At 41.2% G+C, this 131,980-nt stretch overlaps 1 protein-coding gene across 1 annotated transcript; it reads left to right on the forward strand.

Annotated features, from left to right (window-relative positions):
- The first annotated feature begins 42,731 nt into the window (after positions 1-42,731).
- PDK3 (pyruvate dehydrogenase kinase 3) lies at positions 42,732-117,261 on the forward strand. The gene is made up of 12 exons (XM_005593191.5): positions 42,732-43,029; positions 72,136-72,277; positions 77,262-77,333; positions 81,742-81,926; positions 83,621-83,710; positions 97,624-97,701; positions 102,642-102,718; positions 104,013-104,114; positions 104,514-104,624; positions 108,064-108,177; positions 110,410-110,549; positions 116,560-117,261. The coding sequence occupies exons 1-12, from the start codon at positions 42,924-42,926 to the stop codon at positions 116,588-116,590; spliced, it is 1,248 nt and encodes a 415-aa protein (XP_005593248.1). The 5' UTR covers positions 42,732-42,923; the 3' UTR covers positions 116,591-117,261.
- Positions 117,262-131,980: the final 14,719 nt, after the last annotated feature.

Genomic DNA, 131,980 nt, shown 5'->3' on the forward strand with positions numbered 1-131,980 from the left:
TAACAGTCAGCAACAACTACTCTTTGCCCTGAGACTCTCTCTGAACACCAGAGCAACTCTCAAACAGTGCTCTTGCTTTTCAGGTGGGGTTCTACCTTGTCACCCAGAGTATCAGCAGGATTAAGTTCCAGTTGCCCACAATGGTAATTCACTTGATGACACACCATTAATGGCTTCTTCCTTTCCTTCTTTGTTTCACTTCCCCACTGCCCTACTGGTATTTCCTGAAATCTCCTTCCAAGTAAACTACGGATGCTCCTTGACTTATGGAGGGGTTACATCCTGATAAACCTATTGCAAGTTGAAAATACTGTAAGTCAAAAGCACATTGAATACACCTAACCTCCCAAACATCATGGCTTTGCATAGTATACCTTAAACATGCTCAGAACACTTACATTAGCCCACAGTTGGGCAGAATCATCATGAAGCCTATTTTATAACAGTGTTGAATAATTCATGTAATTTATTGAATACTGTACCAAAAGTGAAAAACAGAATGGTTTTGCAGCATTGTAAAGCTGAGAAATCCAAAGTTGAACCATCTTAAGTCAAGGACTTATATAGATGATTTTGCACTGGAATCCTTATGTCAGCACCTATCTTTGGGAGAACGTGATAGAGTTTGGATGTGTGTCCCCGCCCAAATCTCGTGTTGAAATGTAATCCCCAATGTTGGAGGTGGGGCCTGGTGGGAGGTGTTTGGGTCATGGTTGTAGATCCCTCATGGGTTGGTGCTGTCTTCACCAGAGTGAATGAGTTCTCACCAGATCTGGTCATTTAAAAGTGGGTGACACTTCCCTCCACCTTCCCCCCCACCTTGCCCCCTTTTTCACCATGTGACATGCCTGCTACCCCTTTGCCTTCTGCCATGATTGTGAACTTCCTGAGGCTTCTGCCATGATTGTGAACTTCCTGAGGCTGCGCCAGAAGCCAAGCATACACCAGCACCATGCTTCCTATATGGCCTGCAGAACTGTGAGCCAATTAAACCTCTTTTCTTTATAGCAGGTATTTCTTTATAGCAATGCAAGAACAGCTTAACCCAGAACTCAAACTGAAACATCCTCCACCGTTCATCCATTTTATTAAAATTTGCCTTTTCCCTTATATGACAGGTATCATTTTCCTCTAAATTGTTCACTCTAAAAGTTGACACAAAGTTGGCATAGCTCCTCCATCCAAACAATGAGTTTGATATAAGGCATATCTAAGTTTTAAAAAATCCTAGTGATTCTAAGGAACTTTTCCAATTCTTTGGTAGATTGGAATTTATTGTATTAGATATTTGTCCTGTTATCTGAATGATAACTGGGTCTCAGCATTGTATTATCTGTTACATGAGTAGGGCCATATTTTAAATATTTTAGGGGAATTTAGAACTCAAACTATTTCTCTTGTGACCCCTTTTATAAAGCAAGCCCACATTTATGAATTCTTTTTTTTTCCTTCAAATGAACTATATCCACCTTGATATTTCATTGTTAAGTCTTAAATTTGAGTTGAGCACTGTGGCTTGTGTCTGTAACCCCAGCTTTTCAGGAGGCTGGGGCCGGAGGATTGCTTGAGGCCAGGAGTTCAAGACCAGCCTGAGGAACATAGTGAGACCACATCTCTAAAAATAAAGTAATAATAATAAAATCTAAGTGTAATTTTGTATCTGTGAACCAACCTCTTCATAGCCCTACTGCCCTCTCTTCCTAGCCTCTAATAACCATAGTTCTGCTCTCTATTTCTATGAGCTCAACTTAAACATTTTAAAATTGTTTTTCATGTTAGAGATGCGGTCTCACTATGTTGCCTGGGAGGGAGTGCAGTGTCTATTCACAAGTGTGATCATAGTGTACTGCAGCCTTAAACTCCTGGGCTCAGATGGTCTTCCTGCCTCAGTCTCCTGAGTAGCTGGGATTACAGGCAGGTACCACCACAGTAGGCTCAACTTTTTAAGCTTCAATATATGAGTGAGAACATGCGGTATTTGTCTTTCTGTTTCTGACATTTCGTTTAACCTAATTTCTTCCAGGCTCATCCATTGCTGCAATGACAGGATTTCATTCTTTTTTACGGCTGAGTAATATACTGTTATGTGTATATGCCACATTTTCTTTATGCATTCATTCACTGCTGAGCATTTAGGTTGTTTCCACATCTTGACTATTGTGAATAGTGCTGCAGTGAACCCGTGAGTGCAGATAGCTCTTTGATATACTGATTTCAGTTCCTTTGAATACCCTTAAAATGCTATTTCTCATTTGCCATTTAGCCTATTGCCAAGGACCTAATACAAAACCATCTGAAACACAGTATTGATGGCATACAGCCTACAGGAAATCATTTTTGTTTCCAAACATCAGGACTACCACAATATTTCTTTTTCTGTCATTAATTTGTTGAGGAATGCTGGATAGATCACTCTGACTCTGCAGTCTTCAGTTTTTCCAGGGTATTGAACAATGAATTAATATTTGAAGTTGTATAAAGCAAAGAAGGAATAGGACTATATCCATTTCTTAGAAGCAAAATGTTGGAACTTATTTCAGTATAAAAGCAATGCATACATAGAGAAAAGTAGAAGAATTAAGAAAAGCAAAAGAAAGAGCAGAAAAGCACCTATATTTCTACTGCATGAAAAACTTAGCATTACATTTTAGTTAATTTTCTTCCAATCTTCATGATGTGTACAGGTTTTGCGTTTTCATTATCATCATGACATAAAAACGTTCTATGTTATTATCTCTTGTTGGATGTCATCATCTTAATAGAAGTATGAAATGCCAATAAATAGATGTGCCATAGTTTACATATTGAGTTTCCTATGTTCAGACACTTTCCCCTATTGGTTGCTATTATAAGTCATACCCAACAGAATTTAGTTTGCGTTATAGAATGTTTCCCCATTGTTATTTCCCAACAATTGTTAATCCTCATTCATGATGGGTAGATCCCACACTCCATAGATAATGGGTTTCTATTACTGTCTTCCACACATATGGGAGTATTGTGTGCTTGCTCTGTGCCAGACACCTTGCGAGGGTTAAAGATGAATAAGACGCAGCACCTATCTGTAAGGAGCTTGCAATCTGGAAAGGGAACACAGATCTGTAATCCACAAACAACAGCAACCCAGTAAGAGAGCTCTGCACAGGGTATTATGAAAGCACAGAGGAACAAGTCTCTGACTCTAGCTAAGGAAGGGTCTTAGAAGCATAGGAGTAAGAATTTTCCAGACAGATGGCACAGATAAAAGAAATAAGAAAATAAATCAGGATAATGTGACAGCAATGGGAAGAAGGTGACCACAGTAGACAGGGTGGCTAGGGAAGGCCTCTCTGGAGAGGTGACATTTGAACTAAGACCTGAATGACAAGAAGTTTCCAGCCATTTAAGGACCTAGTGCAAGAATGTTTATGGCAGAGAAACAGCAAGCACCAAGGAGACTTGAGTAATCTTGGCTCGTTCAAGAAAGACCATGGTGAGAATGATATGAGTGAAAGGGCCAGTAGTAGAGCTGACCTCAGGGAATGGGAGAAGAAGGTAAAGTGGGTGGAAGGAAACGATTGCAGGGCAGGTTTGAGAGCTCAGCTGACGTTAAAGCACATCAATCAGGAGTGGCACCAGTTTATAATGTATAAGCTTCCCTGACTTTTTCAACTGCTTATTAGACATAGGAATAGAGAAGCCAAATAGTTGGATTGATATATGGCTGGATATATCAAGTGTACCAAAGCAGAACAAGTGTAACAAAAAGACAATGGGGCAAATAAGTGGAATATATTGGGGTGGAGAGTGTAGTGTTGTACTCTAAGTTCTAGGCTGAATAAGAAAAGAGTAGAAGATATTGCAGCACTATACACAATAGCAAAGACTTGGACCAAACCCAAATGCCCATCAGTGATGGACTGGACAAAGAAAATGTGGCACATATACACCATGGAATACTATGCAGTCATAAAAAAGAATGAGTTCATGTTCTTTGCAGGGACATGGATGAAGCTGGAAGCCATCATTCTCAGCAAACTAACACAGGAGCAGAAGACCAAACACTGCATGTTCTCACTCGTAAGTGGGAGTTAAACAATGAGAACACGTTGTTGCGGGATTGTTAAGGAATCAGAGAGACTGATGGGGTTCAGGAGGATATTTATTATTTAGGTGCACTGGCCCAGTCAGATTAACATCCAAAGGACTGAGCCCTGAACAAAGAGTTAAGTTACCTTTTAAGCATTTTGTGGGGCAGGGGGAGATCTGTGCAGGGAGAAGCATATTACAGAAGTGAGAAACAAAGACAGTTATTCAATTAATTGAGACATGCATTACATCATTTCTTACTTTTCAAGGAAAAACATGTTTTGCGACTTGAGTTTATCTGTCTAGTGACCTTGCAGCTGCACAGCTAGAGAAACAGCGTCTTCACAATGCCTGGGAAAGGAGGAGAGATAAGGCTCAATAGGCACAGAAAAACAGGCAGTTAATTTTTAAAGGACTCCAGCTCTTTCTCTTTCTCAGGGGGAATTGGGTTTTCTTACATACAACTGAGTTTCTGCTCACACATTCTTTAATTTATTTTAATTCCTGTTCCAACATGGACACAGGGAGGGGAACTTCACACACCAGGGCCTGTCAGGGGGTTGGGGGCAAAGGGAGGGAGAGCATTAGGAGAAAGACCTAATGCATGTGGGGCTTAAAACCTAGATGACGGGTTGATGGGTGCAGCAAACCACCATGCCACATGTATACCTATGTAACAAACCTGCACGTTCTGCACATGTATCCCAGAACTTATAGTAAAAGAAGAAAGAAAGAAAAAAAAAAGAGTAGAAGGTGAGAAGATTGGGAAGAGTTGGGTGTGACAAACAGGCAGAAAACTGAGGACTGTGGGATTGGAGGCCTTAGAGCAGATGTCATAGAAACAAGGTAGAGGGAAAGCTATAAGGACAAAGGGTCGGACCCTGAAAGTAGAATACTGGGGTTTAAAAAAGCAGAGTGCCAACAGCTTTGGGTGATGTCAAGGTCCATGGCTAAGGTGAAATCGAGGTGATGGTTAAAGAGGAAATCAGAGGCCGGGCACGGTGGCTCACGCCTGTAATCCCAACATTTTGGGAGGCCGAGGAGGGTAGATCACCTGAGGTCAGGAGTTTAGGACCAGCCTGGCCAACATGGTGAAACCCTGTCTCTACTAAAAATACAAAAATTAGCCAGGCATGGTGGGCGCCTGTAATCCCAGGTACTCGGGAGGCTGAGGCAGTAGAATTGCTTGAACCTGGGAGACGGAGGTTGCAGTGAGCCCATATAGCACCACTGCACTCCAGCCTGGGCGATAGAGTGAGATTCTGTCTAAAAAAAAAAAAAAAAAAAAAAAAAAAGAGGAAATCAGGGATGGGTAGTGGAAGATAGATAGGGTGTTAGGACTTCATCAAATTAAAACCTTTTGTGCTTCAAAGGACAACATCAACAAAGCAGAAAGACAACTCACAGAATGAGAGAAAATATTTGCAAGTTATTTATCTGATAAGGGATGTGTATCCAGAATATATAAACAACTCTTACAACTCAATAATAAAAAGATAAACAACCCAATTAAAAATGGGCAAGGAATCTGCATTGACATTTCTTAACAGGAGATGAACAGAGGGCCAATACACACATGAAAAGATGCTCAGCATGCTAGCCATCAAGAAAACGTAAATAAAAGCCACAGTGAGATACCACTTCACACCCACTAGAATGGTTATAATCAAAAGACAGATAAACAATTGTTGGTGAGGATGTCGGGGAATTGGAACCCTCCTTCCCTGGTGAGGGGAATGTAAAATGGCACAGCTGCTTTGGAAAATAGTTTGGCAGTTCCTCAAGATGTTAAACAGAGGTACTATATGACCCAGGAATTTACTCCTAGCAATATACTCAAGAAAAATGAGAGCATATGTTAACACAAAAAGTTGGACACAGATGTTCATAGAAACATTGCTTAATTGTCAGAAGAAAAACAACCTAAATGTCCATCAACTGATGAATGAATAAACAAAATACGGTATATCCATACACTGCTAGAACATGAATGTCTCTTGAAAACATCATGCTAAGTGAATTGAGAGTCACGAAAGACTACATATTATATATGATTCTATTTCTATGAAATGTCCAGAATATGCAAATCTATAGAGTCAGAAGTTAGATTAGTGGTTGTTGAAAGTAGATGAGGGATTAGGGGAAATGGGGAGTGGCCAGCATTTTCTTAATGAAATAGAATACAATAGAATAGAATGGAGTAGGAAAAAAATATCTTGACATCTCAACTTAGGTGCCATTTCCTCAGGAAGTCTTCCCTGACTAGGTCAAATTCCCCTGTTGGCACCTCTCCTTTGTAGCACTAAGCATGGTTGAAATTTTGAATTTATTTGCATGATGGTTGAATGAATGTTAGGATCCCAGAATGTGAATATAAATCCGTTGCACCTCCAGCACCTAGCATACTGCTGGACACATAGCAAGTGATTTGTAAATATCTGTTGAAGGAAGCTGGTAAGTCAGGTGCCAAAGTTCTAGATGAAAAGAACAAAGTAACCTAGAGGGAAAGGAATAAAATGTAAGCATGTAGGTGAGGTCTCTAAAAATAAAGGTCTCTAAGACAGTGTTTTTCAGACTGGGGGCCACAAAACATTAGTGAGTTGTGAAAGTGATTTACTAAATTGTGTGTGTTCTGCTTCTTCTTTTTATTTACTTATTTATTTTTTATTTTTTTGACAGAGTCTTACTCTGTTGCCCAGGCTGAAGTGCAGTGGCAATCTCTGCCTCCTGGGTTCAAACCATTCTCCTACCTTAGCCTCCTGAGTAGCTGGGATTACAGGCGCATGGCCTGGCTAATTTTTATATTTTTGGTAGAGATGGGGTTTTACTATGTTGGCCAGGCTAGTCTCGAACTCCTGACCTCAAGTGATCCGCCCAGCTCAGCCTCCCAAAGTGCTGGGATTACAGGCATGAGCCATGGCGCCCCCCTACCCCCTGCAAAAAAAAGCAAGGGTCTCTCTGTTGCCTAGGCTGGAATGCAGTGGTGTGATCATAGCTCACTGCAGCCTTGAACTCCTCCTGGGCTCAAGGAATCCTCCTACCTCATCCTTATCCTACCTTATCCTTCTGAGTAGCCAAGACCATAGGCATGTGCCGCCACACCTGGCTAATTTTTTTTTTTTTTTTTTTTGTAGAGACGGAGTCTCCCTATGTTGCCCAGCCTAGTTCTGAACTCTTGGCCTCAAGCAATCCTCCCACCTCTGCTTCCCAAAGCCCTGGGATTCCAGGCGTGAGCCACCATGCCCAGCATTGGCTTGCATTTTTAAAATAAATAGAATGGAATCGAGTAGAAAATATCAGTGTATTGCACATAGCAAGAGAAAAATTTTCATGATTTTTGTTTAAATTATATACATATATGTATATGTGTATTATGTCTTGATTTTACTGTGGGTTTCAGTAAAAAAATTGAGACACTCCTGTACCATATCGAACATTTATGACTGTACTGTAATTCTTTTCTGAAGCATTGATCATTCTATTGGATTGAGAATGACAGACTGTGAATATAAGACTTTTGATAGTTTGTACTAGCATAGCATTTCTTTTTCTTTTTTTCTTTTCTTTTTTCGGAAAAAAAAAAAAAAAGGCTGTCACCCGGGCTGGAGTGCAGTGGTGTGATCTTGGCTCGCTGCAACCTCCACCTCCCAGGTGCAAGCGATTCTCCTGCCTCAGCCTCCAGAGTAGCTGGGATTACAGGCATGTGCCACCACGCCTAGCTAATTTTTGTATTTTTAGTGGAGACAGGGTTTTGCCATGTTGTCCAGGCTGGTCTCGAACATTTGAGCTCAGGTGATCCGCCCACCTTGGCCTCCCAAAATGCTGAGATTACAGGCATGAGCCACCACACCTGGCCAGCATAGCATTTCTAAGAAGTCATTTAAGTACAAATGAAACATTAATTTAACTTCTTGGGCGTAAATTAAACATTAATTGAACTTCTTAAGTACAAATAAAGGTTAATTTCATTTCTTAAGAACAAATTAAAAAATGCTTACAGTCTCTATTAAAATACTTTTCAGCTTTTAAAATGTATCAACAATTATGATTACTTCTAATCATTTATGATTAAGAAACCCGGGAAGCCAATGTTTGTGTGGCAAAATACATGCCTTTAATTTATTTTACTGTGAGTTACTTCAAAACAGTTTAATTCTGAGATTTCTTCCAGTGTGTGCAGCACAGCATATGTTTTTAACAATTCTTTTATTTGGCAAGTATGTGTGGTGGGAAACACAGGGGCTCTGGAGCCAGTAAGCTCTATAAGGAATCCTGACTCTATAGCCTAGCCTGTCTGACAGTTGGTAAATCTGTGTATTGGGGTCTCGGCTTACTTGTCTAGAAAGTGGAGAAAATAATATCAGGTGGAACCTTATGAAATTGCCATGTGTAGAGTCAAAAGTGGTCAAATATCAGCGATTTCATATGGTTGAACCTAATAATTACTTTACAGGATGGTTGTGAGGATCAAACAAGATAGTATTTGTTTAACATCTGGCATAATGCTTATTAAATCTTAGTGTCCCCTTTGATAAAGTTGAAAAATATTCGTGTCAATGTTTAATTTTCTCTTTTAAACTGGCAGCATATACATTGGTCCATTGCACATTACTTCCTTTATATCTTGTCTTGTTCCAGAAAGGATCTAAGGGGACTCTTTTGTGCACAATTGGTGCTAAATAAATATCTGAATACTGGTGAGTTAATGCTTCTATTTAGTTTTGGCTCCTTGTTTATTTATGAGCCATAATTTGCTAATCTTACTAGAATGTGATCAAACACTGGAGAGTCCAATTTGGACTCATCTTTTCCAAAAGAGTTTGTAACAATGTCTTCTTTTATGCTTCTAAAACAAATTATTCTTTCCTACAAGCCAGCCTATGCAGTGGTACCTGGTAAATATTTAACACTAGGCTGTCTGGAAGGGGGCTGAGTAGGGGGTGGAGTTGATTTGTACCATTTGCCAGTTTTTGTGGTATGAATACCTCTCATTACTGCTGATTTCAGATTACCAACTTGTCTTTGCCAAATGCAAAGTCGGGAAGGTATGTGTGCAATCAGCTCTTTTGGGCCAGTACCAGCCAGCTCCAGGACACCTCTGGCCCCAAGATATATGAAACCCCCATCTGAGAACAGTGCACTATAAAATGGAACTGAGAGCGTAGGTAGGGTAGTTGATTTGTATTTATGTTGCTAATCAAGAATTTTTAAGAACAATTATGGAATAGTTTTGAAAAACACAGCTAAACAATACCTGGAAAATTGAACAAAAACAGTAATTACAATGTTTATCGCTATCTGAGTTCTGTACGACATCTTCTTCTCATTAAATTGCTTTTCTTGATGAGACAACCTGCAGGGCTTTGCTCTTCTTTTTTTTCCTTTGGCGGCCTATTATTTTAATAACTTAAATACTAAGTAAGTATTTCCAAGAAAAAAAAGTACTATGTAATTTTAGTTATTGACCCCATGTGCTTACTGACTCAGATATTGAGAAACTTCTTTTTGGTGGGACTGTAGAATCAAAGATGGATTTTTTTTTAATCCAAAGGAATATGAATCACAAATAGGAGAATTTCTGAGGATATGGATCATTTTATCACTTATGTGTTTTGAGATTTTAAAAAATGATTCAAGGCCGGGTGCGGTGGTTCACGCCTATAATCCCAGCACTTTGGGAGGCTGAGGTGGGAGTTATCTCTTGAGCCCAGGAGTTTGAGACCAGCCTGGGCAACATGGTGAAAGCCCGTCTCTACAAAACATACAAAAAATCAACCGGGCGTGGCATGCTTGCAGTCCCAGTTACCTGGGAGGCTGATGTGGGAGGATCACCTGAACCCTGGAGGTTGAGGCTGCAGTGAGCCGTGATCTCACCACTGTACTCCAACCTGGGTGACACAGTGAGATCCTGTCTCAGAAAAAAAAAAAAAAAAAAAAAATCTGCAAATGCTTTTTTTTTTTTTTAACTCTAAATCAGATATTCTAAATGGGATGCAGTATTGTCTAGGGTGGAGGACATTTTAGAAATTGATGGTGGCATTTTTTTTTTTTGGTTGTCACAATGATTGGGGCAGCCGATTGACATTTAAAGGGTGGGGGAGAGTGATTCTAGAATTGGAAATAGTCCCATGTTCCAAATGACCTTCACATTTCCTGCTGAACCTTCATGTAAGTGAACATAAGCACCTAATTTTCCAACAACTCGAGTACTATACCAACTGAAGGATGCTTGCATTTAGTTTTGACTAGAACTTTTCAATGTTCCATGGTTTCACCATGTTGGGAAGTCACAGCAACGTGGGCAGAAGCGCTTTTGTGATTTGAGTTGCCACTAAAGCACACTTGTGTCAGTCCGCATCACGAGCTGTCACTCACAGATTAGTATGAGCATCTGACTACTTTTTAATGTCTTCTAGTGTTGCTATGCCTGAGGGTTTACATTTTAAGGTGCATGTTATTTTATTATACATTACTTTGCTTTTACTTCTCCTTTCTACTAGTACGTTATATTGGTCTTTTATAACTACGTGTAAGAGTACGTGGTATCACCTATGAATTTCATCTCAGGTTAGTACAGGGGGGCTTTAAAATGGATCATTAGGGCCGGGCGCGGTGGTTCACGCCTGTAATCCCAACACCTTTGGGAGGCCCAGGCAGGTGGATCATCTGAGGTCAGGAGTTTGAGGCCAGCCTGGCCAAGGTGACGAAACCCTGTCTCTACTAAAAGTACAAAAAAATTAGCCGGGCATGGTGGTGTGTGCCTGTAATCCCAGCTACTCAGGAGGCTGAGGCAGAATTGCTTGAACTCGGGAGGTGGAAGTTGCAGTGAGCCGAGATCACGCTACTAGACTGCAGCCTGGGCGACAGAGCGGGACTCAGTCTAAAAAAAAAAAAAAAAAAAAAAAAAAGAATCATTAGGTGTGAGACCACTGTTTCAAATAACTAATTCTTAGTATAGTATGACATTACCTTTTCTGTTTCCAAGGCACCCAACATCTCTGCCTACCATCTGACATCAGAGCGGTGTATCATATTCCCTTGGCTTCAAGACTGTAGAAAGATTGTTCAGCTCTGCCCTAGTCCCTACCATTTGTGGTCTAAAGTAACAATTTTGTTTATTTTCATGGTTATGATGTGTACAGCTTCATCATTTGTTGTTCAGAACATTTGGTGCCCTCTTGGAAAAGCACATAATCAAAAAGTCCAGTGCATTGAATCTTCAAGGCAGTTTTTACATTAAGTGAACCTAAATTTGCTTGAGTTTAGAATTTTTCCCTGAGGAATTTGGAAGTAAGCATTAACAAACACATCGATTTAGTCTTATGCCATACACATTGGCAATAAACACCCTGGTAAGAAAATAAGCAGTTAGTGTTATGTGCACAATAGCAAAAAATAAATACATACTTTGAGCTGGATTAAAATATGAACCTAGAGATCATGTTGTCAACGCAGTGAAAGAGAAAAAAATGCATTGCCAGTGAATAAACCTGTAATAAATATGCAGGGCTGACCTTTGGCTGGATTGCAAAGGAGCTGGTATTTGTGTTCAGCACTTCCATCTTCCTTCTTGGATGCCCTGTTCTACCCCCAGGACTCGCCATAATCACAAGCCTAGGGCCTTCACTCAACACAGAATTAGCAAACATTTTAAAGCTACTTCTGTACACCAGGCATCGTGATAGGCATTATCAAATTCTTTTCTGATCTAAACGCATCTTCCTGTCAGAAGGAAAGGGGTCTGATAAACTTTTTTCTCCCTTTGTAACTCTCGAATCTTTTGAAAGTATTTGGTTGGCGCAATTACTTTTGTAATTGCGCCAACCAAATTACTTTCAAATACTTTTGCACCAACCTAATATATGGGGTATTTTAGAGACCAGGATAGCGGTTATCTTAGACAAGAGGGAGTTGCTGGAAAGGGGCATGAGGGCTTCTGGGGTGCTGGTAACGTTGTGTTTCTTTTTTTTTTCTGTGGCATAAAAACACATGATATAAAATTTACCATCCTAACCATTTTTAAGTGGACAATTCAGTAGTGTTAAGCATATTCACAATGTTGTGAAGCAGATCTCCAGAATTTTTTATCTTCAAAAATTGAAACTTTATACCCATTAGACAACAACTCCCCTTTGCCCCCTCCTCCAACTCCTGGCAATCACCCTTCTAATTTCTGTCTCTATGAATTTGACTACTCTAGGTACCTCACATAAGTGGAATCACATACTATTCATCCGTTTGTGTCTGGCCTCTTTCACTTAGCCTAAACAAAGTTCCGCCATGTATTAGCATGTGACAAGATTTCCTTTCTAATGTTGTCTTTCTTTCCCCCTTTCCTTCCTTCCTTCCTTCCTTCCTTCCTTCCTTCCTTCCTTCCTTCCTTCCTTCCTTCCTTCCTTCCTTCCTTCCTTCCTTCCTTCCTTTCTTCTTGAGATGGAGTCTCGCTCTGTTGCCCAGGCTGGAGTGCAGTGGCGTGATCTTGGCTTACTGCAACCTCCACCTTCCGAGGTTCAAGCGATTCTCCTGCCTCAGCCTCCTGAGTAGCTGAGATTATAGGTGTGCACCACCACGCCAGGCTAATTTTTGTATTTTTAGTAGAGACGGAGTTTCGCCATGTTTCGCAGGCTGATCTTGAACTCCTGACCTCAAATGATCTGTCCACCTCGGTCTCCCAAAGTGGTGGGATTACAGGCGTGAGCTACCACACCTGGCCTCTAATGTTGTATTTCTCGATCTGGGTGCTGGCTACCCAGGATGTCTACTTTGGGAAAATTCATCCAGCTGTGCATATTTTATTTGGACACATTTCTGTATGCATGTTATACTTTTAAAAGCATTTACTTAAAGTAGATGGAGATAAATTTTTTAAATCACTTCTAGTAAGGTATTTGATACAGTTTGGATGTTGTCCCCTCCAAATCTCATGTTGAAATATAATCCCTAGTGTTGGAGGTGGGACCTGGTGGGAGGTGATTGGATCATGGGGGCAGTTTCCTCGTGGCTTGGTGTGGTAATCACATTAGTAAGTTCTTGAGAGATCTGGTCATTTAATAGTGTATGACACCTCCTCCAACTCTCCCTCTTGCTCTGGCTCTCACTGTGGGACTTGTCTGCTCCCCTTTGCCTTCCTCCATGAGTAAAAGCTCCCTGAGGCCTCCCCAGAAGCCAAGCAGATGCTGGCACCATGCTTGTATAGCCTGCAGAACCGTAAGCCCTCTTTTCTTTATAAAATACCCAGTCTCAGGTATTTCTTTATAGCAACACCAGAACGGCCTAACACAGTATTAGTAACTTACCGTGTTAATGTTTTCCAGTGGCATTTTGGAAGTACCAGCTAGAGAAGGCAGTGCTTAACATGCAGCATTTGCTGAGGGAAGAACTTCAAAAGACTCGGTCTCAGACAGGCCCTCCTCAAATCTCACCCGAGCTGTGGCTCTGAGCCCCTCTATACAGAAGTCGTGCTGCTCATCACAATCCCAAATCACACACACAAAAAATGCCCTCAAATAAAAGCAGAAGGTGAAGAAAAAACTGTCCTTAAAGAGGAGAACGAAATTGAGAAGAGAGCCTACTAAAATAAAATTTTAGGAGAAAGAACTGTATTAGTACGTTTTCACACTGCTAATAAAGACATGCCAGAGACTGGGAAATTTATAAAGAAAAAGATGTTTAATGGACTCACAGTTCCACATGGCTGGGGAGGCCTCACAATCATGGCACTAAATGAAAGGCATGTCTTATATGGTGGCAGGCAAGAGAGATAACTTGTGCAGTGAAAATCCCCCTTATAAAACCATCAAACTCCCCCTTATAAAACCATCACAACACGTGGGAATTATGGGAGCTACAATTGAAGATGAGATTTGGGTGGGGACACAGTCAAACCATATCAAGAACAAAACAAAGTTAAAAGAAGGGAATCATGTGGGGTTGCCAGATCTAGCAAAAAACAAAAAGCAAAACCATCAATCAATCCAGGATACCTAGTGAAATTTGAATTTTACACAATCAGCAAATACTTTTTTTAGTATAAGTATGTTCCATATAGTACCTGAGGCATACTTGTACTAAAAAATTCTGTTGTTTGTCTGAAATTCAAATTTCACTGGATGTCCTGCATTTCATCTGTTAATCCTAGATACAAGGGAAGGAAGAGGAGGATGAAATCATAGGCAATATCAAAAGTGTCTTTTCAATACAGAGAACCACCCCAAAGCAAGATTCTTTGAAAAGTACATAGCCTTGAATAACAGTCCCTGCCTTAAAGGAGGGAAAGAGCTTCCCATGAGGAATCAGTTGTATTTTGCAATTGACAAAAAAGTTAGGAGACTTTTCCTTGAATGTCTTGGTAGGGGCCCAGAGTTTAAACCAAATCCTGTCAGATTAACTGTTCCCTAGAGAGCTGGTGGCAGAAGCTGCCTAGGATAATGCTGTGTGTAGTGTAGGAAGGAAGGACAAAGGACTTCCGAAAGGCCTTGGAATGACGTACCTTGTTGTCAGTTTTCATCTGAAGAAATCCTTGATGTGTATAAATAGGGGTTGCCATGAAAAGAACCACATCAGTACTGGTGGGGAAAGCAAATTACTAAATACTCCACCCTTCCCATTCATCAAAGCAAAAGTGTCCAAGATTCACTCAAGGTGAATGAGGGCAATTGCCCTGGCAGAATCAGGCTTGCCACATAATTTCTTATTCCCTTTTGATGCCCTGCAGTTAATTCTGAGTCAGTAGAAGGCATACGTAGACCAGATCAATGAAAAGTCTGATGCTCGTTGCCTAAAACAATTTTAATTGCAAGTATATAATGAGGAGTAAATAATAAGATGATTCCAAATTGATGTTTTGCAAAGCCTATTTTAATGGTTTATTTTAAAATCAGAAGCATAGTTGCATATAGTTAAAGGCAAATGTCCTTTGAACAGTTTGCTCCTAGAAACAGGTAAACTAGATATCCTATGATCTTTTTACACCTTTAATTGCTTAGCAAGCTTTTCTTTCAAAGAGGGTTTCAAGTAAACTTTGGCCTAGCTCAGGTTGAACTATCACGAAATCTTGAAACAGTGGAAGACTAAATTTATTATATAGAAGCTGTATCTGTAACTGTTGTCAGCCAGATATGTAGACTCGTGGTTGATATTTTTTTATGGCCTTATGAAACTGTCAACAACCCTGACCTGTATGTCCCTGGGCGATTCACTCAACTGTCTAGGCTGCTGCTTTCTCATCTACAAAACAAAAAGGTAGACCAGCTGATTACTGAGTTCCCTCCATGCTCTGAAACATCATGACTAGATTACACTATAGGAATGTCCATCTCTTAGGGTCAGAGGACTCAGAGCAACCTATCCAAAGCTTTCCTTAGAAGTGATGTTTTTCTTTTAATAAATAAAAGTACGAAGAATGTAGAAAAATGGGCCGGGCATGGTGGCTCACGCCTGTAATCCCAACACTTTGGGAGACTGAGGTGGTGGATCGTCTGAGGTTAGGAGTTCAAGACCAGCCTGGCCAACATGGTGAAACCCTGTCTCTATTAAAAATACAAAAATTAGCCAGGCCTGGTAGTGCACACCTGTAGTCCCAGATACTCAGGAGGCTAAGGAAGGAGAATCACTTGAACCCAGGAGGCGGAGGTTGCAGCGAGCTGAGATTGTATCACTGCACTCCAACCTGGGCTACAGGGTGAGACTCCGTCTCCAAAAAAAAAAGAAAAAGAAAAATGTTTTCAATTCCTTCTTGCCTCCTTGGAAATCTTTTATGGGTCAAATAATCAGGACTTAGGAAAAAATAAAATGCTCACAAAGCAATAATCCCTAGACGAGAGCAAGGGTTAAATAATTGAGAGTTGGTTACTGCAGTGAAAGTACATACCATGAGAGAAAAACACGTTTGTCTTTGCTTCCACAAATATCTAGATCATGCCTGTTAGGAACAAGATTCGTTCCTAGTTAGTACATTCAGTGCTGCCAGAAGTAGCATTTTCTGTTTGATTTCTGTAACTATTAGAAAAACATGAGATCACAGCTGTAATGCAAGATGAGGGCATTCCTAGGGCTTGGTGTTTCTACCGACCCCAACTCTGAGGTGGATGCACAGTGGTCCATAGGTAGCATTTTGAGGATCAGGGTACCACAGTCTTAAGAGTATTCATGCCAACGAAATCAGGTATTTAAAATGCAAATTATTTGTATTATGAAACCCTTTTTGCCAAAGAAGTTGTTGTGCGTGTTCTGAACATTGTCCTATAAATTATAAACGCATCTAAAAATGTTCAACCACAGCTTCTTGCTAAAATTCTTCCACCTGAGACAACTTGTGACTATCCTCTCAGTCAGTTTCTTGAGAAAGTGACAGTTTGGATAGCAGACTTGGAGTTGGGAGAGTAGACCAGGAGGTCACTTCAGCTGCTTGGCTGAACCTCACTCCCTTCCTGTGGCTCTGCCTTCCTCATCAATGGGACAGAAATCTGGAAGAATATTCCAAGCATATTGAGGACTATGTATATGTGAACACTGTGGAGTATATGTACACACTTGAGGGAAGACTAATGAAAATAAATTTACAAGAGAATCTAGGAGCGAGTTATAATAGTGGTCAGTACTGTTATGTATATGAGTGTGTCTGGTGTGTGATATTTTGTAGGTAAGTTCAGAACTTGTTCCCACAAACTTTGCAAAATATCCTCTGGGGCATGGGAGGCTGGAGCCCAGGAGGCTGAATAATGTCTCCTTCTCCTCTGTCTTTGTCTGTTTTCTGCTGCTATGGCAAAATATCTGAGACTGGGTAATTTACAAAGGACAGAAATTGATTTTTCACAGTTCTGGAGCTAAGAAGTTGAAGATCAAGGTGCCAGAATCTGGTGTCTTGTGAGGACCTTCTTGCTGTGTCCATACATAGTGAAAGGTACAAGGCCCCCCCGCCAAAAAAAAAAAAAAAAAGGACTAAGGCTATGTCCTCACATGGCAGAAGAGCAGAAGAGAGCAAACCCACTCTGGAAAGCCCTTTATATAATGACATTAATCCATTAATGAGGACGGAGCCCTCATAATCTAAATACCTCCCAAAAGGCCATACTTCCCAATGCTGTAGCATTGTGGATTAAGTTTCCAACATATGAGTTTTGGGGGACACATTCAGACCATAGCACCCTACCCCCCAAAGATGTCTACCTCCTATCCCTGGAAGCTGTGAATGTGTTACCTTAACATGACAAAAGGGACATTGCAAATATGATTAAATTAAAGATCTTGAGATACAGAGATTACCCTGGATTATCTGGATGGGTCCAATGTAATCACAAAGGTTCTTATAAGAGTGAGATAAGGAGACTCAGAGAAGGAGATGAGACAATGGAAGCAGAGGTTGGAGTGATACAGGGCCAGGAGCCAAGGAACACAGGCAACCTCAAAAAGCCAGAAAGGCAAATAAGTCAGTTCTCACCTAGAGCTTCCGGAAGGAATTCAGCCTTGCCTACTCCTTGATTTTAGGACTTCTGACCTTTAGAACTGTAAGATAATAAATTTGTGTTGCTTTAAGCCACTAAGTTTGTGGTAATTTGACACAGCAGCAATTGAAAACTAATATAGGAAGACTCCACAGGATGTTTGCAATTCAAGAAGCCTAGCTTGGTGACAGCATTGGGAGTAATGACTGGGGGTATTGTTCAGAGAGTCAGCGATCAGCTGGACACTATGCTAGGAACTGAGACCTCAGTGGTGGACAAACTGGCATGGGCCCTGCCAATATGGAACTTACAGCTGTAAGAGGAACACTGGCAGTAAACCAAAACTTGCTATTAATCAACTTCAAGTGTGCAGTGTGTTATGGAGGAGTGCCGCCTGCCTAGTGTCATGGGAGTGATTGAAAGGAGACTGAGTCCATTGGGAGGGTCAGGAAAGGTTTTCCTGAGGATATGGTGTTTAAGGCAGACTCTAAGGATGAGTAGGGGTTAGCTATTTCAGGTCAATGGGAGTGGAAAGAGCATTTTAGACAGAAGAAAGAGCATAGCCAAAAGCTGTAGGCAGGCAAAACACTGAATTTTAAGGAATTAAATATATCCAGTATTGCCGAAGCAGACAAAATAAGAACTAGAGTTGTACAAGAGGAGATGGAGAGATGCTAGGGTCTGTACCAGGCAGGGCCTTATAGGCCATTGAAGGAGAGTGGCATGACTATATGTACATTTTTAAAGAGCACATAGGCTGCAGCGGATGAAAGAATAGGGTGGGAGGCAAGAGAAAATGTAGGGAGGCCAGTTATAAGAACATTGCCATAACCTGATGAAAAGTAACGGTAGCCCTGTCCAGGATAGTGGTAGTTGGGATGGAAGAAAGCAGAGGATTCAAGAGATACTGAGGACACAGAATTCCAAGACTTGTTGCCTGAGGGGATGTAAGAGGTGATAGAGAGGGAGGTGTTAAGAGTGATTCCCAGGTTCTTATCTTAAGCAACCTGTTCAATGAAGCCACCATTTTCTAAGGAAGGGAGCAATGCTGGAAGATAAGGATTTTGACAAGAACAGAAGAGTACAATTTTGGACGTGTATAGCTTGAGGAGATCACTAAGACACTCAAGAGGAAATGCTAGTAGGCATTTGAATATGTAGGAGCAGGAGATTTAAATTTGGGAGTCAGGATTGACATGGTAAGTGAAGCCACAGGGATGATGGAAATTGCCTAGAAGAGAGAGGCAAGTAAGAAAAGGGTGAGGACAGAGCTCTAAGAAACTCTAAGATGAAACAGAGAAGCAGAAGTCACAAAGAGAGACCCAGCAGTGTCCAGAGAGCAGGAGGAAAACAAGGAGGGCACGGAGTCACTGAATTCAAAGAAAGAGAGTTTTCCAGCAAGGAGGAAGTGACCACAAGATCAAGAAAAACAGGACTAAAAAGTATCCCTTGGTCATGAAGATCATTAGTGACCTTAGCATGAATTTGGTATGGTGGGGAAGTAGGGAGCAGAACCAGGAATTGTCACCTCCTTGGAGTGTTTCTGGCAGGAAAAGCTGTATGGTGGTGAGAAATCCAGTGCTGTTAGGGGTGGGGCTGAAATATGATTGCACTTCAGGTCACAGCTAGAAAAGTTCCCCTTCCCCCACCAATAGCACTCACATATACTTTGCCCTCCCAAAGACAAATGTTGGTGGTAGAAAGGACTCCAGGCCCCCTGGGTTTTAACCACATGCATTAGTCTGTTCAGGCTGCCACTCACCTACTGGGTAACTTATAAACAACAGAAGTTCATGTCTTGTCGTTCTAGAGGCTGGGAATTCCAAGGTCAAGGCATTGACAGATTCAGTATCTGGTGAGGGCCTGCTTTCTCAGAAATGGCGCCTTCTCACTGAATCCTCACATGGTGGAAGGGGCAAGCTAGCTCTCTGGGGCCTCTTTTATAAGGGCACCGACCCCATTTATGATGACCTAATCACCTCCCAAAGGCCCCTCCTCCTAACACCTTCACCTTTGGGTTTAGGGTTTTTGCATATGAATTTTGAGGGGCATAAACATTCAGATCATAGCACCACACCTCCGTGGAGGCTTGGCCAGAATCATCCTATCAGTTGTTCTTCTTAGCTCTTGAGTCCTTGCTTGCTGCCACCTCTGTCTCAGGTCTTGGTTATTCTGCAACTTGAACCGTGAACTCACTCTCTCCTTCACTTTCTTCCTTTCACTCTCCTAATGTTGGAGAGCTTTTATGTCTCCAGGGAGTCTAAGCTAATCAAAATCTCATTGCAACTGCTTCTCATCCAATGAGTATGCAGCGGTTCTTCACTGGCAACATGGCCAGTCCTGTGAGCAGACAAAGGACAATAGGATCTTAGTTAGGCAGGTGAGCCATGAATAAGTATAAGGGAAGGTTACAGGTGAGTCTTCTATCTAGGAGAAGCTGGAAAGCCTATTGGAAAAGGCAACAGTTGCCCCAGATTGAAGGTTTAAGTAAGGGGAAGATAAAATGTATCTTTACTTTTTTATTGACTATTGAAATTCAGCTTATACCCAAACCCAATTCAGATGGAGTTCCTTGACCATAACTATGAGGTATATATAAGAATCCGACAGGGGCGGAGCAAGATGGCCGAATAGGAACAGCTCCAGTCTCCAACTCCCAGCGCGAGCGACACAGAAGACCGGTGATTTCTGCATTTTCAACTGAGGTACTGGGTTCATCTCACTGGGGAGTGCCGGACGATCGGTGCTGGTCAGCTGCTGCAGCCCGACCAGCGAGAGCTGAAGCAGGGCGAGGCATTGCCTCACCTGGGAAGCGCAAGGGGGAAGGGAATCCCTTTTCCTAGCCAGGGGAACTGAGACACACAACACCTGGAAAATCGGGTAACTCCCACCCCAATACTGCGCTTTAAGCAAACAGGCACACCAGGAGATCATATCCCACACCTGGCCGGGAGGGTCCCACACCCACGGAGCCTCCCTCATTGCTAGCACAGCAGTCTGTGATCTACCGGCAAGGCAGCAGCGAGGCTGGGGGAGGGGCGCCCGCCATTGCTGAGGCTTAAGTAGGTAAACAAAGCTGCTGGGAAGCTCGAACTGGGTGGAGCTCACAGCAGCTCAAGGAAACCTGCCTGTCTCTGTAGACTCCACCTCTGGGGACAGGGCAATAACAAACACAGCCGAAACCTCTGCAGACGCAAACGACTCTGTCTGACAGCTTTGAAGAGAGCAGTGGATCTCCCAACACGGAGGTTGAGATCTGAGAAGGGACAGACTCCCTGCTCAAGTGGGTCCCTGACCCCTGAGTAGCCTAACTGGGAGACATCCCCCACTAGGGGCAGTCTGACACCCCACACCTCACAGGGTGGAGTACACCCCTGAGAGGAAGCTTCCAAAGCAAGAATCAGACAGGTACACTCGCTGTTCAGAAATATTCTATCTTCTGCAGCCTCTGCTGCTGATACCCAGGCAAACAGGGTCTGGAGTGGACCTCAAGCAATCTCCAACAGACCTACAGCTGAGGGTCCTGACTGTTAGAAGGAAAACTATCAAACAGGAAGGACACCTACACCAAAACCCCATCAGTACATCACCATCATCAAAGACCAGAGGCAGATAAGACCACAAAGATGGGGAAAAAGCAGGGCAGAAAAGCTGGAAATTCAAAAAATAAGAGCGCATCTCCCCCGGCACAGGAGTGCAGCTCATCGCCAGCAACGGATCAAAGCTGGACGGAGAATGACTTTCACGAGATGAGAGAAGAAGCCTTCAGTCCATCAAATTTCTCAGAGCTAAAGGAGGAATGACGTACCCAGCGCAAAGAAACTAAAAATCTTGAAAAAAAAGTGGAAGAATTGATGGCTAGAGTAATTAATGCAGAGAAGGTCCTAAACGAAATGAAAGAGATGAAAACCATGACACGAGAAATACGTGACAAATGCACAAGCTTCAGTAACCGACTCGATCAACTGGAAGAAAGAGTATCTGCGATTGAGGATCAAATGAATGAAATGAAGCGAGAAGAGAAACCAAAAGAAAAAAGAAGAAAAAGAAATGTACAAAGCCTGCAAGAAGTATGGGATTATGTAAAAAGACCAAATCTACGTCTGATTGGGGTGCCTGAAAGTGAGGGGGAAAATGGAACCAAGTTGGAAAACACTCTTCAGGATATCATCCAGGAGAACTTCCCCAACCTAGTAGGGCAGGCCAACATTCAAATCCAGGAAATACAGAGAACGCCACAAAGATACTCCTCGAGAAGAGCAACTCCAAGACACATAATTGCCAGATTCACCAAAGTTGAAATGAAGGAAAAAATCTTAAGGGCAGCCAGAGAGAAAGGTCGGGTTACCCACAAAGGGAAGCCCATCAGACTCACAGCAGATCTCTCGGCAGAAACTCTCCAAGCCAGAAGAGAGTGGGGGCCAATATTCAACATTCTTAAAGAAAAGAATTTTAAACCAGAATTTCATATCCAGCCAAACTAAGTTTCATAAGTGAAGGAGAAATAAAATCCTTTACAGATAAGCAAATGCTTAGAGATTTTGTCACCACTAGGCCTGCCTTACAAGAGACCCTGAAGGAAGCACTAAACATGGAAAGGAACAACCGGTACCAGCCATTGCAAAAACATGCCAAAATGTAAAGACCATCGAGGCTAGGAAGAAACTGCATCAACTAACGAGCAAAATAACCAGTTAATATCATAATGGCAGGATCAAGTTCACACATAACAATCTTAACCTTAAATGTAAATGGACTAAATGCTCCAATTAAAAGACACAGACTGGCAAACTGGATAAAGAGTCAAGACCCATCAGTCTGCTGTATTCAGGAGACCCATCTCACACGCAGAGACATACATAGGCTCAAAATAAAGTGATGGAGGAAGATTTACCAAGCAAATGGAGAACAAAAAAAAGCGGGGGTTGCAATACTAGTCTCTGATAAAACAGACTTTAAACCATCAAAGATCAAAAGAGACAAAGAAGGCCATTACATAATGGTAAAGGGATCAATTCAACAGGAAGAGCTAACTATCCTAAATATATATGCACCCAATACAGGAGCACCCAGATTCATCAAGCAAGTCCTTAGAGACTTACAAAGAGACTTAGACTCCCATACAATAATAATGGGAGACTTCAACACTCCACTGTCAACATTAGACAGATCAACGAGACAGAAAGTTAACAAGGATATCCAGGAATTGAACTTATCTCTGCAGCAAGCAGACCTAATAGACATCTATAGAACTCTCCACCCCAAATCAACAGAATATACATTCTTCTCAGCACCACATCGTACTTACTCCAAAATCGACCACGTAATTGGAAGTAAAGCACTCCTCAGCAAATGTACAAGAACAGAAATTATAACAAACTGTCTCTCAGACCACAGTGCAATCAAACTAGAACTCAGGACTAAGAAACTCAATCAAAACCGCTCAACTACATGGAAACTGAACAACCTGCTCCTGAATGACTACTGGGTACATAACGAAATGAAGGCAGAAATAAAGATGTTCTTTGAAACCAATGAGAACAAAGATACAACATACCAGAATCTCTGGGACACATTTAAAGCAGTGTGTAGAGGGAAATTTATAGCACTAAATGCCCACAAGAGAAAGCAGGAAAGATCTAAAATTGACACTCTAACATCACAATTAAAAGAACTAGAGAAGCAAGAGCAAACACATTCGAAAGCTAGCAGAAGGCTAGAAATAACTAAGATCAGAGCAGAACTGAAGGAGATAGAGACACAAAAAACTCTCCAAAAAATCAATGAATCCAGGAGTTGGTTTTTTGAAAAGATCAACAAAATTGACAGACCACTAGCAAGACTAATAAAGAAGAAAAGAGAGAAGAATCAAATCGACGCAATTAAAAATGATAAAGGGGATATCACCACCGACCCCACAGAAATACAAACTACCATCAGAGAATACTATAAACACCTCTACGCAAATAAACTGGAAAATCTAGAAGAAATGGATAATTTCCTGGACACTTTCACTCTTCCAAGACTAAACCAGGAAGAAGTTGAATCCCTGAATAGACCAATAGCAGGCTCTGAAATTGAGGCAATAATTAATAGCCTACCAACCAAAAAAAGTCCAGGACCAGATGGATTCACAGCTGAATTCTACCAGAGGTACAAGGAGGAGTTGGTACCATTCCTTCTGAAACTATTCCAATCAATAGAAAAAGAGGGAATCCTCCCTAACTCATTTTATGAGGCCAACATCATCCTGATACCAAAGCCTGGCAGAGACACAACAAAAAAAGAGAATTTTAGACCAATATCCCTGATGAACATCGATGCAAAAATCCTCAATAAAATACTGGCAAACCGGATTCAGCAACACATCAAAAAGCTTATCCACCATGATCAAGTGGGCTTCATCCCTGGGATGCAAGGCTGGTTCAACATTCGCAAATCAATAAACATAATCCAGCATATAAACAGAACCAAAGACAAGAACCACATGATTATCTCAATAGATGCAGAAAAGGCTTTTGACAAAATTCAACAGCCCTTCATGCTAAAAACGCTCAATAAATTCGGTATTGATGGAACGTACCTCAAAATAATAAGAGCTATTTATGACAAACCCACAGCCAATATCATACTGAATGGGCAAAAACTGGAAAAATTCCCTTTGAAAACTGGCACAAGACAGGGATGCCCTCTCTCACCACTCCTATTCAACATAGTGTTGGAAGTTCTGGCTAGGGCAATTAGGCAAGAGAAAGAAATCAAGGGTATTCAGTTAGGAAAAGAAGAAGTCAAATTGTCCCTGTTTGCAGATGACATGATTGTATATTTAGAAAACCCCATTGTCTCAGCCCAAAATCTCCTTAAGCTGATAAGCAACTTCAGCAAAGTCTCAGGATACAAAATTAATGTGCAAAAATCACAAGCATTCTTATACACCAGTAACAGACAAACAGAGAGCCAAATCAGGAATGAACTTCCATTCACAATTGCTTCAAAGAGAATAAAATACCTAGGAATCCAACTTACAAGGGATGTAAAGGACCTCTTCAAGGAGAACTACAAACCACTGCTCAGTGAAATAAAAGAGGACACAAACAAATGGAAGAACATACCATGCTCATGGATAGGAAGAATCAATATCGTGAAAATGGCCATACTGCCCAAGGTAATTTATAGATTCAATGCCATCCCCATCAAGCTACCAATGAGTTTCTTCACAGAATTGGAAAAAACTGCTTTAAAGTTCATATGGAACCAAAAAAGAGCCCGCATCTCCAAGACAATCCTAAGTCAAAAGAACAAAGCTGGAGGCATCACGCTACCTGACTTCAAACTATACTACAAGGCTACAGTAACCAAAACAGCATGGTACTGGTACCAAAACAGAGATATAGACCAATGGAACAGAACAGAGTCCTCAGAAATAATACCACACATCTACAGCCATCTGATCTTTGACAAACCTGAGAGAAACAAGAAATGGGGAAAGGATTCCCTATTTAATAAATGGTGCTGGGAAAATTGGCTAGCCATAAGTAGAAAGCTGAAACTGGATCCTTTCCTTACTCCTTATACGAAAATTAATTCAAGATGGATTAGAGACTTAAATGTTAGACCTAATACCATAAAAATCCTAGAGGAAAACCTAGGTAGTACCATTCAGGACATAGGCATGGGCAAAGACTTCATGTCTAAAACACCAAAAGCAACGGCAGCAAAAGCCAAAATTGACAAATGGGATCTCATTAAACTAAAGAGCTTCTGCACAGCAAAAGAAACTACCATCAGAGTGAACAGGCAACCTACAGAATGGGAGAACATTTTTGCAATCTACTCATCTGACAAAGGGCTAATATCCAGAACCTACAAAGAACTCAAACAAATGTACAAGAAAAAAACAAACAACCCCATCAAAAAGTGGGCAAAGGATATGAACAGACATTTCTCAAAAGAAGACATTCATACAGCCAACAGACACATGAAAAAATGCTCATCATCACTGGCCATCAGAGAAATGCAAATCAAAACCACAATGAGATACCATCTCACACCAGTTAGAATGGCGATCATTAAAAAGTCAGGAAACAACAGGTGCTGGAGAGGATGTGGAGAAATAGGAACACTTTTACACTGTTGGTGGGATTGTAAACTAGTTCAACCATTATGGAAAACAGTATGGCGATTCCTCAAGGATCTAGAACTAGCTGTACCATATGACCCAGCCATCCCATTACTGGGTATATACCCAAAGGATTATAAATTATGCTGCTATAAAGACACATGCACTCGTATGTTTATTGCAGCACTATTCACAATAGCAAAGACTTGGAATCAACCCAAATGTCCATCAGTGACAGATTGGATTAAGAAAATGTGGCACATATACACCATGGAATACTATGCAGCCATCAAAAAGGATGAGTTTGTGTCCTTTGTAGGGACATGGATGCAGCTGGAAACCATCATTCTTAGCAATCTATCACAAGAACAGAAAACCAAACACCGCATGTTCTCACTCATAGGTGGGAACTGAACAATGAGATCACTTGGACTCAGGAAGGGGAACATCACACACAGGGGCCTGTCATGGGGAGGGGGGAGGGGGGAGGGATTGCATTGGGAGTTATACCTGATGTAAATGACAAGTTGATGGGTGCAGCACACCAACATGGCACAAGTATACATATGTAACAAACCTGCACGTTATGCACATGTACCCTACAACTTAAAGTATAATAATAATAAATAAATTAAAAAAAAAAGAAAAAGAAAAAAAAGAAAAGAATCCAAACTTCTCCACCCTATGAGACAACATCGCATAAGAATGAGATATTTCTTGGGTTATGATGCCAAATAAAACGTATCCAAGACCAAAGTGACTTTCTCACTGAAACCAGGGCAACAACAGGAATGCCGAGAAGAAAAAAAAAAAAAAATGCAGTGAAAGAACGAAGCCATTTTGAGGGAAAGGAATACAAGAAGAAAAGGGTTATACAAGGATTTTTACAAGGAAAAATAGAATACAGCTGTGACTCATGCAGTAAACTTGCTTTGTAAGCTGGTGAAAAAATCATTGAGGTAGAGAGGAATATCAGAGTTCGGAACTTGGTTTTGAATAATGCTTTGAACACAAACATAGCTTTTATGTATAAATTTGGAAGTAGTTCTTTTCCCCCTCTCTTCATTACTTCCTTTGTCCTCCAGCTTTGGAAATTACTCACTACAGTAAAATAAATGATTTCCTCTTATTTTCCTGTGAAAGTACTTGTCCTAACCCTTCCCTCAGGATCTATTGAATAAATTAGTACTTGAGGAACAATAGCTGCGGGTTGGCATCAATAAATAATTTAGTCTTTTAGTCAGAACTCTTCTCATAGACTCATGATCTCCTTTTTAGAGATCAGCTGAAGTCAAGTCCTCTCACTTTACATCTGAGGAACAGGGTGTTGAAAGATAAAGCAATATTCCCAAACCCATAGAGCTAGATAGTGGCAGATCTAGGACTGGAACTTCAGGTGTCTGCCTACACTATGCTGTCATGCTCAGATGTATGGAAACAGCAGCAGCCCCCATAATTGAAAACTGGTGGATGCCAGGAGGGTAACGTTTTCAGTCCTTACAACAGACCTATAAAGGAGGCTTCATTATTCTAATATCCCATTTTTCGGATGAGAAAACCAAAGCTCAGAGAGGTTAGATAACTCTCCTAAGATCACACAGTCAGTAAATAGCAGAACTGCCTAATCTTGCGAGATGACCAAGTAGGGCTTACCAGTATCTAGAACTGACAGAAGACAGGTGATGCCCTGCCTAGTAGCAGGAGGAATGCCCAAAGGCCCACCCAACCAAAATGATCGGCCCAACTTCTTTGCTATGGTGGTGAAAGATTGCTCTTCAAGTCACTGGTAGAAAAGACCAGAGTATTGAGGGAATGGGACATTGAAGAGTTATGGGAAGGGAAACAGAAGAAAAGAGAACTCTTCAGGTGCAGTGGGATGGTACTGGTCAGGTGGAGGCAGCGTGAAGGGAAGTGGTCTCTGGAGAAAGAAGTGCTAAAACAGAAGCAGACATTGCCCAGCTCAGAATTGTCTCTAGAATGAGCCTGGATCTTTGAGCCCCTAATTGGGCTTTGGTGTTTATGGAAGTTGATAGCATGCATTTATAGAACATGATCAGTATGCTCTAACTGTACTATTTGGGAAAGGGGTCCACAGTTCCATAAAATTGAATTAATAATAATCCTGGGCTCAGGATACATAGGTACATGCTTGGCCCTGTTTTTAAATGAATACATACATACATAAATATGTGCAGCCATGATCCCAACACCCAGTCCAAGAGTTAGCACATTTGATGAAGCTGTCTGACAATAACAAGTTTGGAAGAAGAGGATATGGATTAACAAAAGCTCTTATTTACCCACGGAAGTAGGAGTAGGTTTAATCAGTTTGCATTATCTTAATAGAGTTAGACACTCTCATACCTTTTGATCTGACCATTCCACTTCTAGGTCTACAAACTTGTCCCAAAATAATGTTCACAGCAGCACTGTTTACTGTTTATAGTAGCAAAAAATAGATAGATAGATAGATAGATAGATAGATAGATAGATAGATAGATAGACAGACAAGAAAGGAAGGAAGGAGGAAAGGAAAGAAGAAGGAAGGAAGAAAGGAAGGAAGGGAGGGAGGGAGGAAGGAAGGGAGGGAAGGAGGCAGGAAGGGAAAGGGGGAGGAGAGGGGAGGGGAGGAAGCAACCAAACGGAAAAAGAAACTAGAAACAACCTAAATGCCTCGATGGCTACACATGTAACAGAAAATGAATCTTTGCAATCTAATACTTAGTGCAAAAGCTGGTTCCAGAAGTCTTCTTATAGCACAGTACTCTTCTTAGGAAATTTTAAACCACTGAAATGAAATCATATAAGCATACATATGTGTATGATAAAATTATTTTTCATAAAAGCCAGAGAATGACCAAATTCAGGGCAGTATACTCAGCAGCCCAGAGGTGCTAGGGAATTGCTTTCCCTCCCCAGGAGCAACCCTTAGCCACTGACCGATGGGAATTGGTGTATGACTATCCCAGGTCCCTTGCCTCTCGGGTGCGATAAGTCTGAGATATGTGTCTATGTTGTCTCTATGACATCCCCAGTGGAATGAAGCTCCAGCTACCAATCATAACTTGCATGATTACATGCAAGCCTTGATTGGCTGGCTCCTCTACTCCCCTGGAGGTACTTTCTGGCATCATCTCTCAAATAAACAATTTGCACATGATCTGCTTTGGGGGGGAAAAAAAACTAGTCTTAAATCTCAGATCATAATGGGGACACTGTCAGCTTGACACATGGAACTTTATAAATATTAATGGAAGAGCCAGTTTAAAGCCTTTAACATAGATGCTCACCTAGGTGCTTTCACCAATAATTCAGTATTATATGTCATCCAAATGTCAGCTGGGGTCCCTCATGCTCTGAGGGACCAAGGTGAAAGTGTCCCATCCTGCCCTCATTCACTCATCTGCCTTCCCCCACCCAACCCTCAAATCAACAGTGTGTTCTCTTAGACACCTCTGCTACCTGGCTCTTTGTTTCACATAGCTGCTGGGCTCTTCTTAGAGCACCCTCCCCACTCTTTTTCCTCCAGTCTTTACTTCTCCCCTCTCCCTTCCAGGATCACGCTAGGCTCCAAATTCTTCTCTCCACAACTCCAATCCCAAACTTATATATCCAAATCCATCAAGATACTCTTTGAGAAAAAGAAATTATAGGACTAGGCTGGGCATGTTAGCTCATGCCTGTAATCCCAGCATTTTGGGAGGCCGAGGCAGGTGGGTTGCTTGAGTTCAGGAGTTTGAGACCAGCCTGGGCAACATGGTGAAACCCTATCTCTACAAAAAATACCAAAATTAACTGGGCATGGTGGCACACATCTGTAGTCTCAGCTACTTGGGAGGCTGAGGTGGGTAGATGGCTTGAGCTCGGGAGTTTGAGGCTGCAGTGAGCCATGGTTGCACCACTGCACTCCAGCCTGGGCGACACAGTGAGACCCTGTCTCAAAAAAAGAAAAAAATTACAGGACTAGCTAGCAAAATTTTCTTGCTGCTACATCTAAAACTATAGACAAATACAGGAATCTTTCTTTCTTGAACGGGAAAAGTCTAGATCTTCAACAGCACCCACTGAAAAACTCTAAGTTATGGTTATATAAAAAGGAGAGCAAGGCTACATCACTCATCACCAGTCATGTGTTTGTTAACTTGGCCTCAAGGACTAAGGAGGTGTAGTTTTATTTTTTCAGTGAAGCTTATCTGTGTGAAGCAATTTCATTGTTCGAGAACACATCTCCTCCCATTCTTTTTTGTCATCACTTTCTCTGCTTGTATAGATCTTCAAATCCTGGCTGAGAAAAAAGCCTTGGTGTTTTAGTCTGTTTAGTGTTGCTATTAAGGAATACCTGAGGTTGGGTGATTTATGAAGAAAACAGGTTTATTTGGCTCTGCAGGCTGTACAAGAAGCATGGTGCCAGCATCTGCTCCTGGTGAGAGCCTCAGGCTGCTTCCACTTATGGCAGAAGGGGAAGGGGAGCCAGGGTATGCAGAAATCACATGGTGAGAGAGGAAGCAATAGAGAGGGGAGGGAGGTGCCAGAGTCTTTTTCACAACCAGCTCTGGCGGGAATTAATAAAGTGAGAACTCACTCACCCTCCCACACCCCCGACCCAGAGAGGACATTAATCTATTCATGAAGGATCCACCCTGATATGCTTTGGCTCTATGTCCCCACCCAAATCTTATCTTGTAGCTCCCATAATTCCCATGTGTTGTGGGAGGGACCCGGTGGGAGATAACTGAATCATGAAGTTGGGGCTTTCCTGTGCTGTTCTCGTGATAGTGAATAAGTCTCAAGAGATCTGATGGTTTTAAAAACGGGAGTTTCCCTGCATAGCTCTCTCTCTTTGCCTGCCACCAACCACGTAAGACATGACTTGCTCCTCCTTACCTTCTGCCATGATTGCGAGGCCTCCCCAGCCATGTGGAACTGTAAGTCCTTTAAACCCCTTTCTTTTGTAAATTTCCCAGTCTCAGGTATGTCTTTATTAGCAGCATGAAAATGGACTAATACACACCCCTACAACCCAAACATGTCCCACCAGATCCCATCTCCAACATGGTGGATCAAATTTCAACATGAGATTTGGAGGGGACAAGCATTCAAACTATAGCACTTGGCAACTGAATAATGCCCTGAACAAGAATCCAGTATTGAATTTATTGACTCTACCATACTTCAATGGCTGACCTTAGGCAGGTTACTTAACTTTTTAGAGCCTCAGTTTTCTTCATCTGTAAATGATATGAGGATTAAAAGAGGTAACTGCACCTAACATGGCCCTGGCACAAAGAAATCCAGAAGCTTTATGCTAGTTACCGTCCCAAATAAATAGAAGTATAAAGGACACTCTGCAATATACCTAGCACAGCACTGTCCAGTAGAAATCTAATATGAGCCACAAATGTGAGCCACTGATGTAATTTTACATTTTCTAAAAGGCACACTTTTAAAGGGGTAAAAAGAAATAGATAAAATCAATTTTAACAATATATTATATTTAATCAATATATCCAAAAGGTTATTGTATTAGTTCATTCTCACACTGCTGATAAAGACCTGAGACTGGGTAATTTATAAAGAAAAGCAGTTTAATGGACTCACAGTCCCACAAGGCTGGGGCAGTCTCACAATCATGGCAGAAGGTGAAAGGCACATCTTACATGGCAGCAAAGAGAAAAATGAGAGTCAAGTGAAAGGGGAAACCACTTATAAAATCATCAGGTCTCATGAGACTTATTTATTACCACAAGAATAGTATGGGAGAAACTGACTCCATGATTCAATTGTCTGCCATGGGGTGCCTCCCACAACATGTGGGAATTAAGGGAGCTACATTTTTTTTGTTTGTTTTGAGACGAAGTCTCACTCTGTCACCCAGGCTGGAGTATAGTGTCGTGATCTCGGCTCACTGCAATCTCCACCTCTTAGGTTCAAGTGATTCTCCTGCCTCAGCCTCCTGAGTAGCTGGGATTACAGGCACGCACCACTATGCCTGGCCTTTTTTTTTTTTTTTTTTTTTTTTTTGTATTTTTAGTAGAGACAGGGTTTCATGTTGGTCAGGCTGGTCTCAAACTCCTGACCTTGTGATCCACCCGCTTTGGCCTCCCAAAGTGCTGGGATTACAGGCGTGAGCCACCGCATCCGGCCGGGAGCTACAATTTAAGATAAGATTTGGGTAGGGACACAGTCAAACCATATCAGTTATCATTTCAACATGTAATCGTTATACAAATTAGTAATGTAGCCAGACACAATGGCTCATGCTTGTAATCCCAGCTACTAGGGAGGCTGACGCTGGAGAATAGCTTGAGTCCAGGAGTCTGAGGCAGGCCTGGGTAACATAGCAAGACCCTCATCTCTAAAAAATTATTGATGAGATAGTTTACATCCTTTTTCATACCAAGTCTTTGAAATCTGGTGTGAATTTTATACATATGACATGTCTCAATTTGGACTAGCCACATTTCAACCCCATGTAGCTAGTGGTACTCCACTGGGCAGTGCAGTCCTAGCACTTCTCATGAGGATGAATCTCTATAGATTTAGAAATCTGCCCTATTCTATTCTATGGCACACTTCAAATTGTGGGAAGCATTCGACCCCAGTTCTGTTTCTTTAATATCACTAGTACTATAGTCATTTTATGCATCAGATGATACAAGGTACAAATAATTCTGAATAGGGATCCCTAAATTCCTTGGGAGGAATGGCTGTTTTTCTTTTTCTTTCTTTCTTTCTTTCTTTTTTTTTTTTTGAGACGGAGTCTTGCTCTGCTGCTTAGGCAGGAGTGCAGTGGTGCGATCTCGGCTCACTACAACCTCCGCCTCCTGGGTTCAAGCGATTCTCCTGCCTCAGTCTCCTGAGTAGCTGGGATTACAGGCAGGTGACACTGCGCCTGGCTAGTTTTTGTATTTTTAGTAGAAACGGGTTTTCACCATGTTGGCCAGGCTGGCCTGGCCTCAAGTGATCCTCTCGCCTTGACCTCCCAAAGTGCTGGGATTATAGACGTGAGCCACCGCGCCTGGCCTGTTTTTCTTTTTCTCAAAACTTTAAAACCTCCAGAAAAATGAGATCGAGTGGAGGGGTGGCCAAGGCGAAAACAGCTGGGGCTGACAATAAGACCCTGGTGGCCTAGGGAAGAGGCCCTCCTGGTAGCTACACAACTCTCCCTGATGGAAATCATAGCAACTTGGAAGCTGGTGGTAGTTGTGATGGTTGGGGGTGGAGGTAAGGGCTGTACCTGGGCAAATGACTTGGATGAAAGAAGGCTTTACTAAATGCTGATGTAAGAAATGCCAAGTTTTCTAGACAACAGGTGGCACCTTAGATGTCAGAGTCCGCTGCAAATAATGGTTCATGCTCTGTTAATTATGGGACTAAGTAAATATTAATAGAAACAGATAAGATCATGTTTTGGATTAAAAACAGAAGAGCAGTGGATTCTGACAAGTATCTGTATAACGAACCTTCATCTTTGTGGGGTGAAGGAGAACTGAATAAAGTCATTCATGCCTATCCTTGGTTCATATTTTTAGAACACATTCCCACCCAGGGATTCTAAGGATTTTCTCAATGTCAAATCAAACCATGATATCACTCAAGGCATTCATTAGTGGTGGTTGTGTTGTTGGCATTTTGCTGTATTTCCTTCTATACCTTTCAATAAAAAAGGTTTAGGTGATCTCTTCATAGCTAAGCTCAGTTTATTTATTTATTTATTTATTTATTTAGAGACAGGGTCTCACTCTGTCACCCAGACTGGGGTGCAGTGGTGTGATCTTGTCTCACTGCAGCCTGGATCTCCTGAGCTCAATCCATCCTCCTACCTCAGCTTCCCAAGTAGCTGGGACTACAGGCGTAAGTCACCAGGGCTGGCTGATTTTTTTGTTTTTGTTTTTTGTAGGGATGGGGTTTTGTCATGTTGCCTAGGCTGGTCACGAACTCCTGGGCTAAAGTCATCTGCCTGCCTCCGCCTTCCGAAGTGCTGGGATTACAGGCATGAGCCACTAAGCCCTGCCTGAAGCTTAGATTTAATACATAATTTGGTATCTTGCTTTTTCCCTCTTATTATAATGTTTGTATTTTCCATGTTCTCATATAGACTTCATGCAAAGAACCTTTAAAGACACTATAATGGTTCATTGTGTGTGTGCCATGATTTGTTTAACCATCCTCTGTTATTGTTTCCCTTCTGGGTATTATAGGATTTGATTTTGTTCATAACCCTTGGGCACAATAAACATTATCTTTCTCTATTTTAAAAAGTCAAATTAAATCTGAATTTGCATTCCCACATTCAGAGCTGGCAAGATGCCCAACAGCAGCCTTTATTGGGGGGCTTGTCCCCATGTGTATGTACAGCATACCTGAAGAATGCTTGGCATGAAAGTTAGGATACTTTTTTACTTTTTATTTTGAGATGGGGTCTTGCTCTGTCTCCTAGGCTGGAGTACAGTGGCGAGATCACAGCTCACTGCAGCCTCAACCTCTCAGGCTCAGATGATCCTCCCCACTTGGCATCCTCAGTAGTAGGCAGGCGCCACCATGCTCAGCTAATTTTTGTATTTTTCGTAGAGATGGAGTTTTGCCATGTTGCCTAGGCTGGTCTCGAGCTCCTGGGCTTAAGTGATCCACTTGCCTTGGCCTCCCAAAGTGCTAGGATTATAGACGTGAGCCACTGCTCCCAGCTGTATGATAGTTTTGACTCTAGTAATATCAATCTGCTTAAGGTGGCCTAAACCATAAAAATGTACTGGCCCATGTAACTGGAAATTCAGAGAAGGCTTCAGGTTGGGTTGATTTAGTGCCCTGACAACGTCATTGAGGACCCAGTTTCTTCCCATTTCTGCTCTGCTTTCTGCAAAGTCAGCTTCACTCTGGCCACAAAGTGGTTGTCTACTGCACTCCAGGTACTACATGCTTCCTTGAGTGCACCCAGAGATGGGAATGAGGTAGGAAGAGAGAAGGAGAAAAGTGAGAGGTTGAGAGAGGTGCTTCTAGAAGCTTCCTCAGAATAGCAGCAAGTTTCTTTCACAGAAGTTCCCAGGAAATGTCTCCTTCTATATCATTGGCCTAAATTGGGTCAAGTATCTATCCTTGAACCAGGAGCCAAGGACAGCAATCACAATTAAGCTCATTAGTTTGTAGATTGACCCACATATATCATGACTACAACCGAGGTGGGCTATTTTCTTCCCAAGGCACAAATGAACTGCGTGGGGAAGTGAACAGAAGTGGGAGTAGTTACCAATAGAAGAAGGAATGGGTTTATAGAGGTAACCAAAATGTCTCCTATATCTTCGAACTTCTGTTTTCAGTTCTAGAAACCAAAGCACCCATTGCACATAAGCAGCTAATGATATCATCAAGGCATAGCAGCCCAAAGCCCAAAGCCAAAGACTCCACTCTCTTTTAGGCTGGGGAAGATAAGCGACTCCTTTCTTCTGCACCTCCAAGAAGAGCAAAATTAAAACATAAATTTAATTTCTCAATAAATTATCCTGTCACATCATCCCTGTACTTAAAATCTTATCTGGCCAGGTGCAGTGGCTCATGCCTGTAATCCCAGTACTTTAGGAGGCCGAGGCAGATGGATCACCTGAGATCAGGAGTTCAAGACCAGCCTGACCAACATGGTGAAACCCCATCTCTACTAAAAATACACACACACACACACACACACACACATACACACACACACACACACACACAAAATTAGCCAGGCACAGTGGCATGCGCCTTTAATCCCAGCTATTTGGGAGGCTGAGGCAGGAGCATCGCTTGAACCTGGGAGGTGGAGGTTGCGGTGAACTGAGATCACACCACTGCACTCCAGCCTGGGCGACAGAGCGATACTCCGTCTCAAACAAACAAAGAAACAAGCAAACAATTCTTTTCTGACCTCTTTTGGAGGAATATAAAGGCTGAAACCCCTTAATTAGAAACAAAAGGACCAGGATAAACAGGCTTCAAGAAGGTTTGGGCCATCCAAAAGAATTTGCTGAAAAAAGCCTACCCCATAAGTACATACAGCTATTATGTATCCATAAGAATTAAAAATAAGAATTAAAAAATTAAAAACTCTAGAAGCTAGACACGGGAGAAAAGAGCTACTCCCTCAAATCATACACACATTTGATTAAAGATGTACATTTAGGAAAGCTTTATTAAGTAACCCTTGATCCACTAGTTCACTTATTTTCACCATCTCACTTCCCACTCTTAAAATCGAAAGGTGCCTGGCAAATCTCGGAATCAACCAAGACGTCCTTCAGTAGGTGAATGAATAATAAACTGTGATAAATCCAACATGGTGAAATATTATTTAACCCTAAATCAAATGAACTATCAAGCCATGAAAAGACACTGAGAAACTTTAAATGCATATGGCCACGTGAAAGAAGCCAGTCTGAAAAAGCCACATCCTGTAGGATTCCAACTATATGACATCTGGAAAAGTCAAAATTAGAGACAGTGAAAAGATGTGGTTTCCAGGGGTCAGAAGAAAGGGAGGGTTGAATAGGCAGAGCACAGAGGAGTTTTAGGACAGCGAAACTATTCTGTGTGATACTATAGTGGTGGATACTTGTCATTATACATTTGTCTAAACCCACAAAAGGTACAACAGTAAGAGTGAATCCTAATGTAAACTATGGACTTTGGATGATAATGATGTGTTAATATGGGTCCCTTGATTGTAATAAATGTACCAGTCTGGTAGGGGATGTTGACGGTGGAAGAGGATGTGTGTCTCAGGGGGATATGTGGGAATTCCCTGTGTTTTCCATTGAATTTGGTGTGAACCTAAAAATTCTTTAAAAATAAAGTCTATTTTGTTTTAAAAAGGCAGGCTGGTATTATGAAAGAACATCGAATTGAGAGTCAGGAGACCTGGATTCGAATCCAGACTGCCATTTACAAGTTGTATAAACTTAAATTATTTTAACCTTTCTCTGTCTTAGGTCACTCACCTGTAAAATGAGGATAATATTCATCCATCATGTTCACTGTGAAGAGACAACATAAGTGCTTTCACAGAGCACACAATAGGTGCTCAAAAAAAAAGGTTAACTGAGAATCAAGAGAGAAGGAGGAAGAAAATACAAGGAGAGCGGGATACTATACCCCTGTCAAATGGTGACAGAGGTATTTTGTAACAAGATCCACTAGTTAGGGAGACATATCTTTTTTTCTCATCTATTCCACTCTACTTTGGATTTTGGCTGTATCATATTATGATTTAATAAAGTGTCCATTATTAAATTACTCAGAAAACTACCCTTGCCTAGTTCTAGTGTTCTATAGCAGCTGTTGAGAAGGAATGAGATTTGGGATAGGTTTGGTTGTTATTTTTGTTGATTTTTATGTATTTAATACATGTTTGTTGTGAACCTGAACAGTGACTGTTGGTTATGCTGGGCACTGGGGATGAAGCAGTGAGTACACAAGACTTGGTCCCAGCCCTGCCAAGGTTTAAGTCTAGTGTAGAAGACAGGCATTGATCAAACTATAACAAAGTGGAGAGTTACAGTGGGAAGTAGAGAGAATCGAGAAAACATATGGCAAGGAGAAGGAATTGACTTTATGGTCAGGGAAGGCCTCCCTTTATGTTTAAGTGATGATTACACTGAGATCTGAGGCATTAGCTGGAGAGAATAGGGAGTTAGGTTAGAGAGGGTTAGGGGAGGACAGTGATTTTCACACCTGAGGTGCATCAGAATTACCCGCAGGTGGCCGGGCGCGGTGCCTCATGCCTGTAATCCTAGCATTTTGGGAGGCGGAGGTGGGCAGATTGCCTGAGTTCAGGAGTTCGAGACCAGCCTGGGCAACATGGCGAAACCCCGTCTCTACTAAAAATACAAAAAATTAGCTAGGCATCGTGGTGCGCACCTGTAATCCCAGCTACTCAGGAGGCTGAGGCACGAGAATTGCTTGAACCCAGGAGACAGAGGTTTCAATGAGCCAAGATCATGCCACTGCACTCCAGCCTGGGTGACAGAGTGAGAGTCTGTCTCAAAGAGAAAAAAAATTACCTGGAGGGCTTGCATATTAGTTAACTGTTGCTGCATAACGAATTATCCAGAAACTTAGCAGTTGGAAACCACAAACACTTATTACAACAAACTGAGGATTTCTGGGGGTCAGGAGCCCAGGAGCTGCTTAGTTGAGTGGTTCTGACTCAGGGTCTCTCTCAAGATTACAATGAGGTGTCAATCAAGGTGTTGGCTAGAGCTTTGTCATCTCAAGGCTCCACAGGGGGAGGATCATAGGAAAGAGAGAGAGACAGAGACAGAGAGAGAGATGGGGGGAGGGAGAGAGGTAGGGAGGCAGGGAGCATTAGTACAGTACATTTGCTATAATTCATGAACCAATAGTCTATACTTTATTCAGAATGCCTTAGTTTTACCTAATATCCCTTTGTCCATTTATTTTAGAATATTTTATTCATTTTAGCTAGAATGATTGCCTATATTTACCTTATTTTTTAAATTTCTTTCTTTTTTTTTTTTTTTGAGATGGAGCGTCACTCTGTTGCCCAGGCTAGAGTGCAATAGCGCGATCTCGGCTTACTGCAACCTCTGCCTCCAGGGTTCAAGCGATTCTACTGCCTCAGCCTCCCAAGTACCTGGGATTACAGGCACCCACCATCATGACCGGCTAATTTTTTTTATCTTTAGTAGAGACGGGGTTTCACCATGTTGGCCAGGCTGGTCTCAAACTCCTGACCTCAGGTGATCCACCTGCCTCAGCATCCCAAAGTGTTGGGATTACAGGCATGAGCCACCGCGTCTGACCTATTTTTAAAATTTCTAGTTATATTTTTAAATGACAATAATTGTACATATTCATGAGGTTACACAGTGATCAGATCAGGGTAATTAGCATATTCATCATCTCAGACATTTACCATTTCCTTGTGTTGGGAACTTCAATATTCTCCTTCTAACTATTTGAAACTATATAATACATTGTTTTAACTATAGTCACCCTACAGTGCTATAGAACACTAGAACTTATTCCTCCTGTATAGCTATAATTTTGTATCCTTTAACAAATCTCTCCCTATTCTAATATCCTTTAAAAATGTTTTAAATGACACATAATAATTGTACATATTTATGGGGTATATAGTGACATTTTGATACATACAATGTAGAGTGGTCAAATCAGGATGATTATCATATCCATCACCGCAAACATTCATCATTACTAATATCCTTTTTTTCTGTTCCAGAATCCCAACCAGGATAGTACATTATATTTAGTTGTCATATCTCCTTAGGCTCTTCTTGGCTGTGACAGTTTCTCAGGCTTTCCTTGTTTTGAATGCCCTTGATAGTTTTGAGGAGTACTGATCAGGTATTTTGTAGGACCCCAGTCTCTGAAATGAGATCTCATCACTTCTGGCCACACTCTTCTTTGTTAGAAGCATGAGCTAAGTCTAACCCACATTCAAGTGGAGAGGAATTAAGCTCCATCTCTTGAGGAGTATCAAATAATTTGTGGCCATATCTTTAAGACCCTCATTGCTTGCTAAAACGCAGATCTGCTTCAGTAGGGCTGCAGTGCCGTCCAAGAGTTTGCATTTCTTTTTTTTTTTTCTTGTTTTTTTTTTTTTTTTCTTTTTTTTGAGACGGAGTTTCGCTCTTGCTGCTCAGTCTGGAGTGCAATGGTGCAATCTTGGCTCACTGCAACCTCTACCTCCTGGGTTCAAGCGATTCTCCTGCCTCAGCCTCCCTAGTAGCTGGCATTACAGGCATGTGTCACCACACCCTGCTAATTTTGTATTTTTAGTAGAGATGGGGTTTCTCCATCTTGGTCAGGCTGGTCTTGAACTCCCGACCTCAGGCGATCCACCTGCCTCGGTCTCCCAAAGTGCTGGGATTACAGGCAAGAGCTACTGCGCCTGGCCTGATCTGATCTTTTCTTTATTTTTTATTTTTTATTTTTTATTTTTGAGACGGAGTCTTGCTTTGTGGCCCAGGATGGAGTGCAATGGTGCAATCTCGGCTCACTGCAACCACTGCCTCCAGGGTTTAAGCAATTCTCCTGCCTCAGCCTCCCAAGTAGCTGGGATTACAGGTGTGCGCCACCACGCCCGGCTAACTTTTGTATTTTTGGTAGAGACGTGTTTTCACCGTGTTAGCCAGGCTGGTCTCGATCTTCTGACCTCGTGATCCGCCCGCCTTGGACTCCCAAAGTGCTGGGATTACAGGTGGGAGCCACCATGCCCAGCCTCTTTTTTTTTTTTTTTTGGAGACTGGATCTCACTTTGTCACCCAGGCTGGTTTGCAGTGGTGCAATCTTGGCTCACTGCAGCCTCCACTTCCTGAGCTCAAGCTATCCTCCCATCTCAGCCCTCCAAGCAGCTAGGACTATAGGAGCACACCACCATGCCCTGCTAATATTTTTGTATTTTTAGTAGAGACGGCGTTTTGCCATGTTGCCCAGGCTGGTCTCCAACTCCTGAGCTCAAGCCACCTGCCCACCTCTGCCTCCCAAAGTGCTAGGATTAGATGGGGGTGAACCACTGCGCCCGCCCCAAGAGTTTGCATTTCTAACAAGTTCTCAGGTGATGCTGCTGCCGCAGGTCCAGGGATTTCACTTTTGAGAGCCACTGGGAGTGGGGTCTGCACAAGACCTTGGTGTGTACAAGGAGTTGAAAAAAGTTCATCAAGATCTATTTATCAACACACTGGTGTCACTTCTGGCCTCTGCAAGTTATCATGAAAGTATTAGGTAAAAATACATGCATTGCTGTACACAAGAGGTACAGTACCTTGTATTTATATTACATATGGTTTATTTCATTTGACTGTCACAAATGCCAGGGAGATTAATCAGGTATCTTAATCTGACATAAAAATATCCACAACGCAGACAGGCTAGGTGACCTTAGCCTCGTCTGAGCACATTTTACATTATATCGGGCTCTTTCATATTGTTCCCAACTTCTAGGACTTTGTCACCTTTTGGAGAAGCAGAAATAAAATTAGGCACATGAAAGTTTAAATAATCAAATCAACAGAATGGATTTTAAGTAGCATTTTGTGCAGTGGAAAAGGAAGAAGTGAAACAAGCCATTTGCAAGCTCAGAAAGATCAGCGCTGTGTTGCTTAGGCTGAGAAAATCTCCCTCTCAACAAGTATCCAGCTTCTTCCTGCTCACTGACGACTGCCACCAATTACCGCTCCGCTTCCAGGTAGCCCCTGAGAAGCACTTTAGGAACCACAGGCCACTGGTCTTCTCTTTGTCTGCCCATGCACACCAACTGGATTACTTAGCTCTTCTGGTAAAGCTCCTGGTTAAAGAAGTTGTTAGTATGTCTTTTTTAATGCTTTGATTTAATTTGAATGGAAAAGACATGGTAGTCTACATACGACTACCAAGATGACCAAGATGTTCTTGAAAATCCAGAAGTCTAGAAGACCACTGGATGTCTTTTTTTTTTTTTTTTTTTTTTTTTTTTTGAGACAGAATCTTGCTCTGTCACCCAGGCTGGAGTGCAGTGGCACAATCTCGGCTCACTGCAAGCTCCGCCTCCCTGGTTCACGCCATTCTCCTGCCTCAGCCTCCCGAGTAGCTGGGGCTACAGGGGCCCGCCACCACGCCCGGCTAATTTTTCATACTTTTAGTAGAGCTGGGGTTTCACCATGTTAGCCAGGATGGTCTCAATTTCCTGACCTCATGATCCGCCCTCCTTCGCCTCCCAAAGTGTTGGGATTACAGGGCGTGAGCCTCTGCGCCCGGCTGATGTCTTTTACTGTGTATGTTACTTTTCTTTGCATTCAGAGTAGAGATGCAACTATTTTATTAAGCAAAGAATTGGTTGCATAAACATCCACTGAGGGCACAAAAGCTAAATAGCTACCCAGCAATAATCTCATACAGTGAGAAAACTAATCCAATCAGAGACCCGAGGAGTGGTTTCCAGTCACATTTGTACCTTTCCTTAAAGAACATTCTTCCTGTCCTTTTAGTTACATATGTTTATATTTACACATTGAAAAAAAAAAAAAAAAAACAAGGTTTGGTGGAAATGGCTAAAGTAAGCGGTAGTTTATTCACTCATAATAGGAAATAACAATTTCATATACTGAGCCCTGAGTTCAAGTTCACTTTTTTTTTTTTTTGAGAGGGGGGTTTGGGTATGTTGCCTAGGCAGATCTTGAACTTCTGGGCTCACGTGATCCTCCCACCTCTACCTGCAGGGTCGTTGGGACTATAGGTGCATGCCACCATGCCAGGCTCTCAAGTTCACTTGAGATAAACAATACCCAACACTGTGTAAGCATAGACTCCTGTCCAAAAGTGGTGGTGAAGCGTGAAGGGAGCTGTCCTATGGTGGAGGTGTAGAGAAGGCGTATGAAAGAAAGTGTCAGTGACCTTACATTTGATCCTTTCCAATGGTAGTAGTGGGGGGAGGTATGAAACAGAGTCAGTGACCTTGCAATTATCCTGTCCACTGGCACTGGGGAGGTAGGGGATGTTAGTGACCCTTGACCTCACAATGGATCCCGTCCAACGGTGGTGGGGGGGGGACATGAAATGCAATTAGTGACTTAATCTTGTGAGGGAAGGAGGGGCAAGGAGCCACGAAAAAGAGAATCAGCGACCTAACAATCCAGTCCAAAGGTGTTCCAAAGGTGTTCTCTCCGGAGTGAGGCAGGGAGGTGGGGGTGGGGCTGGGCCATGAAACAGAGTCTAGTTAGGCCGTAAAATCTAAGTGTCAAGACGCAGTGAACTGCAAGTCCTCCTCCCTGAAAAGGCGCCTGCGGTTGAGAAGGGTCTTGAGCAGCTCGGAGGATCGGATTCCGGTCTCCCGGCCTCTTCCCAGTCCGCGGGCACCTCGGCTACCTTTCGGCAGTGGAGAACTCAGCCAGGGGCGGAGCCGAGAGCGGCTGCACTTGCCGGGCTGGGCTGAGTTCCACGAGCCAGAGAGCTGGGGCTCTGGCGCCGCGCCGGGACAAAAAAAGAAACGTCACAGAGGCGGCGGCGGCCAATCAGTGGAGGGCGCGCGCGGCCGCGTGCCCCTCGCGCTCTTCGCCGCCCCTCGCGCGCCGCGTACGTGCAGCAACCGACTCCGCCCAGCGAGGCGGAGCCTAGGGAAGCCGCGGGCGGCCGGCCGCGGTCCGGGAGCTGTTGCTGCTGCTGCGGCGGCTGCACCGGCGGCACCGAGGCCGAGATCGAGGTCGGGGTGCGCGCTTAGCAAACGTGCCTTATCCCTGCGGCTTGGCTGCGCCAGCCCTTGCGGCTACCCGGGCGTCTAGGCTGGTCTGTGCGCCGCCTCGGCGAGGATGCGGCTGTTCCGGTGGCTGCTGAAGCAGCCGGTGCCCAAGCAGATCGAGCGCTACTCGCGCTTCTCGCCGTCGCCGCTCTCCATCAAACAGTTCCTGGACTTCGGTGAGTACGGGGCCAAGGGTTCCCATGGGCCCGGGGCCGCCGCCATTCAGGCTGCCACCCCAGATCTCCGCAGCTTCGGGGTAAAGTCCGTGGGAACCGCAGGCGGGGCTAGGGGATATCCGGGGGGCTCTCCTGAGGCTCGGATTTCGGGGCGTGGAGGGGCAGGGCCTGGCCCCCTCGCACCCAGCCTGGGACTTACCCAGAGACACAGAAACGGCGTCTCATTGCAGGACCCTCATCGCAGGCGAGACTCCCCAAACCTGCCATCGTTAGCTTCACATCTACTTGACACAAACCTCACAGCCCTTAAAACTTCAGAACGAGACGTGGGTGGCTTTTTAATGTTTTTATTTTTAGATTTATTTTTTTTTTGGTTGGGTAAGAACCGTTTAGAAATACCTTGAGGTTGAATAAATTATGCAACGGCATTTTTTCCCTTTTCTGCTCTAAGGTGTTGCTGTGTGGCTGGAGTGGCAGGACTCGAACTGTTGTCTTCATCAGGTTATGTTAAAGCAGTTAGAGGCCTGCACTGCAGACGCCTTAGATGCTTGGGAAGAGCGGACGCCTGGGCTCGTAGCATCAGAGCAGGGTCTAATACAACTCTGGCTTTAGTGCCAGCACCTTTCGTTTCTCTTCTCCATTGGTGTCCCACCCACATTTCCCCGTCCGGTGGGCTGGTGGGCGGCTTTCACGGATTGAGGTGGGACCAAAGAAGATCCGGGTTCCCAGCCTGCCTCAGGCCTAGCTGAGATGGGAATAGATTCCACCACCTTCTGTTAACTGGATCATGTTTCCCCAGAAAACGAAGGAGCTGGTTGTGAAACACCTAAAAGTAAAACGCGTGCATTGAGGTATCAGAATGGAACTCAGCATCCCTGAAGGAAAATAAATCCAGCAGCAAAGATGTTCTAAGCTCTCGAGGGGAAATTGTGGGGTGTCTGTTAATTTAATGAATTTTGTGTAAATGTCAAGGGTGTCAGTGATAGTGTCAGGTGGGCATAAAAACTAAAGTGCCAAGGAGGTAGAACATTTGAGGAAGACCTGATATGCAAAAAGTGATGTCCATACTTTTTTTTTTTTTTTTTGAAAAGCTAGGATAGGAAGAGAGGAATAGGTTAAAGTTGAGACCAAATTAAAATTTTAGAAACCAATTTGCCAGAGAATGATGATGAAAGTCAAAGTTCAATGAGACATTGATCTTTGTGTCTTAAAACTTCACTCCCAAAAGCTGTTGGTAGTTTTACTGACCGTCTTGAGAACTGTAGAGGTTTGAGGCAGTTTCTGACTTTGGAGTTTAGAAAGTGTTGCTGTTGCTATAAATATAGGCACGTTTTCCATCTTTTAGGTTTAGGGAAGATTCTGAAGGTATCAGCCTTTCATTAGTGTAAACTGAGACAGGATAATTCACAATAAAAGGAACAAAAGGAATCCAGAAACGCCCAGTTCTTCCCCCCTCAAAGTTTAAGTGATAGCTCCAATAGCCAGCCAAAATTTTGGTTAGTTGATTTCCATAGCAGCTAGTGTCTACCCGTGTTAATAGGTATTTTGGCAAGGATGTTATGTGAGTAGGAAAACCACAGTGGAGGATATTGTTATCATGGAAAACCTGTGGGGCCAGTATCTGGAAACAAATGTTCTAATTCTGGCTCTGCCACTAGCTCAGAATGTGCCCTTGACTAAGTGACCAAACCTCACTTGGGGTTCATTTTCCTCATTGATAAAATGAGTAGATTGTATCAGGCGATCTTTAAAAACACAGCTCACCACTCTACGATTGTGATTTCAAAGGAGAAGGCATGAACTTTCTAAAAGAAAACTACCAAATCTTTTGATAGATATTTCCTATAAAAGTCTTCTGATCTATTTTGGGAGGGGTGGAGGGATTCACTAAGGTCATGAGAGAAGCATAATAACTTAAGGGTTTCCTTCAAGTGCTAGATATAGTTGTAGTGGAATTTGCTAGAAGTGACAAGACTAGTTTGTAACACCCAGAGATGAATCAGGTTCTAATCAGCCTATCTTTAATGACAGGACAACTAAAAGAAGGGAGTTGTTGCAAAAAGTCCATCTCTACTTCTACTTTTCTCTTAGTTCTGTCTCTTCATAGCAGTTCTATTTTGGCAAGTAATGTGGGAGTTGGAGAATTCAGAATGGGTGTGGGATATTTTTAAGGTGAGGAGAGAGGAGGAGTGAAGAGGCTACATGCCCCTGTATGATTAGAGAAAACTGCAGGAGAGGGCCAACTCAGACGCTGAAAGCGCCAGGTAGCGGGCAGTGGATAAGTGAATGAAGCCAACGAGTGGAGGACTGTGACAAATCCCTGGTATATGGCTAGCTCCAAAGGGGCAGCTGATTGGCACCAATTCAGTATATTTCAAGATAACTTTGGCATAAACAAAATAGATGGATGGATCAAGTTGGCCCACAGGCTACTAGTTTATGAACTTTATGCCTTTCTCCATGAGTACTTTACAAATGGGACATACATTTTGACTAGAGTAACTAGACAGGGACCAGAGAAAGGAGATACATAGGATATACACAATTTGTTACAACCTTGGTAAATAGGCTTTCTTATGGGAATGTACCACACATCAGTAAGTGAGATTATTTCCCGTGTTCAAAAGTGGAGGCTAAAACTGGTTGTTACTTCAGAAGCAGTGATTTTATTTTAAAGCAGGGGTTCCTGAGCCTCAGCACTCTTGCCATTTCAGGCCAGGTAATTTTGGTAGGAACTGTCTTGTGCACTGTGGGAAGTTGAGCTACATCCCAGGCCTCTACCCACTAGATGCCATGAGCACCTCCCACTCCAAGTCGTGACAACCAAACATGTCTCCAGTCATTGCCAAATGTCCCCTGGGGGAGCAAAATGTCCCCTGGACTTCTGTTGAATCACTGTTTGGAAGCGTTTACTTGAGTGGTTTTCAGGCCAGGGCCTCATACTCTGAATTTTTGTTGTAAATGATCTGGGGGTGCTAGGGGTGGAGAGCAGAACATTGGTATTTTTAGGAGATCCCCCTGTCATTCTAAAGCATATCCAGGGTTAAGCATCATTAATCAGATGATCTGTCTGATCTACTGGCCCCCTTTCATCTATGTGCAGTATTTTTCTCTATGCTTTTTAAAATAATGAAAGTTTCTTGAACTCCATCTTGACTTGAAATATAGCCTGCCACACAGTTAGCAAATATAGCAAGAATAACAAGTGTTCTAAATGGATTTTTAATTTATAATGGCAATAGTACATTCCAAATGGTGGCATTTTTAAAAATGAGATTTTTATTTTGGGCCTAAGATTACAGCCACATGGTTCCAAATTCAGAAGGTGCAAAAGGACACAGAAAAGCCTACTTCCCACTTGTGCCCACTGGCCTCCCCTTTTTTTGCATAAATGACAGTTTATACCTTTGTCTGTACCTTGTTTTTTGATCTTAATACCTTAGAAACAGACCTTTGTATATCTGTACCTGCAGAACTTTGTTTTTCCTTTTTATGTCTTCTGAGAATTTGGTTATATGAATGTACTAGAATTTATTAGCCAACTTTCCCTATTGATGGCTACAATTAATAGGTTGTTTCTAGTCTTTGCTATGGCAACCTGCCCTCCAGTGAATTATTATACGCATTGTCATTTCATGCATGTCCGGGTGTATATATAGGACAGATTCCTAAACGTGAGATTGCTACATCAGCAGGTATGTGCATTTGTAATTTTGACGAACATTGTCAATTGCTTTCCATAAAGGTTGTCTGTTTTCCCCCTCGCTAGAAGTTTCTGAGAGTACCTATCTTCCTATGCCTTCACCACATTATTGTCAAACTTTTGATTGGTAAAAAAAATGGTATATCTAGATAGAATTTTTTTCTCCTTGATTAAAGATGTCTTTATTTTAGTTTTTTATTATGGAATTAAAAAAAAAAAAAAAACTTAGGCAGGTGCCTGTAATTCCAGTGCTTTGAGAGGCCAAGACAGACGATGGCTTGAGATCGGGAGTTTGAGGTCAGCCCTGGGCAACATAGCGAGATCCTGTCTCTTAAAAAAAAAAAAATTAGCCAGGAGTGGTGGTGTCACACACCTGGGGTCTTAGCTACTCAGGAGGCTGAGACAGGAGGATGGCTTGAGCCCAGATTGAAGCTGCAGTGAACTGTGTTTGTGCCACTGCACTCCAGCCTGGGGGGATGCACATTTATAGGTAAATACATACATAAATTTTATTGTGTATAATTAAGGTATACAACATGATGTTATGAGATACATATAGTTAAAAGGTTACTACAGTGAAACAAATGAACATATCTATCATCTCACTTAGTCACCCTTTTTTATTTTTGTGGCAAGGTCAGCTAAAATCTACTCATTTAGCATGAATCCCATATACAGTACAATTTTATTATCTATTATATATTCTTCATGTTGTGCAATAGATCTCTAGACCTTAAACATTTACAGAAGTAGAGAGAATAGAATGATGAACTCCTGGGTTTGTTTTATTGATATCCATGTGCTGTTTGTCTGTAGATGTTGTATGTGTGGTCTGTTAGATTTTCTTATCAATGTCATGGTTGTTTCAAAAAGATAAATTTTTGTTTTCAAGAAGATAAATTTTTTTCTTTTTCTATGCTAAGACTAATTTATCTTTTGAATTATCTGTTTTTTAAAGATTTGGTAGAACTTCATATGAAAGTGTTTAAACCTGTATGTTTTGGGGAATTTTGCTCTCTGACAGCTTTCTCTATTCTGTGTTATTGATCTCTGTAGATTTTCTGTCTCTTCTAGAGTCTATTTTGATATATTTTTCTTGAAAATTATCCTACTTGGTCAGGCTCGGTGGCTCACGCCTGTAATCCCAGCACTTTGGGAGGCCAAGGCAGGTGGATCACATGAGGTTGGGAGTTTGAGACCAGCCTGGCCAACATGGTGAAACCCCATCGCTACTAAAAATACAAAAATTAGCCGGGCATAGTGGTGGACACCTGTAATCCCAGCTACTGGGGAGGCTGAGGCAGGAGAATTGCTTGAACCCAGGAGGCGGGGGTTGTAGTGAGCCAAGATCATGCCCTTGCCCTCCAGCCTGGGTGACAAGAGTGAAACTGCATCTCAAAAAAAAATAAAAATAAAAATAAAATAAAATAAAATAAAATAATCCTACTCATTGAGGTTTTTAAGTCAGTTTGGATAGCTGAGATAGTTGTCATTGAACAGTCTTAATTTTCCCTGTGACATTTGTCCCCCCTTCTTCTTAAGTTAGTTGTTTTTTATTTGGTTGGATTTATTAGTTTTATGACTTTTGTTATCTAGTTTATTGTCTGATTTAACTTTAATAATTCCCTCTGATCTCAGGTTTATTTTGCTCTTTTAAAAATTAGGTGCTTTCTGTTCTCACTCACAAGTGGGAGTTGAACAATGAGAACACATTGACACAGGGAGGGGAACATCACACACCAGGGCCTGTCAGGAGGTTGGCGGGTAGAGGAGGGATAGCATTAGGAGAAATACCTAATGTAGATGACAAGTTGATGGGTGCAGCAAACCACCATGGCATGTGTATACCTATGTAACAAACCTGTATGTTCTGCACATGTACCCCAGAACTTAAAGTATAAGAAAATAAAATTAAATGCTTTCTTCTTTGTTTTGTTTATTTCAGTGTTTAAGGTTAGTTATTCCTCTGAGCACTGCTTTAGCAGCTGATGTGTGTGTATTTGGTCCTTTTTCTCTTAGCTCTTCTGCATCTTCAGGTTTTTATTTTCCTATGAATGAAGAGTTGTTTGAGGGAGTTTAAAAATTTCCAGTGAAGATGCATTCTGTATTTTAATTTTATTTATGTCTAGTTTTGTTGCATTGTGATTACAGACTGTTGTCTGAATTATTCTCTAATTTATTGATGTTAACTTTTGTTTTCTGTGAGTGTTCTTTGGGCAGCAAAAAAAAGGTTATACTCTCTTCTCAGGTTGCAGAGTGTGATATATCAGCTCTGTAATATGATGTAATTTAGGTTTTGTGTAACTTTACTTTTTTTATCCACCTGATTTGTCATGGATCAAACACAAGAGAAGTTAAAGCCTCCTAATAATGATTCTCTTTCTCCATATAGCTCCTATAGATTTTGCTTTATGACTATCAATGTTATGTTTGATGCTTATTAACTCATGTCCTCATTGTGAGATATACCCATTAGCATTAGAGTGCTGCCCTTTTACTAGTTGAAGGCTTTTTGGCCTGGATTCATCCTTATTTGACATTGAGATCTAGTTCCCTATTTTCTTGTTTATATTTCCTGGGATGGCATTGCCATCCTTTTATTTTCAGTTTTTCTGAATTACTTTGCTCTAAATATGTCTCTAAATGTAGTGTAAAGTTGGGTTTTGCTTTGTGAATGAATCTTTTTCATGCGGTAAGTTTAACCTATTTATACTTACTGATATGATAGATCTGTCATCTGTAATGGTCTGCATTTGTAATGTTCTGTTGCTTTCTGTTTTTAATACCTCAGTTTTCCTATGTTATATATTTGCTTTGTTTTGCCATATTTATTTTAATAAATAGCTAGGCTTGAATTTTTGGTTCTAGTGGTTATCTTTATAGTTATTACTTTATTTCTATAGACCTTTGTCCCATATGGGTCACTACCTGTCAGCTATGAGACCTTTGAGCACTTGAAATGTGGTCGAAAAACTGAATTGACTCAATTTAAATTTAAAACGGATACTTGATTCAGTTAATTTTTACATCTGTGTGGAATATTTTGGATATGTAAACCCACTTTATCACCTGTAAATTTTATGAAATCTCTTTATAGGTCAATTATTTTTGATAGAAATTTAGCCTCTGAATTGAGATGTGCTTTCAGTATAAAATACACACTGGATTTCAAAGACTTAATGTAAAAATCGTAAAATATCAGTACATCTTATATTGATTGCATGTTGAAATGGTAATATTTTAGATATGTTGGGTTAAATGGAATATTATCAAAAACTTTATTTCTTTTTTATGTTGTGGCTACTAGGACATTTTAAATTATATATATATGGCTCACATGTTTCTTTTGTTTGTTTGTTTGAGACGGAGTTTCACTCTTGTTGCCCAGGCTGGAGTGTAATGGCGCGATCTTGGCTCACCACAACCTCCGCCTCCCAGGTTCAAGCAATTCTCCTGCCTCTAAGTAGCTGGGATTATAGGCATGCGCCTCCATGCCCAGCTAATTTTGTATTTTTAGTAAAGACAGGGTTTCTCCATGTTGGTCAGGCTGGTCTTGAACTCTCGACCTCAGGTGATCCGCCCTCCTCAGCCTCCCAAAGTGCTAGGATTACAGGCGTGAGCCACCGTGCCCGGCCTGGCTCACATATTTCTATTGGACAGTGTGGCTTCAGATAAATATATGTTAATTCCTTATTGGGAGCAGTGAAAACATCACATTTTAATGTTCAGAATAAACATTTATTGAATTTATTTATTTATTTATTTATTTACTTACTTACTTACTTATTTGAGACAGGGTCTTGCTGTGTCACCCAGGTTGGAGTAGTGGCGTGGTCTTGGCTCACTGCAACCTCTGCCTCTCAGGTTCAGGTAATTCTCCTGCCTCAGCCTCCCGAGTAGCTGGGATTATAGGCGTCTGCCATCACACCTGGCTAATTTTTGTATTTTTAGTAGAGATGGTATTTTTCCATGTTGCTCAGGCTGGTCTCGAACTCCTGACCTCAGGTGATCCACCCGCCTCTGCCTCCCAAAGTGCTGGGATTACAGACATGAGTCACTGTCCCTGGCCTGAATTTATTTCCTTAAATATAACTTTCACATGTCTTGTTCCATATTTTTTTTCTGTAAACCTCTTTGGAATTTTGGATCAATTTATTGTTTTTCACTGGCAGTTAATATTATGGTGGCTCCTTGTTATATTTGCCCAAATTTGAGTTCTCTTTCCCTTAAGCAGTTGTGATAAATTAAAAATTCTCTTAATTATATAAGAAAAGGAGAAGTTGGACTATTATGGCATAAAGATAGAACCTTCTGAATGTTGAATGAGTTGGTAGGAAATGATTCACATTTTCTTTTGGACTTGCTTTTCATCTTCCAGTCTCGCCCTGTCGGCTTCTGGTTCCCGTGTTAACCACTTTTGTCCCCTCCCTGCGGACTGACCTCCCATTTGTTTGATTTTCCAGTTACTTTTGCACAGCCACACTTGCATTAAAGAGATTTTGCTCCTGCCTCCTTTTCTTAGATTTTATCCTCATTGTCTCTTTCCAAAGGACAGGCACTTACCTCTTCTTTGTAACCTCTCACAGCTTCCTCAGCTCAGCTTGCTTTGCAGAGTGGGTGCTACATGAATGGCAACTACTGATGGCATGCCTGACTCCATATTGAGGTTATTAAACATTATGTCACTTTCATTTAGTCAGTTATATAAGGTTATTTATTTATTTTATTTATTTATTTTGAGACGGAGTCTCACTGTGTCGCCCAGGCTGGAGTGCAGTGGTGCCATCTCGGCTCACTGCAACCTCCGCCTACTGGGTTCAAGCAGTTCTCGTGCCTCAGCCTCCTGAGTACCTGGGACTACGGGCATGCGCCACCACACCTGGCTAATTTTTGTATTTTTAGTAGAGACGGGGTTTCACTGTCTTGGCCAGGCTGGTCTCGAACTCCTGACTTCAGGTGATCCACCTGCCTCTGCCTTCCAAAGTGTTGGGATTACAGACGTGAGCCACTGTGCCCAGCCAAGTTTAAACTTCCATAGTGTCCCCACATGTAAATATAGCACCTCTCAAATAAAACCATCAGAAAGCAGATTGTCTGACAGCCCTGCCATCTTTTTACAAAACTTCATATTTTGATTTCTGTCATAATCACACTGGCTCTGTGAACCTCAGAGCCTTTAGCTCTTAGAAGGTAGCGGCCAGTTTCCCCATTCTTACTGTTCTTAAAGTTTAAGGGCCCAGCCATCTTCTGTTCCTTTAGAAAGTATTTTAAGATACTTTGGAGATACTTTGGTTCCAAATGACTCCCTTTGCAAAGTCTTGTTTTTTTAAGTCATTTTGTTCCTCGAAGTCTGATCACCACTGGGGACAACAGTGATTGCGTTCTTGGAGAAAATGAAAAGGTTTTTTAAAAAATTATGTTAGGAAAAGGGAAAAACAATCTTGTTGTGCTTCTGAGTGTGTTTATTTTGTACCTTTACATATGTAAATGACCGATTTTTTTTTTTTTCCTGTAAGCAGTAGTTTTTCTACTACAAGGTGTCACCAGGAATTAGACCAACCTGTTTGGAGAAAGGAACCAACTATTCCAAAGTAAAGGGGAAGAGAAAAATTTAGTTGAGGGTAAAGATATCTAACTTGGCTTATTGCATCTTGACCAGCTTTTAAATTTAAATAAAGAATTGGTCCAGGCACTGCGGCTAATGCCTGTAATCCCAGCATTTTGGGAGGCTGAGGCAGGAGGATCACTTGAGTCCAGGAGTTTGAGACTAGCCTGGGCAACACAGTGAGACCCCTGTCTCTACAAAAAAAATTAGCCAGGCATAGTGGTGCACCCCTGTGGTCCCAGCTACATGGGAAGCTGAGGTGGGAGGATCCCTTGAGCCTGGGAGGTTGAGGCTGCAGTGAGCTGTGATCGTGTCACTGCACTCCAGCCTGGATGATAGAGCAAGACCATGTCTCAAAAAAAGAAGGAGGGAGGGAAGTAGAAACGGAAGGAAAGAGGGGAGGAAAGGAAGGAAAGAAGGAGGAAGTGAGAGCTTTTTGGGCCTTTAAGATCTGATAAGGCTGCATTTTAACATGACGTGGTTTACCTGGCTCTGGGGCAGCTCTCAGGCACCAAAGTCACAGCTCTGGCCTCACTGTCTTTGTAGCACTTACGTTTTGTGTGCGTTTGAAAGTGGAGACAGCTGCAGTTACTGACCTATTGATAGTTGGGTGGTTTCCTCCCATTAAGCTTTTGGAAAATTGATCAGACTCTTGGCAAGATTTGGGAAACCTTGGTTTTGTTACTGGATGGAATCTGAAAATATCACTGCTTTTTCTTTTCCTTTATATATATAGGCATTCCATTATTTTACTTCCATGGTGATCTGATTTTAGAGTTGGGCAAATCCTTTTATTTTAGGAATACCCTGGTCTAAGAATGTCAACCTATAGCCTGAGGGCTGGCCACCTGTTTTTTTTTCCTAATTAATAGACTGTTTTTTAAAAAGTACAGTCTGTCCTCCGTATCTGTGGGTTCCATATCCATGGATTCAATCAACCTCAGATAGAAAATATTCAGAAAAAAACTTCCACAAAATTCCAAAAAGCAAAATTTGAATTTGCCTCCTATTGAATACTATGTTGAATCCATGTAAATGAAATGATGTGTAGGCCTTGTAACTAGTCTAGAGATAATTTAAAGTATATGGAAGGATGTGCATAGGTCATATGCAAATACTCTAGGCCATTTTATGTAAGGGACTTGAGTATCCATGGATTTTGATATCCAAGGGTATCCTGGAACCAATCCCCCAGAAATACTGAAAGGCAGTTTTAGGTTTACAGCAAAATTGAGCAGAAGTACAGAGTGCTCACAGAACCCCTCCCTACCCCCAAACACAGTCTCTGCCACCATCAGTATCCTGCACCAGTGTGGGACATTTGTTATAATTGATGAACCAACATTGACCCATCATTATCACCTAAAGTCCATAGTTTACATTAGGGCTCATTCTTTGTGTTGCACGCTGTGGGTTTTGACAACTCCTGTTTTTGTAAATAAAGTTTTACTGGAACACAGCCATGCTCATTCATCACATATTGTTTGTGGCTTTTGTCCATCCACAACAGCAGAATTGAGTATTGACAGAGACTATATGGCCCACAAAGCCAAAAATGTTTACTATCTGGTCCTGTACAGAAAGTTTGTTGATCCCTGTTCTAAGACAAATCAGTTCCCTCTTTAAAGAACTGAGCAGTGATTGGTTTTAATGTCCATTTAAATGGTAAAGCTCTGTTTCTCCTGTATGCTATTAACAATAAACTTTGGCTATCTGGAGTGTGACTTTTGAGGTAGTGAAGACTTTTCCAGGTAATCGGGTGGTTTACCTATAGGATATCTGTCTCAGAGTGGAATTACCATATGAAAACCTTTGACATTTTATAGCTTTAATTTATCCAGGGCTGTCAGCAAAGTTTAACTGTATCAGTTTCTCCGTAACCCTGCCAAAATGAGGTTTTTTTTTTTTTTTTTTTTTTGAGACAGAGTCTTGCTCTGTCGCCCAGGCTGGGGTGCAGTGGCCGGATCTCAGCTCACTGCAAGCTCCGCCTCCCGGGTTTAGACCATTCTCCTGCCTCAGCCTCCCGAGTAGCTGGGACTACAGGCGCCCGCCACCTCGCCCGGCTAGTTTTTTGTATTTTTTAGTAGAGACGGGGTTTCACCGTGTTAGCCAGGATGGTCTCGATCTCCTGACCTCATGATCCGCCCGTCTCGGCCTCCCAAAGTGCTGGGATTACAGGCTTGAGCCACCGCGCCCGGCCCAAAATGAGGTTTTATGATTTTAATTGCATCATAGGTAACACAGGAATGAAAAGTGTTTTTTCCTTTGCTTGGGTTTTTTTTTTTTTTTTTGTCTGCTTTTTGTTCTGTGTAAAGTGCTATTGGCCATTTTGTAACCAGAATCTGGAGATTTTATCATTTGCATAAATTCCTGTGTATATTTGGCATAGTAAGCTATTGTGCTGTGTAAGTATTGTTTCCTTTGGCAAAGTAATTATCAAAGTATAAAATTGAAGACATTTGGAAAGAATTGCTATATTACCTGTAATATAGGTAATTCATCTGTTTTTTGTGATAGCCCTTCCCGCCTTTGCCCATATATTTACATGTGTTAACATTGTATGTTGGTTTCCTTTTTATCTAGTGCACAGTCTGTGTTTTCATATGGTCAGTATCACCTATATCATTTACAGTGCTTTTATCATGGTCAGATTTGTCACCTATAGCAGAGTTTGTAAGTAGTTATTAAATCTCTCTGGAATCCATTGCCATTTTCTGATGAGCCTTTGTAGCTAACTTGTTTTTACCCTGTTCTACTGTGAAGTTGCCCAACAATTATTAAGACCTCAAGTTTTTCTCTTGAAACTTGGCTGTTTCTCTTTTATCTTGGCTGTTTCTCTTTGATCATATGCTAAGCTCTCAGAGTAGTTTGTATTTGTGGGTTCTAGTCAACACGGCAACTTTTCTGATTTTAACTAAATATCACATTTTAACTTTGTAATTTATGTTGAAATTTGGTGAGGGCAGTTCCTTATTTATTACTTTACACTTTAAATAATTTTTGCTTTTCTTGTGTACTAATTCTTCTTGATAAATTAGTCATTGTACATCTTGAATAGCATATCATCAAAAGTGTGCTAAGGGAACTGTGGGTGGGTTACATGGTGTTCTAGGGTTTCCATCTTTGTCATGTACTTGGCATTGAAACTGGCATTGAGGCCGAACTTGGTGGCTCACACCTGTAATCCCAGCACTTTGGGAGGCCAAGGTGGGCGAATCACTTGAGGTCAGGAGTTCGAGACCAGTCTGGCCAACATGGTGAAACCCCATCTCTACTAAAAAAATACAATACAAAACAAAAAATCAGCTGGGAGTGGTGGCTCACATCTGTAATCCCAGCTACTCGGGAGGCTGAGTCAGGAGAATTGTTTGAACCTGGGAGGTGGAGGTTGCAGTGAGCCAAGATCTTGCCACTGTACTCCAGCCTCTGTGACAGAACGAGACTCTGTCTCAAACAAACAAACAGACAAACAAAGGAAAAACTAGCGTTGAAGTATCTTCAGTTAGCCTATTTCGCTTTTATGGCAGGGAGGCTAGTTTACCACTATACTTGCCTTCATGGGAGAGCTGGGTTTGATTGTGACCCATGGTGGATGTCCTTCATATCCCTCAAGGAGAACCCCGTTCTTGGTCATTGTCTCATCTTAACTCTGAGATTATACCTTTTGTCATAATGAATGGCACAAAAATTATAGTAAACGATTACATTTGCACAGGTCAGCATTTATATTCCCGCTAATTGAATACTTAGGGTTCTAACTCAGTGGTATGTTATTTCCCTAAGGGTCACCTAAACAGTTGTGATTTTATTTTCATTCTTGGACTTGATCTATGATTCTACTTAACCATTTGAGTTGTACCAGTGTTGCTTTCTCTCTTACCAGGGCATGGAGGTCAGTATATAATAGTCTCACTGTTGGGAAGAAATTATCATCTCTCTAACATTTTCCCACACCATGAAGTTAAATATTTCGCCATGTGTTGCTGGCCAGAAAACAGTAGGGCCTTTTGAAATTTGTAACTTACATATATTTTCCCACAATTGTTACATTTTCATAGACCAGAGAACACTCAGGCTTCTATCTGAACCTTTTCTTGGATCTGTTCTAGTAGGGTATAATGTTTCCTTAAACTTGCTAGCAGATATTTCTTAATACCTGCCTGTGGATTTTGTATAACTTTGGTTAATTTCTCCTCCTGATTCTGCAGTTAAATAGAAAGCAAAGTGGTTATTGCTATATTACTATTCCTGCATTGGTCATGTAATGTGCTCGTGTGAGCACTTTATTTGTAATAGACTCTTCTGGGAGGAAGCTGCTTGTCTCAGGGAGTCTCCTGTTCTCTAGAAATTGCCCTTCATGGCCAGGGTACTGCTTCTTTTGTTAGAGCTCCTTACATATTCTCTACCCTGTTATCTCTGGCCTACATACTCCTATTCCTGTTTCTTTGACCTGAGCTTGACTTCAGGGAAGCTATTGGAGAAGGAAATTAAAATGGACTCTTGGCCGGCTGCAGTGACTCACGCCTATAATAATCCCAACGCTTTGGGATGCCGAGGCAGGCAGATCACATGAGATCAGGAGTTTGAGACCAGCCTGGCAAACATGGTGAAACCCCATCTCTAATAAAATACAAAAAAAAATTAGCCAGGCATGGTGGCACTTGCCTGTAATTCTAGCTACTCAGGAGGCTGAGGCAGGAGAATTGCTTGAACCCGGGAGGCAGAGGTTGCAGTGAACCAAGATCGTGCCACTGCAGTCCAGCCTGGGCGATGGAGTGAGACTCCATCTCAAAAAAAAAAAAAAAAAAAAAAAAAAAAAGACTTTATATGGCACCTGAAAAAGATTCAGTAGATTCTACTAGCACTTACTGAGTACTTACCAACTAAAATAGGATAGCATCTCATTCTCCCAACAGCCATGCCCATTTTACCAATTAGGAAACTGAAGTTCTGAGCAGGTAAGAAAATGACTCACACATATAATAGATAGTAGAGCCACGTGTCTGCCTGCCTGATCGTCTTACCACCTCTTTATAGCAGAGAAAGTAAGTGAGGGATTGGGCGCAGTGTGTGAGCAAAACAAACTGGAGGAAAGGACCATCGAGTTCATTGTCACCGCCTCCCAAGCATTACCACATCCTGAAGCACAGCCGTTTCTTTCTCGAGTTTGTTTAGTTTTTATCTTCCCCATTTAAGATCATCTAAAAGTGAAAAGGAAAAAAGAGAGCTGACACTGAAAAGTCTCTTACAGAGTACAAAGATGTTTGTGGTCAGTTTCCTATGAGGCTGAAATAAAACTCAAAGCTGAAAATAAAGACAACAGTACATGGGTAAATAAAAAATTGGGGATGCTTAATAGCCATTGTCTGGGCTTGAGTTCTTTGATTTGTTTACCCTCACTGAATTTTCTATGATTAGATGCTAGTCCATGGTTCTTAGGCCTGGCTGCTCATGAGAATCATCTGGGGAGCTCCTAAAATGAGTGACACCTGCTCCCCACATAAACCAATTAAATCAGTCGCTGCGGGTAGGAGTCTAGGTGCTGGTGCTTTTGGGTTACCCAGGCGATTGTGTAACAATAGTCTTCCAGAGTTAAAACCACAGTGTTAGATCTGGTGAAATTTTTGCCCAAGAGCTATGAACCACTTTAGGGGATCGAGTCTGTAAGTGAGATGCCAAAGGTTAACACTGAAGTCATTCTGGAGTCCATCAGCATTAGTTGAAAGTTCTGGATTTGGAATGAAATGGAAACTAAGAAGCACTGGGAAATTGCCAAGGCATAGTCATTGCCTTTGAGGAGCTCATAGATAAATGAGAAGCTGGGACAAATACATAAATTTATATATGCTAGCCAGAAGGATGAATCATATGATTTTGTGGTATCTTTTCTGCTGTCCCTACCTCTCCCTTAAATGTTTTTGAAATAAGGGTGGTTTCTGGGAACAGGTAAGGTTTGTTAACCCAATTGTCCTTTATCCGAAATGTTGTTGGAGGCTTTCTGGATGGAGATCACGAAGAGAAGAACAAAATGTAAATGTGCATACCTTTTTTCTTTTTTTTTTTTTCTTTTTCTTTTTTTTTTTTGACGGAGTCTCCCTGTGTTGACCAGGCTGGAGTGCAGCGGCGTGATCTTGGCTCACTGTAAGCTCCGCCTCCCGGGTTCATGCCATTCTCCTGTCTCAGCCTCCTGAGTAGCTGGGACTACAGGTGCCTGCCACCTCACCTGGCTAATTTTTTGTATTTTTGGTAGAGATGGGGTTTCACCGTGGTCCCGATCTCCTGACCTTGTGATCTGCCCACCTCAGCCTCCCAAAGTGGTGAGATTACAGGCGTGAGCCACCGCGCCCAGCGCCTTTTTCTTGACTTCCACCTTTTTTCCTTGGCTGTTTACTCCTAGCACTGCTTTCCAGAGTTGTCTTAGAATTTACATTAGTAGGCAAGGTTAGTGTATGATAAATAACTGTATAGAGAGACAAATAAAAATCTTAGCCTCTTAGACTAATTCTTTGGGAACTTGAGCTTAGAGATTGATGTGGTTTGGCTCTGTGTCGCTACCCAAATCTCATGTTGAATTATGATCTTCAGTGTTGGTGGTGGGGCCTGGTAGGAGGTGATTGGATCATGGGGGCAGATTTACCCCCTTGCTGTTCTCATGATAACGAGAGAGTTCTCATGAGATCTGGTTGTTTAAAAGTGTGTAGCACTTCACCCTTCGCTGTCTCTATCCTGCCACCATGTGAAGATGTGCTTGCTTCCCCTTCGCCTCTGCCATGCTTGTAAGTTTCCTTAGGCCTCCCCAGCCATGTGGAACTGTGAGTCAATTAAACCTCTTTCCTTCATAAATTACCCAGTCTCAGGTAGTTCTTTCTAGCCACATGAGAACAAACTAATATGGAGATTATCCGTAATTTTCCCAATTTTACACATGAGAAAGTAGAAGCCCCACGTAAGGAAGAGACTGTCCCAATCATCAGCTAGTTGTTGGTATAACATCTTGGCCACCTCTTCCAAAGGGAACGAGAAATTATTCTTTTTATGAGGCCAAGGGAACTTACATTTGTGTGCCACTCTCTGCTAAACACAATAGTAGTTAGCTGTAATTCTCACCGCATCCACATAAAGTAAGTGTTTCCATTTTTTGGATGAAGAGTGTAAAGCTTAGATAGTTTAAGTCTCTTACCTAAGCAAAGTTAGGGGCAAAGCCGTGGTTAAAATTCAGGTAGAATGAGGTAGGTTGGTTTGTTTTTTGGAGACAGAGTGTTCCTCTGTCGCCCAGGCTGGAGTACGTGGTGTGATCTTTGGCTCACTGCAACCTCCTCCTCCAGGTTCGAGTGATTCTCCTGCCTTAGTCTCCTAAGTATCTGGGATAACAGGCACCTGTCACCACGCCTGGCTAATTTTTTTTGTATTTTTAGTAGAGATGGGGTTTCACCATGTTGTCCAGGCTGGTCTCGAACTCCTGACCTCAAGTAATCCGCCCACCTTGGCCTGTCAAAGTGCTGGGATTACAAGCAAGATTGAGCTTTTAAACCTATGCTCTTTTCAGTTTAACATAGTATACCATTGTCCCCAATGCAATTATTTATAGCAAATATAGTCTCTATTAGCAATGCTGAGGTTTTGTCTAAATTTATTCTGTTACACAATAAATGGTATAATCTAATGCTTATCTAATTTTATTATTTCAGAACTATCAGATTGATATATACTCCACTTACTTACAATGAAATAATTCTACTTCTGAAAACCGCTACTTGTTAGTCTGCATTATCATCTCTGGGAATATGAGAAGCAGTATATGCAGACTTGTACTCCAGTCTTAATTTCTGGTGCCTACCAGCAGCGTGAACCTGGGCAAATCACTTAATCCCACTATACTTCAGTGTCCTTATCTACAAAATAGAAATGCTAGTGGCTAATCATAGGGTGGTTGCATTGATGACACTGAGAACGTATGGCATAGTGCATAGCACATGATAGGTGCTTGGTAGATGTTGGTTATGAATTTACTGTGAGAAGTTAGTGACAGCATTTCCTGGATGAAGTCAGCTTTCTGCTAAGAATAAAAACTGGGTAGGGAGCTCTTAACCTTGAATGTTAATTATCTTCAAGTTTGTTGGCTGAAGGTCTCAGTTGTATAAAACTGATCATTTTCCAAGAAACATAGCACTTTCAGCTCTTTTGTACTTTGAGTATGACTTGCTTTGGATTCTCTTTGATCACTGTGATGGCTAACTAAACAATTTGCCTCAGTTAACCTCAAATATGAGTACAGTGTGACCATTAGCTGTTCCTGCTTCCATGACAACAAGGCATCCTGTAACTCACCAATTTACCATTAGGACTAGATTCTAAACTCCCTTCTGGAATTAGGTTGATATGGATGCATGGCGGCTTTGGCTGCATAGTGCTTGTTACTCACATGCTCCAGCTGGTCACAGCTTTATTTGTGACATCTGTTCTGAACACATCATGTCTCTTCTTTTCCACTCTCTGGCCTGACACACTATATTGACTGTTACTGCCACTGTATTATTGTCTTCCTACCTCCCTTTTGGCTCTTCTCATGATCTTAAGAATTGAATACCCTTAACCAAATATATAGAATGAATTGACCTGTAAGAGGGATTTACCATTACCTACAAATGTTATCTTGAACCCCTGAATTTTACTTGCTATGTTAACTTTGTAACTGAACTTATTGGGTGTTTTAATTTTCAGTTGTGATCAGAGATTTTTTTTGTGTGTGTGTTTGTATGTGACACAGGCTCTCACTCTGTCACCTAGGCTGGAGTGCAGTGGTGCAGTCTTGGCTCCCTGCAGCTTTGACCTCCCGGGCTCAAGTGATCCTTGCATCTCAGCCTCTGAGTACCCAGGACTATAGGTGCACACCACCGCATCTGGCTAATTTGTGTATTTTTTGTAGAGATGGGGTTTCACCATATGCCCCAGGCTGGTCTCGAACTCTTGAGTTCAAGTGATCCTCCCACCCCGGCCTCCCTTTGGGATTACAGGTGTGAGCCACCACACCCAACCAGGAAATTTTTGTTGTTGTTGTTGAGACAAAGTCTCACTCTGTCGCCCAGGCTGGAGTGCAGTGGCATGATCTTGGCTCACTGTAACCCCCACCTCCCAGGTTCAAGCGATTCTCATGCCTCAGCCTCCCAAGTAGCTGGGAATACAGGCACGTGCCACCACACCTGGCTAATTTTTTTGTATTTTTAGTAGAGATGGGGTTTCACCATGTTGCCCAGGCTGGTCTCGAACACCTGAGCTCAAGTGATCCTCCCACCTTGGCTTCCCACTGGGATTGCAGGTGTGAGCCACCGTGCCCAGCCAGGAAATATTTATTGAATACCTACAATGTACCAGGTATTGTACTAATGGACTCTTCAATCTTTTGAGCAATCATGATACAGGACGTAGAACTCATAGAACTCAGTGACCGAGGCAGTGGCAGAGGGCATTGCCCTAGTGGAGGGCACAACTTCTGGGCCCACAGAGAAATCCATTCACAGCTTGCTTTGGCTTTGTTATACAGAGCAGCAGTTTTCTCACTAATCTGTGTAGATATATATTTCAAAAGAGCAGACAAACAGGATTTCTAAAGAGAGAGGATCAAGGGACTACTACCTTGATTAAGAACTCTGTCCCAATCACCTTGGTACCCCCTTTTCCTATCAGAAGAACAAAAATCATTACATGAAGGGTACCACAGGTATCAGACCCCATTAGGAAGCTCTGCATATAGTAGCATGTTTTGTATGAGATTTTTGTATTTTTTTTTTAAAGAACAGAACGATTCTAGTTATAGGAAGATTTTTATTAGTTAGTTTGCCGTATTTGCTTTATTTTTCCCTATTCCCCCCACCCCACATACACATGCTTTATGCTTTTTTGCTGAAGCATTTGAGAATAAATTGCAGACATCATGCCTCTTTACCCCTAGATACTTAAGTATGTATGTCCTCAGCTTAAGGGCATTCTCCTAATAACCATGATACAGTTATTACCCTTGGGGAATTCATCATTGATATAAAAATAAAATGGACCATCTAAATTTCCCTTAATGGGGCCAGGCGCTGTGGCTCACACCTGTAATCCCAGCACTTTGAGAGGCTTAGGCTGGTGGATCACCTGAGGTCAGGAGTTCGAGACCAGCCTGGCCAACATGGTGAAAACCTGTGTCTACTAAAAATACAAAAATTAGCCGGGCGTGGTGACGCACATCTGTAATCCCAGCTATTCAGGAGGCTGAAGTAGGAGAATCTCTGGAACTTGGGAGGAGCAGGTTGCAGTGAGCTGGGATCATGCCACTGCACTCCAGCTTGGGCGACAGAGCAAGACTCTGTCTCAAAAAAGTAAAACTAAAAAAAAAAATAAATTTCTCGTAACGGCTGCCGGTTCCTGTATTGGACAACTCTCGGGTCTAGAACACTCTCAGAAGGCACTGCAGCAGAGGCGGCTGCTGAGCATGGTGCTGCAGAGCCCAGGGTGGGGGGCAGGAGACTCCCACCTCAGCAACGCAGTAGACCAGTAGCGGGCAGGAATGACAGGAAGGCTGGCTGGGTGCAAACAGGAGAATGAACTAAAAGTCTGTAGACAGAAGGGCCACCCTTTGTTCTGACCTTGAGACAAAACCTGACTGTCCATAGAAGAGTGCTTTAAAATATAATTTAGCAATAAATCATCTACAACCCCCCATTAACATCCTAGAGAAGATCACATTTTCCAAAGATGGCCATGAGGATACTTTTCTACAGTGTGACCTTGACACCTCTCTGTCAGGAGCGGGAGTCGAAATTTCCTTCTGGAGTCTGGGCAGGCCCTGGCTACTTAGCCTAATTGATTGTGTTAGACATAGGCCAGCCGTGTGACTTCTGAGCCTGGGTCATAAAAGGCCATGCGGCTGCTGTCTTTCACTGAAGTAATGGAAGGATCCAACTAGCCCGAGGCTGCCGTGATGTGAGGGAGCCCAGGAAGAGGCCACCCCAAGCTGCTCAGATGTGCAATCCTAGTTGCGAAGTCATCTGGCCCAAGCATCAGACTTAGGAGTGAAGGGGCCTTCGGATGCTTCCAGACCCAAGATCTAGTCAACCTGCAGCCTTCGAGTTTTTCCAGCTGAGACCCAGATAAGCCATCCCTTCTGCGTTCTGTCTAAATTCCTGACTCACAACATCTGTGAGTGTCATAATAGGGACATTGGGCTGAAAGAAGGCATGTAATATCTGGATGCTTGGAGGCATTGAATTTGATAGGGAATAAAGTGTGTGTGAAGTCCCCAGTCTTTGGCTCTTTGTCTCTGAAGTTCTGACTTATTCTTTTTTTGGTTTTTTGAAATGGGGTTTCACTGTGTCACCTAGGCTGGAGTGCAGTGGCACAATCACAGCTCACTGCAGCCTCGACCTCCCAGCTCAAGTGATCCCCCTGCCTCAGTCTCCCAAGTAGCTGGAACTATAGTCACGCACCACCATGCCCAGCTAATTTTTTATTTTTTGTAGAGACTGGGTCTCCCTATGTTGCCTGGGCTGGTCTTGAGCTCTTGTACTCAAGCAGTCCTCTTGCCTCAGCCTCCCAAAGTGCTGGGATTACAGGCATAACTGACTCACTGTGATTAATAATAATAACCAAACCATGGTCTGGCCTAGAGTGGAGGCAGCCCCAAGTTTGGCAGATTCCAAATCTGTAACCTATTTTGATCTCTTCTTAGATTCAGGAATAAATTTTCTTGAACAAAGGAAAACTCTTAAGCTCTTAAGACAGTGAGAAACTGCTCATGAAGCAAAACAAACATTTTAAAAGTAGAAACTAAGTTTTTAAAAAAGGGATTCTTTGAAGGACATTCACAATCATTTGGTAGGTCTCCATTCACATGTCAGGTTGTTTCTTCTGAAGAACTATTCAATTAATCATTGTTTAACCCTAGTAAATCCAAAACTTAATGACTTATTCTTAAATTCAGTGTTTTCAACAGATTGAAATCTTATAACTACAACTGGAGAAAAGAAGTTGAAGAGCTCACCTCCACACATGGACATAAACATGGGAAGAACAGACACTGCAAACTACTAGACAGGGGAGGGAAGTGGGCGCGGGTTGAAAAACCACCTGTTGGGTACTGTGCACACTACCTGGGTGCAACATCCCCATGGAACAAGCCTGTGCATGCACCCCCTGTATCTAAAATAAAAGTTGAAAATTTTTTTAAAAAGAGCTCACCTTGGCCGGGCGCGGTGGCTCAAGCCTGTAATCCCAGCACTTTGGGAGGCCGAGACGGGCGGATCACAAGGTCAGGAGATCGAGACCATCCTGGCTAACCCGGTGAAACCCCGTCTCTACTAAAAAATACAAAAAACTAGCCGGGCGAGGTGGCGGGCACCTGTAGTCCCAGCTACTCCGGAGGCTGAGGCAGGAGAATGGCGTGAACCCGGGAGGCGGAGCTTGCAGTGAGCTGAAATCCGGCCACTGCACTCCAGCCTGGGTGACAGAGCGAGACTCCGTCTCAAAAAAAAAAAAAAAAAAAAAAAAAAAAGAGCTCACCTTAAAATAATATGTTCTCAGTTATATTTTACAAATTTTAACATGGTTAATGGGAAAAATACATTGCCAACTCAGACATTTAGTTGGTGATATTAATGAAAAGCATTTATTTGATGATATTAATAAAAATTATCAGAATGAGCTGGATCATTCTGTTGGGTTTTTTTGGTGCCTTGCGAGTAATTTTTCCATGTATTACTCTTTATCTCATTATTGCCACTCCCAAACCACCCCCCAGCCCCCACCATCTGCTAAAGCTGAACAATGGACAAAGAAAGCCTTCAAGTAATCCAGACAGAGGAGACTCTACATTTTAGGAGGCATGGTCTCTGTTGATTGAAGACAGTGTAAAATATGTCCTTAGCCTCTGCTTTAATTAAAAGGTACTTATTGTCAATCGCTTGAACCTAGGAGGCAGAGGTGGTAGTGAGGTGAGATCCCGCCATTGCACTCCAGCCTGGGCAATAAGAGCGAAACTCCATCTCAAAAAATAAATAAGTAAATAAAATAAAAAAGAAAAAGTTTCTTATTATCAGGTGACTTGATTAACTGAAGAAATAATTATTTTTTCTGCCGCCTGTAAATTACTCGAAAAGAGGATTAAAGCCAAGCCAGGGTTATCAGCCACTACGGAAACCAGGTGTAAAGAAATATGTCTGTGAGCTCCTGCTCGCAGGCGGCTAGCTAAACGCTCCTGGCTACCTCCTGGTCCAACCATCGGGAAGGCTCCCTGCATTAAATTGAAAGTCATTTGTATTTCTGTGTCTACTCATCCTAGGTCTTGGTGAATGTGAAGCTGTATGGGACCTTTCTAGACAAAGCAAATCATACCTTTTGCAAATACAGTAATTGTCTCCAGCTTCCCAATAAAAGGACAAAGTATAAAAAATAAACAGAGGCCAGGCACAGTGGCTCACGCCTATAATCCTAGAACTTTGGGAAGCCGAGGCGGGTGGATCACCTGAGGTCAGGAGTTCGAGACCAACCTGGCCAACATGGTGAAACCCCGTCTCTACTAAAAATACAAAAATTAGCCGGGTGTAGTGGTGCATGCCTGTAATCCCAGCTACTCGGGAGGCTGAGGCAGGAGAATCGCTTGAACCCAGGAGGTGGAGGTTGCAGTGAGCTGAGATTGCGCCACTGCAGTCCAGCCTGGGCAACAGAGTGAGACTCTGTCTCACAAACAAACAAACAAACAAAGCAACCAGAAACAGAAGAGAATGAAAGGATCGTCAAACTTAAGAGAAAAATAGAAGAAATGCACATGAGTGTATTTGAGTCTAATGACCTGTTTGCATCCACTAAGTCAGAATTTTCCAAGCCCCCTCACCTGCTCCCTTTGTCATCTTTGAACTGATACCAGGGAAAAACTTAATTGGCAAATTTGAATGAGATGAAGTATATTGAGAAATGCAGAATAAAACTAGAAAGTCAAAATTAAGTAATGTGGAGAAGCCAAGTAAGTAGGGGAAAAATGAAGTCAAATAATTGGAAAGCAGAACTGGAAAATACACAATATACCAGAAGACTCATCAAAACAGAACCCTCTGACAAGGACATTCATTTAAAACCAAAATGTTTTTCTTGCTAAGTTCATTATTAAAAAAAAAAAAAATGGTTGTTAGAACCTTTTGATTTAAACTGAGTATCTGGCATTAATACATAGGAAAGATACTTTCAATGTATATGAAGAAAGCACAGAAAGATTATAAAAATGAGGCATTTCATACTTATTTTTAGGCTAACAAATTAACTAAAAAAGACTTATCCTCCTATTTAAGCTGGTATATAATTAAGGTATTTGAGTACAAATAATTTGTCCCTAAACTTCATGTAGAATGTAAGAGACAAAACCTGAGATTTTTCAACTACTCTTTTTAAAAAACACAAACTTCTGGACCAGGTGTGGTGGCTCACGCCTGTAATCCCAGCACTTTGGGAGGCCGAGGTGGGCAGGTCACTTGAGGTCAGGAGTTGGAGACCAGCCTGTGCAACATGGTGAAACCTCATCTCTACTAAAAATACAAAAATTAGCCGGGCGTGGTGATGGGCATCTATAATCCCAGCTACTCGGGAGGCTGAGGCAGGAGAGAATCGTTTGAACCTGGGAGGCTGAGGTTGCAGTGAGCCAAGATCGCACCACTGCACTTCAGCCTGGGCAACAGAGCGAGACTGTCTCAAAAAAAAAAAAAAAAATCAACAACAAACAAAGAAAAAAACAAACTTCTGAAAGCATGATCTATTCTTTGAATAAATCATTGAGAAGCTACCATAGGCGAGGCACTATAATATGTGCTATGAGGGATACAGAGACAGATAAAAGTTTCTTTCCACATGAGTTTTATAACAGACTGATAATCCAAGGAAGCTTGAAGAAAATGCTTCCTGAAATTTGGTTCTCTAAGACCATGCCTAGTAGTTGAGTTTTAATTATTGCAGAATCATCAGATGAACCCAGGGAGTGGGTTCTCAGGGCTGACCAAGCAGTAACTGACAATTCGATTGTGTATCCCATGGCCTCAGACTATTCTGTTTGAGTATCATCAGCATCATTAGTGATTTCTATTTAATTAGCCTCTTTTCTAAGTTTTAAGAATATGTGACTGTTAAATATTGTGGTTTATTAAATTTTTATTTATGGAGATGGGGGTCTTGCTACATTGCCCAGGCTGGTCTCAAACTCCCGGCCTCAAGTGATCTGCCCATCTCAGCCTCCCAAGTAGCTAGGATTACATGCGTGAGCCACTGCCTCTGGTTTAAATGTTAAGCACATTTTAACCCTCACCAAATCTCTGTGAAGTAGATACTGTTCTTATTTTATAGGTGGTTATAATGAAGTTTAGAAGTGTAAAGAAACTTACCCCTGCTCATGAAGCTTGTGAATGCTCTAGTCAAGATTCAAACCCCAATCAAACTTCAGCACCTGACCTTTGTCATCACCAGCCCACAGGACCATAGGCTTTTCTCTGAATCCTGAACTCCAAAAAACTGAAAATTGAATTTCTTTTTCATATATTTGCTGCCAGAACTCATTTTCTAGCAAAACCAGACCTGAACTGACTTGATTACATAGTCTTTATCATACTTACTGGAGATGTTCGTGTATTTCACTGCAGCTATGTTGTGGCTCTCTAATACTCTGTATTGTACAATGTATGGTATAGACTCCTTTTTACCTTCCTAAAATTGGAAAACCTTTAAATTCTGAAACCATCTAGATCTGCAACTTTCAGAGAAGAGATGAGAACCTGACTGCGGCCACCTCACGCCTGCCAGCCAGCTCTCACTGCTCACGACATGCTTGTATCCTGTGGCTCCTAACAGGCTGCCAACTTGGAAATTTAAACATGTATACTTTCATTACCCCCAAAAACTCATAACTGTGAAAAAATTATTAGTTCATACTGATACTCCCAGTTTCAGTTTAACACCAGAATTCTTCTACTTCTTCCCTATTCCAGAACTTCCTTTTTCCTGTTAAAGAAAAAAAAAAATTGGCTAGGCGTGGTGGCTCATGCCTGTAATCCCAACAGTTTGAGAGGCCAAGGCGGGCAGATCACCTGAGGTCAGAAGTTCAAGACCAGCCTGGCCAACATGGTGAAACCCTGTCTCTACTAAAAATACAAAAATTAGCTGGGCGTGGTGGTGGATGCCTCTAATCCCAGCTATTCCAGAGGCTGAGGCAGGGAGAATTGCTTGAACCCGGGAGGCGGAGCTTGCAGTGAGCCAAGATCGCACCATCACACTCCAGCCTGGGTGACAGAGTGAGACCCTGTCTCCAAAAAAAAAAAAAGGAAAGAAAAAGAAAAGAAAAAAAATTATCTGATACTTGTTAAAGATGGTAGGGAAGGCTTTATTCAAGAGGGACCCCTATAGTGGGAGTTTTTCAGTAGTGGGGAGAGATCAGGCTGATCTCCTAGTGCAACAAGGACAAGTGGAAATTTATAGCCAAGGAGCAGGGTGTGGGTCAATGGGTGGAAAGTTACTAAGAGGAAAAGTCCAGGTTGGAGGGGATTCTTGTTGAAGGCAGGCCAGGGTGATAAGATATCGAGGGTAGGGGGATCAGACACCAAGGGTAGGGGATTTTCACTGAAATGACTCAGCAGGATTTTTGCTAAGACTGGACTAAGCAGGTCAAGATAGAACCCAAAGTCGAGGCCTAGTCAAAAAGAAGACTCAGAGCCAGATGCGCTGGCTCACGCCTATAATCCCAGCACTTTGGGAGGCTGAGATGGGAGGATCGCTTGAGCCCAGGAGTTCGAGACCGGCCTGGGCAACATGGCAAAACCCCCTCTTTACTAAAAATACAAAAATTAGCCAGGTGTCCCAGCTACCTGGGAGGCTGAGGTGGGGGAATCACTTGAGCCCAGGAGGTTGAGGCTGTAGTAAACCGTGATTGTGCCACTGCACTGCAACCTGGGTGACAGAGTGAGACCCTGTCTCCAAAAACAAACAAATAAGCAAACCGAGGAGAACCTGGTTCAAGTTTGGTCAAAGGAGAGAGTCTTTGTCATCCTACAGTGAGAACATCAATGTTTCTTTTGTGATTTAAAGAGAATTTCCTTTCTGTTTAACCAGGATGCAAAGTATTTCTCCCGGCATGTGAAAAGCTAGACTTATATTTTAACTTGGATAATAGGGAATTCATTTTATAATGAGATTCACTGTGATAAATAGCAGCATTTTTAGTGCATTTAAAGTTAAAGTTATATTCATACAGAACCTTTTAGGAATAATATACGGATGCTCCTTGACTTACAGTGGGGTTACATCCTGATGAATACTTCATAAGTCAAAAATATTGTAACTGAAAAATGCACTTGGCCAGGCATGGTGGCTCATGCCTGTAATGCCAGCACTTTGGGAGGCCAAGATGGGTGGATCACTTGAGGTCAGGAGTTCGAGAACAGCCTGGCCAACATGATGAAACCCTATCTCTACTGAAAACACAAAAACTAGCCGAGCATTGTGATGGGCGCCTGTCATCCCAGCTACTTGGGAGGCTGAGGCACGAGAATCGCTTGAACCCAGTGGGTGGAGGTTGCAGTGAGTGGAGATTGTGCCACTGCACTCCAACCTGGGTGACAGAGTGAGACTCTGTCTCAAAACAAAAAAGCACTTAATAATTAGATAAACCCATCATAAAGTCAGAAGATTAAACAATCAAGAAATCATAAATTGAACTGTTTTAAGTTGGGGACTGTCTCTATATTATTTGAAGCAAAATGACCAGAGCTAGTTGGACGTGGTGGCTCACGCCTGTAATCCCAGCACTTTGGGAGGCCGAGGCGGGTGGATCACAAGGCCAGGAGATCGAGACCATCCTGGCTAACATGGTGAAACCCCGTCTCTACTAAAAATACAAAAAATTAGCCCAGGCATGGTGGTGGGCGCCTGTAGTCCCAGCTATTTGGGAGGCTGAGGCAGGAGAATCGCTTGAACCCAGGAGGCAGAGGTTACAGTGAGTCGAGATCGTGCCATTGCACTCCAGCCTGGGTGACAGAACAACACTCCGTCTAAAAAAAAAAAAAAGACCAGAGTCATTTTAAATGTTAATTGCCTAAGGCCAAATGAATGTGTATAGAATAGATGTTGGAAGGTCATTGCGGGGGCATTTCACCCCTTCCCCTCTTACTTGAAGTGGGTATTTGGGGATTAAGGTCTTTATCACAGTGAAAGTACAAAGGAGAAAAGTGAATCATCAATTAGTTAAAAGATTTACCAAAGGCCTTCCATATACTCACTTAGGATGAGGGAAATGAGGAATGGATTATTTCAGACTTTCATCTTTTATTGTAACTTTTTTGAGAATGGAGAAGTGGGTCAGGGATGAGTGGGGAAGAAAGGTTCTGCAGATGACTTTCTAGACTAGGTTCTTTTTTTCAAGTTTTATTTGGTAGGGAGAGCAAATGAATAAACCAGAATGTGACTGGAAGTGTTAGAAAATTGGATTTACTTCTGAATCTCTGACTTGCTGCCTTCATGACCTACAGAAGAATAAGGAGAGTTTGGTAGAGAAAATTGTTAAATGAGCTCTGCTCATCTCTCTCTGGGCCTGGCCACGATGTTGCCCATTTCTGTGCAGCTTCCAGGGAATATGGAACAGCAAAGAGGCCTAGGCAGGGCGAGGGAGATGGGATGGACTCCTCAATACCACGGAGACCAGGAGGACCAGTGTTTGTCCAACACTTGCTCCGTGTCAGCCTCCATGCACGGTATCACATTTAGTCCTTACACAAACTAGCTTTATCCCCGTTTTACAGATTAAGGCAGCTGAGACTCAGAAGTGAAGAAGCTTACCAAAGTTTTCACAACCTGCAAATGGAGGAATTGGGGCTGGAGGACATTTGTGTCTCCAAAGCTCATGCCTCTTCTATCAGGCCCTCCACCACCAGCCACCATGGAGTTTCCAGCAGGGCTGGGGGTTGCAGGCCAGGCTGATGCTAGAACTCTTCTTGCCACATGACAGCAGAGGAAGGAGCTCAGGTTTCCTCTTTTAAGTGGCCAGGTATGTTTCCTCTCATGGCATCTTGTTTATGTAAATTTTATGCACAGCCAGTTCAGGGAAGCCTCCAGAAGGCACTGACCTCCTTCCTTATGGTTACAGTGAGTCGAGATGTGGCACAGTAGATCCCTCTGCCTCTGAGTACACCCAGGAGATAGTTTCTCTGGCATGTTTCTCTGGCACATGCCAGCCCTGTGTCTCAGTCAGAGCCTCTCCTCTGGAATCACAGGGTCTCTGGGGTCTGTGGCTACTTCCCAGAGGGGCAGAGCTACGGTCCCTGAAGAAACACACTGTAGGAAAATCTTAGGAAACAGTTGGCACACACAGTAGGTGAATATTTGTGAAATGAATGGATCCGTTGCCTCCTGGAAAGCCCTATGAACGGGAGTGGATTTACATGTTCTGTTACTTTTGTACTTGGCAGTTTTCCCACGGTATTTATTTGAAAACAAGTTCAGATTATATCCCAGGTCACTTTTATATTGCCGCTGGTAACGCTAGGAACGTTTTTGTGTTAAGAAAAAAAAAAACAAACAAAACTGCTTTCAAGGTTGCCTCTTGTAATGAATGTTCTTTTTCTCTGCTAATTAAATTATTTTCTTCAACTTGCTATTTCAAAGGATAAAAATTCAACTAGAGACTGCAGGATTATTTAATTTTCTCTTTCCAACCAGTAGTAACCGTGCTACCATGGGAGCACTTTATTTCTCCATCTGACTATAAAATCATGGAACATTTTTCATGTCTTAATAGGGAGAGATAATGCATGTGAGAAAACTTCATATATGTTTCTACGAAAGGAACTTCCTGTGCGGCTGGCTAACACAATGAGAGAAGTTAATCTTCTGCCGGATAATTTACTTAACCGCCCTTCAGTGGGATTGGTTCAGAGTTGGTAAGTAAACAGTGTGGCTTAAAATGGATCTTCCCACAATGCTGTGAACATTTGGCAGCGGGACCATTCTCTGTAAAAGTGCACATACTGCCCATCTGGGGAATGAGTCATTTGGGATAGCTGGATTTTCCATGCAATTAAAAGTTTTTTTTTTTTTTTCTTTATGTGCTGTTTGTTTTAAAGTTGTTTTAATGAAAATGCTTGTAAATTATACTAGACACTTTCTTGAGTTTTTCTTATGTGTGGTGGGATTGCACTTTTTCTGACAGGGCATCTGCTGCTTTTATCAAGTCTTAACCTTACTCCTTTTGTTTTCCTTGTAAAGACATTCCTTGAAGTCAGTGCTTCTTGTAGAACAAATTAAGTCATTTAAAGGGGAACCTCAGATTGGAAAAATATCAGTTCCCTGCTGTGCTTCATTTGCTCCATGAAAAGTAGGGAAAATTTTGACAGAGTATAACGTAAACTTAAATCAGTTATAGCTCTGATGCTTGAAGCATATGTCATTTAACTGAAGACGTTGAATTTGTGACGCAAAGTTACCCGCTAGGTAAGCAGGGTGAGATCAATGAATGGTAGGATGTAAGAGCAAGTGGTGTGTTTTTAGAAAGGGATTTGCATATACAGTGTTTGAGAAACATTTGCAGGTCTACTCTGTGTTTTAAAAGCAAGGTAGAGGCCGGGTGTGGTGGCTCACACCTGTAATCCCAGCACTTTGGGAGGCTGAGGCAGGTGGATCACTTGAGGTCAGGAGTTTGAGACCAGCCTGGCCAACATGGTGAAACCTCATCTCTACTAAAAATACAAAAATTAGCCAGGCATGGTGGCATGTGTCTGTAATCCCAGCTACTCAGGAGGCTGAGGCAAGAGAATCACTTGAACCTGGGAGGTGGAGATTGCAGTGAGATAAGATCACGCCACTGTACTCTCCAGCCTGGGCAACAGAGTAAAACTCCATCTCAAAAATAATAAATAAATAAATAAATAAATAAATAAATAAATGCAAGTAGAAGTCACTGTGAAGAAAGTTGGAGGAGTTGGGGAGGTCAGATGCCATCAGTCCTCTCAAGCAAGCACAGTGCTGTGGGAGCAGAGAGAAGCGGACAGAAATGCAAGCTGTGGTTCCGTACTGCCCCTTGGTGGGTGGGTGGAACTGACAGATTGCAGGTGACAGGGAGAGCATTTTAGAAGGGAATGGCGTGGACAGATGTAAGGAGTGGAACTACTAATTAGCTCGCATCTAGAGGGTTAGTGGAGGCCAGGCTACTGAAAGAGAATGGACATTCAATAGTCATTCCTCCATAGTATTAATTATAATAAATTCATAGGGTTAAAATGAATTGTCTGAGACACACTATATTAGGTGGTCTCAGAGGTACAGTGTCAAGTCTCTTTTCCAGACAAGCAGCAGCTTCTCACTGTGTGACGTGCAGTCTTTGGAATGCAGGAGAAATGAAAGAGACTGTGACTGTGGCTTTGATGTCATATAGTTCCTTGCATCCTGCTCTGGTTCCATAGCTTGTTTCAGAAAGAGCAGCAAGTTCTTGTTTGCACGAGACTTCTTTATTGCTTCAAGGCCATCATTAGAGATTTTCCAGTAGAAGGTATAAAATCCCAATTAGAGGCCACTGTGGTGGGGATTCTAGGTAGGCAGGATCAAGTCCCCTGATCCTGGTGGTGGTGACAGTTAAACATTTACTATTGCTTATGTACAGGCTGGGTCAGGGGCTTCAAAGTGAATTGCTGGGCTCTTTCGTGTTGTTTTCCAACATCAACAACCAATTCCGAGTCTCTGGACAGCAACTGGGTTCAGCAATTCAGTTCAATCCTGACACTACCTACTTGGAGTCAGGGCACACTCCACAGCTTTACAGCTCAGCCCCACAAGAATCTCCCCTACTGCAGACACCAGTCACAAGTTCTGGGCCACCTGTGCCTCTGACTGAGTGGCTGGACATTGAGTTTCCACACCCCTTCTCTCAGATTTGATAATTTGCTGGAACGGCTCACAGAACTCAGGAAAATACTTTACCTATGTTTATAGGTTTATTAGAAAGGGTACAATTCGGGAACAGCCACATGGGAGAGATGCATAGGGCAAGGTATGGGAGGCCGCATGGAGCTTCCATGCCCGCTCTGGGCACACCACCCTCCCAGTACCCCCATATGTTCACCAACCTGGAAACTCTGATGGTCGTTCAAGGGTTTTGATAGAGCTCAATCTCCAGCCCTCTCCCCTCCCCAGAAGTTGAGAATAGAGCTGAAAGTTAGTCCTCGAATCGCTTGGCCTTTCTGGTGACCAGCCCCATCCTGAGGCTATCTAGAGATCCCATCCTAAGTCACCACATTAGCATGAACTCAGGTGTGGTCAAAGGGGGCTCTTTATGGATAGCAGAAGACACTCCTGTCACTCAGAAAGTTCCAAGGGTTTTGGGAGCTCTGTGCCAGGAAGCAGGGACAAAGACCAAATGTACTTAAATGTATTATATGATACCGGCAAAGTATAGGCTCGAACAAATTGCTATGTCAACTCCGTTGTTTGGTTTTTGTCTTTTAACTCTTCCTTTTCCACATCCATTCCAAACAAATGCATGCCATTTCTTCTTTCTTGTTTCTTAAACATTCTATTTTGAAATACTTTCCTACTTAACAGAAGGGTTGCAAAACTGGTAGAAAGAATTCCCGTATACTGTCACGTAGATTCACTAATTGTGAACATTGTTAACATTTGACCACGTTCTACCATTGTCATTCATATTCTTTCTTTCTGTCTCACTCTCTGCATACACACACACACACACACACACGTGCGCGCACACACATATATATATCTATGTCTATATATGGCACACAGACCCATATATGGTACACATACACGATGTCTACATCATGCCCCTCTGCCGTGAATACTTTAGCATGTATTTCATTGGAACAGGTCTTAGAAAACCACAATGTGGTCATCAAATTCGGGAAATTTAACATTGATACAGTAATGTCTTCTAATATGTAGAACTTGTTCTCGCTTTACTAATTGTTGTGATACTACCCACATCTTTTTTTTTTTTTTTTTTTGCAATTTCTCCTCCTGATTTAGGAATCCACTTCAGGATCATGCATTGTGTTTCCCTGCCATTTTTTCCTTTTAAAAATGAATATTATGCATAATGGGCTGTGAACCCCACCACTGTCCCCTTGGTCACAGTATGTCCTCCTTGCTCTCTTGACTGTCAGGCTGGGAACCTCAGAATAATCTTTGGCTCCCTTCTATTTAAGACTTTCTTCAACTGTCCCTTCTGGAAAGGACAGGATGCCTACCTAGCTTGCTTGCGTGTGGCAGGGCAGAGGGCATCACTGGGGCTGGCTGGCTTTGACCTCTTGGTGTTTTGACCCAGTGATTTTAGCAATATCTAATCCATAGCCTTATGTGCCCAGAGACTTTTATTTATTTATTTATTTTTCTTTTTTTGAGATGGAGTCTTGCTCAGTTTCCCAGACTGGAGCGCAGTGGCACAACCTCGGCTCACCGCAACCTCTGCCTCTTGGGTTCAAGCGATTCTCCTGCCTCAGCCTCCCGAGTAGTTGGGACTACAGACAGGCATGTGCCACCATGCCCAGCTAATTTTTTGTATTTTTAGTAGAGATGGGGTTTCGCCATGTTGGCCAGGCTGGTCTTGAACTCCTGGCCTCAAGTGATCCATCCGCCTCAGCCTCCCAAAGTGCTGGGATTACAGGCGTGAGCTAACACGCCTGGTTTCCAGAGACTTTTAAAAAATATGTCCAGTGATGAACATTCATTAGTATCAAATGCATTGTCCAAAGTTCACATGAGGCTGATGAATCAAGTGGCATTCTCATTGGAGTATTTATATGTGTAACAGTCATTTTTAGTTATTGGAGTGTCCTCATCCTCTATCCAAAGGTGTAGATAATAGGATTAGTGGCAGTTAATGGTTAGAAATAATTAGAATAAAGGGATAATTCTTTCAGAACATGTTAAAACCCCAAATAGAGATCACATATCTCTAATTGGAATATCTGAATCTCCACCAGATCCAACAGATCCTGGCTTGATATAGCTACTGCACTAATGGGCCTCTCTGGATGTCATTTTTCTATGTTCTCCAGATCTTAATGTTGGACAGACTGTTTCTTATACTGGCCCTGATTGAGATATGGAGATATTCTTAATCCAGAAGCTGTTTCTGAGGGTTTAATTGGCATTCTTCCTCCCCCATTAAGTATTGATGAAATTAATTTAACTTCTTCATGTCTAGTTTCTAAGTTCTTGGCAGGCACTTCAGCGTCACACATGTGCTTCTTAAAATATGTATGTACATTTTTGGTAATCAAACTATAGACTTGATATATAAGTTAGGATGTGTCTGTCTGTAAGTAGAGAAAATGAAACTGAACCTGGCTCATGTCACTAGAAGGTCCAGCCGTAGGGTAAGCTTTTGGTGTTGGTTTGATTCAGAGATTCACGAAGCTGTCGAGGCCCTGCTTTCGATGGCGTTGGCTTCGTTTTCAGACTGGATTCCCTCCTGGTGGCAGAATAGCTGCAGCAGTTCCAGGCTTCCAATCCACACAGCACACTGTACAAAAGCAGAGCAGGTTGGTTTCTCTGCCAGAGTCCTCCAGCGAGTCTTTTCTGTCATTTTACTAGCCTGAATTGAGACAGTATGTCCCTTCCTGAGCCATTCCCTGTGTTCAGGAGAATGCACACAGTGATAGACTTAGACCTAAACTATTGGGCTAATGAATAATTAGTGGCAAGAGAAATAGGATTGCCCAGAGAAGAATGGGACCACGCAGGATCTTTGGAGGCACTGGCTTCCCTGATACACTTGAGCCACATGGGGGATGGGGATGGGATGGAGACCTGAGTGAAAATTTGGAGTGTTCTTAGGAAGAGGGAGAGGAGGGGTGGATGCTGGGCAGGCAACTAACACAGTAACTCTTCTTTTTCTTTTTTTTTTCATTTTAGGTATATGCAGAGTTTTCTTGAACTTTTAGAATATGAAAATAAGAGCCCTGAGGATCCACAGGTCTTGGATAAGTAAGTATGGTACCACTTACCTGAAAGTAAAAATATCTAGATAAGAAAGATTTTGGTAAATGTAATTCAAGTCATTAAGACTCAAGGAGTATGATGTGGACAAAAGCATTCATTTTCTTAATGAGTAATGACTCAACATTGAGTTTTTTTTTTAATTCGAGTTAAGAATGTAACACAATACAAAAGTAATAATGACACTTTCAGTTTTGCTTTTCTGATCTAATTCTTAATACCTTTACCCAAGGTGAACTGGGCACTCACTATGAATACTGCAGTAAATGTTCCATCTAGTGGTAGTTTTAAGAATGCAGTGGCCTTTGTATATACATGAATTTATCTACTCAATCCTTTACAATTAAAAAAAAAATTTCAACAGGATATTACATTTGAGCTCAAAAACTGTAGTGGTTTTGTTTTGGAGAGGCATAAAAGAGTACGTTTTTTATATAGCAACCTGAATTCTATTGTATTGCTCCCATTATGCACAGACTGGCAAATTATGCCGATGAGATATTTCTGTTTCTCATTTTTATTTATCCCAGGAACACTAACTCTAGCTGTGACTATGTTTTCCCCTCCAAGAGAAATTAAATATCCCTTTCACATTAATCTCTTCCTGTTTCATGTATATGTGAGTGGATGCATATGGTAGGCCTGTTGTACTGAGGAATTTCTAAGTATAAACTAGTCCACATAGTTGTGAGACTGAACACCTGACTTAATAGATGTTCCATAAGAAGAACTAGGAAAATACCATGTTATACAAGCAACCTTAGGAGGTATTTAACCCAGTCCTCTCAATCCACAGATAAGGAAACTGAGGTCAGAGATGTGAAGTGACTTGCCCAAGATTGTGACCATTCATAGCAAAGCTGGACCTATAAGTTATGTTTTCGTTTGAGCCATGAGTAGCTAGTTCTAGTCTAGTTGTAAACTAAAATTCAAAGGAAAAACAAAAGCCCTCACCTATTTTATACTTTGTTGGGTGTTTTGTCTAATAGATCTGTGAAATGTGGAAGGCAGGGAAGCATTGGGTTAGAGCCCCAGATGTAGCGTTTTCCTTGATATAAGCCACTGCTGTCATTTAAGCGATCAGTATTAAATGAATTCAATCCAGGAGCTTTGTTTTCTCAAAAGTCGTTAGCTGGTAATCATTTGGTGGAAATCGGAAAACCTAGGGCTGACCACTCTAGCTCCAGATTTTAGAACAGATTTGTAGAAGTATAGTTGGTCCTTTGTATTGGCAGGTTCCACATCCTTGGATTCAACCAGCCGCAGATCGAAAAGATATTCGGGAAAAAAAAAAAAGCAATTAAAAAATAACAATGCAACAATAAGAAATAATACAGATTTTTAAAATACAGTTTAACAACTGTTTAAATCATATTTAGATTGTATCGGGTATTATAACTAGTCTAGAAATGATTTAAAGTATCAGAGAGAATGTGAGTAGGCTGTATACACTGTTTTAGACAAGGGACTTGAGCATCTGAGGATCTGGGTATCTTCGGGGATCCTGGAACCAGTCCCCTACAGATACTGAGAGACGACTATACATGATATTAAATTTCTGCTGTGTTTTTCCTGGAGTCCCGTCTCAGTTTCTGGAACAGGTTATCAGATGCGATTTATGGTCATGAGCCTGCTTTGCAAACTGTCAGTGCTTAATCCAGTGTGTGCTTGACCATCGCAATAATAGCTGAGCTCTCACTCCGTGAGTTTTGTAACTTGCCTAGGTTCATGTAGCTAGTTACGATAGTTGGCATTCGAGAAGTATGATGTTCTTGGTGAAGGAAGGAGTGAAAGGTGAGCGAGTACCATGGTAGCAGCCTTTTCTGTTTACCAAGAGGTTGTATGGGATCACCAGCAGGGAAATCATTTTAGTAAAGCAAAAGTAGCTTAGAAGACAAGCATGTTGATCATTTATGATAGAGTTTAGAAGAGCCCGGAAGATTAGAGGAGAATTCTGAGCATTGAGCCATTGAGGTAAGTCTCCCCACTTCAGATAAGTTGAGGCACTTCTCTACTATAATGAATCGTTTCACTTTAGTAATATTTAACTTACAAATACATTGCAATGAGTATTAAAGGACAAATTGTCCATTATAAAATTTTTTGTGAATAGTCATGGCCTAATTTCAGAGTTTTACATCTTTATTGTCATTGTATGTATGTATTTGTTACAGAAATATTTCATCATTCAGAAAAATAAGACTATTCAGATAAGTAAAAAAAAAAAAGCCACCCCAATTTCTACTACCAGGGGACAACAACTATTACTATTTTCCTTTCTTCCATGCTTTTCCCTAGGCATGCATATATTTATATGTGTAAAATATTTTTACAAACATAACAAGTGTCAACATTGTAGATCTACGCCATTATTAATAGTGTCATAATATTCATGTTAATAGTCCATCTTCAGATAGTTCATGCAATTTGATCGTCTATCACTGGATTTTAGACTGGTTTGTAGTTTTCGTGCTACTGTAAACAATGCTTTAAAGAACAACTTTTAAATACATCTGTTGGCCGGGCACGGTGGCTCACGCCTGTAATCCCAGCACTTTGGGAGGCCAAGGTGGTCAGATCACCTGAGGCCAGGAGTTTGAGACCAGCCTGGGCAACATGGTGAAACCCTGTCTCTACTAAAAATATGAAAATTAGCCAGGCATGATGGCGGGCACCTGTAATCCCAGGTACTTGGGAGGCTGCAGGAGAATTGCCGGAACCCGGGAGGCAGAGGTTGCAGTGAGCCAAGATTGTGCCACTGCACTCTAGCCTGGGCAACAGAGCAAGACTCTGTCTCATAAATAAATAAATAAACATACAAACAGCTGTTCACCTTGTCCAGTTATTTTCCTAGGATCAATTCCTGGAAGTGGAATTATTTTCTTTGGGCTTTTGCTATATGTTGTTAATTGTCCTGAGAAGTGCCTCAGTTAAGCCCCAAACTCTAACTGATGCTGATACATGGAGAATAATAAGTATCACGTTTGTTTTAATTTGCTTTTCTTATTTGTAAGGGTGAAGTTATTGGCATTTGTGCTTCTTCTTTGGTAAATTTTGCATTGATAGCAGATCCTTTGCCTAGTTTTCTGATGGGGTGCTAGTTTTTTCCTTTTCTTGAGGTTTTTTTTTTTTTTCCACTTAATTTATTAATGTGTGTCCCTATAGGATTGCTAAAATTGTACATAGTCATATCATTTGTTTCTACCTTTGGTATTAAGCTTAGAACAGCCCTCCTTATCCCAAGATTATATACTTATTCACCTGATTTTTCTGTTATCATTTCTGTGATTTCACCCTTTTACATTTTTAATCCAGTATTTGGTTTAAGTCTTGAAATTAGGATGTGACTTAAATTGTTAGCCCACTGTTCCAGTTAACTTGATTATTAGTTTGATTGTTTACCTACTGATTTGCAATGTCACTTTCTCAATATGCTCAATTTTTATATATACATACTCACTCATGAGCCTAGTTCTAAACTTTTTGTTTAGTTCTATCGACTGACTTGTCTTCTACCATTCTTAATGTATTTTCCCCTATGCATATTTACAATAATAAGCCAGATATTTGAATAGTTGAATTGCCTGTGTTCTATCTGCATTTCATCACTATATTTTACTGCTGCAAGATATTTATTTCCAAATTTTACTCTTAAATTGTGTGTATGAGACACTTCGGGAGGCCAAGGCGGGCGGATCACGAGGTCAGGAGTTCAAGACCAGTCTGGCCAATATGGTGAAATCCCGTCTCTACTAAAAATATGAAAATTAGCCAGGCATGGTGGCGTCCACCTGTAGTCTCAGCTACTCGGGAGGCTGAGGTAGAAGAATTGCTTGAACCCGGGAGGCGGAGGTTGCAGTGAACCGAGATCGCACCACTGGACTCCAGCCTGGGCGACAGAGTGAGACTCCGTCAAACAAACAAACAAAACCCAAAAAACAGTGTGACATTATTTCTTTATTCATGGAAGCTATTGCTTTGAGATTCCATTAATCAATCCTTGGAGATTTTGGGGGATTGTCCTCATGTTCTCAGAAGAAATAGTGATATGTTCTGCAATTCTTTATTCAACTTTTATAGAACCTGTATTTATATGTAATCACTTATCCAAAAAGTCAGTGGATTCCTAAAAGGGTATTTGAGCATTTTTTTTCTGTACTAGAACCTTTTACTTTTTGCACCTCTGAAAGAAGAGTTTCTGTAGAAATACGGTTGCAAGCAAAAACTTGGCTCATACTTTTAGTTTCTTGTGAGTGGTTCCTTGTTGTATGTAGTAAGAATAATGTCTTTACTTATAAAAATACCAGCAGACAACTAGTCTGGGGACAGAACTGGGAAGTCTGCATCAGCCCATGAGATACTAAGACTGACCACGTTTTGTTTCCCTCTCACACAGCTTTCTACAAGTTCTGATTAAAGTCAGAAATAGACACAATGATGTGGTTCCTACAATGGCGCAAGGAGTGATTGAATACAAGGAGAAGTTTGGGTTTGATCCTTTCATTAGCACTAACATCCAATATTTTCTGGATCGGTTTTATACCAACCGCATCTCGTTCCGCATGCTTATTAATCAGCACAGTAAGTTGGGGTTTGTTGGTCCAGTTTTGAAAAGGTAACCATAGTGATTTCTCCCAAATGTTTTCCTGTTGTTAATTTACTGACCTGCATTTTTGGTTGTAGAAATTTCATTTCTAGTTTAGTTTTTCGTAAGTGAATCCTAGCCATTAAAAAGCTATTAATTTGTATTCTTGGTTAAAATAAATTTTTGAAAGGCTTTTATGAGGCTCACATTAGAGACAGGACCACTGCGTACCTTTTAAGTCTCTGCCGATACAGTCCTGATGGGGATGGGGGACCGCCTTTAATGGCAGCCGGGCCTTCATCTCTGAATACTTTTATGTATCTCAGATTGTATTCTTTTCTTTATCCCGGATGTTATGTGTTTTCCTTTTTAGTTTGAAAAACATTAACACTGGGAATATTGAATTGGATGTTGGTGATAGGAGCCATCAGTTCTTTATTTCACAGTGATCAGTGAAGTCAGATTAAGCCAGACTGTCAGCCCATAATCTCGTACTGAGAGTTTTAGTCTGTTCTTTAGGGTACTAAGCAGATATGAAAAAAACAACTAAAATTCCCTACACATAAAAAACTTTTTGGCTTATCTTCAGCACTGTCTCTTTGGCTGATTTTATAATCCTTGAGGAAAAGCATCCACATGTCTAGAGCATAATTCACCCTGTTTGCTGCATTACAAAGTGGACAAAGTGTCTTTATTTTACTAATCTGATTTATTTGGATAAGTGAATGTTACACAACTATTAAATGTGGCTTTATATTAAATGTATATCCTCAAAATGGAAATGTATGACAATTTACAGGAATAAAAGAGCCTAAATACTATTCAACTAAATACTTAGATAACTCCAATTGCTTTCTGATCTAAATACATGTGTACACATATATACATGCATGTTTTTAGGTCATTAGTTAAGCCTACACACCTCTGTTTTTCTTCACCTTAATCAGTTGGAACTTTATTAATTGGCCTAATGCCTGTATTTATCATTTTTCATAGTTTAAAATCTCCCCTATTTTATTTAGGCGTCCTTCTTTTGTTAGTCACAATTTTTGCTTTGTTTAAAAATAGCACCTATAAATATTTGGATGCAGATTGCTTTTTTCTTTGGGGCTTATTTTGGCTTTTATTCAGAAACAAAATTTTGCAAATCTTGTATATTGTGAAATTATCCGAGTGTATTTTTAAAAATACTTGAACAAGTATTGTTTGTGTACACAACATCGAAACATAATCTTCTTGGGGGAGGCATCTGAAATGCTGCCAGCAAAGATATTTTACAGGCTTGTCCAAATGGTATAGACTACGTGTTCTAAATATTTAATAAAAGTAGGAATAAGTGTCTGGAGTAGTACTAAGAAGGTGGGTATACTTGACTAAGGATGAAAGGAAGTTTCTTCATCCATGTCACATTGGGAGCGGAAGAATGGGTTGAGCACCTGGCACATGTCACTACTTTAGAACCTGCTGACTGCAGCTGACAGACCTTAAAGCACATCCTCCTCCTTCATTGACCAATAAGAGTTGCTCACCCATCAATTGTGTGTATTCCATTGCTCTAAGTTGCTGTGGATGCTAAAATGATTTTTACAAGTAAGAGATCCTTTCTAAACATAAGCCCCTGTATTTCCCTGCGTGACCATCCCAGCCTGCTGTGTTTTAATCCCCTCCCTTTCCTTTTGTGTTCGTCTAGCACTTCTGTTTGGGGGTGACACTAATCCTGTTCATCCTAAACACATAGGAAGTATCGATCCCACCTGTAATGTGGCGGATGTGGTGAAAGGTAAGGAGACCGTTGTAATGGTATCGATTACATTACAAATCGGATCGTGGTTTATTTGAGGCAACTTGTCTATAGGGTTATTTTGCAGTGCAGTCTGCTGATTCATCAGGTCACTCTGGGCCCAAGCCACCTGATCCAGATGAAATGTTCTTTCTAGGCAGTTCAGGAAAGATGCATAATTGGTAATGCTCAAAATGTGAGTTTCTACTTTATTGATTAGAGTTTCATTTGTAGTTCTGTCTCAAACAGTAAACCTTTAAGTAAGACTCTGAGTGCCACTGTTATCTGAAAATTTCAGAGAATCCAAATTCTTGTCATAAAATTAGGTTGAATTCACATGTCTATAAAATTTAAACATCTTTCTGTTGTTCACATCTGGCTTTAGAATTTATGTGGCATGTAAGTTTCATGGGTTCATTGGACATTAAGCTAGACATTGTTCCAGTATCCTCTGGGAAGAACCAAGCCCTATATCCGTAAGTCCCTGGTACCCAGGCACTTTGAATTTGAACAGCAGTTTCTTCATTATTTATTCATTTAAGATCAATGCTGTCTCCAAGAAACCTTCCTGGTTGTGAGCGATCCACCAGGTACCTCTTCAGTTTTCTTCAGTGTTATGGTTACTTTGTGCAACCTCATATCCCCAAATTGTCCCTTTCTGCAGATTATATCTCCTGTGTTAGCCTTTATCTCACTTCTCTAAACACTCACCTCACAAGTTTCATGGGTGCAGTTCTCTCTGATCTCCATCAAGGATCTTTGTTGCTCCTCAGCAGCCATGGCAAAGGAAAACCTCTGCAATTTGTTTACCGTGGGCATTCCTAAACCCAGGGAGGAGGACCAGACCTGTTGGTTTTAGCTTAGCCTAGGATTGTCAAGCTGCGCTGGCCTTTGTTGAGTCACAACACATTTACTCACGTTATTTCAGTTATAAGGTGAATCAGCCCAGCCTCAGCTCTCTAGGAATCCTATTGGTTGCTCTCTCACAAGATAACTTTGTGGTTCATCAGAACCTCCAAAGGCCTCCAGGGGCAAGGAGGAAAGGGTCAGTCTTATCATAGCTTGTATGTTCATTAGGCCCTAGCTCAGTGCCTTTTATGAAACAGAAAACTTGGTTCAGACAGTTGATTACCCCTTTGAGAAAAAGGCATAATTTAGAAAGCAAAAGTGCATTGTGATATATGGTATGTGTGCCTTTTCTCTTGAACTGTAACCAATTTGAGGTCAGGGTTTGTGTCTTACATTTGTTTTATAACTTGCATAGAACCAAGTGTAGTGCTTGTGTAGGTGATTAATAAATATTCCTTGGTTTGATACATTTTAAATCTTTTGAAAATATACTTTTAAAAACAGCTTTATTGAAATATAATCTCATATGATAAACTTCACCCATTTAAAATGCTCAATTCAGTGGTTTTTAGTGTATTCACAGAGTTGTGCAACCATCACTACAATCCAATTGTAGAACATTTTCTTTTTTTTTTCTTTCTTGTTTTTTTTTTGAGATGGAGTCTCTGAGGCCCAGGCTGGAGTGCAGTGGCGCGATCTCGGCTCACTGCAAGCTCCGCCCTTCGGGTTCAAGCGATTCTCCTGCCTCAGCCTCCCGAGTAGCTGGGATTACAGGCGCACGCCACCATGCCTGGCTAATTTTTGTATTTTTAGTAGAGACAGGGTTTCACCATGTTGGCCAGGATGGTCTCGATCTCCTGACCTCGTGATCCACCCGCCTTGGCCTCCCAAAGTGCTGGGATTACAGGCATGAGCTACCACGCCAGGCCTGTAGAACATTTTCATCACCCCAGAAAGAAACCCTGGACCTGTTAGCAGTCACTGCCTTCTACCCTTCTGTCTAGCCCTAGACAACCACTAATCTACTTTCTGACTCTGTATAGATTTTCCTATTATAGGCATTTCATATAAACAAAGCAATATAATATATGGTCTTTGGTAACTGGCTTCTTTCACTCAGCATAACATTTTCAAGGGTCATTGACATTGTAGTATCTTTCAGTACTTTATTCCTTTTTATGGCTGAAAAATATTCCATTGTATGAATATAACACATTTTATTTTTCTCTTCATGTTTAGCTGGGTGATCTTAGACTCGGTTAAGTAACCTCTTTGGGGCTTACATTCTTCATCTGTAAAATGATGCTCTTGATAATTCACCTATATTGTAGCGTTAAATAAATTCATTTTTGTAGAACTCCTAAAGCGATGCTAGTACACAGTAAAGGCTGTAGACAGGTTTACTAGCAGCAGATAGTCCTTGGGTGTCAGACACGTCATTTGGCTTCCCATTTACGCCATTGATTCTATAATAGGTTGGTGCCTTTATTTTGTTTCTGGCATAAATTATAAAATATTTTTAAAAGTCATTTCAGGCTTTTATAAGACAGTTGGAAATTTGAACACTGGATATTTGACATTAAAAATATGTTAACTTTTTAAGTGTGATATTGGTATTTGGTGGTGTTTTTATAAAGGAGTACTAGCTTTGAGAGAGGTATTTTAAAATATTTACACATGATATGAAATGATGTGAGATTTGCTTAAAAGTTATGCACAGGGAAGGCAGTGAAAAGGACTGGGCATTTGTTGAAAATTCTTGAGGTTGTTGATGGGCACATGGGGTTCATTATACTATGCTCTGTACTTGGGTATGTGTTTGGAATTCTTCACGGTAAACGTATTAGTCTGTTCTCATGTTGCTATAAAGAACTACCTGAGACTGGGTAATTTATAAACAAAAGAGGTTTGATTGACTTACAGTTCTGCATGGCTGGGGAGGCCTCAGGAAACTTACAATCATGGCAGAAGGGTGGAGGGGAAGTAAGCACGTCTTCACTTGGTGGCAGGAGAGAGCAAGCGAAGGGGAAAGTGCTACACACTTTTAAACAACCAGATCTCGTGGGAACTCACTATCATGAGAACAGCAGGAGGGAACTCTGCCCCCCATGATCCAATCACCTCCCACCAGGCCCCACCACCAACACTCAGGATCGCTATTCAACATGAGATTTGGGTGAGGGTGCAGAGCCAAACCATATCAATGAAGTTTTAAAAACACTTGTTTTCATCATCTTATTGTCTCTCCACAAATAAAGTCTTTCACTAATTTTTAGGGAGCTTTTAACCAAGAACAAATGCAACCAGATAAGTAACAGGGAGTTTTATGAAACTGTTATCACTTCTATAGAACAGAGAGATTAAGTGGTGCTAAAGTGAGTCAGAGGTATCATAAGAGAATGTGAGGAGGAATCGACTGTGACTTGACTTTTAACATGGAAAGAATCTATCGTTTTATGGCACTTACTCTCTGTGTTTCTCTTCTCTCATATTTAGTACATATTACCCGGCCTTGTCATTATTTGTACTTTTTTTTTTTTGAGACGGAATCTCGCTGTGTTGCCCAGGCTGGAGTGCAATGGCGCGATCTTGGCTCACTGCAACCTCTGCCTGCTGAGTTCAAGCAATTCTCCTGCCTTAGCCTCCCAAGTAGCTGGAATTACAGGCACCTGCCATCATGCCCAGCTAATTTTTGTATTTTTGTAGAGATGAGGTTTCACCATGGTCTTGAACTCCTGACCTCAGGTGATCCTCCCACCTCAGCCTCCCAAAGTGCTGGGATTACAGGCATGAGCCACTGTGCCTGGCCTATTTGTCTCTCTCTAACTAGGGTGTCAATTTCTAAAGGTCTGGAATTATTCTTATATGCTTTTGCATCACTCCTCTTAGGGTCAGAAGTTTTGTACCAAAAAGTAGCTGAAGATTATATGAAGAATAGTTTAATACGTATTTGAAAGAAAACACTGGAAGTTTATGCCAACGTCTACCTCATAGCCTCCTGTTTGCTTTGTCCCTTTTAGTCACAATTTTGACCCTGAGCCACAGTCCCCTCCTTTTTCTTCCTTCTTCCTGTACCCACAGCTTTATCTTCAGTCTTTCTCCTGCCCTTATTAACTGTATTATACCCATTATTATACTGTGAACAGAGTTTACTGCTTCTTCTTATTTAATCATTTCTGCCGCTCACTGGCATAATTAAAGCTTGGAGTTCCTAGTGAAGCCTATACAATAACAGTCACTTCTTGTGCCCTTCTGTGACTCAAAATCCCCCTTCCCCCAACACACACACACACACACGCATGGACATGTACACACATACAAATCCCACCCCCACACTCATGGGGTAAGCAGGAAGGGCTGGCATGCTCCCCATTCCCCACACTTCTCTCAAACCATGTTTTTTCATCTCTCAACAGCATCTTCCCTTAAGGAAAAAAAACAGTGGAGTTGGTTTCAGATTCTGAAAGTGTATAACCCTCTAAAGCAGCAGTCACACAATCAACTTTCTGACATCCTTCATTCCCTTCATAAATGATGGATACCATACCTACAGCACACTAAATACTCTTGGCTTATATGCATTTTCTGGAATGCTTTTGTACTTCTGCTTCCACCTGGTGAGGTGCATGCTTACTAAGGGTAACTTATTTGTACCCAAGCCATTGGTGTAAGTTATACTCACTGTTGTGACTATATAATTTATTTAAATGTTATGTAAACTGAAGAAATATACATACATAAAAGAGACTTGTTTCTGTTAAAACCAAGTTGAATGCTTTGGAAGGACTCTTAAAAATGTTATGAAATTACCGTGAGTAAGAAAACGATTAGATTACATGACAACACAGAGTAAAAATCTTACCTGGAATTCATACCCAGGTTGCCTCACAAGTATCTTTAAGTTTATTATACTTTAAAGAAATAGGAATTAGAATTCATAGATGTAAGTGATGTTCTTCATCCAAGAAAGACGAACTGGAACCCCAAACTGATCCACATTCAAAGGAAAGGCCTTATGTGAATATATTGACAGAGAAAGAAATTGTATGTTCAAATGTGCATTTTAAGTTAATGTTTATGATAGTAATCAAATTTTATGGTTTCCCACTTTACCCAACATTTCTGTTAATCATCCAACTCCTTTTCCCAGTTGGGACAGTTAAGAAGACTATTGCCATATTACCAAAATCAAAAGTGCTCATCAAAGAAAGTTCAGAAAATGTGGGAAAAGAGAGAAGAGAATAAAAATTACCCATTTTCATAATTTAGTGAGAACATTGTTTTATACATTTGAACTCATCAGATTTATACATAGGTGTGCAGCTGCAAATATTGTGTCTAATCTTTGTCTCCGTGAAATCCATAGTATTTGTGTATTTCTCTATCTCCAGCACTAATGCCCATCACACACACCCTTCCTGGCTGAATTCAATACCCCATGGTAGAAGCCTCTATCCTGCTGTCTGCGTCAATATTGTTGGAGTTCTTCCTGTGTTTAATCTGTGATACTCATTATCTGTATATTCAAATGGTCTTTCCAGCCAAGTGTGCATAACCTTTATTCCGCAGTGGGGGATTGGCCTTATATCAGTTACTTTTTCTACCTTGGCAAATGGGCTAGGCAACCTAGAAGGAAACCTGCAGGCCTCTTTTTTCCTTGTAGACCAAAGCACATGTCTCTAGTGAACTGTCTGCTTCATTTCCTGTGGACCCTCCTCTTAATTTTTTGAGCATCAAATACTTATGCAGAAGCTATTTCTAGCTCCAAGTAAGACTGAGAGAGAATAAAGAAGGCACAGAGCACCAAAGGTCGAAAGGCCTGAAATTTCTTCTGTGTCTTCTACCTAAAAGGCACTGGAGTCTCCTCCCCAAATGCCCCAGGAGCAACCATCAGAAAGTCTCAAGAGGCCCAGGCCTCACCAGCTCTTCTTACCAATCCCTGCCAAGTTGTTGCCAAGGAAAGGAAGAAATGGATGTCAGCCTCTTTTGACTCTTAGTGAAGTCTTACTATTGCCTTCCTCTTTTTAGAGTAGTTGGTATTTTCACCCTGGCTTTTTACCTTCTTCCACTATCCTCTGAGGTTTCTTAGTTAATCTTCTAACTCAGAATCTCTATAGCTAATCTTTTATTTCCTTCCTTTTGTTTTAAGCAGTTGGATGTTGCAAGAGTAAGGGCTCTGGGTTTTAATGACAGCCCTACTAATGATTTTCTTAGCTGTGAAGATCCTACATGGTTTAAGCATAGTCGGGTGTCCAGCCCAAATGACCCTGTGTGGGCATGTGTGTGTGAGCCTCTTTGTGTGCACACATGTGTGTTTTATAGGTTTAATACATGTTGGTCGGGTGCAGTGGCTCACACCTGTAATCCCAGCACTTTGGGAGGCCGAGGGGGGTGGATCACCTGAGGTCAGGAGTTCGAGACCAGCCTGGCCAACATGGTGAAACCCCATCTCTACTAAAAATACAAAAGTTAGATGGGCATGGTGGCACACACCTGTAATCCCAGCTACTCAGGAGGCTGAGGCAGGAGAATTGCTTGAACCCGGGAGATGGAGGTTGCAGTGAGCCGAGATCACACCATTACACTCCAGCCTGGGCAACAAGAGTGAAACTCCGTCTCAAACAAACAGACAAACAAACAACAACAACAAAGTAAGTGTTAAGCCCACTCCCATCCTTAGATCTCTTGAGACAGATTACAAAAAACTGTGTAGAAGAGTAGAGACAATATTTTTATTTTTGACTAGACAGTTGTATCAACGTATAAAAATGGGGTGCATCTTGTGTAGCATTAATTGAATGTGCAGAACATTGAAGCATGCCTCCTTGCTGCTTATTTAGCACATTAATATCTACCTTTACACATCTGCAAATTATAGACTCCAGGTAGTGAATGCTAGAATTAGTGTTGTAAAGCAGGTCCTATTATCCTTTGGGAGGTGCCTTCCATTGTGACCCTTTTCCCTCCTTTCTTTGTAAGAAACTAGGAAATAAAATGGAAAATCCTGCTCTAAGATCATTTTAAAGGTATATACTTAAATACTTGGTATAAAAATCAATTCTCGCAGTGATGCTAAGTTGCCTGTGTTGTTCCTACATGCTATCATTGCTTAATATAATAGCACACAAATGGTATCCTCAGAGCGCGTGACATTATTCTGGTTCAGAAATAATGTCTTGTGCTCTCACTTTGGGCTCTTCAGGTTACAAGTAACAGAGACCCACTCATGCTAGCTCAAGAAAGATTTATCAAAAAAACCTGGTAGGTCCCATGATAATCCAAGGACAGGAAGCACTTTACAGTTGGAGCTATAGAAATTGGAATTATCAGCCCGGCCAACATGGTGAAATCCCGTCTCTGCTAAAAATACCAAAATTAGCCAGGTATGGTGGCATGTGCCTGTAATCCCAGCAACTCTGGAGGCTGAGGCAGGATAATTGCTTCAACACGGGAGGCGGAGGCTGCAGTGAGCTGAGATTGCACCACTGCACTCCAGCCTGGGTGACAGAGTGAGACTCCATCAGAAAAAAAAAAAAAAAAAGAAATTGGAATTAGGAAACAGAAAACAAGGTTGTTTTCTGTGTATCTTTGCAACTGGAGCTGCCAAGTCATGGCCTCTCCGCCTTTCTCCATGCCTGCTCCATTTACCTGTTTTTGTCTGTATACTGGATGACTCAGTGGCATCTTCTTGGGCACTCTAGTCCTTCACAGATCTCATGATAATTCTCAGTGTACCCTTTTGGCTTCTGCCCTGCCTGATCACCCCAACTGTCTTGATTCTAAATTCCCAAAAGATGCATTTAATTAACTCAGCTTATCTTTTTTTGCCCATGATCTTGATTCTAAATTCCCAAAAGATGAATTTAATTAACTCAGCTTATCTTTTTTTTTTTTCTCCCTATGATCACAAGTTTTAGGATTCTGATCAGTCTGGAGATTGGTTGCCCTTACATTGGATGTTCTACTCCCATTTGCCCAGTCTGCTGTGGTTTGGAGCATGAGATGTGGGGGCCTACTCCTTTATAAAATCCCCATTGGATCCCACTCAGGTTGGGTTTGGGATAGGAAGGATGATGATAGACATGCCTTATTAGAATTTCTCTGAGACTTGAAAGTGTTCCTAAAAGGCAGCATATCACTTCCAGAAGGTGCGGTGCGGGTCAGTGTTGTCTTTGTGGGCTTCCACCATGGTGCACTGTGGCCAGGGCCAAAAAGTGCAGAAGGTGAATGTAGCCCATCAGCCTTACCTTCATCTTCAGATACTTGCAAAATAGATCTCGGATTCAGGTATGACTCTATGAGCAAGTGAATATGCTGATAGAGGGCCGTATCATTGGTTTTGATGAGTCTGTGAACCTCATATCAGATGATGCAGAAGAGATTCATTGTGAAACAAAGCCAAGAAAACCCCTGGGTCAGATCGTGCTAAAGGAGATCATATTCTGCCACAAAATGTCTCTAACCAGAAATGATCAAGGAAGTGAGAAACTATTGAGAAATTGTTTTTTTTAGGTGTCCTTTGTTGGGAGTATAGTTCTAAAATGTCTGTTCAGATTTGTTTCCCTTATCCATATATATTATTACCAGATGACAATAAATGCTGTGGGATTGTTTTTATTAAAAAATATAAATAAAACAATTAAAAACAGCCTATCAGCACTTTTCTAATGTTTTCTGGTCATTTACATTTACCTTTTTCTGACAGTGGCTTCTTAAAACTTCAGCTTTATGATTTTCTGTATTCTATTAGACTCAAAGTTAGGGATCTTGGCACCTTCATTTTAATTTTTTCAATAGTCACTCAAATTCATCCTAGTCCAGCCTCTCATATTTGTTGTCTCAAGTGATTGCATGTATTCAAGATAGAGGCTAATTAATATTTGATAACAGAGTTCTGTGGTGAATTTTGAATAGGAAAATCTGATAAAGCAACCTCCATTATCTGTTTAATTTTCCTGTGTGCTATTTATTAAAACGGATTCATGGCTAGTTTGGTTCTGTTGGGCTGATTTCTGTGTGAACCTTCACCCTGTTCTCAGCCTTTTAAAATTTTAGTCTTGGCCGGGCGTGGTGGCTCACGCCTGTAATCCCAGCACTTTGGGAGGCCGAGGCGGGCGGATCACGAGGTCAGGAGACCAAGACCATCCTGGCTAACAAGGTGAAACCCCGTCTCTACTAAAAATATAGAAAATTAGCCAGGCATGGTGGCGGGCACCTGTAGTCCCAGCTACTTGGGAGGCTGAGGCAGGAGAATGATGTGAACTTGGGAGGCGGAGCTTGCAGTGAGCCGAGATCACGCCACTGTACTCCAGTCTGGGCAACAGAGCCAGACTCTGTCTCAAAAAAAAAAAATTGTTGTCTCATGTATTTACAGTTTAGTTATTTTAACCTGGGGAAGTATGTATGAGCCACACCTACAGTTTTGTTAATTATTTTATAATCAGTACCTTAAAACCCTTGAAAACAGATTCCTAAAATAAGGCATATCATTTATATTCAGCAGCAATAATAATTTTCTAATATTTTCTTCTAAAGATTGATGGTAAATATTGGCTCCAATATATTGCACATAAAATAATTTGGCAGTTATCTTTTTTGAAATTTTGATTTCTAAATTTAAAAAATAGAAAAGTTTGATTAGAAAGCTTATTATAAGTAGAATTTGCATTTTACTCTAAGTGTAAATTACAAGCCATTAGTTGAATTTTGGTTTTGATGGTGATTTCTTAAAGCTTTTTCATTTTTATGTTAAATTATTTTACTTAAACAGAAATATCCTGTTTGAGTATATAAGTGCTGTCACCCCAGTACCTCATAAGCATTCATGTCCTAGGAGAGATGAGTGGCAGAATTAGTGTGACTCAGACTTGACTTTCCAGGGAAGTGGTCTAGCTTCTCTTCCAAATTACCTGCTAAGTTTTAAGAATGTAGACTCTCAGGCTTCAACATAGAGCTACTGCCTCAGAATTTCCAGGGGTTCCTTTCATAATCTGTACTCTTTCTTTCAAATCTGGTAACGAATCCCACACACAGCTAGATTGGGGAATGACTCTAAGCCTCTAATTCCCAGTCTCACCAAAAGGAACACCTCCTGTCAATGTAATTTACTGCATGTTGAGAACTTAATCATGGGCCAGAGGATCGTTCCATTTAACAAATGCTCATTAAGTGTGTATTGTGTCCCAGGCATTGCAACATGCATTGTGTCCAAGGAATTTACAAAGATGCGTAGTATATAGATAATATCATTAATGCCCTTTTGGCTAGCTGGTGTATGTGAGTCTACATTGTGATGACTTGAGTTCTTCAAGGATCATCATGCAATTCTTAATTATAGCGTTGATACACTATATTTTGTAGTGATGCTTTAAAAATTCTTAATCACACGTGGTTTTAGGAGCTGTACTGGGTCTTTGTGTTTTGAGTTGGCTGCTTCTGTCCGGGCTTGGTCTTTCACATGTTAAATTTGTGTAGCACGTTTTCTTAACAACGCTGTCATAATCATGCTACTGGGCAAGCGAATTCCATGAGAAATTAGGACATTTAGTGGGTGTAGATTATTTTTGTTTGGTAGTGAATGGAAGAGCACTGTTTAAACATCTTTATTACATACCTGGAGGAGTTGTTTTGTGGAGATGTGTTGGCTTTGTGTATGGATAATGAATGATCGTTTTTAGGTTTCAGTGTTTGTGATCTTGGAAATTCCTGTTCAACTTTGTGCTTTCATGTCACTAGGTGGAGATGTAGCATTGTTTGGTGGCATAGGCTAAGCAAGAGGAGTGAGTCTTGATTTCTCTTCTTTTGACAAAAGTACTTTAGAGATATTTGATAAGGTTTATTATAGCCTAGGAAAACACTTGTAAATTTAGTATAATTCAAAATTTTTAACTTTCTTTCTTTTTCAGGGTTGAAATTCAATCCTACTTAAGTGTCTATTTTCATACTGACCAACTCTTTGAAACATTTTTTTTCTCCTCTTACTGCTGTTTCCTTTTTGCTGTCCCTCATTATTTCACCTTGTCTGAGTTATTTTAATATCTCTATCTTTGGTTCTTTATAGGGATTTAATTCTAAAAGTTTAGTAAAAGAATCAGAATTCTTACTCTGAGGTCAAATAATAGATAAAATTTTAATTTGGTAAATTTATAGTCTGAACATACCCTAATCTTATCTTTGTATTATTGTAGGTTAATAATGTCAATTTTTAACATTAACATTCTGTAGGGCTTACTTTTCCCCCTTTCCTTCCTTCCTTCTTTTTCTCACCTCTTGAATATTAAACAAGCACAATATCTACTTTTGCACAGTAATGCTGTGGGGAATATAAAGGAAATAAGAGCCTGTCTCCAAAGAGCTGATAATCCTGTTGAGAACATTCCAAATGCGCCCACGAAGCAGCAATTTTCTACTCCTAGGTATATACCCAAGAGAAATGAAGGCATATGTTCACACAAATGTTTGGACATGAAGGTTCATAGCAGCACTATTCATAATAGCCAAAAAGTGGAAACAACCCAGATGTCTACCAGCTGATGAATGGATAAAGAAAATATGGTATACTTGCACAATGGAATATAATATAGCAATAAAAAGAAATGAGGTTCTGATACATGCTATGATGTAGATGATGCTTGAAAACATGCTGGTGGAAGAAGCCAGTCACAGAAGACCGCATATTATTCCGTTTATGTAAAAAGTCCAGAATAGCAAATCTATAGAGACAAAGTAGATCCATGGTTACCTAGGGCTGAGTGGAGGGGAGTAACTGCTAACGGGTTTGGAACTTCTTTTGGTAGTGATGAAAATGTAAACTTGATTATAGTGATTAATGCACAGCTCTGACTATATACTAAAAACCACTGAGTTGTATGTACTTTTTTTTTTTTTGAGATGGAGTCTCACTCTGTTACCCAGGCTGGAATGCAGTGGCGTGATCTCGGCTCACTGCAACCTCTGCCTCCCAGGTCCAAGTAGTTCTCCTGCCTCAACCTCCTGAGTAGCTAGGGCTACAGGCACCCGCCACCATGCCTGGCTAAATTTTTGTATTTTTAGTAGAGAAGGGGTGTCACCATGTTGGCCAGGCTGGTCTCGAACTCCTGACCTCAAGTGATCCCCCTGCCTCGGCCTCCCAAAGTGCTGGAATTACAGGTGTGAGCCACTGCGCCCGGCCGTGTGTACACTTTACTTTCAGTGAGTGAATTGTATGGTATAAGAATTATCTCCAATAAAGATTTTTTAAAAGTAAACTTTACTTTCAATGAGTGAATTGTATGGTATAATAATCATCTCCAATAAAGATTTTTTAAAAGTAAATTACCAAAAGGTTTAAAATTTATCAAACCAAGGTTTTTAAAAAATTTTTAATTTATTTTAATTTATGTTTTTTTTAATTTTGAGATGGAGTCTCACTCTGTCCCCCAGGCTGGAGTGTGGTGGCACGATCTCGGCTCACTGCAACTTCTACCTCCTGGGTTCAAGCAATTCTCCTGCCTCAGCCTCCCAACTAGCTGGGATTACAGACACTCACCACCATGCATGGCTAATTTTTGTATTTTTAGTAGAGACGGGGTTTCACCATGTTGGCCTGGCTGGTCTTGAACTCCCGGCCTCAAGTGATCAGCCCACCTCGGCCTCCCAAAGTCCTGGGTTTACAGGCGTGAGCCACTGCACCTGGCTCAAGGACTGTTTGTTGACCATCTACATAGGCACTATACGAAGTTCTATGCAAGTTATAAAACAAGTGTTAAGACACAAACACTGACCTCAGATTGTTTACAGTTCGAGAGAAAAGGCATACATGCAGTATCCAATGTCTTGTAATGCACCTTTGCTTTCTGAATTTGCTCCCCATCTTTGAATCTCCTGAATTCTGTCTTCCAGCTATTTCTGTAATGGCTCTGATCTTCTTACCATATGTCTTTTATTTTATCCTTTAAAAAGTGAACTGTTGCTCCTCAGACTTTGATAAATATCAGCCCCAGCCTGTTACCTTTAACTAATTGAAAGGACCTTTTAAAGTGATAGTGGCATCTCCAGTAATTTAAATTGTGTGGCTCATGGAAATCCATTCATTCAGCAAATACTTACTGAGGTTTCACTTACAAATAACTCTGGCAAACCACAAGACTGTTGGCATTATTATTTTTAAGATCATGACAAATATTATTTTGCTACAATTTAGTCAGGTTGCATGGTGCTTGGAAAGTATAGTCTTGAGTTCCTAAATTTTCATGAAAAATATCTTCTGGTAATAGTTATAAGTTAAACAAATACGTGTTTGGTATAGAGCTAGTTGAATTGCCAGTATTCTAGTATGTTGCCATTGTTATGGTCATTAAAACTTTAAGAAAAGAAAGCCAGGCACGGTGGCTCATGCCTGTAATCCCAGCACTTTTGGGAGGCCAAAGTGGGTGGATCACCTGAGGTCAGGAGTTCGAGACCAGCCTGGCCAACATAGTGAAACCTCATCTCTACTAAAAATACAAAAATTAGCCGGACGTGGTGCCATCCGCCTGTAATCCCAGCTACTCGGGAGGCTGAGGCAGGAGAATCGCTTGAGCCTGGGAGACAGAGGTTGCAGTGAGCCGATATGGCACCACTGCACTCCAGCCTGGGCAACAGAGTGAGACTCTGTCTCAAAAAACAAACAAACAAAAAAATCCTTTAAGAAAAGAGAGATTAGCTGGGCATGGTGGCATGTGCCTGTAAGGCCAGCTACTTGGGAGGCTGAGGTGGGAGGACTGCTTGAGCCCAGTAGTTCGAGCCTGCAGTGAGCTATGATCACACCACTGTACTCTAGCCTAGGCGACAGAGTGAGACGCTGTCTTGGAAAAAATAGAAAAGAGAACTTTTGTTTTAGTCATGGTAATTCTATTAAAGCCACAAAAGGATATTTTGTAAAAGGTTGTAGTTGATTAATTCTACATCCATCTGTTTAGACAGTTTCTTTATCTTATATACCTATAGATATATACATGCACATGCATGCACACACACACACACACATACATGCTTGTGCCTATATGTTATTAGTGCAGCAGCTAAACTTTTTCCTTTTCTTGTAGATGCATATGAAACAGCCAAGATGCTGTGTGAACAGTATTACCTGGTAGCTCCAGAGCTGGAAGTTGAAGAATTCAATGGTAAAAGAAAACTAATTTTAACCTTACATTCAAAAAAGCTGACTAAGAAGCTCTTTATACCTAAGCCATATTTCAGTGAGATCCAAAATTTTTTCATTTTCTTATATATTTTGTAAACTTTCTGTGCCTTTGGTCAACCAGATATATTATTGTAAGGAGTTTTTATACAGGAATGTGTAATGTGTTAGACCCCAGAATTCTTGGAACAGAAGTAATCAAGGTAGAGTATGTACAAAGGTATAAATAGGCTCTTCTCAAAGTAACAAATGCAAACAGTCAATAAACATATGGAAAAGTGTTTAACTTCACTAATCAAGGAAGTACAAACAAAAACACAGACAAATGCCTTTTTTTTTTTTTTTTTTTTGAGAAGGAGTCTCACTCTGCTGCCCAGGCTGGAGTACAGTGGTGTGATCTCAGCTCACTGCAGCCTCTGCCTTCCAGGTTCAAGTGATTCTCCTGCCTCAGGCCCCTGAGTAGCTGGGATTACAGGTGCCTGCCACCATGCCTGGCTAATTTTTGTATTTTTAGTAGAGACGGGGTTTCACCATGTTGGCCAGGCTGGTCTTGAGCTCCTGACCTCAGGTGATCCACCCGCCTCGGCCTCCCAAAGTGCTGGGATTACAGTCGTGAGCCACCGCGCCCGGCCAGAAATGCCATTTTTTTCTTTCAAAATGACAGTGATTAAAACATTTTAATGCTTTGAATTTGTGCCCACAAAAATACTTTCTCACCAGCACATATATTTCTTGTATAAGCTTAAAGTGGTATACCCTTTCTAAAAAATGCCAACAATGTTCTTTCTGTTTGGCCCAGTAAATAAGTTAATAATGGTCATATTCTTTGGTCCAGTAAATTAAACTTCAGAACATTTATTATAAGAAAATAGAGGCTGGACACGGTGGTTCATGCCTGTGATCCCAGTACTTTGGGAGGCCAAAGTGGGTGGATCTCTTGAGTCCAGGAGTTTAAGACCAGCCCGAGTGACATGGCGAAACCCCATCTCTACAAAAAATAGAAAAATTAGCCAGGCGTGGTAGCACATGCTTGTATTCTCAGCTGCTTGGGAGGCTGAGGCAGGAGAATCACTTGAACCCGGGAGGCGGAGGTTGCAGTGAGCTGAGATAGTGCCATAGCACTCCACCCTCGGCAATAGAGTGAAACCCCATCTCAAAAAACAAACAAAAATACATGAAAATAGAGATGCACAGATTTATGTACAAGATTGATGATCACAGTAGTTTTCTTATAAAGTTAGAAAACAACCCAAGTTTTCCACAATAGAGCATTGTTTAACTGAATTGTGGTACACCTATAATTTAGAATACTATGCAGCCCTTTAAAATGATGCTTTAAACGAATAATGTATGGGAAAAATTGAGATGTTTTTTAAAAATACAGGCTGTAAAAGTTTATAATAGTGGAAGTTCATTGGAAAATATTTTGAAGGATTTATACTACCAAAATACAAATAGCAGCTCTCTGGGTAATGGGGTTACAGATGATTTTTATGTTCATCATATGATTGCATATTTATTTACATATTCCTTTTATTTTTTATTTGTAAATTATGGAAGAGACATGCTCATCACAAAAATACAAATACAGAAATGTGAGTGAAAAGGGAAATCTCCCACTACTTTCTCAGTCCCATACAGAGTTTTGGTTTTTGCATAAAGCATGTATAGCTTTAACCCTATTTATAACGTGTTTTTCACTTCACCTTGAACACCTTTGCAAGTATTAATCTCATTTAGAGATTATCCATAGTGTAGCTTACCATAATTTATTTAACTATTTTCCTATGGGTATACATTTAGGATTTCCGGTTTTCCTATATTCCATATAATGAGCTATGAAAGAGTGTGAGAGGTGGGGAGGGTGGAAAAATTTGTGAACATATGAAAGTATTTCTTCAGGTTGGATTCCTAGATGTGGAATGACAGGGTGTGAGCATTTACAATTAAAGATAAACCAGGCCAGGCATGGTGGCTCACACCTGTAATCCCAGCACTTTGGGCGGCTGAGGCAGGAGAATCTCTTGAGCCCAGGAGTTCGAGACCAGCCTGGGCAATATAGCAAAACCCTGTCTCTACACAAAATAGAAAAATTAGCTGGGCATAGTGGCATGTGTCTGTAATCCCAGCTACTCAGGAGGCTAAAGTGGGAGGATCGCTTGAGCCCAGGAGGTAAGAGGCTGCAGTGAGCCGAGATCACATGACTGCATTCCAGCCTGGGTGACAGAGCAAGACCCTGTCTCAAAAAAAAAAAAAAAAAAAAAGAAAGATAAACCAAATTCCCCCTCAGAAGTACATTAAAAATGTATTTCTCTTATAATGAGATTAAACTATGAAAGGAGTTCAGGCTGCTGTTGAAGGACATGGCCCCTCCATTTGACTAGAAGGCATGAAGTCAAAGCTGCTTTCAAGGTCTCTTGAGTTCTCTGAGAAGAGTCATATCCCCATTGAATAAATACACTACCAGGACCAAGTGGGCTTGTCTGGAGTGTTCTTGATGAGAACCATCTTAATATTCTCTCTCTCTCTTCATACGGACTAGGCAGGAGCTGACCTCACATCCACAGGTAGTAACAAATTGCTCTTTTGCGTGAGTGGCAGCCTCCCTCATTCTAAAGGCCAAAGCAGCAGGCCTGTTCTTGCTGATTCCCAAGTGCCAGCCATGTCAGCACATTCCGTCCCCACTGAGGCTGTCATGCTGGGCAGCTCACCCACCAGGAGAGGAGCTTTCCGACTCTTTTTGGCATTGTCTCACGAATTACAGAAGCCCCCTTTCAATCATGTTCTGAAGCCCCTTGTCCTATCACTAAGATAAATGAATGCTGGTGTTTCTAGGTAGCCTCTAGCTTTATGTTGCTTTGGGTAGTGTAGTGATTATTTTTATGTATAATTTCTTAATGCTAGAGCTCTCTGTGAACATGATTAAGGAATGTGCTTTTGCCTTAACAAGTTCTATGTTGGAGATGCAGGTTGGAGGTTGATCCTGAACACCTTAAGTGGATGCTTTTTTATTTTGGAAGGAGAACTGTCTGGAAATAAAATTCCTTATATCTAATGGTATTTCTTAAATGCTGTTTCAACTAATGGCATTTGGAGCAATGATTGTACAAAATAGAGACTTTATTATTTCTGGAGTCTTGAACATGACAAACCTAGGCCATTTTTTTAATTGACTTTTTAAAATGTGCCCTTAGATGGAAAATTCATATTCTACTTATTTATAAGTCAGCAAACATCTATTAAGCATCTACTACTTAACAGCCAGCCTCGAGACCCAGAACTAGGAAAGAGTCATGGACAAAAACATCTGACATGGTTTTAAAAGGAAGGAAAGAAATCTAAACTATAATGTTCCCAAAGAAAAGTGCAAGTAATTGAGCAAGCCTTTAGATGGCTCCTAGAGAATGTTGTTTAAACTGAAAAAACAAAACAAAACAAAACAAAACCCCACTATATAAAAGGCATTTGCCTTTTCTTGAGATTTGGGGTGAAAATGTTGAATTCATAAGGCTGTTTATGTAACTAATGATGCCATTTGGTACAAGATAAACTGAGTACCCAGCTTGTTCCTCGAGCCCCATTAGAATGACAATAAAGGAGCCAGGCGCAATGGCTCACACCTGCAATCCCAGCACTTTGGGAGGCCGAGGTGGGCGAACACCTGAGGTCAGGAGTTCGAGACCAGCCTGTCCAACATGGGGAAACCCCGTCTCTACTAAAAATACAAAAATTAGCCAGGAGTGGCAGCGCACACCTGTAATCCCAGCCACTCAGGAGGCTGAGACAGGATAATCGCTTGAACCCGGGAGGTGGAGGTTGCAGTGAGCCGAGATGGCGCCACTGCACTCCAGCCTGGGCAACAGAGCAAGACTGTGTCTCAAAAAGTAAATAAATAAAAATAAAAATAATTGCTCTTTGAAGAGTTCAGGATTAGAATCAAAAGCTCTCGGTTCAGGTGTCCAGTTTCGGTGCCACTTCTGGGACCATGGGCAAGTCACACAGGCTTCCCAAAGCCTGTTTCCACGCCGCTAAACACCACCACCCTGCTAGGAGCCAGGAAATGTTGTCAGGAGGAGTCAATTGAATAATGTATGTGAAAGCTCTTTGTAGACTGCTAAGAATCAAGCAAATGTGAACTCTAATTTATATTATTGTTAATTACTTTATTAGAGGAAGTAGCTGGTTGAAATGACAGCATTCTACCTGAGAGAGTTCATGTAGTTTCAATCTCTTAAGTGATTTTGGGTCATGAGGAGGAGGAAGGACTATATTTTTGAGCATCTACTCTGTATCCCACACTCTTCTTAGTGCTTGACCCGGGTTTTGGTGTTTCTCAGATTTTCTTCAGACGATCCATGGTGCAAGGGGAAAAAATCGTAGGTCTCTAGGGGTTTATCTGCTAGCTGCTTGAGAAAAAGTTACGTGAACCTTACATTCTATGCTATAAGATGTCTTGTTTGTCATAATTTAACAAAATTGAACACTGCCATTTAGTCCAGTTCACCAGCCCTTTGTTTATTTTCCCTGTTGCTCCACATTCCCCATGGAATTCCCCCTGGGGTCAGTGGCAGAAGGTAGCCCCCAATTTGAAAAACACCCAGTGATATCTGTCTGGCCTTCTGTAATACTCAGGATATTATGGCCTAGGTGATAATATTCCAATTCTGCTCAACAAAGTTTCAAAGCGATTGAGTGATTTATCCAAGGTCACATAGCTGGTAAGTGAAGGAACGGGGTTTCACCCCAGGTTTGTTTGATTCCAAAGCATATGCTTTTGCTCAGCCCTGCCTTTAGAGGTGGAAACCCAAGTTAGCCTTTTATAGAGCTGTGTTTTACACACTTGGAGAATAGAGTGCAAACATCATTCTTGAGTTTCTCCTAGTTTGGGTCCTTATTGATTGATGGTTTTGTCTCTGTTTTCAGCCAAAGCGCCAGACAAACCTATTCAGGTGGTTTATGTGCCCTCACATCTGTTTCATATGCTATTTGAGTTGTTCAAGGTAAGTGGAATTTTAAAAACATGGAAAGAAGTCTTCATTTTAAATTACTTTGATTCAGAGCATAATGGATTCATTAGATTAGCATAAGAAAAAGGTTTTGCATAACCATTTTAAAAATTCTATTTCTGATATCCTGTGGGTTTTATAATTTGTACACTGTGAGATGAAAAATTGCTGTGTACAGTATAGTTTTCGTGAATATTAGTACATATCGATTTTGAAGCTTAATTGCACTTTAGTGATTTTATGTAAAATCCATACTGTTTTTTTCTTTCGTTATGAGATTAGAGATGCTTTTTAGTTTCCAAACCTGGCAAAGGCTTTATTGGTGGTAGCCAGATCAAAATAAAAACATGTTTATACATATTTATGCTTCTGAAAATTAACCACACTGGTACATTAGTGGTTGTTCCAATCCTGAGAGATCCTGCAACCCTTTTATAAAATATTTGAATCAATTCAGAAGATCCAAGAGAGGCAGAGAAAGATGTAGATGAGCTGGACCAAAAGAACCAGCCCCCACCACCCCACCAAATTCTTTAGACTCTGCAACTTAAGCTGTTGCTTTTGTTAATCAGTAGCTAATGACATTTACAGTAGCAGTATTACAGGCACAAGGCATTTGAGCTAAAATTTCATTTCTTCCAATGCGTGAAACACTAAATTGAACACCTGAAAAATCAGTTATGCTGATTTGCTTCCAAAAATTAGAGTGTTACTGATGTAATGCTTTAAGGTTGAAATGGGCATTCAATTGTGAACTTTCTCTTCAGCAGCTGTGGCTTTTTCAGAATTTCTTTTTAACCAATATTTCTTCTACTTTTTTCAGCCAAATGATTAATTTTTGTGGGAAGCATGCATCCTTTCAGTTTTTCTGCCTCCTTTAGAGAAAAGGTGCTCTATAAATGCAGACTGATAAATAGGATTTAAAGTACACAAATGAGCCTCTGCATAGCCTCATTACATGCGATAAAAACATTCCTCTGGATTGAGTTGAATAATTTAAATACCGTAAAGAAAAAAAAAAAAAAAGAAGAAGAAGAAGAAGGAGAGAAAAATAAATATTTAGCATGTTGGATGAGGCTAAAACTAGGTGAAAAACAAAGTGTCAGGAAATTTTTCCTTGATTTGAGCACATTTAGCTAAGCTCTTTAGAGGGAAAAGTGCCATAAAAATCCAACTAATATTTGCCCCAAAAAAGAGTTGTTGGGTATAAGTCATGCACTTCTTTCTCTTTAAAAATTGTGGTTTGTGATTCGGCAGTATGATTAACAAAAAGATCTTATTATTTTAGAACTCAATGAGAGCGACAGTCGAACTCTATGAAGACAGAAAAGAGGGCTACCCCGCTGTTAAAACCCTCGTTACTTTGGGTAAAGAAGACTTATCCATTAAGGTAACTGTTTTATGCGCATGTATACTTTAATTATCAGTTGTGATTTAATAGTATCTAGACATTGAAAAATCAGAGGGAAGAAAATTGACATTTATTGAGTGTCCTATTTGTAAGTTCTATGCTAGATCCTTGGCTTTAGTTACCTTATTTAAACTTCATTAGAACCTTGTTATTCATGGAGTTGAACAAGACCTCAACACCAAGCCTGTTGGATCCTACTGTACCATTCGGCCACCTTTGCTTTACACTGTTCACAAAGGAACCATATGTCACTGGGGATTCAAAGTCCTTGTACATTTTAGAGTAATCTGCTATGTACTTTATTTAATGAACCCATTGCCTCCTACTAAGTATAGATCAACTTCTTTGTTTTGATTGTTAACATTTTGTACATTGCAGATCAGTGACCTAGGCGGTGGTGTCCCACTTCGAAAAATAGATCGTCTTTTTAACTACATGTATTCGACTGCTCCTAGACCCAGCCTGGAGCCTACCAGAGCTGCCCCTTTGGTAAGCATCTCAAACTGCTGCTGAAGGAAAGATCATAAACACGGGAAGGGGCTCAGAAGGAGCTGCCTCTCTCCCCAGGTTGTCACATTAGTGTAGTTGATTTAGAATGTTGCGGTTTGGAGGAGGGGGAATTTTTTGCCTTGGCTACTTTCTTTGTACTTCTATTTCCTCTCTGATTTATCTCTAAGAAACACTCCGAGCTGAGTGCCTCACTCCCAAATACAGAGAAAAAGTACCTCATCGTGGTAAGACTGCTACTGGAGCACCATTTTCCACTTTGTGCTACCCTTGGCAGGGGTAGAAGTTACCAGTGGGTGAGCAAAGGGACAGTACTGAATGCATAGCTGCCGCTTGGTCCTGCACACTCTGGCGTGCATACCACAGAGGCGCGAATCACCTAGTGCCTTGGAATCTCCACTGTCAAATTTGTTTATATAATTAAAATGTTAAATTATGGAAACATTAAATTTTTATATTAAATAACATTAGCATGAAACATATAGGTGGTGTATGCGTTTTCAGAGCCCTTTCTGTCTCACTCTGGAAATAACCTTCAGCCCTATTAAGGCAGTGAGAAAAGCCTCTGGTTACCATGGTAGCATTTAGATCCTGGTAGGGCCACACTTGCTTCCCCTGCTGAGTGTTTCTAATTGACAAACAACAATTGAACCCTTTGTCATTAAACACAGCAACATATCTATCAGTCTGCAAAATGGTTCAGGGTATAAATTAAGTTTCATTTTAAAGTCCTACCTGACTGATAAGCACATAAGATTATATTTTATTTGTATTAATAAAATCAAACACTTTGCATCCTTTATTTGAGACAGAGTTTGTTAACTCAGCATGTTGGAAACAGGAAATCATTTATATAGGATTCGAGAAAATTCATGAAAGATCACGTTTGAGAGGCATTGCCTTGACTAGGCTCTGGCATGCACTTAAATACACATCAAAAGGAAAAAAGGCAGCACAAACAAATGTAGCACCTTCCCCAGTTGTTTAAAAGAAATATAGATTGTCTCTTCCAGGTCTTAAAATAGCATCTTGAGGAACTGGGGACTTGTAAGAGACCTTTAAAAATTACGCACGCACACTCCCATTGTAGAGATGAGGAAATGAGGAAATGACCTTGCCCAAAGTCATTGAACTAATTAACTGCAGAGCTGGTGCTGGCCATGTCTGTGTTCTTTCCAGTGTACTATGTGGCCTTTCCTTTTGAAGAAATGCTTCCACTAGTGGCTCTCCCAGTTAAGAAACTGGCCTGTAATCCTAGCACTTTGGGAGGCCAAGGCGGGTGGATCACTTGAGGTCAGGAGTTCGAGACCAGCCTGGCCAACATGGTGAAACCCGGTCTCTACTAAAAATACATGAAAATAGTCAGGAGCAGTGGCGCACGCTTGTAATCCCAGCTACTCAGGAGGCTGAGGCACAAGAATTGCTTGAACCTGGGAGGTGGAGGTTGCAGTGAGCCAAGATTATGCCACTACACTCCAGCCTGGACGACAGAGCGAGACTCTGCCTCAAAAAAAAAAAAAAAAAAGAAAAAGAAAAAGAAACTCTCCTCAGCTTTAAAGTGGGCACATGGATATGTACTACTAGAAAACATAATTTCCTCATTGAGCAACTTGCACTTTTACACCTCTGTGCCTTTACACGTGCATTTCTGTTGTGAGAATATCCACCCAGCGAACTCCTGCTGATGCTTTGACCGTCTGGGAAACCTTTCCTGAACCTCAGCCAATCCGAGGTCCAGACCCCTCCTCTGCACTCTGGGAGTCTGGGCTTACACTCACATCTGCATTGGCCTCGGAGCTCTCGCCTGTTCTGTGTTGGACCTGAGGGCAGGCTCTGGGCCTTGCTTGAGCATAGAAGGCAGATTTCCTCACATCTCTTCCTAGAGTGAGCTAGTTTCTTTGCTCTGGTTACCTGAGTCACTACTATAGATATCTCATCTTCACTACTGGCCATATTCAGCAAGTCCTAAAGCCCTCAAATAATGGAGTATGTTCTTTTACCCTCTGCCCTTTCAGTTAGACGCTACCCTGAGAGGAGGTATCAAGGAGAAATGTTAGAAAAGGGCAGAAATCCATGTAACTTCATAAAATTGCTGCTCCCAGTAGCTAGAGTACCAGCTTTGATTTATTTAGTTTTACTGTGGTAAGCACTGTGCCAAGATTTGATACTTGTTATATTATTTAATCCTTATAGCAGCTCTGAGGTCAGTTTTTTTTTAAATCATATATTCAGATGAAAAATCGGTCTCAAAGAGGTTGAGCAAACTGCTCAGAGTCACACAGAAAGTGGATTTCAACTTGGGTCTATCTGAGTCTAAGGCCCATGTGACTCTATGCACATGGTCCCCTGCCCTCCTTCCTTAACCTTGTTCATAGATTTAACCAGAAGTGAGGAAGCTTGGTGTTAAAATATCTCCTTCCACACCCTGCCCCACTGCCACTGCAAACGGTATTACATTTAGTTTCGATTCGTATTGTTCTTGTCCATACCTGAGACCTTTTTTTTTCTCCCTGAACACCTGTTATTGACAGTCAGAGTTCCATGACATAGAGATATAGGAAGGTACTGAAAATTTTTTTTAATCTCTAAAAATATCTGAACTATAATATACCAAAATATTCTCACATTCCCGGAACCTTAGAAGTTGCCTCTCAGAAAATTGTTTTCCTTTCCGTGTTCTCATCTTGTTACTGGTAGATTTGCACTCAGCACTGCGCTATTGATTTTCACTTCTAAGAGCAGGGAAATCTGATCATGGGACGTTGAAATGATGTGGTTTAGTTCTGTCATCAGGTCACATTCCTCTTGATTTGGAATGTGCTTTTTTTTTTTTTTTTTTTTCTTTTGTGGAGATGGAGTCTCGCTCTGTCACCCAGGCTGGAGTGCAGTGGCACCATCTCAGCTCACTGCAACCTCCACCTCCCAGGTTCAAGCGATTCTCCTGCCTCAGCCTCCTGAGTAGCTGGGACTACAGTCTCCCACCACCTCGCCCAGCTAATTTTTGTAGTAGAGACGGGGTTTCGCCATGTTGGCCAGGCTGGTCACGAATTCCTGACCTCAAGTGATCTACCTGCCTCAGCCTCCCAGAGTGCTGGGATTACAGGTGTGAGCCACCGTGCCCAGCCTTGGAATGTGCTTTTTAAAAATGATAAAACTTTGCTTTTAAATGCTAAAAAAGTATTAGTCAAAAAATAGAATATTTTTATTATTATCCAAACATGTAAGACATGTTTTTGCAGGGTGAAAATAAAGAGGTTGTTTGCCATAGAAGAGGATATACATCATTGTAAAGGTTGAGTCAGTAATTTCTTTGATTTACATCTGAATCAAGAATTTATTTTAACCTTCTCTGAATGGTCATCATATAAAATGTGTTAGCATTTGTGCCTGTCTCACTGTATTAATTTTCTTTTCTCAATAGGCTGGATTTGGTTATGGTTTGCCAATTTCCCGTCTGTATGCTAGATATTTTCAAGGAGATCTGAAACTGTATTCCATGGAAGGAGTGGGTACTGATGCTGTCATTTATTTGAAGGTACTGCATTTTATTTGTTAGTATGAGGCATCTTTGCTTTTTAAAGCTTTAAGTTCTAATCGCTGATTGAGAATAGCGATCGTCTCTTAGATTCATCTCAGATTTACTTCACTTACCCATGAAAACCATGTTATGCCTCACCCTTGATTCTATGCTCAGGTATAGCAAAATATGAAACGTGGAGGTATAGAAATTAAAATACTGATTTTGGCCAGGCACGGTGGCACAGGCCTGTAATCCCAGCACTTTGGGAGGCTGAGGTGGGCGGATCACCTGAGGTCAGTAGTTCGAGACCAGCCTGTCCAACATGGTGAAACCCCATGTCTACTAAAAATACAAAAAATTAGCTGATGTGGTGGTGCACGCCTCTAGTCCCAGCTTCTCAGGAGGCTGAGGCAGGAGAGTCACTTGAACCCGCGAGGCAGAGGTTGCAGTGAGCTAAGATGGTGCCGCTGTACTCTAGCCTGGGCGATAGAATGAGACTCCGTCTCAAAAGAGAAAAAAAAAATTAAAATGCTGATTTTTAAAACCGTAATTTTAAATTGTGACTTAAAAAACTGCATGCCTGTTGAAAGATCTGATCTAAAAGGAGGTCGATTTTCATAAACTGAAGTATTTTGGTCTTTGGTTTTAAAAACTCACTGGCTTTCCCAAAGTTACAAGAATTCAGTAATCATAATATAGTTAGATAAAAGGTTCATTTCATAACAAACTTCTCTGTAACACTCTTTCTTATTCATTGGTGGTAATTGGACTTTTATTTCTAAACTCTAGAATATTTGTAACGTTTTTTTGAATAGGTAATATAGACACATAATAAAAATTTAAAAGCCGCAAAAGGAAAAATTAGTCTCTCCTCCCACTGGCCCTAAACCACCAGTTCTCTTCAGCGGAGATCACCACAGGTCTTAGCGTCTTACGGTTCCTCCTAGAGTTGATTCTACATTTATAAATATGGGAAAAATAGAATTTTTCCCACATAAATGAAATTTCAGCACCTTCTTATTTTTTTTACTTTCCAATCTGTCTTGGAGATCTTTCCAGAACAGTTTATGTAGAACTGGCTCATTCTTTTAAACAGTGGCATAACATGCTACTGTGGATCAAGCATCCCTAACCCAAGAATCTGCCATCTAAAATGCTTGAAAATCTGGAACTTTTTGAGCGCCAATGTGATGCTTGCTCAAAGGTCAAGCTTAAAGGAAATGCTTATTGGAGCACTCCAGATTTCAGATTTTCAGATTAGGGATGCTTAACAGGTAAACACAATGCAAATATTCCAAAATCGGAAAAAATCAGAACTACTTCTGGTCCCAAGCATTTCTTTCTTTCTTTCCTTCCTTCTTTCCTTCCTTCTTTTCTTTTCTTTTCTTCTCTTTTCTCTCTTCTCTCTTTTCTTTTCTCTCTCTTCTCTTCTCTTCTCTTCTCTTCTCTTCTCTTCTCTTCTCTTCTCTTCTCTTCGACGGACCCTCGCTCTGTCACCCAGGCTGGAGTGCAGTACCGCCATCTCGGCTCACTGCAACCTCCGCCTCCTGGGTTCAAGCTATGCTCCTGCCTCAGCCTCCTGAGTAGCTGGGATTGCAGGTGCGTGCCACCACACCCGGCTAATTTTTTTGTATTTTTAGTAGAGACAGGGTTTCACCATGTTGGCCAGGCTGGTTTCTAACTCCTGACCTCAGGTGATCCACCTGCCTCAGCCTCCCAAAGTGCTGGGATTACAGGTGTGAGCCACTGTGTCCGGCCTGTTCCCAGGCATTTCAAAGGGATACTCAACCTGTGTATGTGACACCAGAATTTAACCAGTTATTGGGAGTATTTATCTTAGATGCCCATGCCTCTAAGTAATGTGATATTTAATAGCACTTGATGGTGTGTGTTTATAAACCTGGGATGCATGAGACTGTTTCTTCCTGGGCCCTTGGTGAGACCAATCACCACGTATAGTAAAAACAGTTGAGCATCTCAAAGCAGTATGAGCTGAATTACAATATGTTTTGTTCTGGTCATGTGTATTTCAGTTCTGATTTTGAATGAGCAAATGTTTTCATTCCCTTAAAAAAGCTTTGATATTTTCCTGGCCAGTCTAAGTAAACTACTAAGGTGTATTTTTAATATCATTTTGAAAATAGGTATTAAGGTTTCTGATGTTTTACATAATAAAATTTGGGTTACTATTTCACTTGAGAAAATGACACTGTGGACCTTTGATGTATATTTTTGTTTCTCCAATAGGCTCTTTCAAGTGAGTCATTTGAGAGACTTCCAGTTTTTAATAAGTCCGCATGGCGCCATTACAAGACCACGCCTGAAGCCGACGATTGGAGCAATCCCAGCAGTGAACCCAGGGATGCTTCAAAATACAAAGCGAAACAGTAATATACCACTTTGATTTCCATTACAAAGTATCTGATTTGTCTGAGTAAAGGTGTCCCACTCACTGTTCTAGGAATTCTTACACTGTAGAGGTATTCACAACAGTGAGCAGGGATTTGACCTGCCATGAATTTTATTTAAAAAGCAATTAAATTTGCAGTTTGTCATCATAAACGTTAGAGGTTGAAAATGAAAAATAAGTTAAAATGATCAGTCAACATAAAAGGTGATCAGTTCATGCAATGGAATAATATTTGGCCTTAAAAAGGAAGGACATTCTGATATGTGCTACAACATGGGTGAATCTTGAAGTCATTATGCTAAGTGAAATAAGCCAGACATAAAAGGACAAATACTATGATTCCACTTATGTGGGGTACCTAGAGTAGTCAAATGCAGAGACACAAAGTTGAAGGGAGGTTGCCAGGTGCTAGCGAGGAAGAGGGAATGGGGAGTCATTGTTTCATGGGTACAGAGTTTCAGGTGGAAAGATGAAAAACTTCTGGAGATGGATGGTGGTGATGCTTGCACAACAGCGTGAATGTACTCAATGCCACTGAACTGTACGTGTAGCAATGGTTAAGATGGTAAGTTCTGGGCTGGGTGTGGTGGCTCACGCCTGTAATCCCAACACTTTGGGAGGCTGAGGCTGGATGATCTCTTGAAGCCAGGAGTTCGAGACCAGTCTAGGCAACATAGTGAGACCCTCGTCTCAGCAAAAAATTTAAAAAGGTAAAATTAGCCAGGTGTGGTGGTGTGTGTCTGTAGTCCTAGCTACTCAGGAGGCTGAGGCGGGAGGATCACTTGAGCCCAGGACTTCCAGGCTGTAGTGAGCTATGATTTGCACCACTGCACACCTGCCTGGGGGACAGAACAAGACCGTGTCTCAAACAAGAAAAAGATGGTAAGTTCTATGTTATGTGTAGCTTATCACAATAAAAAATTTAAACATTATAAAGGAAAAGTTATCAATCACAGAAGAAGTTTCACTGTTTTATGGTAATAAGGAAAATAATCTGTAGTTTTCTTCTGACTACCTACCCTTAAGCTTCAACTCTACTAGCAACAGTAGAGTTCTGCTTCATTTAACTTAAAATAATCCTGTATTAACAAAAAAGCAGTATATGTACATTATAAAAAAATAAGAAAACGTTGTCTGGGCGCAGTGGCTCATGCCAGTAATCCCAGCACTTTGAGAGGCTGAGGTGGATGGATCACTTGAAGTCAGGAGTTCAAGACCAGCCTGGCCAATATGGGGAAACTTGGTCTCTACTAAAAATACAAAAATTAGCTGGGTGTGGTGGCACGTGCCTGTAATTCCAACGACTTGGGAGGCTGAAGCAGGAGAATTGCTTGAACCCAGGAGACGGAGGTTGCAGTGAGCCAAGATAGTACCACTGCACTCCAGCCTGGGTAATAGAGCTAGACTCCATCTCAAAAAAAAAGAAAGAAAAGAAAAAATAGAAGACATAAGTAAGCCAAAAAAGAAAGGAGAGACCTCTGTGTTCCCAAAACCCAGACATTGCCACTGCTATAGCTTCTGTATGTTCTTCCAGACATTTTGCCATTTGTGTATATATGTATTTTTTTGCAAATGAGATTACACTATTCATACTGTTTTACAACCTGCTTTTGTTTCATTTAACCATCCCATCTTTCCATGTCAATAATCATTCACCTGATTTGTCTAAACCGAGATCTCTATTCCAGGACCACATAACACATCTGGGTAGTCTCAAGTTGTTGTTATTGTCTTTTAATTTAAAAAAGTTTTGTGGGTACATAGTAGGTGTATATATTTCTGGGGTACGTGAGATGTTGTGATACAGGCATGCAACGTGAAATAAGCACGTCACGGAGAATGGGGCGTCCATCCCCTCAAGCATTTATCCTTTGAGTTACAAACAATCCAATTACATTCTCTAAGTTATTTCAAAATATACAATTAAGTTATTGTTGACTGTAGTCACCCTATTGTGCTATCAAATAGTAGGTCTTTTTCATTCTTTCTATTTTTTTGTACCCATTGACCATCCCCACTTCTCCTCAACCCTCCCACTACCCTTCCCAGCCTCTGGTAACCATTCTTCTACTCACTGTGTCCATGACTTCAATTACTTTGGATTTTAGATTCCACAAATAAGTGAGAACATGTGAAGTTTATGTTTTTGCGCCTGGCTCATTTTACTTAGCATAATGACTTCTAGTTCTATCCATGTTGTTGCGAATGACTGGATTTCATTCTTTTTTATGGCTGAATAGTACTCCATTGTATGTGTGTCTGTGTATATATGTGTATATACACACACACACACACACACACATATATATACACACACATACACATCACATTTTCTTTATCCATTCATCTGTTGATGGATACTTAGGTTGCATTTCGTTATTGAGAGACCATGCCAGTTGTCCTGAAAAAGTATCCTACCTTGATTTGTTTAATTTCTTCTTTGAAATGTCATTTAGCTTATTCCCCATTCCCTGTATTTTCTATAAATTGGGAGTTCATTACAAGCTAATGGCGGCTGGGTGCGGTGGCTCATGCCTGTAATCCCAGCACTTTGGGGGACCAAGGTGGGCAGATCACTTGAGGTCAGGAGTTCGAGACCAGCCTGGACAACATGGCAAAACCCTGTCTCTACTAAAAATACAAAAATTAGCCAGGCGTGGTGGTGCACGCCTGTAATCCCAGCTACTCAGGTGGCTGAGGAATGAGAATCACTTGAAGCCAGGAGGCAAAGGTTGCAGTGAGCTGAGAATGTGCCACTGCACCCCAGCCTGGGCGACAGAGTGAGACTCTGTCAAAAAAAAAAAAAAAAAGAGAGAAAGAAAAAGAAAGAGAAAGAAAGAAAGAGAAAGAAAAGAAAAAGAAAGAAAAAGAAAGAAAGAAAGAAAAAGAAAGAAAGAAAGAAAAAGAAAGAAAGAAAGAAAGAAAGAAAGAAAGAGAGGGAAGGAAAGAAAGAAAGAGCTAATGGAACATTTTTTGCTAGAATATCCATAAGCACTGTTGCAGAATTACACTATGAGACCCATGACATCTCATGACCCACCATTAGTGATGTTATGATTGAGCATAGTTTAGGTGATGGCTGTCTGATCCCTCTGAGTTATAGTTATTTTTCCCCTTTTCACTAGAAAATAATCTGTGTGGTGTTATTTTGGCACTATGCAAATGTATACTTACCCATCAGCTGTTCACCTAATGGCTTTTACCCCAATTGATCATTTCAGCCTGTGTTAAAATTAATACAGTAATTTTATTTGGGTTTATAAAAGGATGTTTAAAAAAATGATTCCTTTGTCAATTATTCTCCTATAAAGTAAAGCTCTTCCTCATCAAATAAGGCCATTTAGGTATTTTGAAGTACAGTTCCTCTGATAAGTGTTTAACTCCTTCCTTTTACATTTAAAGGGACAATTAAATTCCCTTCAAGTTACCAATTTTCCAGGTAAGAAATATGTTAAAAGCCACCTTAAATGGTAACAAATGAGTTTACGGCTTTGTCTTTTTTAGTAGTATTATAGATTTTGTTACTTTGATACGTTTTAATTGGCACTTATTTTATTGAAGCATAACATGTAGTAATAGTAAAGTGCACACATCTTAAGTTTACAGCTTTTTTTTTTACATCTATATTTCCTCTACCCTCAAAGACTCCTTTCTAGTCTAACACTTCTCCCTCCCTCCTCCACCATATAATTACTTTTCTAACTCTGTCACCGTAGGTTCTCTTCTCGAACTTAAAAGGAACACATAGGCTATACCCTTTTGTGTCTGGCTTTATGTGAGATTCATCCATGTTATTGTATGTAACAGTCATTTTCCTTTTTGATGCTTGAATTGACATACCTTTGGCCAATGAGAGCTATTTCCAGCTGGATCCTTTGTGTTCTATTGCCTTGAAAGCGTTTCTTGCCCAAGATGATATCCTAGGTTCATCTTATACCTTCTGTGCCCGTGTCCTGGAATCAACTATTCTCCCCCAAGGAGTCTTGTTTCTTTTTTTTTTTTTTTTTTTTTTTGAGACAGAGTCACACTCTGTCACCCAGGTTGGAGTGCAGTGGCTCAATCTCAGCTCACTGCAGCCTCTGCCTCCTGGGTTCAAGCGATTCTTGTGTCTCAGCCTCCCAAGTAGCTGGGACTACAGGCATGAGCCACCACGCCTGGCTACTTTTTTGTTGTTGTTGTATTTTTAGTAGAGATGGGGTTTCACCATGTTGGCCAGGCTGGTCTCGAACTCCTGACCTCAGGTGATCTGCCTGCCTCAGCCTCCCAAAGTGTTGGGATTACAGGCATAAGCCACGGCGACCAGCCCTATTTCTTTTTAATCAGTATTAGAGATGCTAATCTTAGAATTGAGAATGCTTGTTATACCTTTTCTAGGCCCTTTTCCTGGACAGAGCTATAAAATATAGCTATATTTAAAATATATTTTAAATCATAAGTTCATATTGATATTTTATTCTATTTTAACACTGTAATGTTTCTCCCCAATATATTTTAATTGTATATATTTCTTATCACTCTGAAAACCTTGATTTTTTTTAACAACTTTAGCATAATGCAACAGAAAGATATTTGTATACAAATACAGTTTATATAGCTTTGCAATATTGTACCATTTAGTAGCATTGGTCTTCTCTGACAAGTGTTATAAATGATATCCATATGGATGTTTATTTTTTTCTATGGAAGTGTCATGGTGGACTGCTATACAATATTGCTGGACTGGCCACTCATCTCAAATGATGAAGTTTAGAGAAGTTTGGTTTGTGGACACAAACATACATACTCTCACTATTCCCAGCCAAGTTTAAGCTAAATCAGCTTGAAATACCTGGATCATACCAATTTCTGTTGATTCCATTTTCAGTCTGTATGTAAGTCAAATAGAATGTTGAGCATCACTGTGACCGGTTGATTCAAACGGTTCAAACTATTGCTCTGATATGTGGAGTAATTTGAGTAGTGCAGAAGCCATCTTTAGAAAAATGGTTGTAAAAAGGTGGCTTTAATTGAATATTATTTTAAAGGCAATTTTAAAACTAAGTAGTTCAGGTTGTATGCTAATTAAGTATTAGTCTTAACTTCTCATATGTTGTTAGATGAACAACTTTAAGCAGAAAGCAATTCTTAAAATTTTAAAATGCTTAGCCTGACAATTAAAATTGTTAAACTGTACAAATAATCAGTAGAGATTTGGGGAAAGAATTTAGTAAGTATGGTAAATTCACTAGGTATTTATACATGGGAGATTCTAAGAAAATGTGTTTTCAAAACAGTTTCTAAGTAAGAGTTTTATTGAGATTAATTCACACAACATAAATTTCACCCTTTACAAATATATAATTCTGGCCAGGCACAGTGGCTCACGCCTGTAATCCCAGCACTTTGGGAGGCCATGGCGGGTGGATCACTTGAGGTCAGAAGTTCAAGACCAGCCTGGACAACATGGCAAAACCCCATCTCTATTAAAAATACAAAAATTAGCCGGGTGGTGGTGGCGGGCGCCTGTAATCCCAGCTGCTTGGGAGGCTGAGGCACGAGAATTGCTTGAACCCAGGAGGCAGAGGTGGCCATGAGCCAAGATCTTGTCACTGCACTCCAGCCTGGGCGGCAGAGCGAGACTCCGTCTCAATAATAAATAAATAAATAAAAGTATACAATTCCATATTTTTTAGTATATTCACAGAGTTGTACAGCCCTTCCCACTATCTAACTTTAGCATATTTTCATCACCCCCAAAAGAAACCTCATACTTTTTAGCAGTCACTCTATATCTAACCAGAGTTTTCACTGACAGTAAAGAACCGTTTTAAAGTATATGTAAGTAATTAAATGGTCATTCTGTTTCTGTAGTAATTGTAGAAAATAATTCTGAGATACGGCAAGGGTTTTTGAATTATCACTATAATGAAATGCTCTAAGTCCTGGTCAAAACAGAGGAGGTTGTACTCACAAACTCACTATGGATATTCTCATTGTTTTCTTTGTAGGGACAAGATCAAGACTAATAGAACTTTCTAGAGGACTGAATGCTCTGGTCCTCTCTGTGAAGAAAGATTGCCTTCTGCAAGTCAACCAGAGAGAACTGCTTTCTCCCACCTGCTCTGAGCGTGGCATCATAGTTATTCCTAGTGCTTGAATGTGTATTTTCTCTGTACCACCTGGACTTTCCCAAGGAGCTTTTCCTGTAGCTACTCCAGATCTTCCACTAAAGTAGTAACTTTTTTATGACATCTTGTTGTGGTGTGATTGATGCCTGTCACCGAAGAGCACCGAGCCTCCTTACAGCTCTTGTGCCCTCGTACACTCCATCTTGTTTTCATAGCATCTGATGTCTTCAGTCCTTCCAGGATTCTGTGCGCCTTTCCCATTCCAGATACAGCAGATCGTACTGTTGCTCCTTGTGACCAAATATCATATTTGTCCCAAACCTCCAGCTAGGGCCCTGGGACCCTGGAAGCGGAAGACATCAGCTGGCCACGCCCTGGTGATTTAGTCCCAGAGCCCTCCGTCTCTCCCATGCCTCCCTCCGCCACTCTATGATTTAGGCTTTTGCCTTCTTCCATCTGATCGGATTCTCGTTGTGAGGTTGTGGCGACTTTCATGTTAGATCTTCTTCACTGATGCCTTCGTTTTATTTTAACATTCATTTGTATATTTCTGTTGATTAAAGCATTCCAAATGTTATCTTCGAATTTTTCACCCAACTGCTTGGTTTCAAAGATCTTAAGTGAAAAACTGCCTCCTGGTCAATACCACATTTGCACAGAGTGTGAAGTGGAGTTTTTATGCTTCTGTCAAACTTCTATCCATCTAATACAGTACCTGTGTCATATTTTATTCCTTTGTAGTCTTCTAAGGAATTGGAAGTTTCTGTGTGATGCACTTTACTAGCTGTAAAATAGACTATCGGAGGGAAAAGGCCTCTCTAGTTTATTTTTGAAAAATGCTCCAGGTCTTGATAATTTTCATTTTCATTCATCTTAGTTTTAGAATTGTCAGCTCAGTCTGATTTTCACAATCCTTTTTGCTAAAAGTTGGAAGTGGGAATTAGCAGACGATTTGGGATAAGGAAAGAGGAATGATGTTATATTTACCCTTAGGAATAGAAGTGATCGAAGAATCCGGATTGATACCAGCATCCTATATACAGCTCCACAGGATGTGCTTCTCTTCATGATAATTTTCCATATATATCATCTGTTTTGACTTCCGCCCTGTTTTAATGTCCGTATAAATGTTTCAGTCCAATTTGTAAGTGTTGAGTCCACTGATGTAGAAGTTCTGACTTGTAAACCATTCATCCTGCTTTAGTCATATGATAGTACCAATGCAATTAGCCCCACTCCCACCACCGTGGGGGATTTCTCCCCGAAATGAGGTGTGCTTTGCCCAGCTGCATGTGGCTGGATTGCATTCCTATTTCTCTTCATTCCACTGGATCTGCTTTTCTTTTATTTCGTTATATTACCTGAGCTCAGGGTAGTTCCATTCATCTTTAGAAAGAGCTCATCTCTTCCATCCTTAGAAGGATCTCATCAGAGAACTCATATATAATCAGTCAGGTAAAAGAAATACTGATGTACTTCCGAGAGACTGGTGAGAGGTGGGCCGTAGGAAGCCCATAGGTCTGAGGACCGAGTCACTGTCTTGGGAATGGGACTGTTCCATATGATTATTTTTGTGTGGCGTAAAAGATGTAAAAAAAAAACCAACCAAAAAATGGTCATTTACATGCAAAGACCCTAGCTTCCTTTTTTTTTGAGACACAGTTTCACTCTGTCCCCTAGGCCGGAGTGCAGTGGCACCATCTCGGCATACTACAACCTCTGCCTCCCAGGTTCAAGCAATTCTTGTGCCTCAGCCTCCCAAATAGCTGGGATTATAGGTGTGCACCACCACGCCCAGCTAGTTTTTGTGTTTTTTTGTAGAGACGGGGTTTCACCATGTTGACCAGGCTGGTCTCGAACTCCTGACCTCAAGTGACCCGCCCCCCCCTCAGCCTCCCATAGTGCTAGGATTACAGGTGCGAGCCACCGCGCCCAGCCGACCCTAGCTTCCTTATAAACACGAGGTAATATCTTCCTTGGCCTCAATTTCCAATGATACTCCTTTATGCTTTCAAGTGTGATACACTGTAGGAGAGAGGAAGCAGCAGTTTAGGGTGTGCTGCCTACTGCCTGGCTCTGACAGCGTTTCTCTTGTTTGAGGAAGCCCCATCGATTACCACATCCTCATAAGCAGTACCATGTAAGGGGCCGCATATGGAAAATATGGTGTAGAAAAATCTCATCACGTTCTTCCCTTTACAAGTGTTTTTCAAAAGTAAAGATTGATTTCAGTGTCTTCATGACTTAATCGGTAGTTCTTTACTAGCACACTTTTTGGCTTCCTCACATCCATCTGAGCCCAGTACAACCTTGCTTCTCCTGTCTTTGTTTTCTTCATTAAGAATTTATCTTTAATCCTAAAGCAACTGCAAGAAGAGTTTCAGGAACATCTGTGTTCTTCTAGCTTACTAGCCTCTTTACCCAAGTATTCATTTATCCTTTTTGTCAACTGTCCATGATTCTCTTAATTTAGGCAGAGAATCTGGCTGTTTACTGGGTTTGCCTATAAGCAAATGGTCAGATTTCCCCACATAGGTTGTAACACAAATAGACATGGACCCTTTTTCAGCTAAATTCTTTCCCATTCCTCTGTATTGCTCTCTCATTTATTTGATTTTAAGTGGGGACTGTGTCTCTTTAAAATAGTGCCTGACACATAGTAGGTGCTTAATAAACAATATTAATAAATAATATTAAAATAGTGAATAATATTCATAAATAGTAGGTGAATCAAAGATAGAAAACTGTCAGACATCTTCCTTGGGTGGTAGGGCAACATCTTTCTAAGTTCTTAAACCATCCTTGTCTCTAAATTAAAAATATGGAGGTTGGCCAGGCGCGGTGGCTCACGCCTGTAATCCCAGCACTTTGGGAGGCCGAGACGGGCAGATCACAAGGTCATGAGATCAAGACCATCCTGGCTAACACGGTGAAACCCCGTCTCTACTAAAAAAATACAAAAAACTAGCCGGGCGAGGTGGCGGGCGCCTGTAGTCCCAGCTACTCGGGAGGCTGAGGCAGGAGAATGGCGGAAACCCGGGAGGTGGAGCTTGCAGTGAGCCAAGATCCCGCCACTGCACTCCAGCCTGGGCGACAGAGCAAGACTCCGTCTCAAAAAAAAAAAAAAAAGAAAGTATGGAAGTTCAGGTTAGGAGCTGTGAAAGTGCTGAATTTCCTTTTTATAGTGCTAAGAGATGACTTTAAAATGTGGAGAAATGAAAGGAAGTGGAGGGATAGATCCACAGGAGCCATCTCGTCCTTTTTTAGTCTCTCAGTATCTGATTTTGGCTCCTGAGTACAGAATTCTTTCCATCCAAACAGTGTGACATAGTTTTACAGCCTTGCGAATAGATTCCAAAGACCTTTTGCATACAGCATGCCATTTGATCCTTACGATGCCACGAGGTGAACCACGCAGCTATATCTCGGTTTTTCGTATGAATCCCAAAGCAGTTAAGTTTGCCAAGGTGGCATGGTAAGTCAATGGAAGGGCCAAAGCGAGCAGTTGGGTGCTCGAAACAATACACCAGGTGATTTGTATTACCTCCTTTGAGGAATTTCTTCAGTATACTATTCCTCAAAGGGTAAGCTCTAAACCCCAAATTATCTGTAGAGCAAGTTAATTCCGTTCAGGAGAGGGTTTCTTTTGTGTGTTTCCATTTTGGCATAGTTAGAGGAGATAATCAGATGGATTTGGCAGCTTTTACCAAAAAAGATAGGCAACTTAAAGTGGATTGCTGTAGGTAATTACTAGAGTTATTTAGACTTAATTCTGTGTCTGAATGAATTCAGTGCTCACTGCCAGCCCTTTCATACAAAGACTCCACATTTGAGAGCTGATGTTTTTATCTTTTTTGCAGACTGGATTACAGCTTCGGTTGGGTTTTCTTGCATATTTACAAATGTATTCCTGTTGCTGTTACTTACGAACAATAACTTGGCCAGCTATCAGATTCTGGATCACATCCTTTTTCCTTGAATTCTCTGGAGACATGGTGTTATTGCTACTTTATTGTTGTCCATATCTGGTGGTGCTGAGAGGTCTGAGTCCTGATGGGTTTTTCTTCCCCTTTTGTAGATGACCTGATTGTTTGCCCTGGATACTTGAATTCTTTGTTTATCCTTGAAATTTAGTAACTTCATTGGAGTATATCTCAGGATTGACTGTTGTCTGTTGCCTTTTTCTGGAATGCGGTGAGCATTAGATATGGTCATTTCAGGCCTCACTGCTTTTTGTATCAGTTTAGTCTGTTCTCTTCTTGAAAACTTCATTTTTATATTGGCTCTCTGTTATCTGTCCTTCACAGTTATCTTTCCTTAGATGCCACTCATCTCATCTTTCTTCATGCTGTATGATTTTTTTCAAGTCTTATCCTCCATTTCACTGACTGACTCAGTTTTCTGTACTGTTGATTGTAATGTTGATCTGTACTGTTGACTGTACTGTTCCTTGTAATGTGGCTTCCGCTTCTGTTACAGTTTTGTTTTATTTTATTTTATTTTATTCGAGACAGCATCTCACTCTGTGCCCAGGCTGGAATGCAGTGGTGTGATCTCTGCTCACTGCAACCTCCGCCTCCCGAGTTCAAGCGTTTCTCCTGCCTCAGCCTCCTAAGTAACTGGGACTACAGGCTTATGCCACCATGCCTGGTTAATTTTTGTATTTTAGTAGAGACAGGGTTTCACCATGTTGCCCAGGCTGGTCTCAAACTCCGGACCTCAAGTGATCCGCTGGTCTCAGCCTCCCAAAGTTCTTGGATTATAGGTGTGAGCCACCTTGCCCAGCCTAGTTTCATTTTTTATCTCCTTCTTTCCTTAGCTCATTATGTTGTCCTCTTTGATTTCTTATTTCTTCCAGGGCTGAACAATTCTGTCTACAGTTTTCATGGTTTATGAGCTCATTCTTTTTCTAGAGTGTATTTATCTATCCTTTGCATCTTTCATTCCTTTTCTTGTATTGTTTGCTTTTATCTTGTTGCACAAGTATCATGATGACCCCTTCTGCTTCTTGTCTTTGCATGGTACCAGTTTTACCTGTCCAAGAAGAATGTGGGTAAATCCTCCTCGACTCCTCCTTTGAGCCAGACATATTTGAAGGATAACCTTAGCACCTGAACCCTAAGGCTAGCTCTTGATGGCTTGTAGTGGTGGAGGGTGTTTTTGGTTTTCATTCTGTTTGGATTTGGGGGAATAAGGAGTGACACGAAGCCTCCTTGGAACGTGTTGTCTGTGAGTGCCTTCCATAGACACTGTTGAATCCTCTGCCCTGGGGGTGGCCAGGTCCCATTGGGAGACAGATCCTCTTTGCATTTCCCCATTCCCACTAGTGGTCATCCTAGCAGGAACTTGATGGGTTTGTACTTCTGCTCTCCTGGATTGCATGTAGCACATATTTGTGAGATCAGTTCCAGAGTTGGTTTCTCTCCTCTGGTCCTGCTTCTCGCCGCTCTTCCTCTTTTGGATACCAGAGGGGATGAACACACATGGTTCATCTGAGATCTCAACCTCCCCTCCTCATTTTTCTGGAAACATGCACGCACAGAGTGTTCTCAGCTGCTCCCGACTGTTGCCAGTCCTGTTTTGCCAAGTTAACAAACGATCAGTAGAGTCTTGGGAATCCTCTCATTAACTGCCCAGCAATTGTGGCCACTGGGGACTGGGAGAAATGCCTGGCAAGTGCAAGACCCCTTCTTCGATTCATCCCCAACTTGGTTGTATCTGTCAGACATTGCCCTGGAGTCCGTGGTATGGAGTTGTGACTTTTACTAGTTTCATTATAGATAGCTTGTTGTTCAACTTTTGGATGTGTGGGTCAGAGGGCAAGAGCACTTATATAAACATGCGTTTATTCTGCCATCTTTTCAGTAGTCCAGATGCTTAAACATTGACTTTGAAGCTAATGTCCTTCATAATCTACATTTGAGCAAACAGAAGGAAGCAATATTGCCAGCAAGAAAGGACGATTAACAACTTAATACGAGATTTTCGTTTACTGTTCTGTGTGGAAAGATAACTTTTAAGTCAGGTTCCTGTCTCATTGATTAGAGATATCAGTACGTTCTGGTTTGAAAATAGAGGACATTTGACATTTTAATGAACTTAAGTTATCAGCCATTGACAATTATTAGTTAGCTGATTAAATATGTTAAAATACTCCAAACTAGCACATCACCAGAGTTACCAAGAGACGCCTAACCTCTTCTTTACGAACAGGTTGTTGGTGGAGCTGTGCCACTGAGGGGGGTTAACACCTCTGAGACCTTAACTGTGCCACAGGTTTTCTTACCTGTCTTTTCAATCAACCCATTTTAAAATTTGGTTCATCAAGAAAGAGAAAGGTGTTAAGTCTTCATCAGGATTCCTTTTGGTTTTTCATGAATATATATTCCCATGGCTTGGAGACCTGGAGCCCACCACCAAAGCACACCGAGTTAATGTTTTGAAAGTGCGTTTGTAGGTAGATCCTGGGGCTGGGGTTTTATTTGGCGTGTTTGTAGAATTGAAGCCTCCTTGCGTCGGTGGTCAGCACATTGCACCAGACATCCAGCAGCAAACTTGCATCACCTTCAGAGCTCTGGCATAACGGTCAAGGAGCACTAGTGACAACCTTGCTGTATGCACCAAGCTCCACCCTGGGCAGCACCTTTCCCTAGTGTCTGTCCTGGTGTGAAATGGAGACTTGAAGACCAGTACCCGCATGTAAAAGAGGCTAACGAAGGGAGGGTGGCAGAGAGAGGAGTCATGAAGGAAAGCTACCTTTAGTCCTCCATTGCAATACTGTCCAGTGTCTTCAGTGTGCCAGAAACTGTGCTGAATGCTGGGCACGTGGCAGGGGTCAAAGCAGGCAGAAATCCCTGCCTCATGAACCCACTTTCTATTAGGGGAGACAGACTAGAAACACAATAAGGACGTTGAATAGTACAATTGAGAGATGAGTGCTATGGAGAAAAATCCAGCCAGAAAGGGAGATGCAGGAGGTGGCACCGGATCTTCTCAATGTTGTTTTCATCATGGACAGGTGCGTTCCTTAGAAGATGAAGTGTTAGTGATTCCTGAGTTTTTCTCACCTTCACATCGATTGATCTGAATTTGGAGGGTCTGTTTTCTGTGCCTGGCTCTGCACTCAGCTCTGCAGGGGACCCTGTCAAAGTCCCCACACTGTAGCTTTGGGTAGACAGAGCAGATGGGAGCCCATTTCAGTTCATTGTCTTGCTGACCAACGGGGAACTGTGGTCAGGTGAGAGGAGGCAGCTTTTACAATCAGACTTCATTGAATAGTGTGGGCTGCTGTTTCCTTGTAACAAAACCCCGTAATGACGGCAGTTTCCAGATGTGTCTTTTTAGGACTTTAGAACTGGTTATTTGAATAGAAGTTGAAAGCATCTGGATGATGATGCTGTAGCTAAAACAGCTGCTTGTCAGAAGAGACCCTATTTAACACTTGTAAACTTGTTTTAGAGGTGGAGGAAAGGATGATTCGGGAAAGCCTCCCTCTCAAGTCCACAGGTATCAGCTGTGTTCATCCCCCAAAAGGAAAATAAAATGACAACAATATTTTGGTCACAGAATTCCCGAGAAACCTCTGTTTCTACCTTTCTGTTTCTAAGATAGGGACATGAATTCCCCATGATCTGGATGATAGGGTTAGGGCGGCCAGGACACTGTTACTTCGTGTGTGACACAGGTGGCCCCTCATGACAGTTCCTCCATGCCTTAGAACGCGTTGTCTGTCTGGTCGTCCCTGGGGGTAGAGCTGAGTGACCCAGCAGTAGGAGATTTAACGACTGGAGAAGAAGATGGGATGTGTTTTTATCCCTATAGGTAGAGCCAATTTGTCACCCTTTAAACAAACTTATTTGCGTATAAACTAAAGCACCTTAGGGCATCATTACTCAAAGCGTCTAAGCAAATGTCTGATACAGTTACGAGCCTGCATTAAAAGAAAAGCAGCCCCTTACCTTGTCTTAATATCCTTACGGTGTTTTAATAAGTTCATAATGCATCCTGTATGTGCATTTTTTGGCATAAAACACCAAAAGGTGGAGAATTGACTTCACTTCTCTCCATCCTTTCCCCTTAAGTGTTGGCGGCGCTGCAGGGGCAGCGTGCCTCCTATTGGAAGTGGCGACTTCCTCTTTGATAGAGGTTTGCCTGTCTCTTGAAAATGAGAAGCAGCAGAGATCTCTGGAGTCCCATGGTCCAGTCTGGACTATTGGGAATATTTTTTGTGGGATGTTAAAAACAATATTAGAAACATGAGATAGTAAATTTGTGGTAATACCGGATCCAGGAAGCTACAGTGAAGAGTAGGAACTTAAACTGAAAAGTATTTCTCTGTTCTATAAATCTCTCAGTGACATTTGGATTAATCAAGCATAATTAAATGTAGTTAGATTTTTGTCAGATTGTAGTTCAAAATAATATTCATCTATGGAGAGGGTAATATATTCTGTAGAAATTTTATTAAGCACTTTAGTTAAGCAAACACTAAGGAGAACAAAACCTCAGGAAGGTTAATTACTAAAAAAACCACAAAGTATATTAGATTATGTAAATCATTTTAATTTTGAATACCATGGCTTGAGCTTTAATTTACATAGAGAGGTATTTTGGATTTGTTTTTCACATTATATTTTCTAGTACAGGATTGCAATTGCATTCTTGAAAAGTTCTACTCATTTTAGGATTCCATTAAGTTTGCTTAACTTTTTTCATGTTATAATTTCCAAAAACAAAGAATTACAATTGTTTTCTAGCTAATTATTTTAATATTTCACTAACTTTGTGTATATTGTCAGACCATATTTTTATTTCTACACAAATAATGATTTTAAGAGAAGTATCAGGAAAGAGAATGTATATGAAAGCATCCCGCCCACGCCTGGCCTTGCAATAAGTGTTCATTTAAAAGAAAAACATTTACAAAGATAAAACATAAGAGTTTAGACTATAGCGATAAATATTTTTTATTTTAGTAATTTCTTTAAAGGGAAAAGTAAAGAGATCAAAATGATTTTATATGTATTTTTTTTGTACTCAGAGAATTACATTTTCACTACCCCCACCTGTCTCAGGGAATAGCCTTTGATAAGAATCCCATGGAAATATCTGGAACTCTATTACAGTGTGTTCAGATTTGTTAGTTCATACGTAAATTTCAGAGCTAGAGCTTCAAAACTAGAGTATTGTAATCTCAGGAACATAAGATTATCCAAGAAGCCTGAACCTTGCTCTTTTCATGATAAATGACATCCAAATTTCCTTTGTCTGGGAGATAAGCACAGATCCCTTTTATCACACTTCTCTGGGATTTTCACAGAAAAACCCTGCAATTTGATTTTGTTTGATAATTTTGCTTTTTGGCTTTTCAGTGAGGATTCTATTTCCCATTGGAACTGACTCCTTTGGGGATAATAAGCTTTCACTTAAAAGAACATTCCATTAGATAATTCTAACATCAGTGAACCTAAAAGTGGCTTCTTAATTTGAATTCTCTGGATAACTTTTGCAAATGGGTCAAAATAGCGCAAGTATCAACAATCACGTATGTACTGAGTAATATTTGCCCTCCAGTTAGCAAACTCAAGAAATGTCTAACTCTGGCACATAGCACTGGTTTTAACTACTCTTTAGTTCATCTTTGCTTTCCAAATTGGTTGAAAATGGCAAGCTTAGAATGGAATGCATATTAATAACAGAACCACTTAATGTTTTAAAATATTCTTACCTTGAGATTCCTTTTGAGAGAAAGAAAAGAATCTTCACATCCAATTCCAGTTGTTTTGGCTTTTCACATATGCTAGACATGAAAAAGGCAGTTACAAAAGTGAAATCCGATTGCAGTCAGTGGTGTCCGCCGTTGAGCCGTGCTAAATGTCATGTCACAAAAGGAGTTTGTGAAAACAGGATGAGTAGAAAATGTTACTGTTGTTTCTATCGTGGCACCGCTTTCTTATATTCCATTTGCTTTTTGTCCTCTGAACTGTTACAACCATGGGAAACCTCAGTCCATATTTTTAAAAGCACTATATACTTACAGGAAGAACCGACTTATGCCTTCATTGAAAAAAAGTTGAAGTTAATATCCCAAATGTTTAGTGAGCATGTTTTAGAATATTTACAGCTAAAGTCTGTCACTTTAGGGATTTGACAAAACTTGAGACTGCCTGCTGCTGAAGAGGGACCAGGCAGAATCTTCTCAGCCTTGTAACCAGCATTAAAAAAATATAAGGGGCTTGATGAGATCCTAGATCTGCTCCTTTTCTCCTAGGTGCCTTGGGTAACTCCTGGGGAAAGCATCACTTTAAGTCCTTTGGTATCTTGCTTTTCAAGCAAGCTGTGTGATTTTGACCAATGAGTTGAGCTGATGTGTGATTTTGACCAATGAATTGTGCATCTATTTAAAAAGTACCAAGTGTATCTTGACTCTTGAATGGACAGTCAAGGCGAAGTTTACTTAGGAAATATAAAGTATGGAGTGTTTTAAAAAATTCAAATTGGCTTTATTCACTGTTGGAGGAATTGAATTCTATTGCCTCCTTCATTTCCTTTATGTTCATTGTTACAATTGTGATGTTCTCTTCTCATTGTGACGCTCAGTTCTCATGTAGAACTGAGTGCTACACTCTGATTAGAAACTGGAGTTGTGCTTGAGTCAGTCCTGGAAAACAGGACCCATTTTTAAGAAGAGCAGAACATACCACTCTGGCATTCTGGCTGACCCTAATCTCTGCGGTTCCTTGGAGTTAAATCATTTGCGGTCATAATTGCTGCTTATGGTTTAGTATACACACCATCTGCTGCTCTAAGTTCACATCCTCTCAAAAGTACGCAAGTGCTTGAAATTTAAATATTTCCCAGATCTAGAACAACTTGTGACTACCTAAGACATGCTTGAACCAAATAAGAAACAGCACTGTGGAATAAAATATGCCATTGTGAACATACCTGATGCTGCAGTGAAATGTAAAGTTCCTTACTTTGCTGATTTTTCATCATAACTCCTTGACTCATAAAAGCGGTGTCTAAACTGGGAACAGCTGCTAATAGGGTAAAAGTATTATATGTGAAATAAAAGTTCATTACAATATTTGTACTCATAAGTCAAAATCTGACCTGGCTCGCTTTGTGCCTCTGTCAGTCTACTTACAGTGATAAATGTACACATGAGTCCAGTGTTCCCAAGCAGCTTTGTTTATAGAAAGAAGCTTGGTCCCCTGAGTTCTATGCTGTTCTGTGGCCTGATTGGTACATGCCATCATGAATGCAAGATGACTTTGGTTTGAGATAATTTGTCACTCCACATTCCACAGAGAAAACTGTTTCATTTTGATGGTTGGAAAAACATGACCAGAGAAGTGTGTGACTCAGATAACGTTCCCCGAAAGTTGCAGAGCAGTCTGTGGTGTCTGTCATAGCCAAACTAGTCCTGGAGCGTATGCACAATTCTGTACCCCAATAATCAGAACAATAAAATGGTAGTTGTGATTCACTGTGTGTCACTGTGGTGTTTTGTGAACCCTGGTCTATTTTTCATCACTCCCACCTATAAAATTCTCTCTCTTGGTTTCTGAAATTCAGTACATTAATGGCACCAAGCACCTTTGCAAATTGCTGGGAATAGACAAAGATGCTTACTTAAAGTCTTATGATTGAGCGAAGGAATATAGGTTATTTGGAGTCTCTAGCAGGGAACATGGAACTCACCTTTTTGGGGGAGCATCCTATGGGTGAAATATAGTAGCTGTTAATAGTAAACTGTTAGAATTGGTACTTTTCAAAATATGGTCCATGGATAGAAGAAAGAGGGCCATACACTGTACTGTCTAAGTCAGGACACTTTTGAGAATGAAAAAGAGCACTATTAACAATTATTTCTGTAAACCGTGTAAGCAGGTGTATCCTGGCACTGTCCTGGGCAAACTGAGATGGCCTGGCCATGGCCCACCCACACCAGAACGACCTGAAATGCTGGCTTACGCAGATTCCTGGGCCCTACCTCAGCTCTTCTACTGATTGATTCTCTAGGGGGTAGGGGGTAGGCCCAGGAATCTATACTGACAAATGCTCCGGGGGAATTGTTTTAAAACCTAACTTTGCAAACTGCTGCCACACTGCATCTTCAGAAGACAACTTGAGTTTTTCAATGAAAGTGCTATTGGTTCCATAGTCTTTTATAATGAATTGGGCAGCACCAACACCAGAACCCGGTGCCTCCAAAGACATTTGGCTGCAGTTAAGTGCTTCCCCAATAATTAACAGATGTAGTCCTCATGCTCTTTAGCGGTGTGTAATTCTTTTACTAAACATTTCATGGTGAAGAGGTTCCTTTTCATTTTTTAATCGGAGAGCCATGTAACTGCTATCTTCCATGTTTAACGCTAAAAAACAAAAGTTCTCAAAAATTTGAGGCAAATGCCTTGGGTTTGAGTGGTCCTTGGGGAGTGTTCATATCAGGAAATCATGTTTGTCTTTGTTCAGCTACCAATTATCTCTGTTAACTGCACCTTAGTTTCCTCATCTACAAAATTAGGGAGTTTCTGGGTAGAGCAGCACATGCCTGTTTCCCAACATTTTGGGAGGTCAAGGCGAGAAGATCACTTGAGCCCAGGAGTTTGAGACCAGCCTGGGCAACATAGTGAAACCCCGTTTCTAGAAAAAAATACAAATTTAGCCAGGTGTGGTGGTGCACACCTGTAGGCCCAGCTACTCAGGAAGTTGAAACAGGAGGATCGCTTGAGCCTGGAAGGTCGAGGCTACAGTGAGCCATGATCGCATCACTGCACTCCAGCCTGGGCGACAGAGACCCTGTCTCAAAAATGAATGAATGCATGAATGAATAAAATTAGGGAATTGGACTACGTGGATTCCAGACTCCAGGTTTGATGTTTTGTGGCATTCTTTAAAAACCTAAAATGAGAAGCAATTACTAATCTACTTTCATGTTGTTTTTATGTATCTATGTATATGGAATACAAAAGCAGTGACTCTTGAAATTGACAGTGGTTTAACTCAGAATTTTAGTATTATCCATCTGTATTTTACCAAAGGTCAGCTGCTGCATCGATGACTTGGGAATCTTATTTTCGTAGCAGCCACTCCTGCCCTCGTTTGAAATCCATAAAGTATGTGCAGTTTAGGCTCACAAAGAGACTCTTTAACTCAAGTTTGCACAGTTCCATGTAGCTGCCGCAGAGCATCACACTTTAGTGTATAGTTTTACTTCTTTGTCCTTCATTTCAAAATCCTTTCCAAATGACTTGATAATGCATGCTTACAAGTGATTACCTGCTGATATTTTCAGATATTCGCTTCATAATAACATACTTATACTTTGATCACATGAATAAATCATAAGGCAAAGGGGTTGCCTCTGAGAAGGGTTTCTGTAGACCACCATCCACCACTAGGACTCTCTGCAGTGCTGGATATATGCTATATCTGTGCTGTCCAATATGGCCACCACTAGCCACCTCAACAGTGAAAATGTGGCTAGTGCAGCTGAGGAACTGAATTTTACATTTTATTTAATTTTCTGAATTTAAATAGCCACATATGGCTAGTGGCAACCATATTGGACAGCCATTTCATCTGTTGAATTATTTAAAATTAATGTTGAGCACCCGTTTTCACCAGTCACCAGGCTGGGTCCTTTGCAGCAGTTGTGTCATTTTTAAACGTTGGTGTTAAAATGAATCCTTTGTCAATAAATCGTTTTCCCTCTGCCCACTGATGACACTTTCATCAACATAATCATCTCTCTCTCTCCTTGGTTAAAAAAGATAAAATGATATTTAGACCATTTCCTACTGTGGCCACATGGCAGATCAGTTCTCGTCTTTGCTACACAAGCCATTGATCATCTACCTCTTTGAATCCATTTGCATTCGGGCTTATTTTGTTCCCTGAGCTGACTTATTACCATAGCCCAGAGGGTCTCAATCTGGCTGCACTTCAGATCCATTAGAGGCGTGCTGGGGAGTCTTTTTTATGAGCTCCCTGGGAGATTCTAACATGCAACAGGGTTGAAAACCACTGACAAAGTTCAAACTATAGACCAGTCATCGGGAATAGCTAGAATGCTGGCTGCACCAAGTCATGTCTCCTTGGCACAGAGCAGGCCTACGAGCTTTGTGACTTTCTTGATAATCTGCCTAATGGCAATCGGGAAATACTTTAAAAGGAGAAAAAGCTTTGTCAGTTTGGATTTGGGCCAACTAAGCAGCCTTGCCGTTTCCTTCTCTGCAAGAAACTCTAAGGCTAATGCTACTCTTACGTTCTCTGGCATTCTTGTCTAAACAGTATTTGCAAGTCCTCAAACAAAATAAACATGTTAATGATTTCAGCAACAGTGATGGATGCAGAAGCTTTCAACAGTTCCTTAGTGACAGCTTAATATAATAGTGTAATTATTTCTAAAGTTAGAGATAATTATTGTCACCTTAGCACAATAATTGGAATGGAGCTTCCTATATGAAAATCACTCTTCTCCTAGGGCTTCAACTGGTCATGAAATAACAATGTATAAGGGCAAATAAATGCCCCATTATTCAGGTGAGGGAGGCCCATCAGGCACTCTGCAATCAAAGAATGTAGGCGAGACTGAGAATGACCATCTCATCCGTCAAGCAGCCCTGTCCAATTAGGAGCATTTAAACTATTCCATGCAAGGCCCTCACGAAACAGAACCTTACTGCCATTCATGGGCCTAGCTAAGGGATATCATTGTCAGTCTCCTCTTTTCAGCATACTCAGAGAATAGTTTCAAATGAATAGAACATCTTTCAAAAATCTGCTTTTCCTATTTTCCCTCACTCTCAGAGTTGGTAATCTTTGTACTCAGTGACAGAGCACATCACCCCCAAAGAGATGAGTAAAATCATGTAAATTAGTAAGTAAAATAATTGTAAGATTCTGTTGGTAGAATCAGAAGTTTCAGTGGCCAGAAACATGGAGTTTTCCTTAAGAGCTCAGTAAAGTCAAAGATAGGGCCAGTGAGGAGACTGAGAGCCAGACTAGTAAACTGAAATTGGGGGCAAGGGACAGGGGTTGTGTCCCCTCTAGTCTTTGTATCCGCAGCACCTAGTGGCCCACTCAAATGTTTGTTGAGTACTTCGGATGGGAATGTGTGCCAGACCTTAAGTTAAAATGTGGATCAAGGGTCACAACTTTCAAAGGAAAATAAGTTACTCTAGAAAGGAGCATGGAGTAGCTTGACACTGTTGTGGCTGAAAGTGATTCTAGCTTAAACTGGCTGTGATCAGCATCCAAAGAACCAGAAAAAAAAAAATAGAGGGCGAAT

Source organism: Macaca fascicularis, chromosome X, assembly GCF_037993035.2.
Source record: "Macaca fascicularis isolate 582-1 chromosome X, T2T-MFA8v1.1".
Lineage (NCBI taxonomy): Eukaryota > Metazoa > Chordata > Mammalia > Primates > Cercopithecidae > Macaca > Macaca fascicularis.

Bases quoted from the DNA above. Each gene is read 5' to 3' on its own strand.
- PDK3 (XM_005593191.5), top strand. From the start codon at position 42,924: ATGCGGCTGTTCCGGTGGCTGCTGAAGCAGCCGGTGCCCAAGCAGATC. The intron at 83,711-97,623 runs GTAAGGAGACCG...CTTTTCTTGTAG, and splicing joins TGTGGCGGATGTGGTGAAAG to ATGCATATGAAACAGCCAAG. The intron at 97,702-102,641 runs GTAAAAGAAAAC...CTCTGTTTTCAG, and splicing joins GGAAGTTGAAGAATTCAATG to CCAAAGCGCCAGACAAACCT.